General features: G+C 57.1%; 3 protein-coding genes across 4 annotated transcripts; 1 reads left to right on the top strand and 2 right to left on the bottom strand.

Annotated features, from left to right (window-relative positions):
* The first annotated feature begins 12,715 nt into the window (after positions 1 to 12,715).
* ADGRA2 (adhesion G protein-coupled receptor A2) lies at positions 12,716 to 48,269 on the top strand. Of its 2 annotated transcripts, XM_062212690.1 has the most exons (19): positions 12,718 to 12,999; positions 28,042 to 28,113; positions 37,622 to 37,693; positions 37,945 to 38,016; positions 38,214 to 38,285; positions 38,521 to 38,684; positions 39,007 to 39,220; positions 39,544 to 39,708; positions 40,257 to 40,455; positions 40,934 to 41,083; positions 41,222 to 41,383; positions 41,885 to 42,109; positions 42,214 to 42,430; positions 43,061 to 43,260; positions 44,251 to 44,378; positions 44,660 to 44,783; positions 44,987 to 45,132; positions 45,516 to 45,605; positions 45,772 to 48,269. In XM_062212690.1, exons 1-19 carry the CDS (start codon positions 12,737 to 12,739, stop codon positions 47,039 to 47,041), a joined length of 4,005 nt encoding a protein of 1,334 aa, XP_062068674.1. In that variant the 5' UTR covers positions 12,718 to 12,736; the 3' UTR covers positions 47,042 to 48,269. The 2 variants fall into 2 exon arrangements, with proteins under 2 accessions (XP_062068675.1, XP_062068674.1); XM_062212691.1 differs by lacking the exon at positions 37,945 to 38,016 and having other exon boundaries at positions 12,716 to 12,999.
* A 194-nt stretch (positions 48,270 to 48,463) lies between these two features.
* BRF2 (BRF2 RNA polymerase III transcription initiation factor subunit) lies at positions 48,464 to 52,816 on the bottom strand. The gene is made up of 4 exons (XM_062212692.1): positions 52,605 to 52,816; positions 51,571 to 51,630; positions 50,529 to 50,850; positions 48,464 to 49,704 (listed from the first exon to the last, which is right to left on the bottom strand). Exons 1-4 carry the CDS (start codon positions 52,756 to 52,758, stop codon positions 48,978 to 48,980), a joined length of 1,263 nt encoding a protein of 420 aa, XP_062068676.1. The 5' UTR covers positions 52,759 to 52,816; the 3' UTR covers positions 48,464 to 48,977.
* Positions 52,817 to 62,230: 9,414 nt separating this feature from the next.
* Positions 62,231 to 92,737, bottom strand: RAB11FIP1 (RAB11 family interacting protein 1). The gene is made up of 5 exons (XM_062212888.1): positions 92,355 to 92,737; positions 75,479 to 75,918; positions 73,172 to 73,883; positions 70,046 to 70,133; positions 62,231 to 64,834 (listed from the first exon to the last, which is right to left on the bottom strand). The coding sequence occupies exons 1-5, from the start codon at positions 92,729 to 92,731 to the stop codon at positions 64,610 to 64,612; spliced, it is 1,842 nt and encodes a 613-aa protein (XP_062068872.1). The 5' UTR covers positions 92,732 to 92,737; the 3' UTR covers positions 62,231 to 64,609.
* Positions 92,738 to 128,112: the final 35,375 nt, after the last annotated feature.

Genomic DNA, 128,112 nt, shown 5'->3' with positions numbered 1-128,112 from the left:
CCCGCATGCTTGAGCCACACCACCTGCTGCATCCCAGGGTGCACATCGTCAGGAAACTGGAACCACAAAGCAGGGCCAAGACTCCGACCCAGGCACTCGGATACGGGGTGCGTGTGTGTCAAGCCACGTCTTAGCCACTGTGCCAACCGCCCAGCGCTGTGTTCTGCGTCTCCCCTCCTTCCCCTGGGGTCCCCTCCCGACCCTCCTGCCACAAACTGCAAAGCTGAGACCGTCCCGGCCATCTTCCCCTCCCCTGCCCTGACCAGCCCCACGGGAAGAGGCAGGAGACGCAGCCTGGGGCTGCCACTGAGGACACTGGGGCTCCAGGGCCTGGCAAGCCTGCCCCCCTCCTGCCCCGGGCCTGCACGGGCACCACCCCTTCCTGTCCCGGGGTGTGGCTCTTCACAGGCATCCCTGTGAGTGCTGAGGGCCTGCCACGGGCGCTGTCCCTGGCGTGGCCCTGCTCACCTGCAAGCCCTGGCCCACTTGGGCAGCCGCTGTGGCGTTTGACCCTCTGAGTGGAGACCCAGCCAGAGCCTGGGGCAAGGGGTGGGGATCGGGGGAACAGGGCTCTCACTGTGCCCGTTTCAAGGACCCAGGCATCAAAGGATCTTATGCAGCCGTCTGGGAACACATTTACAGGGAGTGGAATTGCTGGAGTGAAGGGAGACGCCGGGGCCGGGGGTGGGGAGCTGCTATGTGGGCACGCACACAGGTGCACGAAGCCACATAGACCTGAGCACAGGCCCGTGTGCCCGCACATACATACGCACACACTCGTAAACACGCGTACACACATATGTACACAGCCACCTACAAGGAGCCTTCAAAGAGTTCATGGAGAATGAGTATTATGGAAAGATGATGCATAGATTTCCAATTTTTGAAAAAGGTCGATTAATTTATTTGAAAGGCAGAAAAGGAGAGACAGAAAGAGGTCCTCCATTTGCTGGCTCACTCCCCAAATGGTCTCCAACAGCCAGGGCAGGGTCAGGCCAAAGCCAGGAGCCAGGAACTCCATCCAGGTCTCCCACATGGGTGCAGGGGCCCAAGCACTTGGGCCATTATCTGCTGCCTTCCCAGAGGCATTAGCAGAGAGCTAGTTGGGAATTGCAGCAGCCACGACTTGAACCTGCTTGAACCCGCGCTCCCACAGGGGATGCTGACCGGCCCTCTGGCCACGTTCTTAATGCCCTTGGCACTTCAGCTTGCTCGACTGTAAATAACGGGTGTGGTAAAGGGAAGTGACCATGACCGTGTGTGCAAGGGGAACAGAACCGGCGCGGTGAGAGCTCTCCTGGCCAGCGCAGGGCTCCCAGGACTGGAGAAGATTGATGGGAAGAGCAGATAAGGACGGGGCGCGGGGAAGCTGCCGCCTCCTTGCAACGTCTGAAACCGGAGCCTCCGCGGCCCCAGGAGGGGGCCCAGCCAACTGGACACGGGGAGGTGCGGAGGCTGGCGTGCCCTCCCCTGCTGCCCAAACATGGACATCCACGCCTGCCCTTCGCTTCCCCCAGCTTCAGCCTGAAGCCCTCGCTAACAGCTGGGACATAAAACAGCAAAATCAGCCCAGAGTGAAACCAAAACTAAATTCCTGGGCGTCCGGGCTCCAGCAGCTCACCCGCCCCGAGAGCCTCAAAGGCAGTGTCTGGGCCCTGGGCCGAGAACCTCCTGCTGCCACGCCTCCCCCAGCCCCACGCACGCACGCACGCAGGGCCTTCAGGGCCCAAGGGCAGCTGACGGGTCCTGGGAAGGAGAGCCAGCAGCCTCCTCCCACGAGTCTGGCCTGCTGCTTGCAGAGCCAAGACACAGAGCCCTGAGGCCAGAGAGGGAGAGGGAGAAACAGACACAGGCAGAAAATGAGTGAAGTGGGTGGGGGAGACAGAGAGAGAACAGTGTAGGAGAGACAGAGAGAGAAACAGTGTAGGAGAGACAGAGAGAGAGAGACAGACAGACAGACACAGGCAGAAAAAGGGAGAGAAGTGGATGGGGGAGAGACACAGAGAGAAAAGGTATAGGAGAGACAGAGAGAGAGAGAGGCAGAAAATGAGATAGAGGAACAGAGAGACAAAGGGAAACAGAGAGGCAGAAAAGGGGGGCACCACAAAGATGAGGAAGACACAGAGAACGGGAGAGAAGCAGAGGGAGACGGGGAGGGGGCTGACACAGACACCCCCAGGGGCCCATGAGAAATGGACTTTCCTGCAGATTAAAATCCCGCAGTGCCAGCTACCCAGGGGCCTGAGCTGGTCACTACGAGAGCGACCCTGACCCATGGCTCCCAGGCTAGCGGGCGGCGGTGCTGCAGAACCAGGCGGGAAGCTGGATGAGGAGGCGCCTGGGGACGGGCTGGTGTGCAGGGTGAGGAGCCTGGATGGCGTGGGAGGGGGCAGCTTCCACAAATACAGGGAACTAAAGGCAGCGGTGTGGGGGAGAGTGGGGCAGAGCACCGCTGCTCTTCACTGTTTTAACCACATCGCTTTGACCCAAATGACTTTCTTTTCTTTTTTTTTTTTTTTTTTTGACAGGCAGAGTGGACAGTGAGAGAGAGAGAGACAGAGAGAAAGGTCTTCCTTGCCGTTGGTTCACCCTCCAATGGCCGCCGCGGCCAGCACACTGCAGCCAGCACACCGTGCTGATCCCAAGGCAGGAGCCAGGTGCTTCTCCTGGTCTCCCATGGGGTGCAGGGCCCAAGCACTTGGGCCATCCTCCACTGCACTCCCGGGCCACAGCAGAGAGCTGGCCTGGAAGAGGGGCAACTGGGACAGAATCCAGTGCCCTGACGGGGACTAGAACCCCGTGTGCCAGCACCACAAGGCGGGAGGATTAGCCTATTTGGCCATGGCGCCGGCCTCCAAATGACTTTCTAAAGCAATGGTCGGCACTCAGAGATGCCAGTATCCACACTGGAGCCCAGGTTCAAATCCTGGCTGCTCCACTTCCAATCCAACTCCCTGCTAATGCACCTGGGAAAGCAGTGGAACATGGCCCAAGTGCTTGGGCCCCTGCACCCATGTGAGAGACCCAGATGGAGCTCCTGGCTCCTGGCTTCAGCCTAGCCCCACCCTGGTGGCTGCAGGCATTTGGAGAGTGAACCTGTCCATAGAAAATCTCTCTCGTTCTCTCTCTCTGCTTTTCAAGTAGATGACAATAAATAAACAAATATTAAAAAACGAAAATAGTGGTGAGAGCTGGAAGTAGACTTAGCTGTGGACAAACATGTAAGTTCATACCTCACGCTCCAAGCCCACACCTCACCCTTAAGATCCCGCCTGGCCCAGGACCCCGATGAGCCCACACACCCCACACCTGCCCTTCTCTGTCCCACCTCCTGCCTATGGTAACCTGTAACTTTCTCCACTGAAGCCTTAAAAAAAGATTTGTTTATTTATTTGACAGGCAGAGAGAAAGGGAGAGGAAGAAAGAGGGGTGAGAGGGAAAGAGAGAACGATCTTCCCTCTGCTGGTTCACTCCCAGATGAGCAGGGCTGGATCAGGAACTCCATCCAGGTCTCCCAAATGAGTGGCAGGGACCCAAGCACTTGGGTTGTGTTCTGCAACTTTCCCAGGTGCATTAGCAGGGCGCTGCATTGGAAGTGGAGCAGCCAGGACTCGAATTGGCATCCATATGGGAAGCTAGCTTTGCAAGCAGAGGCTTAACCGGCTGCATCACAACACTGGCCCCAAAGCTCACCACAGTGCCAGGCAGCAGATGATATAGGGAGACGGCACAGGGGACCCCACGAGGGCCGCAGGAGGGTGAGCCCCACCCCGACACACAAGGGAGCAGACACTCAGCTGAGCACACCCATCACTTAAGCAGCCTGTGCCCCTTGTCCCCATCTGGGAGAGAGAATTCTGGCCACCTGGGGGAGCTGGAGGGGGTCGGTGAGATCCTGCACCTGCAGGCCTCAATCAAAGCTACTCTCTCCCCTGTGAATTCCTTTCCAGTCGTCCACACCCCTGGGTACAGTGCTGGCCTTGCTTGGGTGTTTGGCCTAGTGGTTAAGGCGCTGGTGGGCAGGAAGTTTGCAGCCCATCTCACGGTGCCTGGACTCAGGCCCCGACGCCAGCTTCCTGCTGACGTGTCCCTGGGGGGCAGCAGTGATGGCTCAGTAGTTGGGTCGCCACCACCCATGTCGCAGTTCCAGCTTTGGCCCTGGTCCGGTCCTGGCCACTGAAAGCATTTAGGGGGTGAACTTGCAGATTGGGGGGAAGCCCCCACTCTCTCATCTTTGCAGCAGTTGCTTCTCTGCCTTCTGGGACCTGAAAACTCCGCCCCCAGTGGGGCTCCCGGAGAGGCTGCGGGGCTGTGCCTGGGCCGTATGGTCCCATTCTCTCTGAGAAAAGGCTGTGGGTGGAGTAGCCCCTCCTGTGAGCCTAGAACAGATCACTGACTCCAAGGAGCCCCAATACCAGACAGGAAGTGGTCCCTCCTGGGCGTGGTCCCCTGGGCACCCCCCTCCCCCCAGGAAAGGCCCTCTCTGCGTGGCCCAACGAGGCTGGGATGGGAAGGCCTCCTCCAGCCCTGATCCATCTTCAAGACCCTGGGCAAGGAGACCCCTGCTTCCCCTACAGGGCCTGGGTGGGCACAGCGCTGCCTAGGGGTGGGCCAGGATGGGGAGGGTGGCGTTGGAGGCCCCCAGCCCTCAGCCTCCTGCATCTGACTCCCTCCAATATCGTGAGTCTCCCGCTCTATCTCAGGCACCAACCTCCTTCCTGCCAGGGGCCAAGGACAGCGGGCAGCCTGGGAAGTGTCTATCTTCCAGGTCAGCTTAGCCCTTCCTTCCTGCTAGGGACAGAATGCCTTCCCCTCACCTACAAAGTGCACGTGCTGGAAACTGAATCCCCAAATCTTTTTTTAAAAGATTTCTGGGGGGCTATTTATTTGAAAGGCAGAGTTCCAGAGAGAAAGAGAGATCCTTCCATCCACTGGTTCGCTCCTCCAAATGGTTGCAATGGCTGAAGTTAGAGCAGGCTGAAGGCAGAAGCCAGGAGCCAGGAACCCCATCTGGGTCTCCCACATGAGCCCAAGTACTTAAGCCATCTTCCACTGCCTTCCCAGGCACATTAGCAGGGAGCTGGATAGGATAGTGGAGCAGCCAGGACTCGAACCGGTGATCATATAGGACGTTCTCCCAGCCTGCAGAACCAGGAGCCACCTAAACCAGGCTTCTAACACAGCAGGAGGTGGGCTAGGACTCTTCCTGGAGAGGCCTGCTCTGATCCCCCACTGCCCCATTATTCTCATCCACGGCCCCCTTCCCCTTCCTGGCACTTGTCACAGTTTCTAGTGCCCAGGTCACGTGTCGAGCAACCGTCTCTCCCACTGGACTGCCAGCCGCAGGAGGGCAGCGGCGTGTCTTTGCTCATCACAGCGTCCCCAGCTGGCCCAGCGACAGCTGACTTTTCAGGTTCCCTCCCCAGAGCTTATCCTTTGAGAACTCTCTCCAGCCTAGTAAGCCACAGTTCCACTCTCCATATGGGTCATGGCAAACACCTAGGGGATATTCTTTTCTAAAATGTTTATTTCTTGACTTGAGAGACAGACAGACAGAGGTCATCCCTCTGCTGATCCATTCCCCCAAATGCCCGCAATGGCCAAGGCTAGGAACCCCATCCGGGTCTCCCACAATGTAACCACTTGAGTCATCACCTGCTGCCTCCCAGGGAACAGGTTAGCAGGAAACTGGAGCCAGAAGCAGAGCTGTTGCTTGAACCCAGGCACCGGTATCTGAGTGGGGTTCTCCATCCCTACGCCAAATGCCCCCCCCTCCCAGGGGTATTCTTGGCACTCGGTCAGCACTTGCTATGTGTCAGAAAATCCAGCCAAACTCCGCTCTCCCGGTGTCCCAGGATTCCACCTCCCCTCCCTTCCGTCACCATCCCATCTGTCCAGGATCTCTGACGCCCTTCCGGACAGAGACCCTGGCCTTCCTGCTGTTTCCCACCTGGCCTTCCGAGCCCCCTCCTCAGGCTCCTGAATTTGCTAGAAGGGCTCGGAGAACTCGAGAAAACGCTTATGTTTTCGGGTGTGTCATCGAGGCTATGACTCAGAACAGCTAACCAGATAAAGTGCACAGGGCAAAGTACGGGGTTGGGGGAGGGTGGGGTGTAGAGTGGGGGTGCATGGGAGGGGTACGGAGCGGACTCCCTCCCAGCACCTGCGCGTGCTCACCCACCTGGCAGTCTCTGGATCTTATTGGCTAAGAGTTGACAGAATTCAGTCTCCAGCTCCACCTCCCCTTTGCCAAAGGTCAGTAATCCAGTCCTGGGGTGGGGAACATCTGGCCCCAGGGAGCCACAGACGGCCCAAGAAATCTGGTCTGCTCATGCCAAGGCAATGGCAGTTGGCACTCAACATTCAATACATCTGTAGCAGGCTAATTCTTAGGAAAGAACGATTTATTTTACTTATTTGAAAGGCAGAGCTGGGAGAGGGGGGGAGAGGGGCGGGAGCAAGAGGGAGAGGAAAAGGGAGATGGAGAGGTCTTCCATCGCTGGTTCACTCCCCAAATGGCCACAGTGGCCAGAGCTGGGCCGGGCCGAAGCCAGGAGCATAGACCTGCATCTGGGGCTCCCATGTGGGTGGCAGAGGCCCAAGCCAGGCACTTGGGCCATCTTCTGTTGCTTTCCCAGGCGCATTAGCAGGAAGCTGGAAGGCAAAAGGAGCAGACAGGACTCCAAATGGCACTCCTAGGGGATGCCGGTGTCGCCGGCGGCTTAACCCGCTGTGCCAGGCTCCACGGCTAATTTTGAAGATGCTAATGTCACACACACACACCCCCAATGGTGTGAAAACATCCAATGGGACCTTGGCAGGAAGAAAGGTTCCCTGCCCCATGCTGAGGCCTTCTTCAGGGGCCCACCCCCACCCTCATCTGCGTAAACTGGTTGAGGCTAGAAAGGGATTTGCAGGAATAACAAAAACCACTCCTATCACTCAGGAAATTCCGAGTTAGGAAGCTGCGTTAGGAACCAGGGCCAAAGACCACACAGGCCTGCGTCACACCACGCAGACACTCCAAGGTGGAAGCCGCCGTTGAACAGATCAGATGGGAGGCCCGGGCTGGCCTGGGCTCCTGCAGGAGCCAGGGGAGCAGACAGGAAGACAGGAGCTGAAGTTTCGCATTGCCCCCCCCCCCCCCCCCTGCTGAAAGTAAACTGCTTATCTGACCTTGCCAGAAATCGGGAGCGAGAGAGATAACAGCCAGATCCCCAGGAGGCCTGGCACGGCTGACATCTCTGCTTTCACCTTCAACAAGGGAAAGAACTCTGCAATGGCTGATTCGCTTTTCGCTTTCTGCAACACCAACGTTCTCTACTCAGTCCGTCAGAACACAGAATGAAGTACTGGCTGATTTTTTAATCAAAAATAAATAAATAAATAAATAGATGCCCACTAAGCTCTTCAGCGCTGTTGTGACGTTGCCTGCTGAGACTGCTGCTTTGGTTTCCATTTCGCAGATGAAAAAACTGAGGCCGAGTGGCATTAAGTGATTTGTGACGGGTCAGTGGAGAACCAGGACCTGAATCCAGCTTTAGCCTCTGGGCCCTGGGCCCTTGGGTTCACTCATAATGCAGTGATCACTCATAATGCAGTAGACTCCGTGGGCTGGGAGAAGGTGAGCAGATCTCACTTAAAGAAGCAGAATGATGACATTTTTCCGAGGTGATGTCTAAATCATACCCAGGTACCTTGTATGTGGTGAAACCTGACCACCAAAGAGAAACCGTCGCAGGCCCAAATATTTGCGTGGCTCTCGGCGTGCTGATTCATTCCTGCTGGCTGAGGCATGAGCATTATCCCTCTGTCTTGGTGAGCGCACAGCGGGAAGGTCCCACAGGACTGGCGGCTGTCCCCGAGGGAGCTGCAGGACAGGGAAGAGAGCTGGGAGCATGGCCCAGGAGGGCCATCCTGGGGTGGCACAGCTGCGGGGCCCTGGGAACGCGGCAGGGGTGGCGCAGGGGCCAGCACCGCTGACCTGAGCCTGGGTCGCGGGATGGGCAGACAGGTCCGGAAGGGAGTTAGGAGACCTAAGCAAGCAAGCTGGGCAGCCTGGGGAAGACCCTCTGGCAGAGGGTAAAACAGAACGACTCCTGGTGCTGGGAAAATGCTAGCCACCGCTCGCGGACACCAGACACTGGATACCTGGTCGCACTCAGGGGTCTCCCACAGCGCCCCCTGCTGAAGCAATCCTTCATGGCCGTATTTTGAGGTCCGCATGAGCTCATTCTTATTTATTTTTATTTTAAGAGTGATTTTATTTGTTTGAAAGGCAGGATGGTGGCAAGAGAGAGGAAGAGACACAGAGAGAGACTGAGAGACAGAGATCTTCCATCTGCTGATCCACTCCCTCAGATGGCCACAACAGCCGGGGCTGGGCCAGGCTGAAGTTAGGAGCCTGGAACTCCAGCCAGGTCTCCCATGCGGTTGGCAGGGGCCCCAAGCACTTGGGCTGGCTTCCGCTGCTTTCCCAGGTGCAATAGCAGGGAGCTGGACTGGAAGTGGAGCAGCTGGGTCTTGATCAGGTGCAAATGAGCTCATTCTTGAGGAGCAGGTTCTAATAGTGCCTAGTGCATAGTAGGCTGTTGGTAGGTGCTAGTTCTCTCTACGACTCCTGCTAGGAGCTCTGTCTGCTCTAGCCCAAGTGAGGGCAGCGGGCAGCTATCACCTGGCAAAGGTACATTTCTTGCAGGAGGAAGACTGTGCATGTGAGCCCCCGGCCCCTGAGGGACCAGAGACACAGGTGGGCTGCACTTCCAGGTTGCACCACAACCTGTGCTAAGCCTTTGTCCCATGCTCCGGTCAGACACCATTCAGCCTCAGGCTGTTACCATGGCACCTTATCCCCACCGCCGTGAAGAGCTTAGCATCTCCCATCAGAGTGCATTTCATTGGTCGGGCTCCCCAGGCTACGTTCTCTGAGTTGGAACTAGGGTTAGGTCATCCGATGACCACAAAGAAACCTGAAAACAAGAAGATTTGGGCGGGTGCTCACTCGCTCCTTGTACGGCTGCGGACAGGCACCCATAGGAGTACTTAGGGAGGAATCAGAGGAAGAGTACCCACCCCTGGACTCTGGGCTCCTGGCCACAGTAGCTCTGTCTCCTTATCTGCACTTGCAAAATGGGAGAGGACCCCGCCCCACCGGCCTTCCCCGGTGGGTGTAGAAGCCAAACGCGAGGAGCCCACAGGACAGGAGTGTTTGGTCCATATCTCCACCAGGCCGCCGGGAGCCTGGCATCACTCAATGTCATTCGGCAGAATTCCTTTCTGGCTCCTTCTCAGCATTCAGCAACAGGCAATCAGGGCAAAGCTGAGCGGCCCCTGCCAGGGGCCCCTGCCCCTCGCCCTCCCTCAGGAGAAAGCCATCCCTGCTGCTACAGGCTGCCCTGCCCGGCTCTGCCCTTTCCTGAGGAATGCGCTGTTGCCCACCCGCCCAGGGCTCCCGCTGGGGCAGCCCGGTCCCCTCTCCCTCCTTCCATCTGCAGTCACTATTTATTTATCTTTGGAAGTTCAAGGAAGCAGAGCCTGCAACTGGGAGAGCTCTGTGGAGCCAGGGAGGGGAAGCTGAGGGGCCAGCGTCAGGCCCCAGGCCTGCAGCCGGCAGGGGGTGTGGGGGCTCGGCCAGCCGGCCGCGGCGGGCCTGCGCACACGGCAGCCTGGCCACGCGCAGGAAGAAGGGGGTGGTCATCTTTGGTGGGACCTTGAGGCAGGGGAATGGGAGCTGGGGCTCCTCCTGGCAGCTCGGGTGGGGAAAGTGAGGAGGCAGGCCCTCTGGGCCGCACTGTTCCTTTCTCTCCGCCCCGCTGCCCTGCTTGTCCAGAGTGTGAGGTCCTGCCAACACCCACAGGCTACACTCATCCCCTGCCCCCGCCGTCAGGGGCAGACCCTGCCCAAAGCCGTGCATTCACGCAGTCTCCCGCCACAGGTGACGCTGGCCAGCAGGCTGGGCCCCATTTTGACCCCAAAGGCAGCTCCCGAGGGGCAGTGCTGAGTCTATAAAGGCAACGTCCTGACTCCGTGTGCAGTGTCTCCCCACGCCCACACCCCTGCCCCGAGGCTGCTGCTCCCCAGGACTTCCTCCCCACTCACAGTCCCCCAGAGACACACCCACTCACACCACACACACACATCACACACCCAAGACACATCTCACACACACCCTAGACACACACATCACACACACCATAGACACACCACACACACACATCACACACCATAGACACACCACACACACACATCACACACACCATAGACACACCACACACACATCACACACACCATAGACACACCACACACACATCACACATACCATAGACACACCACACACACATCACACACACCATAGACACACCACACGCACACATCACACACACCATAGACACACCACACACACATCACACACACCATAGACACACCACACACACATCACACATACCATAGATACACCACACACATCACATACACACATACACATCACATACACCATACACCACACACACACCCCACACACATCACACACACCATAGACACACATCACACACACAATACCACACACACACACCACAAACACCACACACACACATCTCAAACACACACATCACACACACCACACATATACACACATCACACATACCACAGATACACACACACCACATATACCACACACACACCCCAGACACACACATCACACACACCCCAGACACACCACACACCATAGACACTCCACACACATACACACACAAATTGCATACACTACACAAACATCACACCACACACACATCACACACTAGACAGGTCACACTCACATACACACACACCACACACACACATAACACACACATACACACACATATACATCACACATCACATACACAATACACAACATGCACACATCACACACCACACACACATACCTGACACATACATCACACACACCACAGACACACCACACACATACATGCACACCACACACACTCACACACCACATATACCACACATATCATATACACCACATACGCACACCACATGCACCACACACATACCACACACACATACACCATATACACACCACACACACACATCACACACCACATACACACACATACCCCCTACATACACCATATATACCAAACACACACCACATACACCCTCCACACACATACACCACACACACCACATATACCATGCACACAGACACACCAAACACATACCACATACACCCTCCACACACATACACCACACACACCACATATACCATGCACACAGACACACCACACACACATATACCACACATTCCACATACACCACAGGCATATACTACATACAAACATATACACAATGCACACATATACCACACACACACCACATACACAGCACACACACAAACACTACACATACACACATATACCAGAGACACATACCACATACACACACCTCACAAACACCACACACACCACACTCACATACCACAACTCACATATATACCACCCACACACACATACCTCATACACAGCACACACACAAACACTACACATACACACATATACCACAGACACACATACCACAGACACACACCTCACAAACACCACACACACCACACACATACACCACACACACCACACTCACATACCACAACTCACACATATACCACACACACACCCCACAGAGACACACGTACACCACACTCACATACCGCATATACACACACATCACACACACCACATACGCCACACACTCACACCACACACACCACACACCACATGCACACAAACACACTACACCACACACCCCACAGGGAGGCGAAAAGGTAGGAGGGCAGATCCAGCCGGGTCTGCCGCGGCCTTTGCCCTGCCTGGCCGGAGAGACAGGCACCCCCTGCTGTGGAGGTCACTGCCCTCTCCGGGCGAGGTCCCTGCAGCCCGGTCCCCAGCATGCGTCCTCCGGCGGCGGCCTCGGACGAGCCTGCGGGCGGGCGCGAGGCCGTGAGACGGAGCCGACCCCCAGGCCGGCTGGTCAGCTCAGGGGCCAGAGCGAACCCCGGCGCCGAGGGCCAAGTTCAAGCCCAGACGCGACGCCCCGGCCTCGAAGCGGAGGAAAGGCCGCGGCGGCGCGGGGCGCAGGCCGGCCGAGCACGAGCGCGGGAGGCCACGGCTCCCGGCGCGGAGGTCAGCGGGGCGCGGCGCGGGGGAAGGGTCCGGGCCGGGGGTGGGGGTCCGGGCGCCTGGGCTCGGGCCGGCGCGGGGCCAGGGCGCGTCGGGAGGCGCTAGGGCCCGGCGGACGGGTGGGCGGCGAGCGGAGGGCGGGCGGGGCCGGCGGCGGCGGGAGCGGCGCGGCGCCGGGCTGCCTCCATCCATGGCCCGGAGCGGCGGCGGCGGCAGGAGCCGGGCGCGATCCGCTAGGTCCCAGCGCAGCGCTGCGGGAGCAGGCGACGCCGAGAGGCCGGGCGTCCCGCGGCCCCCGAGCCCTGCGCCGGGAGCCGGGCCGCGCCGCCGAGGGCCGCCCAAGCGGCGCTGACAGCCGCGCCCGCGTCCTCCCCGCCGGGGCGCTCGCAGGACATGCCCCCGGGGCGCGGCGCCGGGGACCCTGGGGCTCGCCTCTGCGCAGGGCCCCCCGCCCCGCCCCCGGGCGTCCCGGGCCCCCGCTGAGCGCGCGTCGCGCACGCCCGGGTCCCTCCCGCCGGCGCGCAGCCGGGCCCCAGCGCTGTGGGTCCCCGCGGGGCGATGGGTTGATGGGCGCCTGGGGACGCAGGATGCGGGGGGCGCCGGCGCGCCTGCTGCTGCCGCTGCTGCCGTGGCTGCTGCTCCTGGCGCCCGCGACTCGGGGCGCGCCGGGCTGCCCGGTCCCCATCCGCAGCTGCAAGTGCTCGGGGGAGCGGCCCAAAGGACTGAGCGGCGGCGCCCCCAACCCGGCGCGCAGGAGGGTGGTGTGTGGCGGCGGGGATCTCCCGGAGCCGCCGGAGCCCGGCCTGCTGCCTAACGGCACCGTGACCCTGTAAGTACTTCACCCGCACCGGTGGGCGAGCGGAGGGCCGGGGACGGACGACCCCACCTCCCGGGTCTGACTCCAAGCGCCAAGCAGGGAGGCTTGGGTTGGGGGGAGATGGGGACTCCAGGAGGGTGGAGGGAGGCAGGTGCGCCCCAGAGGCACGGCAGGCGCCGGCTCACCTGCACAGGTGAAGCGGCATGTGCGCTAACGGGACGCCCACGCTCCCCAAGTGTCCAGCTTGGGCTAAGGTTTCACCCTTCCGGGACCTGAGCGACAGGGAGCAGGCGAGGTCGACGCCCACGGCCCAGGAGGCGACGGCGTCCCAGACCCGACAGGGGGACTCCACCCGGCTTTACCGGGCGGGTCCGGCTTCTCCGATCCGGAACAGCCCAAGCGGCTTTGGGCGCACCAGCGCGCTCCCGGCCGGGTCTCCCGGAGGGTGGGCCCCGAGAAGCCGGTCCCTGGAATGCGGGCGCTCAGCCCTGAGGGAGGCCTGCGCCCCTCTGCCCCTTCTCGCCCTCGCCTGGAAATGTCTCCGCGCTGGCTCTGTCTGGATCGACTCCGCGCAAACCCTACGAAGAGGGAAACCCGGCTGAGGGGAGGCGGGCGCCTGCCAGTCTCCTTCCGCAGTTCGCATCGCGGCCGGGGCCTCCTTCAACCCTGGCCTCGCCGGCGGCCAGGGAGCGTGGCCGCGCGCGCGGGCCGACCCCTCGCCTCCCCCGCAGCGCGACCGCCCGCGCCGCCCACGTGCTGGGAGCTCCGCGCGCGCCGGGTAGGGGCGGCCGGGGCCCCAGGCGACCCCTTCCTTTCCCGTCCCCGGTCTAGCCGCACAGCCGTTTCCCCTGCCCCGTCCCCCTGACCCCGGTGGCCCCGGTGTCTCCACCGCCCCGTGCCCGCAGTCGGGGCTGGCTCGGTGCGCTCGATTGTGTCCAGAACAATACGGGAACGCCTCTAGTTGGGGGCGCTCAGAGGCTGCGCGCTTCCTGACAGGACGCAACTGGTCAGCCTCTGACGTGGGCCGCTGGCCTGCGTTTTCCGCGGCTGGGCTGTCCGTGTGCGTGTGTGCCTCGGCGGGTGGAGGCCGCCCGCCGGCTCGCTCCCGCAGCGCAGGGCTCTGGCGATCGCCCGCGGGAGCCGCCACCTGTGGCTGCCCAGGCCGGGTGCCCGTGATCGCCCACTTGGTGCTGAAGGGGCCAGGCAAGCCTGGGCATTCCTCGGCCCACTCAGTTCTGCGGGAGAAAAATGCTGGCTGCGGTGGAATGGCCGAGCTGGTTCCGTGCGTCCTGGCCACACCAGAGTCATTCAGCCTTGAGTGGCTGTGTGTGTGTGTGTGTGTGCGCGTGCGCTCTGTGGCTGTCCTCGCACACATGTGTGGGATACTGTCTCTGCTGGAATCCTGACATAGCAGAGGCAGATGGGAGGGGGGGGTGCGAAAGGTGGTTTTTGCAGTACATCTTAGAATCATTTGGCCCCTAATGCTTTCCAGCCACGGCTAATTCCCCTCGCCACTGCTCCGAGGAGAGTCTGGGGCCAACTCTCGGTGACACAGTGGCAGCGAACTGGACTCCTCCCTTGCCTTCCTGTCTCTCTCTCTTCCCAGGCCGGGGACCCAGCTGGCTCCAGGACCTTTCAAAGCAACAGCTCCCCCTGAGCCTGGGCAGACAGTCCCACAGGGACAGTGTTCGGGGCTGGCCGGGAAAGCCCTGGGAGCCTGCTGGCCTGTGGGCCTGGAGTGTGACGAAGGCTCCAGCTGTGGACACGCCTCTTAGCTGCCAGGATGCCCAGGGCACCACGAGCTGGGAAGAGACTCTCGGGGTGCTCAGCTGAGAAGCCCCTTCTCGCCCCCACCCCCCATGCATCCTGCCTGCCTTCCAGTCTGATGGCCAAGTAGGAGGTGGTGTGTCACCTGGACCAGTGGGTTTTGCCTTGCGGATCTTTCGTCCCCTGTGCCCCACTGAGGACCCCTTCTCGCCCCACTCCCCACCCCCAGGCCCATGAATCCCTGGGGTTCCACTTTGGGCAGCCCGGCAGACACGGAGTGGGAGTGTCGGAGCCTGGGGACCGTGCCCGCATAGAAGCTGCTGCCCAGGGAAGGCCCTCAGGAGGTCAGAGGTGATGTGGTGGACAGTCTTGCTTTCCTCTCCCAAAAACCCTTCCTCCACCTCCGGCCTGGTCTCTCCACCTCTGCCTCCGTGCCCTCTCTCCCCCACCCTCGGCTTTTTTTTCCCCCTGGTGGACATTCGTTTGCAGTTTTCCAGGAAAGCAGAGCATTGGCTTCCTTCCTGGCCCATCTGTCTCACCTCGTCCCCCCCGTCTCACGCCCAGTGTGCGGGGCAGCTGCGGGCACCAGCACCCCTGTTCCGAGCAGCAGCCTTCATGGCCCTTGCCTCTGAGGGGAGGGGTCCCATAGCGGGTGGCGAATTGGAGTGAGACCCTGGGTGTGGGACAAGGAACCAGAGAGGCGGCTGGGAGCCACCACCCACATCCCAGACAGCCACCCCGGGGCTGCCCTCTCTGGAGCTCTGGGAGTTAGAGTTAAGAGAAGGGGCTCTCAGAATAAGGCGCTCCAGGGAGGCCCCGGAAAACAGAAAATTCCAGAAGGATAAGCCAGGAGGACCTCCCAGGACGTGTGAGCAGCCCCTCGGAGGACCCCAGGCGTGTCATAAATTCTTGCTAGAGGGGTCTTAGAGATAAGGCAGCCCAGCCCCACACCCAGCAGCTGAGCCAGCTGGGGCCATGGTGTGAAGATTAGGGCACTGGGTTCCCGTGGCCGCTCCTGGCAGGTGAGGGCTCCCCGGTTCACCTGGCTGGACCCCTTAGGCATACAAAGGCTGCTTTAAAAAACTCTGGTTCCTTCCCAGCAGGACCCAAGCCCTTTTGACCTGGGAACATTCCAGACTGGGTGAGGAGGGGGCAGGCCCAGGCCAGGCCACTCCCCTTCTCCCCCCCCCCAAGGCAGGCACACCCTCGCCACTGGGGGGGGTGCCCACCCTGCAGGCTGCCCCTACGAGGGGAGAAGGGGCCTGGTGTTGGCTGGGTGCTGTGGCTGGCAACAGTGCATGTGTGTGTGTGTTGAGGGGGAGGCAGGGAAATGGTTAGGGAGCAGGGTCGCCTTTGGACCTAGGGCTCTGGCTTCAGCGCCGCCCCCCAGGACCCAGCTAGGGGAGTTGGGGCACAGTGTGCCCGCTGCCATGCTGGAGGACAGCCGAGCGATGCCGGCTGGAGGGGCGGGCCCCGCTGGCTTCCCCCACCCCCTTCCCTTCCACCCTCTTTCCCCCATATGGTTCTCATAAGATCTGGGCTCAGAGACAGCAGCCAGAGGAAGTGGCTGTGTACAGAGAGCTTTTGTGAGAGAGGAGGGGGAGGGGGCGGGAGTGAAGAGAAAGGAGGAAAGAACCGAGGGAGGAGGCCCCAGACAGACAGACGGAGGAGGAGAGGGGAAGCCAGGAGGCTCCAGCCGGCTCCCTTGCCCTCCTGGAAGGCCAGGGCCTCAGTGGCAATACCCTCAAGTGGGCTCCCGGTCCCCCAGTCTGGAGTGAGGGGCCCAGGAGTAATCTAACCCCCCCCCCTGACTTTTCCCCAACTTACTTGAGGAGCTGGAGGCCCAGGGGTCCCAGGACCTTGGGACGCCCTGTTCTTGGGCTTGCTCTCAGGTGCAGGCCTGAGGTCCCCAGGGAGAGTACTGGGCAGAGGGCAGGGCCCTCTGGGGTTCCCTGGTCCGTCCTCTGTGCCACCAAGAGCTTGGCATGGCCCTGGTGCGGAGAGGCACAGCAAGGACTTCCTGGGCCTGAATTCTGCAGCCCGTGTGCTGGCTCCCAGCCACTCCTGAGCCCCAAGGGTGGCCCTTCCTGCTGTGGATCACCCTCAGGATGGGCAGGGGGAGTGGCAACCCCTGCTCCTGGGGTGAGGGGAGTCTGAGAATTCCACCCCCCAAAGGCCCAGGCACAACAGTGTAATTTGAACCTAACCATAAATTGACCCTTAAATTTGGGGTCATGTTTTTAAAGGGAGAGAGTGTTTCTAAGTTTATCCCACATGGGAGTCATTGGGATAAGAACCCTCTCCTGCGGCGGGGGGGGGGGGGGCAGTGGCAGGAGGGGAGGAATGTTCCAGCCGCCTCGGAGATGGCGCCACCCTTGCCCACCTTGGAGCCTGGCTTCGTCCCCACCAAACCCCAGAGAAGGGACACAAGCTGCCGAGTGCCACACAGCCTGGACCAGGCCAGCTCGGGCAGAGGCCGCCTAGGCCTCCCGGGGAGCAGCCGGAGAGCCAGGGAGGGCAGGCGAGGGAGGGCATCAGCCCTCGGCTAAGGGACCAGAAAGAAAATCCGGTGGTGACCGCTAGGAAGGGCTGCCGAGGGGCTGTTTATTTTCATTCCCCCAGCCCAGCCGCTCTGTTCTATTTAGAGCTCAGACATTGACGGGATGGAGCTGCCTCCTCCCCTTCCTCCCTCCTAGGGGGGCCCCCATCTCCTTCCCAAACTCCAGAACATTCCTGGGCCATGGGGGAGGGGACAGGGACGGGCGCTGAGCTAAGTTGGGCAGTCTCCCAGGACCCGGCTCTCCCAGCCCCTGCCTCGATGTTCCCCCTGGGAGATGGGGGGGAGGCGGGGGTGTGCAAGATGGATGGGGCCAGGTGAGGGCAGGAACCAATCTGTCAGAGAGGAGCAAGGGAGGCGGGGCTGGCCCCAGAGCGAGGCCTGAGGAGGGAGCACTGGGCCTGACAGCTCCCAGCTGGAAAGGCTGGGCTCCCTCTGGGAGCCCCTCTCCCGCCTCCCTTCCCTGCCAGGGCCCCTCGCCTTGCTGGGGGGAAAGGCCACCAAAGATGAGGAGAGGGCAGGAAACCCCCAGAGAAGGGCCACACAGCTCCGGGTGGGACAGCACGGGGCTCCTGGTGAGCTCGGGCCTTGCAGGTGGGAGCAGGGGGCAGGAGAGCACCGGAGGGGACAGGAGCTGCAGAGAGCTGGGAGCTCTGTGGCATCTTGGGTCTCCTGGAGGTCCTCGCCCTGCGTGGCAAACGTGACGCTGCACCAGGCAGCAGGGCTGCTGCGCACCACCTGTCGCGGGGCTGCAAGCATCCAGGATTCAATGGAAATGCAGGCTCGTGGCACTGGGAGCTTGTAGCTCAGGCACAGCAAGAGTCAGCAGGCAGAAAGAGATCACAGCGCCAGGCTTGGGGCGGGCGTTTGGCCTGGTGGCTTAGGCGCTGCGTCCCGTATCTGACAGGGCGCCCGGGGTCCAGGCCCCGTTCTGTTCCTGCTTCCTGCTCAGGCACACTGGGGAGGCAGCTCTGGCTTTTCTGCTTACCCTGGTCCACTCCCACCCCTAGCGTCCTGGGCATTCGGGGATTGGACCAGGGGCGCTCTGCCTCTGCCTCTCTAATAAAGTAATTTTAAAAGATCTATGTCCTTGGGGCCGGCACTGTGGCATAGCGGGTAAAGCCGCCACCTGCAGTGCCGGCATCCCATGTGGGCACCGGTTCGAGTCCCAGCTGCTCCTCTTCCGATCTAGCTCTTTCTTATGGCCTGGGAAAGCAGTGGAAGATGGTCCAAGTCCTTGGGCCCCTGCTCCTGCATGGGATACCTGGAAGAAGCTCCTGGTTCCTGGCTTCAGATCAGCTCAGCTGCAGACATGGTAGCCACTGGGGAGTGAACCAGCAGATGGAAGACCTCTCTCTCTGCCTCTGCCTCTCTGTAACTCTGCCTTTCAAATAGGTAAATAAATATTTTAAATAAATATATATCCATACATATGGTCTGTTACTGATAAAAGCAGGATTGGAAGAAGTGGAATGCGTCCATGGCGTGCAATCCTACCCTCACTCCCACCCCCAGGACCAGAGCCCCACCCCACAGAGAGGCACTGACCCATCATGGCAGATCCACTGCTAAGTTTGCCTCCATGTGGGCACGAGCACAGGGCCCCACACCTGTCCCCTAGTATCCCACCTGCAGGGATATTGCACAGAGAGACTGGCCCAGAAAGTGGGATTTATTTATTTATTTATTTGAAAGACAGAGTTACAGACAGAGAGAAGGAGACACAGAGAAAGCTCTTCCATCTACTGGTTCACTCCCCAAATGGCCACAATGGATAGATCCAGGCCGATCTGAAGCCAAAAGCCAGGAGCTTCATCTGGGTCTCTCATGTGGGTGCGGGGGCCCAAGCACTTAGGCCATCTTCTGTGGCTTTCCCAGGTGCCTTAGCGGGGAGCTGGATTGGAAGTGGAGCAGCCAGGACTTGAACCAGTGTCCATATGAGATGCTAGCGTCACAGGAGGAGGCTTGGCCTACTGTGCCACAGTGCAGCCCCTTCTACAGCTTTTTTTTTTTTTTAAGATTTATTTATTATTTTAAAGGCAGAGTTACAGAGAGGCAGAGGCAGAGAGAGAGAGAGGTCTTCCATCTGCTGGTTCACTCTCCAATTGGCTGCAACAGCCAGAGCTGGGCTGATCCAAAGCCAGGAGCCAGGAGCTTCTTGCAGGTCTCCCATATGGGTTCAGGGGCCCAGGGACTTGGGCCATATTACACTGCTTCCCCAGGCCATAGCAGAGAGCTGGATTGGAAGTGGAGCAGCTGGGACTCGAACCAGCGCCTATATGGGATGCCGACACTGCAGACAGCGGCTTTACCTGCTATGCCACAGTGCCAGCCCCTTTACAACATTCTTGCACGTGCTTCCTCTCACTGGCAGATGGCTCCAGGAGGAGATGCCTGCCGTGGGCCCAGGGAGAGCGCCCCAGTGGCTGGGCTGAGCAGCCTTTTAGCTGAGAGACAGGTGGGTGCTCTCTCCTAGGTGTGGGAAAGGAGGGAGGACGCAGACAGTGGAACTGGAAGTGGCAGGAAACTGCCCCGGGCCGGGGAGGACCAGGGGCTGCGCAGAGAACTCCCCGTCCATCCTCAGCCACAGCTCTGCCCCCGCACTCAGACGTTGCAGCCCCTGCTGGAAGGTGGAGACCCGCGGTCTCTTCCCTTGTGGAGGCTGAGAGGCTGGACAGGATCAGAGCACCAAAGAAAACTAGGGAGGAGAGCTGGGGAGCTACTGCATGCTTTACTGCGTGTAAATGACTGATAACAACCCGATCCTGTTTGTAGTTGAAAAGAAGCTACTTCCTCACCCGCCCCCCAGCGGCTGGACTTTTAAGCCAAGCATAGCAGTGTTGGAAGTGGATTGGGGTAGGGGGGCTACTCTGAGCTTTCATAGACCAGGTGCACGTGTGCACACACACACCCCCCACCCCGTCAGACACATCGTCTTCCACCTTCTACAAATAGAAACGTGTAGATACTGCATGTCATTTCTAGCAAATATTTATTTGTGGTTTTGTTTTTGTTTTTGTTTTTGTTTTGACAGGCAGAGTTAGAAAGAGAGAGACAGAGAGAAAGATCTTCCTTTCCATTGGTTCACTCCCCAAATGGCCATTGCAGCCAGCGAGCTGCACCAATCCGAAGCCAGGAGCCTCCTCCTGGTCTCCCATGCGGGCGCAGGGCCCAAGGACCTGGGCCATCCTCCACTGCCTTCCCGGGCCACAGCAGAGAGCTGGACTGGAAGAGGAGCAGCCGGGACAGAACCGGCGCCCCAACTGGGACTAGAACCTGGAGTCCCGGCGCCGCAGGTGGAAGACTAGCCCAGTGAGCCACGGCACTGGCCGCAAATATTTGTGACAGTGGGGCGGGGGGAAGACAGAGAAAAAGAGAGATCTTCCAACTGCTGGTTCACTCCCCCAAATGCCTACAACAGCCAAACAGCTGAGTCTGGACCAGTCTGAAGCCAGGAGCCTGGATCTCCATCCGGGTCTCCCACATGGGTGTTAGGGGCCCAAGCCATTGGGCCACGTTCCACTGCAGGGAGCCAGATCAGAAGTGGAGCAAGGCCGGCGCCACGGCTCAATAGGCTAATCCTCCACCTGCGGCACTGGCACACCGGGTTCTAGTCCCAGTCAGGGCGCCGGATTCTGTCCCAAGTTGCTCCTCTTTCTGTCCAGCTCTCTGCTGTGGCCCGGGAGTGCAGTGGAGGATGGCCCAAGTGCTTGGGCCCTGCACCCGCATGGGAGACCAGGAGGAGCACCTGGTGCCACAGCGTGCCACTGGAGCGGCCTTTGGGGGGTGAACCAATGGAAAAGGAAGACCTTTCTCTCTGTCTCTCTCTCTCTCACTGTCCACTCTGCTTGTCAAAAAAAAAAAAAAAAAAAAAAAAAAAAAAAGAATTGGAGCAGCCAGGGCTTAAACCAGCAATCATATGGATGCCTGCATTGCAGGTGGCAGCTTAAGCTACCGCACCACAACACCAGCCCCTGCGTATCATTTCTGCTTGTAGTGCTAAGGTGTTCAATAGGCCTGGGTGCACAGTGGACATTGAGGAGGGTTTGAGGAATGCATGCTTGCATGCATGCCTAGGTATGGATGATTGTAGCAGACTATTTCCTGAGCTCACACTAAGGAGCAGCCACCCCCAAGTCCACATGAAGGCAAACTGAGCACCCCAAGAAACACCTGCCTCGCCCTTCCTTAGACTTTCGCCTGCAGGGGGCAGGTCAGGAAGGGGAGAGGAGAGCTACTTGGTTGCCCCCTCTTGTGTGCTCAGCCCAGCATCCAGGCTGAGTTCAGGGGCAACTGCAGGCTCTGACCCTCTGAAGCCCAGGGGTGGAAGCCCCTGCCTGCTTCCTTTTCTGCTCCTACAAGGAGGTCTTTGCATCTTCGTGGAAAATGCTCATTATCTTTTAACTCAGTTTTTTCCACAAACACTTTGAAATCCTATTACCAGTTCAGGCTGACCGATCAGGCTCCTAGCCAAGGGAAGGAATAGGAGGGGCGGCCAGGAGCGGGGACAACACCTGCACGTCCTCTCCAGCCTCGGTGTCCCCGGCAGTCAGGCAGAGTGGATGTGAGGGGCAGGCACCCTGCTCTGGGAGGCCCTGCTGTCGCATCCACCGTCTGCAATGGGCCGCATCCTCCTTAACTGCCTGTTAACAAAGGACAGCGTTTGGTAGTCACACAGTTAAGCGTTTTGTCCGTCCCTTCTGTGTTTGCAGCTCTTATGTTTTATTTTTTAAAAGATTTGGTTTAGGGGCTGGCACTGTGGTGTAGCAGGTAGAGCCGCCACCTGCAGTGCTGGCATCCCACGTGGGCACTGGTTCTAGTCCCGGCTGCTCCACTTCTGATCCAGCTCTCTGCTATGGCCTGGGAAAGCAGTAGAAGATGGTCCAAGTCCTTGGGCCCCTACACCCCGTGGGAGGGAGACCCAGAGAAAGCTCCTGGCTCTTGGCTTCAGATGGGTGCAGCTCCAGCCTTTGCGGCCATCTGAGGAGTGAACCAGCAGATGGAAGACCTCTCTCTCTCTAACTCTGCCTTTGAAATAAATAAATAAATAAATAAATAAATAAATAAATAAAAGATTTGTTTTATTTATTTGAAAGGCAGAGAGAGAGAGAGAGAAGGGTGGGTGGGGGGAAACAGAGAAGAGAGAGAAATTGTTCATCTACTGGTCCACTCCCCAAATGGCCATAAAAGCCAGGGGTTGGCCAGGCTAAAGCCAGGAACTCCATCCAGGTCTCCATCGGGTGCAGGGGCCCAAGCACTTAGGCCATCTTCTGCTGCCTTCCGTAACACATTAGCAGGGAGCTGGATCAGGAGGAGCCAGGACTTGAACCAGCGCTCAGAAGGGATATTGGCATCACTGGCGGTGGCTCAACCCACTGCACCACAACACCGGCCCCTAAATTTTAAAAAGTTTTAAAATATTTTTTTAAAAAGTTTACTTATCTGAGAGGCAGAGACACAGTGGTAGCATGGGCAGAACTCCCATCTGCTGGTTCACTTCCCAAGTGCTCCTAACAGCCCTGGCTTAGGGACCAGAGCAGAGATCTCAACCCCGGTCACCCACGCGGGTGGCAGGGACCCAATCACTTGAGCCGTCACCACTGCCGCCCAGGGTTCACAGCAGCAGCAGGAAGCCGGAGTCTGGAGCAGAGCCAGTCTAACCCAGGCAAGCATCCCAACCAGTGTCCTAACCGTTAGGCTGAACACCTGCCTGCATTGATATTTGAAAGGGAACAAGCGTTCACATGTCCTTGTGGGCCTTGGAAATGCCCAAAGGCTTTGGGTGCCATGTCTGCAAACAGGCAGGGAGTTCTAGTTTGTGGGTTAGGGGCTTCTAGCGCTTTGCTATCAGCAAGCGGATCACCCCTCCCCCTCCCCAAGACACTGCCGTGGTGCCAGCAGCAGGTGTCACAGATGGGGAGAGCCTGAGTCCGGATTTCCAGGAGGGTGTAGATCCTTAGTGTCCAGAGATGTGGTCATTTTGTCTGCTTACGGTTTTCTGCTGGTTTTTTTTTGGGGGGGGGTGCTGTTTGACATGTGTGACTCACGTGCACATGTGAGAACCATGTTGTTCAGGCGTGTGCTGGCTCCATGCCCCACAGAGCGGTGCCCACAGCACTCCCGCGAGGTCATCTTTGATGTCCAGTGGTGTCTGGCAAGTTCCTGTGGCTGCCCAGAGGCCGCAGGGCCTCTCCGTAGTCGCCAGCCGCTCGCTCCCTTGGCCTCCGGCCTTGTTCGTGGTAACTCTGCTGCTCCTCTTCCCTAAAATAGGGCCCCAGCCTGGAGAGAGTTCAGCAGTGGACTCTGCGTGTCCCCTCTGGGGCCAGATCCCACACTCTAGAGCAGAAAGCAGGGTGCTCCAGGGACCGGCCCGTCTCCCAGGAGAAGCTTCAGGGCGCAGGGTGGTAGGAGGCCAGCGAGCCCAGCTCTGAGGGACAGGGCTAGCGTGCTTGGGCAGGGACCCCCTCCGCCTGTCCCCAGCTTCCTGAGGTTGCAGGGCAAGAGGCTGGTGCAGGTTGCAGAGTTTAAGGAAGGCTCAGGCCGAAACTTCTGCCTCTCCTGTCCAGTTGTTGGGGCCACCCTGCCTGTTCTTCTTCCAGGAGACAGCCTAGAGTGGTGGGAACATTTTCCTTCCCGTTGGATGAACTGTGTATGCACGTGTGTGTGTGTGTGTGTTCATCTATGTCGTCAGCCATCCTGTGGCTGTTTCCCACCTGCTCCTACAAATGCCAGAGCCAGAGCAAGCATTTGGCCTGGGGGTTCAGACATCGGTGAGGACACCCGTGTCCCACATCAGAGCGCCTGGGTTCAATTCCTGACTCCACTCCCTACTCCAGTGCACCCTGGGAGGTGGCAGTGATGGTTCAAATGCTTGGGTCTCTGCCAGCCACATGAGAGACCTGGATTTTGTTCCCAGCTCCTGGCTTCAGCCCAGTCCCACCCTGGTTGCTGTGGACATTTGGGGAGTGAATCAGAAGATGGGAGCTCTGTCTCTCTGCATTTCAAATAAATACAGTAATTAATTAATTTTTTAAAAAGCTACCGGGCGGCTGGCATTGTGGTACAGCCAGTTAAACCACTGCTTGTGACACTGGCATCCTTTATCAGTTGAGTCCTGGCTGCTCCAGCTCCCTGCTAATGCACCTGGGAAAGCAGCAGAAGGTGGTCTAAGTGCTTGAGCCCCTGCCACCCGTGTGGGAGACCCAGATGGAGTTCAGGGCTCCTGGCTTCAGTCTGGCTCATCTTGAGCTGTTGCTACTCCTTGAGAGTGAACCAGCCAATGGAAAATCTCTCTCTCTCTCTCTCTCCTCTGTAAAATAAAACACCAGACCATGTAGCTTTTTTTTTTTTTTAAGATTTCTTTGTTTCTTTATTTGAAACGCAGAGTTACAAAGAGGCAGAGGCAGAGAGAGGTCTTCCAATTGCTGATTCCCTCCCCAAATGGCCACAACAGCCAGAGCTGGGCCGATCCAAAGCCAGGAGCCAGGAGCTTCTTCTGGGTCTCCCATGCAGGAGCAGGGGCCCAAGGACCTGGACCATCCTCCACTGCTTTCCCAGGCCATAGCAGAGAGCTGGATAGGACGTGGTAGAGCTGGGACTCGAACCAGCGTCCATATGGGATGCCAGCATCGCAAGTGGCGACTTTACCCGCTACGCCACAGCACCAGCCCCCCAAGTACTTTTTTTAAAAATAATTTTATTTGAAAGGTTCTAGAGAAACAGAGAGAGAGAGAGAGAGATCTTTCATTGACTGGTTGACTCCCAAATGCCTACAGCAGCCAGGGCTGGGCCAGGCCAAATCCAGGAGCCAGGAACCAGCAGCCCCATGTGGGCCTCCACCATGGGTGGCGGGGACTAAAGTACTTGGAGCATCCTCTGCGGCCTCCCGGGGTGGAGGAGACAGGGTAGCTGGGACTGGGGCCGGGCACTCTGATATGGGACACCAGCATCGGAAGCGGTGACTTTAGCGCTGCCCCCAGTGCCTGCCCCTGGACCCCTTGCACTTTGTGTCCAAAATCACTGCCTTGCCATGCCCTCCCCACACAGACCCATAGGGGGCGCTCGGGAGACCAGAACCCACAAGCATGGCCGGGACCGCTGTCTGAGTGGTCAAGGTCTCCAGCCACTCTTAGGTTGTGAAGACCAAAGATCCCAAATCTGGGTGCCTGGAGCCCTGACTCTGCCAGCCATGCACCTGAGGTCTGCAGAGGGGCTGCCCATATGGCAAAAAGAGGGCTGGCTGGAGGAGGGCGAGATACCACCTGCCCGGGCCTGGCCAGAGGCTGAGGGGACCGGCACTGTGTCCTCTGCAGCAAGAAGAAAGCTCATTTGCAGATGCTCAGGGCTGGAGTGTGTGCCAGGCCCAGCCAGACCGGAAGCATGGGCTGCAGCTGACCCCCACCCCCGCTCTGCCCTCTCCTCTCAGCAGACACAGAGGCCACTTCAGAGAGCCTGGGAGAGGGGGAGAGAGAGAGAGAGGTGGGTGGGATGTGACTGGGAGCCAGCCTTGGGGCCAGCCGGGCCAGGAACTAAGTAGTTCCGGGTCAGGGGCCCATCTTCACCGGCCCGGGTCAGGGACGGGTCTCCCATCCTGTGCTCTGCTCCACTGGGGCGCTGGCAGTGTGGCTGCCCTGCACGGACACGTGCCAGGAGTGTGGAATACACACCGGAGCCTTCCCACGAGGATACGGACGGAACATCCCACTAGTCATTGCATACATGTTGGGTGCGTTGGGTTCCTGGAGCTGGAACGATCAGCAAAGGATGTTTTTACAGAAGATGTTTTGAAAGATCACTGAATTTGTGGCACAGCAGGCTAAGCCCCTGCTTGGGATGCTGGTATCCTGTATTGGAGCTCTGTTTCAAGTCCCAGCTGCTCCACTTCCCATTCAGTTCCCTGCTAGTGCGCCTGGGAAAGCAGCGGAAGATGGCCCAAGTGCGTGGGCCCCTGCCACCTGCATGAGAGACCTGGATGGAGTCCCAGGCTCCTGACTTCAGCCTGGCCCGGCCCCGGCTATTGTGGCCTTTTGGGGGAATGAACCAGCAGATGGAAAATCTCTATCACTCTGCCTTTCAAAATAAATAAAAATTTAAAAATAAATTCCTATACTCTTAAAATTAATTTTAAGTCCTTTTTTTCAGATGTATTTCATTTTTTCAAAGACAGAGTGACAGAGAAAAAAAAAGATCTTGCATCTGATGATTCACTCCCCAAATGGCCACAACTGCTGGGTCTGGGCCAGGCCAAAGCCAGGAGCCTGGAACTCCATCTGGGTCTCCCACATGGGTGGCTAGGGCCCAAGCACTTGGGCCATCATCCACTGCTTTTCTCAAGAGCTTTAGCAGGGAGCTGGTTCAGAGGTGGAGCATCTGGGAATGGAACCAGCATTCATATGGGATGCAGGTGTCATAGGCGGTAGCATCCTGGCTCTGGCCCCATGAACGTCTTGAATTACCAAGGTAATGGTGTGTGTAACATCTTGGAAACTCAACAGCTTATGTCCCCACTACCTCCTGCTACCCCCTTGTCACCGTTCATGCCTGGCAGGTAGACATCGTAATGGGAGGGGTCTGTGTGGAACAGGGAGCAGGGAGGAAGGAGGTGAGGGGGTCTCTACCCCTTCCCATGGACCCTTCCACTCTGGCCTCCCCAGGGGCATGACTGAGCCCCAGAAGCGTCTTGCGGATAGAGCAGCTGGAACGTCCTGTGTTGGGGCCCCTGGCAACCTGCCTTGCCACATTCACCCACCCATTTCCAGGAAGCTTCGGAGCGGACTCTCGTACAGCTCCTCTTGGCCTGATCCCTACCCCTTCCCACTCTCTCCTGGTCCAGCTCCGCGGCCTGCACCCCCTGGCCGTCTCGGATCAGTTCTCCACTTCTCAGAGCAGAGCGAAGAAGGGAAGCCCTTTGCCTGAGCCCGGGCCCAGCTCAGAAGCTCATTAAAGCTTTCTCCCAAGCAATTAACCGGAAGGATGAGCCCTTTGGCTGGTCTGGAGCAGCGCCCACTCCCAGTAGGGGGTCTGGCAGAGAAAGGCTGAGTGGGTGGGCGGAGATGAGTCGCCTGCTCCCCCCCCCCCCCCCCCCCCCCGCTGCTGTTGCTGGGGAGGGGGACTCCTTCCTCCTCTCCTAAATCCAACGGAATCAGCCAAGGGCAGGGGCAAAGGCTGGAGCCTGGCTGGAACCCTAGCCTACTGCCAAGGCTGCAGGGAGACCTGAGGAAGCCGAGGCACGGCACTGGCCGTCGGCTTTGGCTTTGACGTCTGGGAATGGGCTCCCCTGAAGGGAGCAGTGGAGACAAGTGTCTCCCACCTAACTCAGGACCCGCAGGCTTTATGTCCCGCCCGGAGCCAGCTGAGACCATCCCCTTCCCACCGTCCTCAGGAGAGTGGGCCAAGGACAGAACTCCAGAGGGCCTGTTGGGGCTCCCCGTGGAGTCAGTCCCCGGTATCAACCTTACCCTCCCCTCCTGACTTCACACCGCGCCACACCACCTGCACACGGAGCCCCAGGACGGCCCCAGTCCACATGGGGAGACCCAGGGCAGGTGGGGTGCTGACAGTTGGCTCAGGCTGGCCTGGGATTGGCTGCTTCTCCCTACAGCCTCCTGGGGTGGAGGGTGGGGCTGCTTCCTTGGCCGGCATATTGAGGTGGGCCCAGCATGCAGGTGCCCGCTCCCTGTCCCTTCCAGCCAGTCATGGCGCCTCCTCCTGTCTGCCTCTCATCCCTTCAGGCTCCTGAGCAACAACAAGATCACTGGGCTTCGCACCGGATCCTTCTTGGGCCTGTCCCTGCTGGAGAAACTGTAAGTGCCGGGGCCAGTTGGGGGGGGTCACCCCAGGGAAGAGGATGAGGAAGGGAGGAAGGGCTGGTTGCTGAGCAGTCCCCAGAGTCAGACCCTCCTGCACCTGCCCAGAGGTTGACCCCCAGGTAGGGGACAGAGGAGCAGGGCCTGGGAGCAGGAGTGAGCAGCTTCCTGGCCAGCGCCAGCACAGAGGATCCAGGCAGCTTCGCTGGGCTGGGCTGGGCTGAGCTGGGCTGGGCTGGGCTGGGCTGGGCTGGGATAGGGGGGGCTAAGGGAAACTCATTAACGCTCTTTAATGAGCAATTAGCTGTGAGGGCTCAGCCCTCCCAGCCAGGGGCCCAACTTGAAAGGGCTGAGGGCGGCCTCTTTCCTTCTCAGAAAAACAAATCAACAAACAAAGGCCCGGGGAGGCAGGGTCCTGGGCTCTGGGGTGGGGAGGAAGCTGCTCTCTCTGGCCTGCCCCACCCACCCTGAAGGAGGCTGCAGCCGCTGTGGGCCCAAGCAGTCCAGCCCTCCACTGCACACTGCAAGGGCCCTGCTAGCCCCAGAAGAACCCCCTTCGTAGAGTTGGGGACCCCAAGGTCTGCTTGCGGCCAGCGTGTGGGAGAGGGTTAGGGAGGAGGAGCTGGTGGTAGTGGTTAATTGTTCAGATGTCCCCAGCCACTCAAGAATGTTCCAGAGGCTTTGGGGAGGGGCTGGATAAGCCTGCCTCGGCCACGGATCCCTGAACCATGTCCGTCCACAATGCCTGCTCTGCTGGCACGCTCGGGGAACCATGGCCCGGGTGGCAGGTTTCCCACCCCAAGCCCTTGGCTTCTCTCTGCAATGCCTGCAGCAAGCCCCTCGGCCCCCAGTGGTTCTGTCTTCTCCCCAAACGTTTCGGATCGGTGCGGTGGGAGATGAGAGAGAAAAAAGCGCTGCGTGCTCACGGGGAGCGGGATGCTGTCTGCCTCGGCCCTGCTGTTTGGATCTCTAAGCAGGCAGCCTGTGTCCACCCGCCTCTCGCCGTCTGCGAGGAGAGCTTGGTGGTCTGGAAGGGGCCAACCCCACACTTATGTCTGGGGCAGAAGGACTGTAAGCGCTGAGCTGGGGCCTCTGCGGGGCGGCGCGCACATCCAGCTCCCACACTGGGTCCCTCTGGCCACGCGCCCCTGCAGCTCAGAGTGGAGAGAGGGCTGCCACTGCGTGCAGCTGATGTCTCCTTGGGGGCCCACACACAGGGAAGGTTTTGCCCTCCTACAAGGGGTTAAGCGTCAGGATGAGGCTTGGTCTTGGAGCGCTGAGCTGCCAGAAGCCAGGTGTTCCTTCCAGGGCGTTTTGGAGCGAGGCAAAACACAGCTGCCTCTCCAGCCTGCGTTCTGCCTCGCGAGGACCGGCTTCTGAGCACGGCTGCCTTCCTCTTCCTCTGCACCAGCAAGCCCGTCTGACTCCATGCTGAGTCACGGGTATGGGAAGAGTGTTGGGCATGAGAAAGAAACCCGGAGCAAGAAGTCCCGGCCCTGGGGTGGGGGCGTCCAGCACCGAGTTAAGTCGCCATTGGGGACCCCCATTTGCGGTATTGGAGCACCTGGGTTTGAGTTCCGGCTCCAGTTCCAGTTCCAGCTGCTTCCCTGGGCGGCAGCCGGGATAGTTCAAGAACGTGAGGTCCTGCCACTCACCTGTGAGACCTGGATGGAGGTCCAGGCTCCTGGCTTCAGCCTGATCCGGCCTCAGCTGTTGCAGGCATTTGGAGGTCTGTCTTTGTCTCTTGCTGCCTTTCTTTCTTCTTCTTTTTTTAAACTTTATTTTTCTCTCTCACCATCTCTTTATTTCAAAAAAAATATTTTATTTCCTTATTTGAGAAGTAGAGTTATAGACACAGAGAGACAGAGAGGTCTTCCAACCAATGGTTCACTCCCCAGATGGCCGCAATGGCTGGATCTGCGCCGATCCGAAGCCAAGAGCTTCTTCTGGATCTCCCACACAGGTGCAGAGGCCCAAGGACTTGGGCCATCCTCCACTGCCTTCCCAGGTCATAGCAGAGAGCTGGATCGGAAGAGGAGCAGCCGGGACTTGAACTGGTGCCCATATGGGATACCAGTGCCGCAGGGCAGGTGGGGGTTTTACCCACTATGCCACAGCGCTGGCCCCTCTCTCTGCCTTTCATAAAAAAATAACAATAATAGTAATTGCCAGCCTTGAGCCCAAGCTTGAGCCCTTGGCCTTAGGAATCACCCTGTGCCTTCCTCCTGCAGCATGTGCCCTCCTGTGCTGGGCTCAGTTCTAGAGAATGGGAGTGAGCACAGAGGAGCAAGTGCCTGCCCTCAGGGTAGGCGGCCTCCCGATGGGACCCAGAAAATAGCTGTGTGTCCTAGAAAATAGCTGTAGTGCTAGGAGGAAAAACAAGGCCAGATATGGGGGACAGGGGAGGCCACTCTATGAGGGGAGGACAAGAGCGCCTTGCTTGATGCTCAGTGGCAGGGCACAGCCCTTGCAAAGGCTCCTGGGTCCAGGGAATGCGGGGAAGAGTTAGAGGAACAGCGGGAGTGCAGTGTGAGTAGGCAGCCAGGAGGTCAGAGTGAACAGGACACAAAGTGGGGGGGGGGGGGTGGCTCTTTGTAAAAGGAGGGCGGTGTGAGCCTGCAAGGTGCATTGTGCATTTAAGATTCTGTGACTCTTGGGTGTGTGTGAGCTTGCAGAGCTGCACAGGAAGAAGGCACAGAGCCCTGTGATGGGCTGGGGCTGTGCTGTGTGCGCTGGAGGGGCTCGGGGTCTCCAGCCTGGCCCGCCGCCTCTGTGATGCTGGGACGCGGCCTGGCTCGCATGAGTGGGGTGTGGCGAATCCCAGGGCTGCAAGCGCAAGTGCTGTCGTCCTGGGACAGCTTCCCTGCCGGGAACCTCAGTGAGGGTGGGGCGCAGCACCTCCATTAGTAAGGGCAGCCTCCCCCGGTTCCAGTCGTGGGCGTACTACCCCTCCACGGCCATGTCTGCATGGGTGTCACAGCCCAGCCAGGTTCCCACAGACACCTTGGTGGCACAGGCACTGTCCCACGGTGGGAGACACCCGCGTTTCCCTCGGAGGAGTCGGGTGGCCTGGGTTGCCTTTCACAGCACACGGTGATTCCCGTGGCCGTCCAGGGTTCGAAGCCCGCAGAGCACCCGACCCCTGGACTGCGGGCCTACACATCAAAAACAAGGCGCCAAGGCCCTGTGCAGCATGGGTACGCAGGAAACCCTACTCCGTCTCGGACATCATCAGCATGTCCCGCGGGAGGCGTGGGCCCGGGTCTCCCAGTGTCCACTTCACTCCCTGTGCTGAGGCCCACTCTGTGCTGAGAATGAGCTGTTGAGTGTGCGTGCAGGGGGCGCCTTGACGGCCAAGAGTAGGGGCTCAGAGACATCCACGCCATGACTGTTTGGCAACGTAGGACCTGGAGGGGGCCAGACTGGACACACGTCTGTGGGAGTGGGGCAGGGAAGGCCCCCCAGGCATGGCTGCCGGTGGAACCCCAATCAGAGATGATCTCATGGGGAGACTCTGGTTCCTGGGAGGCTGGGGTAGGACGTATGAGCAGGCCCAGCAGAGGAGTGCACAGAATGGCCCAGCGAGCACAAGGCTCGCTCGTGGGTCCCTCCCCTCCGTAACCCTCCGCTGTCGGTGCTGCCCGGCCCAAGGGTGGCTCAGGACATGGGAAATCTTTCTGGGCTGTGCCTGAAACCAGGGACGGAGCTGCCATGGGGCAGACACACACCCTCCCCAAAGAAGCCAGGGTGCGTGAGTGTGGTGATGGGCGTGGCCCGGGGGGGAAGCCTTGGGCGGGGAGCCTGGTCAGCCCTGGGATGATTTGCCATTGCCTAATGAGATTAATGAGCCCCAGGGGCTGGTATGCAGCGGGTGCTGGGTCGCTCATTAGAAGCAGATGCTCATGGGAACCACAGCGAGGGGGTGCGGAGGGGGCTGGCTCACACACCAGGTGGCTTCCATTAATCTGGGGCGGGGCCGAGGACCAGCACCCCCGCTCTACACGCCCCCCCAGCCGGCTGTGTCCTGGAGGGAGCCTGCCCTTGGCCCTGGAAGGAGGCTGCCAGGTCCAGGGACAGCCTCTTGTGTGCTGTGGTAGCCCCAGCGCCTGGCACAGCGTATGTGCTCAATAAATCCTCGTTGGGCGACAGCAGGGACAAGTGGGCCCCCGGGGTGGGGGAGGGGCTGGAGCTGGGAGGGAGGCTGGACCACGCAGGATTCTTCAGACCGCCCCTTGGTCTCTGTACCTGCAGGGGAGGTCTGGCCCCCTCACAGCCAGCCTAGGCATCCTCAGGAACCTGGAGGTCTTGTAGGACACGGGGAGAGCTGCTCTGTGGCCTCGGAACCTATAATTTGGTTTCCAGCCCACGAGCAGGGAGGTCTGTCGGGGGCCAGAGGGAACCAGCTCTGGGCCAGCCCACCCTGTTGGAGGGTAGGCACACGCGCGCGCACACACACACACTCAGCAGCTCTGAGATGTAATTTGCATACCATGAAGTCCGTGCGTTTAGTGCAGAGCCGTGGTTTTAGTATCCCCTCCAGAGCTGTGTGATCGTCATCATCTAATTTTAGGGCATTTTCGTCATGTGCACAAGAAGCCTGGGACCCTTAGCGGTCACCCCCCACTCCCCCTCTTCCTGCCTCCCCAGCCCCAAGCAACCGCTAAGCTGCCATGGATTTGCTGTTCTGGACGTCTCCCAGAGGTGCAGTCATGCCATATGTCATCTTTCAGATATTCGTCACTCCGCATAATGCTTTCAAGGGGCATCTGGGTCTTAGCAGGTACCAGGGAGCTTTGTTCCTTTTCAAGGGCAAGTACTATCCCCTTGTGCGAATATACTACACGCTGTGTATCCATTCCTCAGTGGGCGGACGTCTGCGTTGTGGGTGTTAACGAGTGATGCTTCTGTGGGCTTTCCCCCGCAGGTGCTTGTGGGGATGGGTGCTCACTTTTCTTGCGTGTGTGCCTGGGAGAGGAGCTGCCGGGTCCTATGGCCACTCTGACTGCTCCACTGTCTCCCTGTTGAAATTCCCATCAAGGATGTAGTCAGGAGCAGGTGTTTGGCCTAGCCATTAAGATGCTGGTTAAGACGGCCACACCCCATATCATGGTGCCTGCATTCCAGTCCCAGCTGTGTTCCCAGTTCCAGCTTCCTGTTAATGCTGACCCTTGGAGGCAGCAGGTGACGGCTCAATTAGCCAGGTCCCTGGGTTGAGTTCAGACTCCTGCTGTTGGGGGCATTTGGGGAGTGAACCAGTGGATGGGAGTTTCTCTCCCCCACCCCAAACAATAATATATAGTGAGGGTTTACATGTCTCCGCATCGTCATGCGCCCTTGCTGTTGTGAAGTGATATTGGTTGTGGTTCCGGTTTGTGTTGCTGTAGTGATTAATGATGCTGAGCTGCGTTTTTTGGGCTTGGTGGCTGATTGTATGTCTTTCTTTGAAGGAATGCCTGTTCAGATTCTTTGCCCATTTTTTTTTTCTCAGTTGGGTTATTTGTCTTTTCTGAGTTGTAAGAGTTCTTTACACATTATGGATAGAAAGTCTTCTATCAGATACCTGGTGTCCCCCAACCCCCACCCCCCACCCCCGCCTCGCATTTAAATATGTATTTATTTGAAAGGCAGAATGACAGAGAGAGAGAGAAACAGATCTTCCTCCACTGGTTCACCCTCTAAATGACCACAACAACCCGGGCTGGGCCAGGACAAAGCCAGGAGTCAGGAACTCCAACTGGTCTCCCACCTGGGTGACAGTGACTCAAGCATTCGGGCCATCTTCTGCTGCCTTTCCCAGGCCCATTGGCAGAGAGCTGGACTGGAAGCAGAGCAGCCGAGTGCTGAACTAGTGTTCTGCCACGGAATGTAGGCATCCAAGTGGCTGCCTAACCCGCTGCCACCAGGGCCCGCCCCTCCCCCATCTTCCGCTTTTGTGATGGTGTCTTTTTTTTTTTTTTAAGATGTATTTTGTTTATTTAAAAGACAGTTACAGAGAAAGGTAGAGCCAGAGAGAGAGAGGTCCTCCATCCCCTGGTTCACTCCCCAAATGGCTGCAAAGGCCGGAGCTGAGCTGATCCGAAGCCAGGAGCCTCTTCCGGTCTCCCATGTGGGAGCAGGGGCCCAAGGACTTTCAGGCCATCCTCTACTGATTTCCCAGATCCATAGCTGGATCGGAAGAGGAGCAGCTGGGACCAGAACCGGCGCCCATATGGGATGCCGGCGCTTTAGGCCAGGGCTTTAACCCATTGCGCCACAGCGCCGGCCCCATAATGGTGTGGAGATTTAAAATCTTATGAAGGTTTTAAACACACCTTTAAAGTGTGGAGGTTTTAAACCTTATGTCCAGCTAGCCAGTATTTTATTGTTCATGTTCCCAAGTTCACTCTTTTTTTTTTAAGATTTTTATTTATTTATTTGAAAGGCAAAGTTACAGACAGAGACACATTGAGACAGAGACAGAGAGAGGTCTTCCATCCACTGGTTCACTCCCCAAATGGCCACAAGGATCAGAGCTGTGCCGATCCGAAGCCAGGAGCCAGGAGCTTCTTCTGGGTGTCCCATGTAGGTGCAGGGGCCCAAGCACTTGGGCCATCTTCTACTGCTTTCCCAGGCCATAAACAGAGAGCTGGATTGGAAGAGGAGCAGCCAGGACTTGAACTGGCACCCATATGGGATGCCAGCACTGCAAGCGGAGGGTTCGCCTACTGCCCCACAACGCCAGCCCCCCAAGTTCACTCTTACACATTCCACTTTCTGAGAAGGGTGTATGAGTTGTGGTTATGTCACCACTAAAATGAAACACCTGAGGCAGGCTAACTTTGTACAAAAAAGGGCTGAATTGCGGTTCCTGGTTCTGGAAGTTCACAGTCCAAGATCAGAGGTGTGTTGGGGGGAGGGTCGTGAGCTCAGCCCAGGGATAGCATCTTGCTGGCAGAGCCGAGAGGTGGCACAGGATATCACATGGCACAAGACAGGGAACGTGCTTGTCTGTCCATGTCCCTGTGTCTCTTAGACTCCAGGATCCAATCAGGAGGCCCCACCTTCACAACCCAATCCCCACCCTCTGCCTTCAGACTCCCTCGTGGGACTCAGTCCCCCACCCCCCCAAACCCTTGCATTCAGGGAGAAAAATTGTCAAACCACAGCAGCGGGCAGAGGGCAGGACTTGCTCCCAGGAATCCTCCCCCTGCTTCTGCCTGGGAGGGTCCTTCTCCTTCCCATGAGCATAGCTACAGACAGAGAGGGTGCGCATCGACTTGAGGGGTCCTGGGCCAGCATGGGCATCAGAGGACGCTCGGTCACTACACTGAGTCCCTCCCAGCTTCCCAGAACAGGGCTCTGGAAGTGGAGACTCCACGTCATCTGTGTGTGCTTGGGCCAGCTGCCGCAGCCTGTGATCTCACCCAGATTAAACAATCCAGAGCAGGTGTTCTCTGTAAATTTTTTAAAAAATATTTATTTGAAGGGGAAGGAGGGAGGGACAGAAAGAAAAAGAAGTTATCTTCCATCCCTTGGTTCACTCCTCCATGGCCACAACAGCCAGCTCTGGGCTAGGCTGAGTCTAGGAGCGTCATCTGATTTCCCACACGTGGGTGGCAGTGGCTCAGGCACCTGGGTCATCACCTGCTGCCCTCCCAGGCGCATCAGTAGGAAGCCGAATGGGAAGCAGAACAGCCAGGGCTGGAACCAGAACTCCAATACGGGCTGCCAGCGTGGCGAGCAGTATCTTGAGCCCCGGCGCCACTCCGCTGGTCCCTGGAGCAGGTGTTCTTAGCCTGAGAGCCACAGGCTGCGGAAACGGTGTGCACAGTGCTGGCTGTAGCGTGGGCGCCCTTGGCCGCCATCAGGTCTTGAGAAGGGTATGCTAATGAGAAGGTGCCAATAGCCAATGTAGAGGGGACATACAGGTCCAGAGGCTGCCAGGTTCTGTGGTTCCATGGCCTCCAGCCCCAGGAGGCCCCGGGCACCCCTCAGGACTGGGCCACTCCTCAGGCACCCAAGGCACCCATGGTTACCCCCAAAACTCCTGTGGAGGGGTGCGAGGCAAGGGGAAGGATGCCAGCGCTGGGTGGCAGTTCCCTGCTCAGAGAGGCCCCGGCCGGCTGCGGGAAATCCAGGGCAGGGAGAGGGGCTGGGCCCCGGGGGCCGCCTGGCTCCCATCTGCAGAGCATCCGTGGGGCAGGCTGGGGGGGGTGTGCTGCAGAGGGGGCCGGAGGAAATGAGAACGAACGTGAGTGGGGGGAGGGCGAGGGCTGCGGCCCTTGGCAGCCCTTGAAGGGGAGCGACACAATGAGCAATGTGTCTCTCCCTGCCCATCCTGCACGGGGCGCGAGGCAGAGCCCTGAGAATGGCCAGACCCCGAGGGGCCAGGGGCACGGTGGGGGCCGCACAGAGGGACAGCTGTGAAGGGAGGAAGCTGTCCATGCAGGCTGTGTGCCGCCAGGCCCGTCCGCGCTCAGAACACCAGCCATTTTTCGCCTGGCGGGGGGGGGGGGGGGGGGGGGGGGGCTGGAAGGATGAGGACCCCTGGCTGAGGGAAGGCCTGAGCCCAGGGTGCTGGCTCTGTCCCCAGCTAAGACACAGGCCCCCTGGTGGGACACCCCTGCTGCAGGGAGCCGGCTCTGTTAACCCCTTCCTGCCCGTAACCCAGAGATGTCCCTGAGGCTTTGACAGGCTGAGCCATGGATGACAGCTTGTCCCAGGAGTGCCACCCTCAGCCCTAGGATCTCCTGGGCTTGGAGGGTGGAGGTGGGGTGGCGGGGCGGGGAGAAAGGCTGAGGATGAGGCCAGGTTTCCGGGCCCCTCTGTCCCTGGCTGCACCCAGCACAGAGGCCAGGTGAGGGCCAGCACCCACCTCGGTCCTCAGTGGTCTTCACTGACCTGCCAGGTGGTGAGCAGGCCCCCTGGAGGTGGGATGGGGCCTGTCCCCCTGCCCCCGTCCAGCGTGGAGCCCCAGCCATTGTCCCCTCCTGACTGGGGGCCACACCTCCCCCACCTCTTCCCTCCTCGCTGCTGTAGGCCCCTCTGTGAACCAGCCTGAGCCCCTGGGCTCCCGTGGGAGGCGGGCTGTTGATTGGTCACGACTTCTGTGGGGTGGGTCCTGCTGGGACAGCCATTTCCAGATGCCCCCAAGAGCAGCAGCCCTGCGGGACCCCGAGACCCCCTTGGGCTCCTGGTGCAGTGCTCGCTCCGGACCCGGTTGGCACCCGGTCCTGGACCCAGCTCTCCCAGGCCTTCTAGCCTGCCTCTTAGTTCCCACGCCTTCTCTAAGGTGTTTCTGACCAGTGCCTCACCCCCTCCCCCAACCACCACCAGGGGAGCCAGGGAGGCTGAGACCTGTCCGAGGGGCGTCCCTAACCCACCGTCCCCAGCCAGTGCAGAGCAGAGATTTCCAAGGAAACCAAGTCCCTGCAGAACCCAATGGCAGGGAGGGCCACCCTGCCCTGGACAGCTCCAGGGTGGCCCCAAGGGGAGGGTGGTGAGGCCTCTGTGTTGCCTCCCACAGGGACCTGAGGAACAACATCATCAGCACAGTGCAGCCTGGGGCCTTCTTGGGCCTGGGGGAGCTGAAGCGCTTGTGAGTGGCACGTCCCAACTCCCCCTGCCCCAGCCTGCCCCTCACCCCTGGGGAGTGCCCTGGGATCCCCTACACACTGCCCATCTCTCTGGCTCCACCTCCCTGCTCAGGGCACTGGCCCATCTACTTTTGGTCGCACCCCACTCCCATACACACACACAAGCCCCAGCCACCCCTCCACGCCCACGCACGCGGGGTCCGGGTGCTGCCGCCGTAGCCTCACGCCCCTGAGGTTGTGCGTGCCTCTCTAGAGACCTCTCCAACAACCGGATCGGCTGTCTCACCTCCGAGACCTTCCAGGGCCTGCCCCGGCTCCTGCGACTGTGAGTGCGGGGCAGGGGAGGCCCCTCAACCCCCAGAAGGAGGCCTGGGCCAAGGCGAGAGGGGGTAGTGGCGGAGGGGAAGGAGGGTCCCCTATACAGGGTGGAGGAAGTAGAGGAGGAGGCCATCTCCTCTCTGACCCAGGGACACCTTAAAACCCCTCCTCTCCCCCTACCTCACTATCCCCTGCCCCTTGCAGAAATATATCTGGAAACATCTTCTCCAGCCTGCAGCCCGGGGTCTTTGATGAGCTGCCAGCCCTTAAGCTTGTGTGAGTGTCTTCCTAGCCCTGCCCAGGAGGGAGCCACATGGCAATGGGGGGGGGGGGGGGCACCACTGGAGCAGGCAGAGCAGTCTGTGCCTGAAGCCATCACGCGCACTGAACCGTTTGTGCCCAGGGGAGGGCCTGCACACCTCCACGCTCGCCCTCCCCCCCGGGGCCCCTCCTGGGGCCCCACCCCCACCCATGAGCCCACACTGACCCGCTCCCTCTTCCCGCCCTGCAGGGACTTTGGCACTGAGTTCCTGACCTGTGACTGCCACCTGCTCTGGCTGCTGCCCTGGGCGCGGAATCACTCAGTGCAGCTGTCAGAGCGCACGCTGTGTGCCTACCCCAGCGCCCTGCACACCCAGGCCCTGGGCGGCCTCCGGGAGGCCCAGCTCCGCTGCGGTGAGGGGCTCCTCCCCACCCCTGCCTGCCTCTGGCCCCAGACCTTAGCCCAGGCTGGGCCCTGAGGGTGGTGAGGGCTGGGCTGCTCCCTTTCCCTTTCCTGGCTTCTCTTACCTTCCTTCAGGGTTGCTAGTTTGTGTTCCCAACCCCCTGGGTGATGGGGGGGGGGGGGGGAGGGGGAGGGAAGGGCACCTGTGCTTTGTCCCAAGAACACTTGCTCCTCCTTGGCTCTTCTCTGGCCTCTTCTCCTCACTCCCCCCCCACTGCCTCCCCCGGGGTCTGTCTCACACTCAGGCCCCCTGCTCCGTGTCTCCTCCCACAGAGGGGGCCCTGGAGCTGCACACCCACCACCTCATCCCCTCCCTGCGCCAAGTGGTCTTCCAGGGCGACCGGCTGCCCTTCCAGTGCTCCGCCAGCTACCTGGGCAACGACACCCGCATCCGCTGGTACCACAACCAGGCCCTCGTGCAGGGCGACGAGCAGGCGGGCATCCTCCTGGCCGACAGCCTCATCCACGACTGCACGTTCATCACCAGGTACGGCCCTGCCGCGAGCCCGCCCGGAGGGCCGTGCCCAGCCGCGGAGGGCGGCTGTGTGGGCCCAGGACTGAGCCCTGAGTGCTCTGAGTGGAGGCCCACAGTCAGACAGGGCAGATTAGAATCTCCCTCGTGGAGCGGGGGAGCTGGATGCTCAAGCTCTGACCGTATCCACAGCATGCAGGAGAGAAGGCGTGTGTGTGCTCACAGCCTGGCTCAGAGAAAGAACCGAGGCTGAGGCTCGTGCCCCAGTGCAGGGGACAGGTGGGGGGGCGTGGCTGGCCTGAGAGTGCCCCCACTGAGCCAGCCCGCCCGCCCTGCAGTGAGCTGACCCTGTCTCACATCGGCGTGTGGGCCTCGGGCGAGTGGGAGTGCTCCGTGGCCACGGCCCAGGGCAACACCAGCAGGAAGGTGGAGATCGTGGTGCTGGAGACCTCCGCCTCCTACTGCCCCGCCGAGCGCGTCGCCAACAACCGCGGGGACTTCAGGTGCAGGCCCGCTTTCTCTGCAGGGATCCGGGACCCCTGGCCTGCATGCTGCCCCGTCCCCTGCCCCCTGCCCCAGGGGCTCTTGCCCCTAAAAGCACAGGTGGCAGGGGCTCCCCATCTTTTGCCTTGGTTGCAGCCTGAGATGGAGCTCACGCACCCCCTCATCATGCAGCCCAAAACCTCGCCGTCGCATTTCCAGGGACCTTACTCTGTGTCTAAAGTCACCATCTGATGGGCAGGGCGCTGTCCAAGAACAGAAGGGTGCCTGGGGGCTTCCCTCCATTAAGAGCCCCGTCTGCCAGGTGCCCAGGCCCTGTTCTCCCCACTGTACAGCTGGCAACACTGAGGCCCAGAAAGAATCCTATCACCTGTGACAGCACCGTGCAGATCTCGGGGACCCCTGGAGCGTCAGAACCCCCTTTCCTGCACCCCCCCCCGGAGCCCCAGGAGCCTGGCATTTGGGTTCTGAGGGCAGCGGGGGGTGGGGGAGGGTGGTGCCTTGCTCCAAAGACCCTGGGTCATTGGCAGCTTCCCGCCTCTGTCCCCAGGTGGCCTCGGACGCTGGCTGGCATCACCGCCTACCAGTCCTGCCTGCAGTACCCCTTCACCTCGGTGCCGCTGAGCGGGGGTGCCCCGGGCACCCGAGCCTCCCGCCGCTGTGACCGAGCCGGCCGCTGGGAGCCAGGGGACTATTCCCACTGTCTGTACACCAACGATATCACCCGGGTGCTCTACACCTTTGTGTTGGTGAGGCCAGGGGAGGAGGGCGGGGGCCCACCAGCGCCGGGTCTAGGGGACGGGGACGCGGAGAAGCCTGCGGGGCCCCAGGGGCGGATCCCTGGCCTCCAGGCTGCTAGGCTGCGCCTCAGCTCCCCACGGCGTGCATACCTGTGGGTGGACGGGGCCCGGTGTCCCCTGTCAGTTCCACGGGAGTCCAGTAGTTTTGGCCCCACCAAGGCCATGCTGCAGAAGCAGCTCAGGCCTCCACCCGACTTTGTCCACCACCGACACATCAAAGCACAGCCCCACTGCCCATCCAAGTGGGTGGCACAGGCTGTGGCGGTCACCTCCTCCTGTCTCGGTTAGCCCCAGCAGGTGGACCACACACACCCCTCACCCCCACCCCGGCAGTGTTACCCTGAGCACCAGCTCCCAGGGGCAGGTCCCCCCAGGGACAGTTGTGGGCAGGAGAGACAAGGCAATCCTCTTTCTCCCCTACCCCCAGATGCCCATCAACGCCTCCAATGCGCTGACCCTGGCCCACCAGCTGCGAGTGTACACGGCCGAGGCCGCCAGCTTCTCAGATATGATGGACGTAGTCTATGTGGCTCAGATGATCCAGAAGTTCTTGGGTTACGTTGACCAGATCAAAGAGGTAACGGGGGAGCTCGGGGGCCCGTGAACCTCCCTGCGCCCCAGCCCCCAACTCGCTCAAGCCTCGGTCCTGACCCACTCCTGTGTCCCAAGCCCCACTCCCACCCTCAGTGACAGCCCTGCCCGCCCACTCCCGCAGCTGGTGGAGGTGATGGTGGACATGGCCAGCAACCTGATGCTGGTGGACGAGCACCTGCTGTGGCTGGCCCAGCGTGAGGACAAGGCCTGCAGTGGCATTGTGGGAGCCCTGGAGCGCATTGGCGGGGCTGCCCTCAGTCCCCACGCCCAGCACATCTCTGTGGTAATGCGCTCCCCTCGCTGGGGCTTCGCGATGGAGAGGCCTCAGAGTGTGGGGAGGGGCAGGGGAGTAGCCCTCCCCATCCAGAGATGGGAACACCCGCCCCCTCCCCAGGGTGTGCACCTGCCAAAGACTCCGCCAGCAAGGACAGCTACCGTGAGCAGGCCCTGAGCCATGCTGTGTCCCATTCGGAGTGGTCCGGGGGCAGTGCAGAGGAGAGGGGCTGGTGAGGGAAGAAACAGAAGGGGGTGAAGGGACAGGAGGGGCAGGCCCTGAGAGGAGGGTAATTGACATCTCCCGTTCGCTGGAGTCTGCCGGTGAAGCAGCACAGTGGCGCGTCTTCTGCGTGGTCCATCCCGGGCTGGGCACTTCGGGAGGGACAGAGCGCTGGACATGGGGCCTGCTCTTGCAGAGCTGAGCGAGACAGAAGGGAGGATGGGAGGCTCAGTGGCAGGTGCGAGGGAGGATGCCAAGGGGAGCGCGTGACCAGTGCCCTGCCCCTAGAACTCGAGGAACGTGGCCTTGGAGGCCTACCTCGTCAAGCCACACAGCTACGTGGGTCTCACCTGCACGGCCTTCCAGCGGAGGGAGGTCAGCCTGCCCGGCGGGCGCCCCAGCAGCCCCGGCCACAGCCCCCAGCCTGAGCCCGAACCCCTGGCTGAGCAGCAGCTGCGCTTCCGCTGCACCACTGGGAGGCCCAACGTGTCCCTGTCTTCCTTCCACATCAAGGTGGGGACTGGGGGATGGGCTCCAGGACAGTGCGGGGAGCGGGGGGGCAGGGGGGGACTGGGGGGCGTCCCGAGTGTCTCTGAGGAGCTCCCATGTCCCCCCAGAACAGCGTGGCCCTGGCCTCCATCCAGCTGCCCCCCAGTCTGTTCTCATCGCTGCCGGCTGCCTTGGCTCCCCCGGTACCCCCGGACTGCACCTTGCAACTGCTCGTCTTCCGAAACGGCCGCCTGTTCCGCAGCCATGGCAACACCTCCCGCCCTGGAGTCGCAGGGCCTGGCAAGAGGCGTGGCGTGGCCACCCCTGTCATCTTTGCAGGAACCAGTAAGGGACTGAGCACCCCCACTCCCACCACCACCAGGCCTCCCACATGCCTGTCTGGGCCATGTCTGTGCCCCACAGAGGCTGCTGTCTCACTGAACAATGCAAGGCTCAGGGAACACCCCCGCACAACTGTAGACAGAGTCCCTGAGCGGGCAGCCCTGGAAAGAAGCCTTCTCGGGAGGCCATGGTGGGCGGGGGGGGGGGGGGGGACTGTGGGACCATCGGCATTTCCAGAGACAGCAAGGAAGACAGAGACAGGGCAGGAGGGAGCAGAGGGGTGCGGGCGGGACAGGCCATGGTGCACCAGCACCTCGCTCAGAGCCTAGATGGACGCAGCTGCAGCCCAACCCCAGAAACCTGCCTTGTCCTCACTCCCCCAATGCTCCTCCTTTGCCCTCTCCCCACCAGTGAGCCCGTCCACTCCCCCCATGCCTGGGCCTGTCACAGCCCTCCTTGACCTTCTGTTTGCCAGATGCCCCCACACTGCACATCAGAGAGCGCCCCCTCAGCCCTGCCCAGCCTCCCAGCCCCGCCTCTAACTCTGCCCACCTAGCACAGCAGCTGTTTTGCTGTCCCGCCCCCTCGCCAGCCTCCCTGATGGCCTGCTGTGTCTCCGTGTGGCTTCGGCAGGTGGCTGCGGCGTGGGAAACCTGACGGAGCCCGTGGCCGTCTCGCTGCGGCACTGGGCCGAGGGTGCCGAGCCCGTGGCGGCCTGGTGGAGCCAGGAGGGGCCTGGGGGCTGGAGCTCTGAGGGCTGCCAGCTCCGCTCCAGCCAGCCCAATGTCAGCTCCCTGCACTGCCAGCACCTGGGCAACGTGGCCGTGCTCATGGTGAGTGCGGCAGAGGGCCGGGGGAGGGGGAGTTTCGGGAGGCGGGAAACAAGGGGCCACTGAGCATGTGCAGGAGATGTGTGGGTGCCCTGTGGCCACGGGGAAATAAAGGACAGCAGCCCCACGCAGATGCAGCCTCATAGCTGGCGGGACGTGTGGGGACCTGGCCTCTGGTCCGGGCCACACCTTTCAGGTGAAGACAGGGAGAGAGGTGATCTGAAACTACCCAGCCTGGCCTCCACAGCCTGCACTTCCTCGGACCCAGAGTCAGTTTTTTTTTTTTTTTTTTTTTTTTAAAGGATTATTTATTTGAAAGGCAGAGTTACAGAGAGAGGGAGAGATCTTGTATTCGCTGGTTCACTCCCCAAATGGCTGCAACAGCTGGGGCTGGGCCAAGCTGAAGCTAAGAGCCAGGAGCTGCTTCTGGGTTTCCTGTGTGGGTGGCAGGGACCCAGACACTTGGGCCATCTTCTGCTGCTTTCCCAAGCCATTAGCAGGGAGCTGGTTCGGAAGTGGAGCAGCTGGGACTGGAACTGGCACTGATGTGGGATGCTGGCGCCACAGGCAGTGGCTTAACCCACTGCTCCACAACACGGGCCTGGGACCAGGGTCCACGGTGTGACTAAAACTACCTGAGAACAGATCTCCGCTGTCTCAGCCCCCTCTCGCATCCCATTCTGTACCCAACTTTCGCAGACTCTGAGCAGGCAGGCGGCGGTGTCAGAGGACAGAGCTTCCCCCTCTGTCCTCATGTCTGAGAAGTTTCCAGAAAGGGCAGGGGACTGGGACGGGGAAGGCGGCAGTCGGCTCCTGCTCCCTAAGGCTGACTTCCTGAGCGTGGACGCCTGGTGCTGATATCCTTGCCCCCCAGGATGGACGAGGCTCCCCAGCTCAGGACGGGGGCCGGCAGCGCTCAGGAAGCAGAACTCCAACCCAGGGCGCTGGCAAGGTGTGCAGGCCGCTCACTTCCCCTTCCTGCCCCTCCCCCAGGAGCTGAGTGCTTTCCCCAGGGAAGCAGGGGGCGCTGGCGTGGGGCTGCACCCGGTCGTGTACCCCTGCACGGCCCTGCTGCTGCTCTGCCTCTTCTCCACCATCATCACCTACATCCTCAACCACAGGTGGGCGCTCCTGCAGGGAGGGCGGGTGTGGGGACAGGCAGTGGGTCGCACCAAGGACTGGCGGGGGCCACGCGATACCCTCAGGCTCTCGTTAGCATGCTTTTTGGTGAAGGTCCTGGGGTTGGAAACACACTTGGGGAGTTGAGGACTTCACGTCCACGGCCTCTGCTGCGTGTGGGCACGTGCACACCAACAGCCATCTGTTCGTGGCCCCGCCCCTCTGGCTGTCCTGGTGGGCTTGGGGCCCCCGTGGGCCTGACCTCGGGCTGTCTCGGGGGCAGCTGCATCCACGTGTCCCGGAAGAGCTGGCACATGCTGCTGAACCTGTGCTTCCACATGGCCATGACCTCGGCCGTGTTTGCGGGAGGCATCACACTCACCAACTACCAGATGGCCTGCCAGGCGGTGAGCAAAGCGGTTGGGGATTGGGGCGGGGCAGGGAGATGCATGGGAGGAAAAGTGAGGCTCCGCAGAGGGGCCCAGCGCCATCACTCTGCAGAGAGAACGAGCCGTGGGGGTGCAGGCGGGAAGTACTACGTGAGACAGAGTGCTGGGGGGAATGTCGGGAGCTGCGGCCCAGTCCCCCAGCCTCGGCGCTGACCCTGCAGGTGGGCATCACTCTACACTACTCCTCACTGTCCACACTACTCTGGATGGGAGTGAAGGCCCGAGTCCTCCACAAGGAGCTCACCTGGAGGCCGCCCCCTTCACAGGACGGGGACCCTGCCCTGCCTGCTCCCCGACCCATGCTCCGGTACGTGCTTTGCCGTGGAGAGGGGTGGCCCCAAGTCTGCAGGACATCACTTTCCCAAGCCAGAAGAGGCAAACCCTGGGTGCTGCCGGGTTACCCAAGGCTGGGGGTGGGGGAGGGGGTGCATCCTGCAGGCTTCTTGGGCTTGACAAGGCCAGGGAAGGCAGTGAGTCCCAAAGGGCACGGGGCAGGGGTCTGAGAACCCGAGTGGCGCTCTGACGCCTGCACTGTTTGGGGTCAGAAAGAACTCCATCCCTTAGAATGGTCTTGGCCCCAGAACCAGCTGGGCCTGCTCTGCAGGGGGCCTGGCAGCCCTGACAGAGTCAAAGGGCAAAGAACATGGCGCCGAGACGCCTCCAGGTCAAGGGTGCCTCTCCCACCCCCAGGTTCTACCTGATTGCCGGAGGAATCCCACTCATCATCTGTGGCGTCACTGCAGCTGTCAACATCCACAACTACCGCGACCACAGTCCCTAGTGAGCACCACGCCTGCCTGCCCTCCTGCCCTGGCGGGACAACCGGCCGGGGTCCACCCCGCCGGTGACCCGCCCCACACTCGCGCCCACAAGCCAGCGTCTGTCTCCACTCCCGTAGCCCGCATCCCACGCCCCCTCCCTGACGCCCTGCCCGTGTCTCCCTCAGCTGCTGGCTGGTGTGGCGTCCGAGCCTTGGAGCCTTCTACATCCCCGTGGCTTTGATTCTGCTGATCACCTGGATCTACTTCCTGTGCGCAGGGCTGCGCTTGCGGGGGCCTCCCGTACACAGCGCAAAGGGTGCTGGCAGCAGGCTGTCCGCGGAGCCGGGGGAGGAGCTGAGAGGTCCCGCACGGCTCAGGAGCAGCGGCGCCCTCCTGAGCGACTCGGGCTCCCTTCTGGCAACCGGGAGCACAGGGGTGGCGACCCCTGCGCCCCCGGACAGCGACGGCCTCTATTCTGCAGGGGTGCAGCTCGGGGCGCTGGTGACCACGCATTTCCTCTACCTAGCCATGTGGGCCTGTGGGGCTCTGGCCGTGTCGCAGCGCTGGCTGCCCCGCGTGGTGTGCAGCTGCCTGTACGGGGTGGCGGCCTCGGCCCTAGGCCTCTTCGTCTTCACCCACCACTGTGCCAGGCGCAGGGACGTCAGGGCCTCCTGGCGCGCCTGCTGCCCGCCTGCCTCGCCCGCGGCCTCCCACGGCCCTGCTCGGACCCTGCCCGCCGCCCCAGAAGACGGATCCCCGGTGCCGGGAGAGGGGCCCGCAGGCTCGCTCAAGTCCTCCCCGAGTGGCTGCAGCGCCGGCGCGCCCCCGGGGCCCTGCAAGCTCACCAACCTGCAGCTGGCGCAGAGCCAGGCATGCGAGGCGGGCGTGGCGGTGTGCGGGGAAGGGGAACCAGAGCCAGTGGGCTCACGGGGGAGCCTCGCTCCCCGCCACTCCAACAACTTGCACCACGGCCGCCGAGCGCACAAGAGCCGGGCCAAGGGGCACCGCTCCGCGGAAGCCGGCGGCAAGAACCGGCTCAAAGCCCTGCGCGGGGGCGCAGCGCCCGAGCTGCTGTCCAGCGAGAGCGGCAGCCTGCACAACAGCCCGTCTGACAGCTACGCGGGCAGCAGCCGCAACAGCCCGGGCGCCAGCCTGCAGCGGGAGGGCGAGCCGGCGCTCACGCCGTCCGAGGGCAGCGACACGAGCGCCGCGCCGCTCCCCGACCTGGGCCGGCCGGGCCAGCGCCGCAGTGCCAGTCGCGACAACCTCAGGGGCGGCGGCGGTGGCGGCGCGTTGGAGAAGGAGAGCAAGCGCCGCTCGTACCCGCTGCACACCGCCAGCCTCAATGGCGCCCCCAAGGGGGGCAAGTATGACGACGTCAACGTGACGGGGGCGGAGGCTGCTGGGAGCGCCTGCATGAAGACGGGCCTCTGGAAGAGTGAGACTACCGTGTAGGGTGGGCGTGGGCCATGTATTAGGACAGGCTGGCCGCTCGGGCTGAGCCCCTCCCACTGCGGCCCAGGTGCCCATGGGTGCTCACCTGTAGCCCTGGCAGGCTGGGGATAAGGAGAAAGGCAGACGCTGGTCACTTGTCCTGAAGGCCATGTCCCTGCTGCAGCGACAGACAATCCCAGAAACACGCATAACCTGTTTCCGTCCAGCTCAGGCCAATTTGGACAGTCAAGCTAGGGGTACCCTGGCAGGGAGGCCCAGCCCAAGGAGGCCCCTGCCTCAGCACCCCCAACCCAACCTGACATCAGCCCTACCAGGAAAAGCACAGATGACCAGGGACGCTGCGGACTGGGTTGTCCGCTCACTGCCTTCCCCTGCAGGTCGGCCACTCAGGGCATGGCTTCTCCCCAGCTTCTGGCAAAGGGAGCCAGCCTAGCAAGGAGCCAGGTGCCTAGGACCAATGGGAGGGGACCAGGTGCTGCTTTTCAGACTAACTATGCAAGAGGGGAGGGCGGCAGATCTGGGGACCAACCAGTCCTGTAGGGAGGGCAGGTGGGAAAGGGCACGGCTGGGGCTGAGGCACGCTTCCCAGAGGAGAGGCCCACAAACTACACAGCAGAGCTCAGAGCAGGGCACAGGAGACAGGTGAGGCCCTACTCCTGGGAGCCAAGTCTGCCTGGTGCTCGCCCATGACCCGAGGGAACCGTCCTGGGGTCCCGGGCAGGACTGAGTCACACGCTGGCCCTAGCACCACGACCGATGCTCTGAGGAAGAGCTGCACCGTGAAGGCTGAAGCCCTTGGGCCGGTCGGCGAGACCCGAGTCTCATCCGGGCCCGCACCGCCGCAGCGTGAAGGAGAGCGTCCTTGCCTCTGGGAGGCTGTACCGGAAGCTCCGGCTCTGGCTCTACCAGGGGAGCCTGCCGGATGCCACACAGCGTCCCAACTCACCCCACCCCCGCTCAGCAGGGGATTGTGCCTTCGCCACTGTTCAACACCAGCACTCGTGTTTTTCCCACCCTTTTACCACAGGACCAAATGGTGTCCTCGTGAGGAGCGGTGAGAAACCCAGGGGCGGGCCAGGTCCCCTCCCGGCCTTCGTGTCAAGCCGGCCCGATCACCAAGTGAGAGGACGCAGGGGAGGCGGCCCACGCCCGCTGGAATGGGTCCTGTTATTTATGCTTGCTGCACAGACATTAGAAGGAAAAAAAAAGCTTTGTATTATTCTTCCACACATGCTGGCTGCTGTTTACATACCCTGCCAATGCCTTAGCACTGGAGAGCTTTCTGCAATACGCTGGGGGAAGGGGAGGGAGGCAATGAAAAGTGCCAAAGAAAACATGTTTTTAAAGGCTCAAGTTTTATACAATAGAATGTTTTCTAGCAGATGCCTCTTGTTTTAATATATTAAAGGTTTGCAAAGCCCTTTAAGCTATAACCTTAGTGTACCCACGGTCCTTTTGTTATGAGACCCAGGATCTCATGACACCATACACACGAACCTGCCGATGCCTGGGAAAGGACACGGGCCCCAGAATCCCCTGGCTCCTGCTGCTCAGAGGGCCAACGCCGGCACCGCTGGCAATGCCAACTGCTCCACAGGCAGCAGGGACGCCCCGCTGGGCCTCTAGAAACCTCAGGAGCACTGAGTCCAACTCAAACCGGGAGCAAGGGACTGACACGTCCCCAACCGCTGAAGAGAAAGGCATCCCACAGGCCAGGGGCAGACGCAACTCGCACCCGGCACCGATGGATAGGGAGCACCCTCCTGAGCCCTCCCTGCACTCTGGACTCCTACCCCGAGCCCCTCTCATCCCTTCCAACGACAAATAGCGCCTGTGTGCTCACAGACACTCACTTCCCCAGATGACAGGCCCATCACCAAGCTGTGGTCAGACGAGATGAGGTACCCCCAGGCTCCTGTCCCACCATGGCTGTGCGTCAAGGCGGGTTGGGAACACTCCTGGTGGCCTGGCTCGAAGCCTGGGCTCTCTGAAACTCCCGCACTTCCTGGGGGGTGCGCAGATACTGCTCTATTTCACTGTCAGAAATGTCCTCATCTCCAGTGACCGTGGACACCGACGGGGTGGGAGGGATCCGCTTGGGGGGCTTCAGCATGCAGGGGGGGAGCAGGGGGGCAGGACTGGCTGGCCGCTTCCGCTGAGGCAGCCCTGAGGAGCTACCTGGCGCCGCCTCCTCTTCGCCCTGTCCCTGCTCCGGCCCCTGCCGTCCCGGCTCCCGGGTCTCCGCTTCCACAGCTCCGTCCCGGAAGGCCGCCCGGACCAGCGTGTGGCGGTGCTGCAGGAGGTCCCCGATGTGTTTCACCACGGACCGCTTGTCGAGGTTCAGGACCTGCAGCCAGGCCAGCTGCTCGGCCATCCGCAGCAGCACAGCCAGCAGCTCCTGCAGGCGGGAGGAGGCAGGGTAGGGCAGGTCCACGCTCGCCAGTTTACAAAACTGGGCCAGGGAGCACGTCAGCCGACCCGAAGGCCGCAGCGACTGCCAGGCCAGGAAAGTGGCCGCCGTGATGACAGGCAAGGGGTGCCGCCCGGTCACCAGCCACGTCTCATTCGCCAGCTCCACCAGCTGCAGAGTTCGCGCCAGCATCTTCTCCTTGTCCTCCACGTATTTGGCCGGCACGGAGGCGGAGGCCTGGAACAGTTTAAAGCTGAAACAACCACAGTGAGGGTCAGGCCTGCGGGGCTGAGTGAGGAAAGGCGGGCCATTCAAGATGGGGCCGCTCCCGTCCTCCCGGGGCGCTCGCGAGGTGAGGGTGCTGAGAACCAACAAGCTGTCTTCCCTCGTTAGGCGAGAGGCAGACCAACGCCAGCCATCGTGAGCGCTTTCCAAAGCGCTCGCTTCATCTACACCAGGTGTGGGGAACGGCCGGCCCGCAGGGCCCACGAGGCCTGGGACATCCCTTGGTCCGGCCCTCCCAGGGCAACCACAGGCTGGCCTCCAGGTTCAGTCATCAGAACATTCTGTTCAGCCCGCAGACGTTATAAATATGGCTCTGCCCAGCCCTGACATAAGCAAACACACTCCCTGTTTCGCGCGCCTATAGCTGAAAAGTTCACCCACAGTCACCCAGCTAGGGAGTAACCACGCTCCAAATCCACCAGTGCCCTTGGAAAACGACAGGGCCGCTTCCCAAGCAGGAGAGCTCCGTTTCTAACCTGTCTGTGATGAACCGACACCTGCTGGGCTGCCCTGGCAGACAACCCACCGAGGCCAGGCTGCCGCACGCAGCCCCTGAGCAGCCCTGTGCCAAGGCTAATACCCACGCACCCTACGTCATTAGGTTGCTGGGAAGGCAGAGGGGTTTGAAAAGTACAGCACTCTAGAAACGTACAGTGCTGTCAGCCCCCTCTAGTAGCGGGCACGGTACAGGAAGTTTTCCTCCCACGCCCTTTTAGGTGGGCTGTGGTCAAACAGAGACAGCCACAGGCAGGACTTCAGGTCTCGGGCCCCGCCCCGCCCCACCCCAGGCACCTGCTACAGTAGGTCTTCACCAAGTCTGCCAGGCACAGGGACGGCACGTCCAGCCCCAGCAGCTTCACCATCTGCAGGTAGGTGCTGGAAAACACGTCCAGGTCTGCGTAGAGCAGGGTGCAGATGGTCCCCATGGTGAGCGGCCAGTTATGCTGCCGGCAGGTGATGAGGACACAGCACCCAACCAGCACCTCCTTCTTCTGCAGCCTGGCGGCGCGGATGCCGGAGTGCCGGTACGCCTGCTGGTAGTAGGCGACCGCCGTGTCCTCAAACGTCGGTGGCAACTGCAGAACGCGGCACAGGTCTCTCACTCGGCGGAGACCTCGGGAGACCCACGGCAGGATTAGAGCGGGCATGGGAGCGCCTGTGCAGCGCCCGGCATGTTCTGCTAAGCTAGCCTCGGATAATGGACGCGCACAAAACTGATCTTTCTGCACCCACAGCAGTGACGCTTGGGGCAGTCATTGCTTTTACTTTTTTAAGTAAAATATTTTTTTTATTTATTTGTTTCATTTGAAAGGCAGAGTTACACAGTGGGAGAGACAGAGAGACAAAGGTCTCCCATCTACTGGTTCACTCCCCAGATGGCTGCAATGGCCAGAACTGGGCCAGGCTGAAGCCAGGGGGCTTTATCTGGGTCTCCCACATGGGTGCAGGAGCCCAGGGACTTAGGCCATCCTCTGCTACTTTCCCAAGCACGTGAGCAGCCGGGACTCAGACCGGCACCCATACGGGATGCTGGTGTCACAGGAGGCAGTTTAACACGCCGTGTGCTCATTCTAAAGGCGCAAACACCTCAGTGGCAAGAAGTCTCACTTCAGCCCACTGCTGTGTGAAGGCTGGTTTGATCCAGGCTCCTCGAGGCAACCTCGAACACGCCGAGCAGACCCAACGCTCAGACGGACTCGCTGCCACTCTCGGAGCCGTCTCCAGCCTACTCTACCCGACACGAGTGATGCTGAAAACAGGAAAGGGAGGCTGCTGGGCGGGGCCCGCGGGACAACTCCCTTTAAAGCCGCTGTGCTATAAGGTTAACTCTCACCTCGTTGCTGGCTGCGGCTCGCTTGCTCGCTTTCTCCTGTGCTTCGGGAATACGTGACTTCTGTAAGATCACGGACAAGAAACAACACGCTCAGCCCTTCTGCATCAGAGCCCTGCTCCCTCACCACACCAGGGCCCGGGGGCAGAATTCCAGTCTCTCAGCAGCTCTAAAATTTAACTTGTATTTTATTTTCATCTACTTGGAAGGCACAGCAACACAGAGACAAAGACGGAAAGACAGAGCGAGAGATCTTCCCTCTGCCGGTGCACTCCCCAAATGCCCACCACAACCAGGGCCAGGCCAGGCTGGGGTCAGGAGCCTGGAACCCCACTTGGGTCTCCCACAGGAGCCGCAGGGACTGAGGCACGGGAGCCATCATCCAGGCAGCATCCGCAGGGAGCTGGATCTGATGCAGAGTGGTCGCTGGGACTGGGACGGGCTGCCGGCGTCCCACGCAGCGGCTTAGCCCGCTGGGACACAAGCCCAGCTCCCTCCACCCCTGTCCTGCCGGCAATCTGTCCACAGCAGTCTGAGATCGAGCAGGGTTGACACCGCAGCAGTCTCCCTAAAGAGCACCACATTTTCAGTCTCTCTCTTTTACACCCAACCCAAGCAATTTTCCTGGCTGCGGATTTTTGGATCTTGGACTAGTCAGGGATTTGAAAAGCAATGGAAAGGGAATTAAAAAAAAAAAAGAGTGTTTGTGCCAACGAAAAGTTCTTCGGTTAAACTAACCCTAACCCTAACCCTAACTTGCTATAGTTGCAAGGAACTGACCCACGACCGTCCACCACGACCAGACCGGGCAGGTCGAGCGGAACTGGTTTCTGTTTCGTTTACTCAACGTTCGTTGTACCCAGGACGAATGCCAGGAACCTGGGTGCGTGGGGAACCCGCGAATGGGAGTCCCTGGCCGCCTGCAGAAGCCCGACTGCTCCCGGATTCAGGGCGGCGCGGGACAGCGAGCAGGAAGGTAGGGAACGCGCGGTATCCATCCCCACGCCCCACCATCGACCCAGGCCCCGCACAGGTACCTCGGAGGTGGCCCTCGTCGCTGTAGGTGGTGGTAAGGGTCCCCTCAGTGACCACGCAGCCACAGTCGGAACACACCAGCTGGCTCTGCGAATAGTGCGAGTCTTCCACAAGCTCAGCCGAGCCGCACTCGGGACAGCGGCCTCCGCCCGGCATCTCACAACCCGTAGCAACGGCCGCCGCCGCCGCCTCGGGAGAGCCAACGGCAACCGCAGCGCAGCTGGAACTGGAAGGGGACCCCTTTAACAGCTGCACCTTCCTCTTCCGGCCAAAGAGCCGCCGGGATAGGTACTTCGCTCCGGCCCCGCCCCGCGACGGAGAGTCACTTCCGGTCTGTGCCTGTGCAGACTCCGGTAGGAACATGAGCTAGGAGAGAAGGTTCCTGGACTAAACTGCTCCGGTTCTCCACGTAGTTTGAGGGTGGATCAGACTGGTGGCGTTCAATTTGGATGAACGTTCTACCTTTATGGACAAAAATTTTTGTCATCTCCAACAACCCTCGCGCTAAAGCGCTATGGGAATCGCGGATTCTCCACTTCTTTTTCGTTGATTTTGGCTGTAGTATAGTCTATCTCTAAAAGGAAAAACTATGTGGCAGGAAAGCAGGACATTCTAGTCTACTTTCCCGGGCTGCTTCCCAAGGAAAAGCGATGCCTCTCTTTAGAGTGTCCTTTACCCAACTGTAAAATGAGGGCCGATGTGACACAGCGGGTTAATCCTCCGCCTGCAGTGTCGGCATCCCATATGGGCGCCGGTTCAAGTCCCGGCTGCTCCACCTCTGATCCAGTTCCCTGCTAATGCACATGGAAAAGCAGCTGAAGATAGTCCAAGTGTCTGGGCCCCTGCACCCACCTGGGAGACCCGGAAGATGCTCACCTGGCCCAGCTCTGGCCGTTGCACCTATTTAGAGAGAGAACAAACGGATAGAAGATTCCTTCTCTCTCTCTCTCTCTCTCTCTCTCTCTCTCTCTCTCTCTCTCTCCACTGCCCCCTAACTCTGCCTGTCAAATAAATAAAAATAAATATAAAAGAAAAAAAATGAGGACATTGAGTTAAAATCCAGGGGGCAAACTCCGATGCTTTGGGAAAGCCAGAGAAGGATTTTCTGCCAGAATTTGGAGTGAAAGAATGTGGAGTGGTGAGGTTTTTGATAGATTCAAGGGCATACGCAGATCCAGGAGATTTTAAACCCCTGGGCTTTTTTTTTAAAAAAAAGATTTATTTATTTATTTGAAAGTCAGAGTTATACAGAGAGAAGGAGAGGCAGAGAAAGAGAGAGAGAGAGAGAGAGAGAGAGAGAGAGAGAGAGATCTTCCATCTGCTGGTTCACTCCCAATTGGTTGCAACAGCTGGAGCTGCGCCGATCTGAAGCCAGGAGCCAGGTACTTCTTCCAGGTCTCCCACGTGGGTGCAGGGATCCAAGCACTTGGGCCATCTTCCACTGCTTTCCCAGGCCATAGCAGAGAGCTGGATCAGAAGTGGAGCAGCCGGGTCTTGAACCAGCACCGATAAGGGATGCTGGCACTGCAGGCGCAGCCTTACCCGCTGCGCCACAGCCCCGGCCCAACCTTGAGCCTTAAGATGCTCCAGGATTCTGGCTCTGAAGCTCCTAGTCTGCTATGGTCTAGTTCAAACCGGTTCCAAGAAATCTCACCTCTGGCGGTGACATTAACCAAAACCGACCTTACAAATTAGAAATCTGGTGTCGTGGTCTGACTGTGTTCCCCAGAACTCATGTGTTGGGGAAACAACCCCCAGTGCAGCAGTGTGTGTGGAGGGGGGGTGCCTTGGGAGGAGGGTTTGGGTTATGAGGGCCCTGACCCTGCGAATTGAGCCAAACCTGCAAGCAGGGTTGGTCCTTTAGCCCTTCCACCTTCTGCCACGTGGGGGCAGCGTCGGCCCCTAGCGGGATGCAGCCTTCAAGGCTGCATTTTGGAAGCAGAGAGCAGCTCTCATCAGAGGGTGGGTGCCTTGACCTTGGGTTTCCTAGTCTCTAGAACTATGAGAAAATAAATGTCCATTCTTCACAAGGTACCTGCTCTGTTGTAGCAGCAGCACAAATGAAATAAGACAGATTATATATTATGTTTGAATATAAGCTAGAAACAGATTTTTAAAAATTTATTTGAAAGGCATATGACAATGACACACCCACAGAGGAGGAGGAGGAGGAGAGAAAGAGAGAGAGAGAGAGAGAGAGAGAGAGAGAGCAAGCTTTCATCTGCTGGATCACTTCCCAAATGTCTGCAGTAGCCGGCAATGGGCCAGACTGAAGTCAGGATCCGGGAACTCCATCCGGATCTCCCCGATGGATGGCAGGAATCCCAGTACCTGCGTCATTTTCTGCTGTTTCCCAGGTGCATCAGCAGGAAGCTGGATTGGAAGGCGAGGCGGGACTCAATCCTAGGCGACGACTCCCAAATGGGATGCGGGAGCCCCAAGTAGCAGTGTAAGCCACAGTGCACATCCCTATATGTTCTTTGTATGTGATTTTTAGTTTTTGAGAGGTGAGGGGTGGGGAGGAAGAGCGCCCCCGTCCCTGGTTCAATTCCCAAATGTGCACAACTGCAGGGGCTGGGCCTGTCAGAAGCCGGGAGGCAGAAACTCAATCCAGGTCCCCCATGCGGGTGGCAGGAACCCGATTACTTGAGCCATCACTCTGTCCTGCGGGATCTGCATTAGCAGGAAGCTGGAGTTGGGAGCCACAGCCAGGACTCAAATCCAGGCACTATGCAGGCATCCTAGCCAATGTCTTAACCACCAGGCTTAGGCACCTGCCCCAAGAGTATATGTTCTTGTAAGTCTAATAGCACTCATTAAAAATAGCTGCGTTTATGCTCGAGCTTTGTGTGATCGGTTGTATGTGAAAAAGAAGAATGTTGAGCTAACTAGCCAGCCAGAGAGCAGCAGAGTCGTGGTGCATGGGGAACTCGCGGTGGAGTTCTGTCTCTCAGCCGACAGGGGGAGCTGCAGACAGGCCCCTGGCATTTGCAGATGTTCGGAGCAGTGTGGGGTGGACAGTACTCTGAGCACCCCTGCCGAGAACAGGAAATGCAGATTGAGGGATGATAAAGGCGTCTGCCCCGCCCCTTGACCAAGTGTCCTTGAGGAATAAGATGCAGGTTAAAGCTGCTTTCTTTGTCCTTTTTTTTTTTTTTTTTTGGCTTGTCTTTTAAATTTTTTTGTTTAGTCTTAAAATGTATTTGAAAGAAATACACAGGTAGATCTCCCATCTGCTGGTTCACGACCCAAATGCCTGCAACACCCAGGGCTGGATCAGGTCACAGCTGGCAGAGACCCAGGTGCTGGAGCCGTCACCTGCTGCCTCCCAGGGTGTGCATTAGCAGGGAGCTGGAATGGGGAATGGGGCCAGGAGACTTGCACCCCAGCACTCTCATATGGGATGTGGGCATCCTTAGTCACTGCACCGAAAGCCTGCTCCCCGCAATTGCTTCCTTTAGAAGATCAATAGATTGGGGCCAATGCCATGGCACAGCAAGTAAAGCCACCGCCTATAGTGCCAGCATCCCATAGGGGCGCTGGTTCGAGTCCCGGCTGCTCCACTTCCAGTCCAGCTCCCTGCTAACGCACTCAGGGAAAGCAGAAACAGATGGCCCAAGTGCTTGGGGCCCTGCACCCAAATGGGGGACCCAGATGGAGTTCCAGGCTCCTGGCTTTGGAACTTTGTCTCTGTTCACCTCTCAAATTTAAAAAAAAAAATTTTTTTTAAGTGGGATATCGATTCCGCTTTCCTCAACATTGCTCACGTGAGGTGGGAGGGTGGTTTTATGGTCTGCACCCAGGTTAAAGGGCAGAAGAGTGGTTCTCTTTTCCAAGTCTCCCTGTACTGAAAGCACTGGTGCAGAAGAGCCTTGTCCTCCGGGGCACAAGCAGGGCAGGAGCCTGCCAGAAGGTGGCGCTCTCCACTCAGGAAGGAATCTGCTGCCGTGGGAGTTCGCGTGGTCCAGGACAGACCCGCTGTCCTCAGGGCCTCTTCCGGCGCTACAGACTCTTCCGACTGTTGCTGCCGTCGTGATGCCGAGCGCCCAGAGGGGCTGCGTTGGGGTAGGAAGCTCCTGGGGAAGGCAGCCCCTGTGTGATGCTGACGTGGAGGGGAACCCGGGGCAGGGCCTGCAGGCAGCGCCCCTAGCGCAAGCTCCCCCAGCTAGATGCGCACCTTGCTGGGCTTGGTTTGCCTCTCCTGTGCCCCACCCCATGTAGGCCCCTTGGGGTCCTGGCAGCCCCTCCCACAGGGAGGGTGGGCGCTCCGCAGAGAGCTCCTGCCAGCAGCCGTCCCAGGCAGGCAGAGCAGGTGCATCAGTGAGAGTCAGGCGCCTCCTCTCTGCTCCGGAGACTGAAGGTTTGTGACCCTGCGCCAGGTCCACCCCGGGGCCCCAAGGACCGCCTGGCACAGTCACTCCTCCGCCTCACAGCCTGGGCAGAACCTCAGCTCAGCAGAAGCTGCACTGGGCCAGGACTTCCTCAGTTTCCCTTCTGCATTTACCATCCCTGCATACCCTCACCCCTCACCCCAGGCCGAGAGCAAAGGCACCTGGGAACTCTCAAAAGGCGCTTGGCGAGTGGGGGCTCCACGGGCTGCACAGGCCACCTTACCTCCTGTGGCCTGCCTGGCCATCGTGAGGGTCCTCAGAGGGGACTGGGTTAGGTGGGCTCCCTTCTCCCCGCCCGCCCCATCCCCCACAACGCCGAGAGAATTGCAGACGCTGTCTCCTGCCCCCCCCCCCCCCCCCCCCCCCCCGTATGGTCCTGGGCCGCAGGTCGGTGAACTTCCCATAAAAGTCAGCTACCTCCCGCTGGGAATTCTGAGGCCAGTAAGGTCTAGTGTGCCACAGATTCGGGTCTGTAACATGAAATCAGCTAGTGACGGTTACAGACACCGCGAGCACGGCTGTGTTACAGAAAGCTATTGGGCCCATGCAAGTCTCAGGTGTCATGAAATACGATTTGGCTGTATACATTAATTAAAAAAAAAAAAAAAAAGTGTGCGGATCAGTCCTGGCTGGCAGGCTGGAGGCAGACCGTGGCTTCCTGCCCTTGCTGTTGGGCCCAAGTCAGACAGGAGGTGGAGTCCTTGCTGAACAACTCCCAGTTTGACCTCCGGCAAAGTCAGCTTCTGATGCCCGAGTCTCCATTTCCCCACTGACCTTGATGAGAATTAGAAATCGAAGCACAGGAACTCAGTAGGTGGTCTTGTTTCCCTTATGTATTTGAAAGGCAGAGCAACAGAGAGAGGGAGAGAGAGCGGTCCTCCATCCATTGGCTGCCTCCCCAAATGGCTGCAAAGGCCAGGTCTGGACCAGGCTGAAGTCAAGAGCCAGGAACTCCTCCCTGGTCTCCCATGTGGGTGGCAGGGGCCCAAGCACTCGGGGCCGTCCTCTGCTGCCTCCCAGGCGTATCAGCAGGGAGCTGGATCAGAAGCAGAGCAGCTGGTTCTTGAACCAGTGCTCCCATATGATATGCTGGTGTTGCCGGTGACAGCTTAACCTGCCACACCACACCACCAGCCCTTAAAAACCGGCCTGCTTTTACAGTCGAGGTTTAGACGAAGCGGGCAGTCGGAGGCAGCTTTTGCTCCTGGGATAGCCACATCAGTGTCACCGATCTCTTCCCTCCAGGGCTCAGGGCACAGGTTTTCGTGTAAAATAAAGTCTAAAGGCCCGGCAAGGACACGCTGCTCTTTTTGGCTTTGGCATATACGGGCCCCACAGGGCAGACAGCAGACAGACAGTGCCCCCAAGGCAGATACCTGAAAAGAAGCACAGACCACAGACCTGGAGGCTTAGAGACTGGGTTCAAGGGCGGGGGGAGTGGGGGCTGTGCTGCTGACCTTGGCCTTGGAGGATGGCCACAATGCCCTGGAAGCCAGCCGGGCCTCGTTCTGCTGCGGAGCTGCTGATTACAACCTGAGCCAGAAGGGAGCTGGCTGGCTCTGCAGCTGGGGCAGGTCCTCCCTCGGAGTCCCTGTCAGCCCTTGTTGTAGACTGAAAGCCATGGAGACCTGCTCAATACAGTGTGGACCCTGGGCCTCGCCCCCCTGAGAGTGTATCTGTTTTAGGGGTGGGAAAATCCTGGGACTCCAAGTCACAAGTCAGGGCCAGCAAAACACAGCCGCCGCATGCCACACCAGCATTCCATGTCAGAGCACAGGTTCGAGTCCCAGCTGCTCCACTTCCGATCAACTCCCTGCTAATGCACCTGGGAAAGCAGCAGATGATGGCCCAAGTGCTTGGGTCCCTGCTACCCAGGCGGGAGACCAGGATGGAGTTCCAGGCTCCTAGCTTCAACCTGGCCCTGGATATGGTGGCCATTTGGGAGAGTGAATCAGTAAATGGAGATCTGTCACTCTTTCCAATAAAGAAAACTCCTTAGTAACAGTGGTCACCTCTTGCTAGTGAGGGAATGGTGATTTTCTTTTCTTTTCTTTCTTTTTTTTTTTTTTATTTGACAGACAGAGTTAGACAGTGAGAGAGACAGAGAAAGGTCTTCCCTCTGTTGGTTCACTCCCCAAATGGCCGCCACAGCTGGCGCTGCACCGATCTGAAGCCAGGAGCCAGGTGCCCCCTCCCGGTCTCCCACGCGGGTGCAGGGCCCAAGCACTTGGGCCATTCTCCACTGCCCTCTCGGGCCACAGCAGAGAGCTGGACTGGAAGAGGAACAACGGGGACTAGAACCCAACATCCATATGGGATGCCGGTGCCACAGGCGGAGAATTAACCAAGTGAGCCACGGCGCCGGCCCCCTTTTTTCCTTTTCTAACAACCAATATAATGTGTTTTTAAAAAAATATTTATTTATGTATATGAAAGAGTTACACAGAGAGAGAAGGAGAAGTGGGAGGAGGGCAGTCTTCCATCCAATGGCTCACTCCCCAATTGGCTGCAATGGCCGAAGCTGTGCCGATCCGAAGCCAGGAGCCAGGAGCTTCTCCTGGGTCTCCCACGCAGGTACAGGGGCCCAAGGACTTGGGCCATCTTCCACTGCTTTCCCAGGCCGTAGCAGAGAGCCGGATCAGAAATGGAGCAGCCGAGTTTTGAACCGGCGCCCATATGGGACGTTGGCACTGCAGGCAGTGCCTTTACCTGCTATGCCACAGCGCCGGGCCCTATAATGTTGCTACTTAGAAACAACTACCAACAGCGTTGAGTGGACAGGGGAGTGGAGCGGGAGAACAGCATCACTCCTCCTGTGGAACAGAGAGCAGGGGGCTGGAGTCAGCTAAGAGCACTTGGCCCCCAGGCCAGGATGGCTGGGGGCTGGACTTTCCTATGGCTCTGGATTCTGGAAAGTTCACTCTTCATGCCGTCACATATACTGTGCTCACTTCCCTCCTCTTCTCTGTGGGTTTTCCAAAGCTTTCTGTTATCTCGGAAGGTGGGCTAAGGAGACTCCGAAGACGGCAAGCGCTGGGTCTCTCCCTGGGCTGGAGTCTGGGGAACGCACCGGCCTGTCCGTAAGAACTGCTAAGTTTGGTGGCAGTAGCAGGAACCACAGAGAACGCCCAGCGCAGGAGGGACGAATCTTGGAGGACAGGCGTCGTTTACGTCGGCTTTCCTTCCTTGGAGACCCTCTTTCTAGAGGGGTGGGTGTTTTTAAAATAATTTTAGAAAGGTACATATTTTAAAGGCAGAATGAGAGAGAAAGAGAGAGATCTTCTATCCATTGGTCCCCAAATGACCACAAAGGCCAGAGCTGGGCCAGGCTGAAGCCAGGAGTCTGGATCTCCATCCAGGTCTCACATATGGGTGGCAGCGGCCCAAGCACTTGGGCCATCTTCTGCTGTTTTCCGAGGTGCATTAGCAGGGAGCTGGATCAGAAGTGGAGCAGCCAGGACTTGGCTGAACCGGTGTTCATGTGATGCTGGTGATGCAGGTGGCAGCTTAATCCACTGCACAACACTAGCCTAAAAGGGGTTGGTAAAAAAAAAAAAAAAAAAAAAAACAGCCTGGGGAACAGCAGGTTAAGCTGCTATTTGCGATGCCAAAATCCCATATGGGCACCAGTTTTGAGTCCCAGCTGCTCCACTTTCCTTGCATTTCCTGGAAATGTACCTGGGAAGACAGCAGAAAATGGCCAAGTGCTTGGGCCCCTGCCACGCATGTGGGAAGACCCGGAGGAAGATCCTGGCCTTGGCCTGGCCCAGCCCCAACGTTGCAGACGTGTGAGGACTGAACCAGTGGAAGACCTCTCTCTAGAATCTCTAATTCTACCTTTCAAATAAATAAATCTAAAAAAGAAAAGAAAATCAAACCTGGAAGGCCTTGAGTTGTTTGTTTTTTAAAGATTCATTTATTTACTTGAGAGTCAGAGTTACACAGAGAGATAGAGAGAGAGAGAAAGAGAAAGAGAGAGAGAGAGAGAGGTCTTCCATTTGCTGGTTCACTCCCCTATTGGCCGCAATGACCAGAGCTGCGCCAATCCGAAGCCAGGAGCCAGGAGCTTCTTCCAGGTCTCCCACGCCGGGGCAGTGGCCCAAGGACCTGGGCCATCTTCTACTGCTTTCCCAGGCCATAGCAGAGAGCTGGATTGGAAGAGGAGCAGCCGGGACTAGAAACGGCACCCATATGGGATGCTGGCGCTTCAGGCCAGGGCGTTAACCGGCTGTGCCACAGCACCAGCCCCAGCCATGAGTTTTAAGAGAAGCTGTTTTCATGTCACTGTACACGGTGGTCCCAACATGGAATTGCAGATGGGGTAGCACAAGGGAGGCACCCAGCCCCAAGCAGCAGCTTCCCGGGCACCGCTTGCCTCTGCCCGTAAGAGAAAGCAAGCATCTCGCCCGTTCCAGGAGGTCTGCGCCCCACCGCGGGGAGGGAGGGTGGTGTGTAGGGGGCAGGCAGAGCTTCACCTGGACACCCCGTGGATGTCCCAAGCACCCTCTATTCAGAAATGGATGACCCAGGAACCCCATCCCCGGGGGGGCCCCTTCTGAAACCCATCGGAATCCAACCCTTGCTCCCCGGGGGAAGGCTCCACTCCCTGGGAAATCTCGATCAAGGACGGGGCTTGGTTCACACGCTCTGCCAAAGGCACCCACGCCAGAGGAACAGCTGACAGCATGGAGCGCAGGGGGCGGAACTTTCAAAGCAAGTTTATCTGGTGAACGTCCCATCCTCTCTGGGAGGCCCCTAAAAGCAAGAATCTAAGCGGGACCCCACGGCCGGCGCCGCAGCTCACTAGGCTAATCCTCCACCTGCGGCACCAGCACCCGTTTTAGTCCCGGTCGTCGGGGCGCCGGTTCTGTCCTGGTTGCTCCTCTTCCAGTCCAGCTCTCTGCTGTGGCCTGGGAAGGCAGTGGAGGATGGCCCAAGTGCTTGGGCCCTGCACCCGCATGGGAGACCAGGAGGAAGCTCCTGGCTCCTGGCTTCAGATCGGTGCAGCACACTGCCTGTGGCAGCCATTTGGGGGGTGGACCGGTGGAGGGAGGACCTTTCTCTCTGTCTCTCTCTAACTCTGCCTGTCAAAAAAAAAAAAAAAAAAAAAGAATCTAAGTGGGACCCCTGTTGGTCACCCCTCCCCCATCCACTCCCACCCAGGAGAGGTTTTCCAGGACAACACAGGTTCGTTGCATCCACCCTGAGCCACACACAAGCGCGTCTTTGAAAGTTAGCACTGTTTTTATTTAGTGTTGTAGGAAATTTTGGGTGACTTCTTACACGTAAAAATCAGAGATCCAAAATCCCCAAAGTAACAAGGCAGGAAATAATAACTCCCCACCCTTGGATACCAGCGCTGGGTAGGGCCCTCAGCTAGGAGGGGGGTGGGACTCAACTTCCTAGCTCCATGCGGGATACACAGAGACCTGGAGGCCGGGGCCCCACCCCAGCCCCAAGGGATCATCCATCAGTAGTTCTTAAAAGAAAACAAAAGGGCTGACAGGGTGAAGGGACCCAGGGAGCCCAGGAGGGGAAGATCCCGCGTCATCCAGTTCAGGTGCCTCTCACCTTCAACACGGAGCGCAGGTGTCTCTCGTCCCCCTCCCCCCACAGGCTCCCACGCGGGCCAGGCTGCACCTCACAGAGCCTCATTCCCTGGACCTCTCAAACACATCATGCGGGGGGCATGCAGGTGCTCGGCCCAGCTGAGGGCACACTGGCTCTCTCCTCCTCAAAGCCTTTCCCGGGCGACCCCGCCCCTCCTGAGCGCTCAAGGACTTGTTATCATCAGCCGGACAACCTCCAGGTGAGGTACTTGGCGAGCCAGCTTTAGTTCCGCCAAGTGGCCGCCGCCAGACGCCCTTCAAGTCAGTTGGCCTTCATTCTCCAGAGTTCCCAAGTGGCATTTCAGACATGGGGAAGTCACCTCCCTGGCAGGTGGTAGAAGATTCCGGACAAACCACCCCTCCAGGACCACACAGGTGCCCATGCCCGCCCTTCAGCGGGGAGAGACGCCAGTCTAAGTGCACCTGCCCCTACCCCGCCTCCAGCACACTTGGGTTATCACAGTACAAATACATTTAACATCAAGTAAAAACATAACATGGGACAAATAGATAACATACATTTTCAGAGTTCAAGTGACTATACAGGGTTTTGGTTTGTTTTTTTTAGTGGACATGTAGATAAGTTTCATAGCACGATAAAAGCACAAGGCATCCGAGAAGCTGACAGCAGCCCCCAGTACTGCGGGAGAGAATTCAATTAAATAAAACGACATTGCTGCTGATCCTTAAAAGTGAATTGGACAAATCAAGTTACGGTTTCATCCTGCAGATTAAAGTGCTCTGAAATCCTGAAATGCGGTTTCTGCTACCCACCAGCCTGCCTCCTGACTGCAATCCGACAAGAGTGCAAGGGAGAGATTCTGATTCAATCAGTCCCACCCCACCCGTGCCCGTGGCCCTGTGGAATCCCTCCACACCCCCGAGACAGACAGCAAGAGCAGATGGAGCGCCTAGCCCCACCGGGAGAGCCGATGGGTGACAGGCACACGTTCTCCTGAAATTTCCTGAGGAATCTGTACCAGCGCTGTGAGCTAAGGCAGCAAGTACCCTATAAAAAGTGGTGTGTCACCCTGGCTTTTTAAATACAGCAGTGCGAATCCACACAGCATCTTCCTGCTCTTCTCAACGCGGTGCCTTAAAGCAGGTTAAGGCCGAGGCACATCTGGTTTGCAACTGGCTTTTGCCAACGGATGCACACAGCACTAAACCTCAAATTGCTGCTCCCCCCACCCCACCCCGCTCTCCAGGAAGTGGTGTGGGCTTCCCTGCGAGCTGGGGGAGGTGCACAGGCAAAAGTGGCCAGGGAATCCCGGCCCCCCAGGAGTCTACCCACCCAGAGTGCTGCTGTGGAAAGTGCCGGGCACTGCCTCACCCTGCCCCAGGCACGGAATGGGCCGGTCTAGCCAGCAGGGACCCCTCTATTGGGAGCAGGGGGACTGGGGCCGCGCCCTCGGCTGCTGGGATGATCCCTGGTCTGCTTTCTACCGCTCCAGCAGAGAGAGGGGTCCAGGACCTCTCTCCCACCAGAGTGGGAGCGCAGGGGAACCTGGGGTTTAAGGCAGCGGCAGCTTGTGCTAACAGACACGCTCAGAGGGGTCCCTCAGCTCTCCTGCTCCAGTTTAAAAAAAATAAATAAATAAGGCCCGAGTCTGAGTGGCTCGGAAGGCTGATGTGGGATCAGGGTTTTCAGCATCTGCGGCCGAAATCCCCAACGTCAAGAAAGGTCGTCGGGGGAACACAGCACCAACTGCGCGGCCCTCTGATTTCACTCCGATGGCTGGAGGGTACAGATTAGGGGAAAAAAAGAAAGAAAAATCTCCATATTAAAGAAAGAAAACCCCACAAGCAACGCCTCTCTGGCTCAGATCAGATCTGCTGACCGTATCTCTGGTGGGCATAAAGCATTTACAGCCGAGTTAAAGGCACGGTGGCATTTAAGACGAAAACCCCAGGAATGCACAGTAGAAGGAACCCGGCTTCCGGTGGCAGAGCCGGCCAGGGCGGGGACGGGGGCGGGGCCTCAGGCCGGCGGGGCGGGGCCTCCGGTCACAGCTTGCCCGCCCTCCGGCCCGCCTGCGCCTGCGCGGGGATGCGGAGGATGTTGGGCGTCTCCTCCATGACCCTGACCAGCAGGTTGTCGATGTAGTCCTCCAGCTCGCGCACCTGGAACTCCTTCTTGCTTATGGTCTCCTTCTGCTTGAGGACCAGCTGGATCAGCTCATCGTGGGTCAGCTGCGCGTAGGCGGACGCGGGGTCCGAGGGGCTGTATTTCTTTGGGGCCAGGGGGAGAGGGGGTGGAGAGAAAGGGAGAGCATTACAAAAGTGGCACAGAAAATCGGATCTCTAAGATCTCTCCGAAAGCGGTTGTTGACGGATCTTCTCTGAGAATAAGTATTTTACAGACTGGGGGCCTTGCAAGTGTGTTCTTGGTTTTGTTCCCTTCTGTTTTAGAACTCTTTTTTTAAAAAAAAAAATTACATATTTATTTGAAAGGCAGTGCTATAGAGAGGCAGAGGCACAAGAGAGAGAGAGAGAGAGGTCTTCCTTCTGCTGGTTCACTCCCCAAATGGCTGCAACGGCCAGAGCTGGGCCGATCTGGAGCCAGGAGCCAGGAGCCAGGAGCTTCTTCTGGGTCTCCCACACGGGTGCAGGGGCCCAAGGACTTGGCCTATCTTCTGTTGCTTTCTCAGGACACAGCAGAGAGCTGGATCGGAAGAGGAGCAGCTGAGACTCGAACCAGCGCCCATATGGGATGCCAGCACTGCAGGCAGCGAGTTTACCCACTGTGCCACAGCATGGGCCCCTAGAACTCTTTAAAAATGTAAAAGTCAGGGTGGGCCTTGGACCTAGTGATTGAGCTGTGGGGTGGGACACCTGCAACCTGTGTCTCAAAGTGCCTGGGTTCGAGTCTTGTCTCTGCTTCCGATTCCAATTCCTGCTAGTGCAGACCCTGGGAGGCAGCAGGTGACGGCTCAAGTGTTGGGTCCCTGCCACCCACGTGGCAGACCTGGATTAGCCCAGCTCCAGCTGTTGTGCTGGGCAGTTAGGGAATGAACCAGAAGACGGGAGCTCTGTCTGGTTCTCTCCCTCTCTCTCTCTGCCTCTTAAATAAATACATACATACCAAAAAAAGTGGTTTTAATGTAAAAACCATACTTGATTTCTACTTGTGCCCCACCCACCGGCCGAGGCACCTGGCGAGCAGGCTGAGGCAGTCACATGACAGCACCCACCTGCGGTCGCTTCCTGTAAGGAAACTGAAAAGTTCAGAGGAGGAATGCATGCTATGGAAAGACTACGAGCAAGCAAGGTGCATCGCATCGCACCGAGTCTCCCCGCCAGGAGATTCATGAATTGAAAGAAACAGGATCCCTGGGGCAACCTCAAGACAAAAGTTTGCCTGCAGCACTCTGGGGCGGTAACAGTGATGCTTGCCCTGAGGGGTAACAGTCCCACCTGCCTACCAGGCGGGCTGAGGGCGGACCCGCTCCAAGGAGCGGCCAAGCCGAGGGCCACATCAACACTCACTCTACACAGAGACGTCCAGCAAGCCAGAATTCAGAGGAGGAGTCCCATCCCCCCATCCGAGCCAGGAACTAAAGCCCCACGACCTTGGAACTGGCTTGGAAACACACACTGGTGTTTGCATCCATGCAGCAGGTTCCTTTCTTAAGAGTTCCAGAGAGAGAGGGAGAGGGAGAGGGAGAGCTTCCATTTGCTGGTTTCCCCCAAAATGACAGCAGTAGCCAGGGCCAGGCTGGGCCAGGTCAAAGCCAGGAGCCTGGAAATCCATCTGGGTTTCCCACGTGGGTGGCAAGGGTCCAAGTGCTTGGACCATCATCTGCTGCCTTCCCAGGTACATTAGCAGGGAGCTGGATGGGAAGTGGAGCAGCTGGGACTTGAACCGGCCCTCAAAGGGGACACCAGCATTGCAGGTGTTGGTTTAACCCACTGTGCTACAATGGTGGCCCTTGCACAGGGCAGGTTTTCACTCAACCCAGGCTGACCACAAACAGGTGAGATGTTTGACTACTTTGCTGGGACGGCTTCTCCCTTAACTGGTTAAAGGCATAATTCATAGAGTGCCCCCTATGGACCTCAAAGCCTCTGTTTTGTTTTGTTTTTTTTTTAAGATTGATTGATTTGCAAGGCAGAATGAAAGAGCACAGGGACAGAGAGAGAGAGAAAAAGATCTTCTATCCAGTGGTTCATGCCCAAGATGGCTGCAACAGTCAGAACTGGGCCAGAGCCAGGGGCCTGGAACTCCATCCGGGTCCTCCACTTACACCATCACCTGCTGCTGCCCCCCAGGATGCAGGAAGCTCCACTAGGACTTTTTTTTCTTTTTTACACAGCTCTAACAATTCCAATGTGTGTCCAGCTTTTCTGTTTAACAACAGATCAGGGCGGGGAGGGGGGGTGTCTAGCTGGCGTCACTACTTGTAACTGGAAGTGTCAAAGCCACCTGGATAAACAACATACTCCGAGTTGTCAATCATCGGTAAAGAATGGAGGCCCTGGAATGCTAACCAAGGAAAACAGTACCGCAGTCACCGATCCGGCCGGCAATCCGTAACTGTAGCTGGGCCGTCTCTTCCACAGCATTCCAGAGTGGGTATTTTGGTGCGTTCCATCTGATGCCTTAGTACAAAGCACCTATTATACGGCAGGCCAACAGCAGGCCTGCAGGAAACGTCCCCTACTTACAAGGCGGGGTCCTGGCTTAGAAATCTCCAGCAAAACAAGCAGCGGTTGCTTTTGCTTTGAGGAGAGTTATTCTCTTGGCTGGGGCCAGGAGATGCGTTCCTGATTAGACCAGCTTTGAACAGCAAACGAAACGGGAGCCGGGGGCCTGCGAACTTCCCGAAAGCAAGGTGTTTGCTTCTCCCTGGGGCCACAACGCATGCTGCGTTCCTTTGAACACGGTTTCCTGTGTGCCATGCTTCTGCCTGATCCTGGTGAATAGCACTGATCTCTAGGAATACGGCTGCTGTCCCTTCTACCTGCAACAACCAAGGAGATGCCAGGCTGGGCTGGTCAACTTGGAGTGCACTTGGAGGTCCGGGGCCGAGACGTAGCAGGTACAGCACTCAGCCTGAGCGAGACCCAGCACCTGCACTGCCAGGGAAGAGAAGGCAACCGGGCCCTTCTGCAGCAGCTACTGGGCCTATTTTACCCCAAACCGGGATCTCTGACGATCCTTCAGCCCAGCTACCCGCGGCAGAGGCACAAAGAAGCACGAGGAATAACCACCCACTGGCACTTCCAACACACTTTCAGGGGCGCTCGTGGCACAGTGGGTAAAGTCACACTTGCAACACCAGCATCCCATACAGACACTGGTTCGAGTCCTGGCCGTTCCACTTTTGAGCCAGCTCTCTGCTAAGGCACCTGGGAGAGCAGTAGAAGATGGCCCCTGCCCCAATCCACGTGGGAGACCTGGATGGAGTTCCAGGCTCCTGGCCCAGCTCTGCCTGCTGTGGCCATTTGGGGAGTGAGCCAGTGGACGGCAGAACCCTGCCTCACTCACTCTTTGTTTCTCTTCCTCTCTGTCACTCTGCCTTTCAAATAAATCATTTTGGGAAGAAGCTCCTGGCTCCTGGCTTCAGAACGGCTCAGTTCTAGCCATCTTGGCTATTTGGAGAATGAACCAGTGGTTGGAAGACCTTTCTCTGTTCCTACCTCTCTCTGTTTCTATTTTTCAAATAAATCTTTAAAAATAAAAATGCTTTCAGGAGCTGGCATTGTGGTGCAGCAGGTTAGGCTGCCACCCATGATGCCAGCATCCCAAATCAGAGCACTAGTTCAAGTCCTGCCTGCTCCATTTCCCAGCCAGCTCCCTGCTCACGTGCCTAGGAAAGCAGTGGAAGATGGCACAAGTGCTTGAACCCCTGCACCCACATGGGAGACCTGGATGGAATTCCTGGCTCCTGGCTTTGGCTTGGCCCAGCCCTGGCTGCTACAGTCATTTGGGGAGTGAACCAGTAGATGGAAGACCTCTTTCCTTCTCTCTTTCTCTCTGTAACTGCTTTTCAAATAAATACATAAATCTTTTTTTATATAAATCTTTAAAAAAAAAAAGAAAAAGAAGCAAAACTATGAATGGTATTTCAAAATTTGCACCAATCTTTTTTTTTTTTTTTTTTTTTTTTAGGATTTTGTTTGAAAGGCAGGAAGGGGGAGGCAGAGACAGAGAGAGAGATGGTCCATCTTCTGGTTTACTCCCCAGATGGCTGCATAGAGCAACGCCAGGAGCCCGGAACTCCAGCTAGGTCTCCCACGTGGGTGGCATGGACAGAAGCACTTGGGCCACCTCTCCTGATTTCCTAAGGGTGCTGCATGGGCCTGGATCAGAAGCAGAACAGCCAGGACTGGAAGCAGGCCTCTGATACGGGATGCCGGCATGGTAAGCAGCAGCTTAACCTGCTGTACCACAGCACCAGCTCCAATAAACTTCTGTCATTCCTTGTTCCCACCAACTTTGGTTCAGAAGAAAACATTACACATGCCTCTCTATGTATAGACAGAGAAAAGGGAGCCGGCAGGAATGATAAAGCAAAAGGAGTCAAGTGTTAACAGCTGGCGAATCTGGCTGACGAGTCTGTAGGAGCACTTTGTACTGTTCCTGCAACTTTTAGGCTGGAAGTTATCTCAATGAAGGTACATAAAGCACACATCTATGCAGTAATTACAAAGGAAGAATAAATGCTACAGTCTCGCTGAGCGATAAGAAAGGAAACCGGAGAAAGAAAACATCTGACGGCCTGCATGGGTGAGCCTGTGGGTGGTATTCCCTGCTCATTAAACAGAAGCGCCCGTGGCAGTCATGTTGCCTGGGAGGCACCAGAGACTCGACAAGAAAGGAACAACTGCAGGAGAAAGGTGATGACTCGGGGTGGGGGTGGGGTTTCAGGGCTTCCAAAGACCCCAGATGTGCGATTATGTAACTGCTGGCAAACCTACAGCCCGAGGAGGTGTGTACAGGGCACTTCGAAAAGTCTGTGGAAAACGGGGTCCAGGCATCTGACAGAACAGTTAGGGGCTGCTCGGGCACCCACATTCCAAATCGAGGTGCCGGGGTTTGAGTTTCTGGGAGGCAGCAGCCATGGCTATACGTCCTTGGGTCCTTGCCACCCACGTGGGAGACCTGGATTGAGCTCCTGGATCCCACCTTTTGGCCCGGCCCAACACTGAGTGCTGTGGGCATTTGGGGAGTGAATCAGTGGATAGAAGAGTTCTCTGTATCTCTGTTTCTCTGCCTTTGAAATAAAGGCAACAAAATTGTTTGAAATCTGTTTTCAAGTTTGTGGGAAAGGGAATTAAAAGATAAAGTTATTTTGGTGCAAAAAAGAAATGCTTTAAATGCACGTCTGCGTTTTCTGCAAACTCTGGGAAGGTCCCTGTCTAATGGTGATCATTCCAGACAAGGGTGCTCCGCGGATCTCGAACTGAAGCCATCGGCCGGCTTCCTGGAAGACACACCTTCATCATGGCTTCGTTGATCAAGTTCTCACTGATGATGGCGGCACTCTTGGGGGCCGTCGCGTTCATTGGCTTCACAGGATGCAGCCTAAAGAGAAGGGAAAAGGGACGCTTACACCTTTGTAGGGCTACAGCCAGAAACCACCTGTCCCAAAGGCGGCCGCCGGGGAAGGTCGAAAGGCGCGCTCTGGCTGTCTCGGTTCCCGTTGTCTCGGTTCCTGCAGGGGGGGGAGGCGGGCGGGCCCAGGCAGCCAGTGTGCAAGCCAGCAGGGCGCATTCTCCTGAGAGTCTCGGGTGGCCTAGGTGTGGAGGCAGCTACAGCTCAGGCCTCCACGGCGTGGGGGACTCCCTGCGCGGCCTCCTGGGCAGGCGCTGTAAAGGCACCCAGCGCAAACAGGCCAGCCGCTCGTGGTGCAGCTGGCCGGAAGCCCTCAGCGCTGTGGGACTCTCCAGCCGCCTCTCGGACAGCAGCAGTTCCATAGCTCGGAACCTGGCCATGCAGAGCAAGCCCTGCGGGGTCCCCACCACAGCGGTCAGCACTTCCAAACAGGGGTCCTGGCGGGAGGAGAAGGGGTGGTCTCTCCGCGGGCACTCTCACCTGTGCTTGGCTGCCCCGCGGGCCGCGCCTGGCTGAGCTGGGAGTGGCTGTGTCTCCGAGGGCGACACCCAGGCCTGGAGGGGCGGCTTCCTCTTGCCGCAATCCACTTTACCCACGGAGCCCTCTGCCGCCGCCCTTTTTGGAGCTTCTGCCGTACTGGCGCGGTGTGTGTCAGGGGGCGGAGGGCTGGGGACGCAGCGTGCAGTGGACAAGGGCTCAGCAAAGCAGGGGCCAGGCGCAGGGGAGGCCGGGCCCGGGCGGGGAGGCCTCTGCTCCTCCTCACCACGCGCCTTTAGATCCACGCCCGAGCTCGGGCCGAGGGCGGGCTCCTGCATTCCGGAGGCCGCCGGGACGGGGGCCTGGGGCGCATCCGTCCTGGGGACGGTGCCCTGGGAAGAAGCTCCCGCGTCCACAGCCACCTGCTCGTCCACCTGATCTACCCTCTCGTCGTCCGATGCGACTTCAGGAATGGAAGGCAGGCTCAGGTTCAGCTCGGCCAGGACAGGTGCCAGGTCGCTCGGGGAGTCGGCTGGGAACCCGTGGCCGTCCCTCTCCAGGGCGCTCGGTGCGCGACGGGAGGAGAGGGCGAGGGGCCCCGGCCCAGCAGACCCCGCAGCCTCGCGCTCCAGGCCGGGGACCCTGGAGGGCTGTGCCCCGCCATCAGCCAGGTCCCCGGCAGGATGCACATCCCCTCCCGCCGCCGCCGCCTCCTCCTCCTCCTCCTCCTCCTCCTCCTCCTCCTCCTCCTCCTCCTCCTCCTCCGTACACAGCTGCTCGGAGAATGACACACGCTTCTCTGTCCTCCCGCGGCCGGCGGGGACGGCGGGGGCCGCATCTGTGCCACGTTTCTCCATCTCCCTCGCGGGGGCCAACGCGGACCCCAACGCGGACCCCGGCGCTCCCGCTCCTCCGCCATCGCGGAGCCGGTTCCCTGCACGCAGTGCAGACCGACTCCCCAAGCCCAGGTCCCACCCCGCGGGAGGCTCCTGGGCAGGGACTCGCGCACACAGGGCCTCGTTGGCCTCCTCGGCCTCCTCGGACGGGAACCGCACAAGTTCCCCCTGCTGCCGCGCCTGGCGTGGGGCCCTCCCGGCGGCAGCCAGGGTGTCCGGAGCGGGCGTCGAACTCTCCTTTGCCGAGGCTGTTCTAAGGGGCCCAGGAGGCTCGCCCTCGCCGGGAGAAGGCCAGCTCTGGATCGGGGTGGATGTGGAAATGGGAGCGGCTATGGGAGACCACAAGGAGGAGGAGGAAGAGATGGAGGAGGGCTCTGCTTCGGGAGGGGCCTGGGGAGAGGCCAGGGGCGAGCTGGGGGGAGAAGGAGGCCTGGCTTTGGGTGGCGCCTCTGGAGACACGTCCACTCTGCAAAAATGACAAAATAAAATCTGCCGGTCAGTTGCAGATGCAGAGCGAGAGACAAAAAAAAAGTAAAAGCTAAAAGGGTTTTCTGCATTTGGGAGCTCTCTCTTAAAGATGGCTAGGGAAGAGGCACCGACACGTGACACACAGAAGGGCACTTCTGTGACCGAGCGGGCCTGCCCCACGGAGCAAGGAAAGACCCAGGAGGGCAGCGGCCTGCGGTTTCTCCAGGTGACGACACACACAAGCCCTGGCCTTCAACACCGTGAGTAGGGTACCAAGAAGCAGCAGGCAGACACAGAAGAGGAACCGTGCGTGCGTGCACACGTTTGTATGTGTCAGGTCCAAGGAGGCAGAAGCTCCAAAAAACAAGTCTCTCGCCCCCAAGACCTCAGAAAAGCAGAAGCAGAAGCCTCGAGGGCACGCAGGCTCATGCAACCACGGGCGGAGGAGGAAACACACAGAGAACCCGCCGCAGGTACCAGCACCCAGCAGGCATGCAGCAAGGGTGGGCGGGCACTTGGCACAGCAGCTGAGATGCCACCTGGGACACCTGCGTCCTACAGTGGCGTGCCTGGGTGCACTGCTCGCTCGAGCTTCCTGCTGATGTACACCCTGGGACGCCTCCCTCAGGGACGCCTGCCCCAGGCAGGCAGTGACCTGACGGCTTGGGTCACTGCCCCTCATGTGGGAGACCCAGATAAGAGTCTCTGGCTCCCAGCTCCAGCTGTTGCAGGCATGCGAGAGTGAACCAGCAGATAGGAGAGCTCTGCCTGCCTGCCTCTCCCTCTGTGTCTGCTTTCAAATCAACAGTATGCAAGGACGTGCCTCCCTCCCAGGGAAACGTCCGTTGAGAATTTAATCGGCAAGGCTCCGGCACATGCCGCAGCACACAGCTACTACTCCCGATCTGGACCGCTCCGAGTCCACTGCAAATCACGCATTCCACTGGGCTAGATCGTCGGACACAGAAGATGGACACGCCATGCCTGCCAGGCAGGGGCTCTGGGCTAGGGGAATGTCAACGCAATTCGGGCAGGGCAGGCAGGCAGGCAGGCGGTGGAGTAACCCCGGGGACAATGCCAGGTTTGCTCCAAGGGCAGAAGGCAGGGCCTGCTGAGTGCCAGGCCACAAGGGCGGAAGGGCCCAGCGGGAAGGGGATCCACACTCACCGGGGCTTGACGGCCTTGGTCTGGGGCGCCCTCGGCGTGGGAATGGGCGGCTTTGGTCCAGCCTGGGACTCTGGGTCGGCTTCGGCTTCTGTGATCTGCACATCTTCAAAGAGGTTCAGGGCGTGGCCCTGAGCAGAGGCAGTAGCCGTAGCACCCCCCGTAGGCCCCGGCTTGCCCTCCTTCTCCTTGCTTTCGCCCTCACCGCCCTTCACTGCGTCCTTCTTCCCCGTCACCAGAGACAGCAAAGAGGCCTTCTTGCTCTCCTGTTTCTTGCTCTCCTGGGTTTCTCTTGCAGCCTCCATGCTGGCCAGAGCCCTGTCTTCCTGGGCATTCCCAGTGACTTGCGGTCGGTAGGACGGCAGGGTCATGGCCTTCCCAGAGTCCGGGGCGGGGGACTCAGAGAACCACCGGTCGGCGGCCGCCCCGCCTCCATCGCCAGGCTCCTTCCACGGCCTGGAGGCCAGGTTTTCAGTGGATGAGAACAAACGCTTCTTCCGGAAGCCCTGGGGGGACGGCGAGGACGAGGCGCTGCTGTCCTTGGCCTCGCTCCTGGCTTCCGGCTGCTCCAGGTACACGTGGCTCCCGTTGATACAGACGTTCGAGCGAGACAAGACGTCATTTTTAGACCGAAGGCCGCCGAGGAAGGGGAGGCTGAAGTTGATCTGGCTCGGCTGTTTCGGATCTGCACTGGCTGTTCTCTTGTGAGATGAGACTGTGGGAAGAAGCGCAAGGGGGAACATGGTGGGGGAGGTAAGCCAGGGGCTGCCGTCCTGTTTGGGGTCCCGGTTTGAGTCCCGGCTGCTCTGCTTCCGATCCAGCTCTCTGCTGATGCACCTGGGGAAGGCGGCAGCTGGCGGCCCAGGCAGCTGGCGGCCCAGGTGTTTGGGCTCCTGCCTCCCACGTGGGAGACCTGGATGGAGTTTCTGGCTTCTGGCTTTGGCCTGCTCCACTTCTAGCTGTTGCAGCTATTTGGGGATCGAACCAGCAGGAACAGGGTTTGGCCAAAGCTGGGAGCTAGGAACTCAATTCAGGTCTCCAATGTGGGTGGCAGGGACCCAACCACGGGAGCCATCACCACTGCTTCCCAGGTCTGCATGAGCAGCAAGCTGGAATCAGGAGCCAGAGCAGGCATCAAACCATGACAGGGGATGCAGGCAATGCAACCGGCAGCCTAAACCTCCAGGCCACACGGCTGCCCCTCGATACATATTTTTGTTTTCCTAAGACGTGCAGGGGGTGGCGGTACTGACACCTAGCAAACAGGTCAAAATGCACAAGTAATTCAGAGTTAAGGGCATGAGAGTCCCTAGGCGCCATTAGGGATGTATCCCATGGGGTTAAATACTACCCGATGAATGAATGGAATATCAGATCTACCATAGCGCTCTAGGGTTTTACCCTTAAAACAACAGACAACTCAGGATGTACTCATTTGGTCAGCTCTGAAAGCTGGGACTAACGTGCATGAATTACAGTGCAGGACATTTTGGGAAGAGAGTTTATACACATTCAGAAACCAAAGGGCTCAGAAACCGAGTTAGGGACAGGTGTTTGCACAGGGGTAGAGATGCCATTTGGGGTACCTGCATCCCACCTGAGAAGGCCTGGATTCAAGTCCTGGCTACACTCCTGACTCCAGCTTCCTGCCAACACAGAGGCAGCAGGTGAGGGTGTAAGTACTTGGGTCTCTGCTGTCCATGGGAGAGACCTAGACTGAGTTTCCAGCTCCTGGCTTTAGCCTGGTCCAGCGCCAGCCATTGTGAGCACTTGGGGAGGGGGAGTGAACCTGTGAATGAGAGCTCCCTCTCTCTCTCTGCCTTTGAAATAAATAATTTAAGATTTATTTATTTATTGACAGGCAGAGTTACAGAGAGAGGGAGAGACAGAGAGATCTTCCATCTGCTGGTTCACTCCCCAAATGGCCACAACGGCTAGGGCTGGGCCAGGCCAAAGCCAGCAGCCAGGAGCTTCTTCTGGGTCTCCCAAGCGGGTGCAGGGGCCCAAATACTTGAGCCATCTTCTGCTGCCTTCCCATGAGCATTAGCAGGGAGCCAGATTGGAAGTAGAGCAGCTGGGTCTCAAACCGGCACCTATATGGGATGCCAGTGTTGCAGATGGCTTAAAAATGCTGGCCCCAATAAATAAAAATTTTAAGAAAGAAATCGAGTCGGCCTCTTTGCTGAGATTACCCATCACCATCATCATTTTAGGGACCAGGGAGCTGAATAAAGATCTCCAGATTGGTCTCCCTCTCAAAGCACAATGGACGAGGGCAGAGAGGCCGGGGCGGAGGAGGCGGGGACTCACCATCAGTGGCAGAGGAGGGCTCGTCCTCATCGTCATCGCCCCAGCGGGACTGGAAATCCCCGGGGCGCAGCAGCACCTTGTCCGGCTTCGAGGTCGGCAGGACAGACATGGACTGGGAGAGCGGCGTCTTCTGCAGGTTCGACTTGGAAAACAAGGTCTTGATCTTGGACTTCTTCTTCTTGTCTTTGGAAGGAGCCTCGTCGTCGCTGTCCGCGGAGACCATCGTGCTGGGGATGATGGCCGAGGCAGTGTCAGAGGCGCTGTCCTTGCTCTTGCCTTTGATCTTGTCCTTGAGCTTCCCGAATGGGTTCCGAGACTTGTCCTTCACGGACAGGTCGAACATGCTGGCCGTCATGCTGTTCCTCATGAACTGGATGTCCACCTCGATCTCCCCTCGCTCCTTGTCCTGCTTGCCAGGCTTGGATCTCAAGCGGTACCACCTAAAGGGAGACAGGTGAGGGGTCACCTTGGGACAGAAGCGCCCGAAACAACGCCCCACCTCCCAGTGACGGCCCTCCTCTCTGCTCTTCCAACCTCATATACACAAACACACTCAGACTTGGCCTTTCTCTTACCGGCTGAGGGCAGAACCTGTGCTGTTATTTATTTATTAAGATGTATTTATTTATGTATCTATCCAAAAATCAGAGTTAGAGAGACAGAGACAGAGAGAGATCTTCCATCTGCTGGTTCACTGGTCAAGTGGCCACAACAGCCAGGCCAGCAGGAGCCTGGAACTTCATCGAGGTCTCCCACATGGGTGGCAGGGGCCCACACACTTGAACCATCTGCTGCTGCTTTTTCCCCAGGCACATTAGCAGGGAGCTGGATCGGAAGTGGAGCGGCCAAGACGTGAACCAGCGCCCATACGGGATGCCAGCATTGCAGGTGCCGGCTTTACCAGCTATGCCACAGCGGCGGCCCCTGAGTTCTCGTTTCTTTTTTTTTTTTTTTTTTTTTTTTGACAGGCAGAGTGGACAGTGAGAGAGAGACAGAGAGAAAGGTCTTCCTTGTGCTGTTGGTTCACCCTCCAATGGCCGCCACGGCCGGCGCGCTGCATCCGCGCTGATCCGAAGGCAGGAGCCAGGTGCTTCTCCTGGTCTCCCATGCGGGTGCAGGGCCCAAGCACTTGGGCCATCCTCCACTGCCTTCCCAGGCCACAGCAGAGAGCTGGACTGGAAGAGGGGCAACCGGGATAGAATCCGACCGGGACTAGAACCCAGTGTGCCAGCGCCGCTAGGCAGAGGATTAGCCTGTTGAGCCACGACGCCGGCCGTGAGTTCTCATTTCTGAGAAGGCAATGATGACACCTGATGTACTACTTAGTGTATGATCACCTAAAACCCTGATTCAACAAAGAGCTATTTCTAAAAATAAAGAGACAAACGTTCCATCAAATCACTTCTGATCCATGTACTTTTCCTCAACAGAGTAAGGATGCAAAGATTATACACAAACAGCTAAGAAAGTGGCAATGGAGCTTACAGGTGGATCTCAGAGAGGGGCAGGTCTGAGCCCTTCAGTTAGGTGCCTGCCTCCCACTGCATAGTACCCAGGTTTGATACTCCAGCTCTGACTGCGGCCGCCCAGCAATGCAGACCCCAGGAGGAGCTGAGATGACTCCAGTCACTGGGCTCCTGCTACCCCATGGGGGATACAGATTATGTTCCCAGCTCCCAGCTCCCAGCTCCAGCCCCTGCCCAGCCCCAGTCATTGAAGGCATTTGGGTAGTAATCAGCAGATGGAAGATACTTTCTCTCTTGCTCTCTCTTCTTTAAAGAATAACTGAAAAAGACACAGTTAAAAATGAAAGGGGAGGGGAGGGCTGGCTCTGTGGCATAGCAGGTAAAGCTGCCACCTGCAGCCCCGGCATCCCATATGGGTGCCGATTTGGGTCTCAGCTGCTCTACTTCCAATCCAGCTCTCTGCTATGGCCTGGGAAAGCAGTAGAAGATGACCCAAATGCTTGGGCCCCTGCACCCATGTGGGAGACCTGGAAGAAGCTCCTGGCTCCTGGCTTCAGATCGGCACAGCTCCAGCCGTTGCAGCCAACTGGGGAGTGAACCAGTAGATGGAGGACCTCTCCCTCTCTCTCTCTCTCTCTCTCTCTCTCTCCCCCTCTCCCTCTCTCTGTGTAACTCTTACTTTCAAATAAATAAATAAATCTTTTTAAAAAATGAAAAAAAAAAAAAACCCTCCTAGAAAATCAGGAGTCTGTAGGAAAGAATGTTCTCTGCCAGGGAGAGATGGAACATTCAAAAAGGGGTTAAAAAAAACTAAAACATTTCTAAAAGGGGATGGCAGTTAGCCTAGCAGGCAAGACACCCACATCCCACACTGCAGTGCCTGGGCGCCACACCCATCTCTGGTTTCTAACTCAGCTTCTTCCTCTAGGAGACAATGCTGATGGCTTTAGTATCAGGGTCTCTGCCACCCATGTGGGAGGCCTGGATTGAGTTCCTGTGATCCCACTTCAGCCTGGCCCAGTCTTGGCCATCCTGGGCTATTTGGGGAGCCAACAGTGGATAGGAGCGTGTGCTCTCTCTCTCTCTCTCTCTCTGCCTCTCAAGCAAACTGATTTTTTTAAGGTTTTATTTATTTGAGAGGTAGAGTTACAGACAGAGAAAGGGACAGAGAGAGGTCTTTTATCTGCTGGTCACTCCCCAAATGGCCACAACAGCTGGAGCTGGGCTGATCTGAAGCCAGGAGCCAGGAGCCTCTTCCAGGTCTCCCATGCAGGTGCAGGGGCCCAAGGGCTTGGACCATCTTCCACTGCTTTCCCAGGCCACAGCAGAGAGCTGGATTGGAAGTGGAGCAGCCTGTACTAGAACTGGTACCCATATGGGATGCCAGCACTGCAGGCAGAGAATTAACCTACTGTGCCACAGCACTGACCTCGCAAAATTGATTTAAAAAAAAATAATAAACATGGGGCCAGCACTGTGGCACCATTCCATATGGGCGCCAGTTCAAGTCCTGGCTGCTCCACTTCCAATTTACCTCCCTGCTAATGGCCTGGGAAAACTGAAAGATGGCCCAAGTGCTTGGGCCCCTGCACCCGCATGGGAGACCCTGAAGAAGCTCCTGGCTCCTGGTTTCAGCCTGCCTGGCTGTTGCGGTCATTTGGGGAGTGAACCAGCAAATAGATGATGTCTCCATTTCTCCCTCTCTCTGCGTGTAACTGTGCCTTCCAAATAAGTAAATGAATCTTTTAAAAAATAATAATAAATGTGTCATACAGTGACAAATACAACATAACTCCACGTACATGAACTACTCCAGGTAGTCAAATTTGCAGACAGAAAGCAGGATGGTGGCTGCCGGGGGCTGGCGGGGTGGGAAATGGGAGTCAGTGTTTGAGGGGCGCAGAGCCCGAGCCGGAGAAATGGAGCAGTCCTGGCGGCGGACTGGTGGTGCCAACCACACAAGGATGCATGCGGGCATGAGGTCACAGCTGTGCACCTGAGACGGCTCCCACGTGATTTGTATGTTACATGTATGTTGCCGCAGTAAAAGACCGGGAGACTTTGGAAAGCAGGTATTCTTCCTCAGCTGAATCATTAGAAAAGGGGGCAATGCAAACGTGATTCAGGTATTTCACTCGGCCACTTGCAAGCAACTGCAGCACATGCCACAAGGCCAGCCCCAACCCACGGCGTCCACCTTCCTGGGAGCCCAGTAGGTATCTTCGGTGGACCAGGGGGGAACGTGTGCTCCATCAAGGCAGGACCCTTGGGGGCTGAGCACCTGCCCGGCCTCCGGAGGCCCGGCTGCCCGCTGCCGCTCAGACTCAGAACCCACATCCTGACGTTTTTCCAGTGACCTACTTTGCAAGAGCTGAGGGCCAGACTTTAAGGAAATGATGGTTTTGCCCACACGAGCACAACTTCCTCTTTCACCTTCAGCAGGGGCTCGCTCACAGGGCAGGTCACTGCCCTCCTGGGAGGGGGGACAGAGGAGGGTAGAAACCTAACCCATCCACAGCACCCATGGCACACCTGACACAGTGCAGTTAGCGACACCCTCATGTATGGCTCCAAGAACGGCTTGGGGTGGACAGTGTACCCACTTTACAGATGCACACACTGACACTCAGAAGTTAGATTCTTGGATCCTAGGTCTTGCACACTGCTATGGGGACAGCCTCTGCATTTCCCCAAAGCTCCTACTCCTTCTCATCCACCCAGATTCCCACTGTAATTTAAATCCCCTCGTTTGTCTTCCATGGCCCATCTTTCGGAACACAGGGAGCAGAGAGCTCACCACTCAGTTCCTTTTGAGGAGAGTTTAACTTTCTAATTTCGATTTCTAATTTCAGGGACCGCTTTCCGGGTTTCACAAAAATCTTCCAGTGGGGTTGGGGCGCGACGGTCCCAGAAGCTAAAAGGTCCTCTTGAACAGCCCCCAGGCTGCCCCGTTCTCAGGGACCCGGCCTGGGATGGTTTGCATATTTGTCGGTTAGATGCTGAGAGGATTATTTGTATTTTTCCCCTCTGACCGGCACGTGGTACACGGTTGCCTTGGCAATGAAGGGTGTTTGGCTTTTGTAAACACCCGTTGTGGGCACTTGAAAGGAGAAGGTGTGGAAGTGAAGACACAGGCTCAGATGACCTCACCGGCAGGCGGCGTGGACAGCGGGAGGCTCGCCAGCCTCGCCGGCCCGTGCAGAAGCACCCCAGGCTCCTTGGAGGCGGCTGTCGGCTGGTTCCTGGGCTCATGGCTGCTCCTCTCGGAAAGGACTGATGCCCAGGTGTTGTGTTCTGAAGCTACAGCCCACCCCGGGATCCTCCCCACCTGCTGCCCAGGTCCAGCGCCCAGGGAGCCCAGTGGGACTGGTTCTGGAAATGTCTAACACCAGCAGGAGGCGCCCAACGGAAGCCTCGCAGAATCTTGCTGCTTATTTTCCCAAGCAAACTCCCAGAGCCGCAGGGCCTGGCTGCGGGAGGGTGGGAGATGCAGGCTGAACCTCGGGCCGGTGAGCGTCCTGTGTCAGCACTGGAATTTGAAAAAGCCCTTGCTACAGAGGAGTCATCTGGGTCTGCGGAGGGACACGTGACAGGGGCGGGACCTACTGAGCCGACTGAGGTCCACGTCGGGAAACAGCTCTCATGGAGACATCCCGAGCTAGAACGCAGCGGTGGGTCTGAGCGTTGAAGATGGGTTTGGCTTCTCCGTTCCTGCACCCCACGGAGGCGGTTCACAAATAATGAGGTCCCCACGTCACCCCCTGCAGCATGTGACGGCAGCCTGGGCGTGCCCACCGCTGCCTCTCCCCCAGGCCCAGAAAGCTTGGGTTATCTCTGAAATCAGGGCTGGGTCCGTGTCCCTGGTCCAAAGGGCAGGGTGCAGGGAGAAAGCCATAATCCCAAGGCAGCAAGTTTACTTTTAAGCCCATATTCAGAAAATATCCTGCAACCTACCACAGACACGCAAAACAAAGGGTCCTTGTATATAAAAAACAATTACTTTTGGGTGCCGTGGCTCACTTGGCTAATCCTCCGCCTGCGGCACTGGAATCCCATATGGGTGCCGGGTTCTAGTCCCAGTTGCTCCTCTTCCAGTCCAGCTCTCTGCTGTGGCCCGGGAAGGCAGTGGAGGATGGCCCAAGTGCTTGGCCCCTGCACCCGCATGGGAGACCAGGAGAAGCACCTGGCTCCTGGCTTCGGATCAGCGTAGCTCTGGCCATAGCGGCCATTTAGGGAGTGAACCAACGGAAGGAAGACCTTTCTCTCTGTCTCTCCCTCTCACGGTCTGTAATTCTACCTGTCAAATAAATAAAATAAAAAATAAAAAAAAAAACCAATAATTACTTTTAATTAAAACTCAGTCCTTCGGAAATTAAAAAAGGATCTCTATGTAGAAAGTGACAGAGAAATTTAGATAAACGATGTTTTTAAGTAATAAGAGGCATAGAGTAATAGTCAAATCACACAGAGTGGTATAAAATGGAAAGTCCAGTCTTCCCGGGCCTCAGGCCTCCTTGCAGAGATACCACTGTTATCAGGGTCATTCCCTTCTAAGTGACAGCCCGGGCATAAACAAGCAAAAATGTCCCTTATCTAAATAGGCTGCCTTCCTTTTTGTTTTAAGGTTTTTTTTGTTTTGTTTTGTTTTTTTGTTTTGTTTTGTTTTTTGTTTTGTCACACACAAGATATGGCAACAGCTAAAATATGTACAAAATGTTGCTTAAGTCTTGTAGACTTTGAGAAAGATGTCTTACAAACAGAAATAAGGGAATGTGTGTAAGAGTAAGAGCGAGAGGGCGAGAGAATATGAATGAACCAGGTACAGGTAAGGCCGGCATGGGGTCTGCCTGTCTCCGAAGGGGCGGCATCTGCTTCCCCTGCAGCCACTGGGGAACAGCAGGTGCCTGCACCCGCACTGTGGAATCTCCAGCGGACAGCTAGAACCACCCAGCCGTGCCCAGTCCTCTAAAACCCAGGGAAAGCTGACCGCAGGGGCCCAGAAGGGGGGCTTCCCTGGAATGCCGCAGGGCGGTGCCGGGCAGTGCGAGTACTGCCTGGAATGTCACTGACTCCCAGCGGCAGACGGTCGTGAGGACAGACGTGTTTCTCCCCGCCCACATTCCTGAGGGCGGCGGGCGTAGCGCACTGAGAGATCCAGCGAGCGCTCTCATCGCACACACGGCAGGCAGCGCAGGGGCCCAGCGGCCCGTCCCCCCGTCCCCCGGGACAGACAGCAGGGGAGGACACTCCCTTTGCTGGGCACAGTCTGGACTTAGCGCGATGAGTGCGCGTCGGGTGGCTGTGGCAGACATGGAGAGCCCGGTGGGGCCACCGCCTCGTTCCTTCCACGTGTGTCAGTCTCCAGGGATGTCCGGAGCCAGCCTGGGCTCCAGGGTCACAGCCGACTGCCTACATCCCTCGGGCCCCCTTCCCAGGTCAAATCTCAAGTGGGACTTGCAGCCTGAGTCACCCTGCAGTAACCAGGCACCACAACACAGGGGATTGTGGCCTCGGGTGCGCCCAGGCCTGCGCCGGTATGGGGGAGGCAGGACCAGCTCAATATGGCTCGGATGAAGAGACTTCTTCAAAAATCGGTCCATGGATGGCCCTCCCCCAGGGAGTCACCGTGAGGCTGAGCATCACGTGGTCAGCCACCCACACCCTCTAAAAAGGTGGCAGGAGAGGGGTGGTTCTGCTTGGGGGAAAGGCCCAAGAAGCCACGCACCGCAGCCAGCAACAGAAGTGTTTGCACCGGTAAAACATCACCTGCATTTTGACAAGTCTTGTTACAGCGTCACCCGATTTTGCATGTAGAAGTGGCCTTGGGCTGGCCCTGCCTCCCCGGCCCCTGCCCTCTGCCACCAGCAGCTGCTTGGAAGGCCTGCCAGTCATGTGAGCACGGAGTGGCTGTGGCTCGGTGCACTGACCCAGAATGTTAGGGGAGACATCCATACTTGCAGCCACCAAAATCCATCCTAAGGACAGGTAAATGACATGGTGGAGGGGAGAACGCAAGTCAAAATACACGTTAGAAGTTTAATGTTGTTTAGAAAAATCGATTCAATCCTTTGTTAATCTGACCATTACCTTTTTATACAATCTTTTTAAAGTTCTTTTCCTTTACATTTTTCTAAAAGATATTTATGTATTTGAAAGGCAAAGTGAAAGGGAAGAGGGGATAAGGGAGAGAGAGGGGGAGAGGGAGAGGAAGAGGGAGAGAGCGAGCGAGCGAGCGCACTGGGCGAGGCTGAAGCTAGGAGCCTGGGACACAAGGCCATCCAGGTCTCCCCACGGCTGGCAGCAGCCTGGGTAAATGGGACATCCTGTGATGCATCTCGGTCGGGCACATCAGCAGGGAGCTGGCTTAGACGCTGAGCAGCCAGGGCTAGAACCAGCACCACATGGCATGCTGGCATTGCAAGGGGTGCCTTAACCCGCTGCACCACAAGGCCAGGCCCTGGTTAATCAACGGATTCAGGTGAGCTCTCGAAAGAGAATTTAGGATATCGACAGTTCTGACTGTACTAAGTACCCGAACTTATCCATCAAATGTAAATAAAAATGATTTTCATTTGAAAAAGGCAGGAAAAGACTCACAAAATTGGTTTGTATTACATCATTTCTTCCAAGTTAAAAAATATGCGAGAATTTTATGAGCATCTTGGTCAGCGTATGCTTCTGTGACTTATCAGAACACACAGTGATCCTCTCAGAATCCTCCAGCATTTCTTCCTAGGTAAGAGAGACAGGAAACCGAGGGCTCCCAAACTCACAGGGCAAGAGGGTGCAACTTGCTTAAGTAGTTGAAGAATCAAGACATGTTTTCTTTTGGCCTCCAAAAAAAAAAAAAAAAGTGAAGGTTTTGATATACAAAGCTTTTGGGGTATACAGAAAGTAAAAACGCCATTACAGCCTCGGGGGAAGTGGTAGCCCCAGCGGTCACCCACACCAATCAATCACAGCCACTGTGATGCCGGAAAACCTAACTGCAGTTATAGGCTTGCTGGCAGGAGCCTGAGCAAGAAGGGCGACGTGGCAGGAGCAGAGTCACAGCGCCCACTCTTCGGGTGGTGGGTGTCCTGGAGTTTGTATCACAGCTGTCTTACAAAACAAACACACCTATCAAATCCAGGAGCAGTGCGACCCATCCTGAGCAGCTCTGGTTCTGCAGGTACTCCGGGGTCTCACTCATCTTCATCATGTTTCCCTTCTCCTCTTTTTACCTTTCCTGCTTTCTCCTCATCTTTCATTTATCTGTTAAGATTTATTTATTTACTTGAAAGGCAGAGTTACAGAGAGAGGAACAGAGTGAGCTTCCATTCACTGGTTCACTACCTATACGGCCACACCATCTGGGGCTAAACCAGGCTGAAGCCAGGAGCCAGAAACTCCATCGCAGTCTCCCACCTGGGTGCAGGGGCCCAAGCACTTGGGCCATCCTCCACTGCTTTCCCAGGTGCATTAGCAGGGAGCTGGATCGGAAGTGGAGTGGCTGGGTGAAGCGAGAACTGGGGCCCATAGCAGATACCGCCATCACAGGCGGTGGCGTAACCCACTGTACCACGATGCTGGACTCTCTGCTTCTGGTCTTCATCTTCATGGTTCCCAAGTTCTTCTCTCCCTTCTGTATCTTCATCTTCGCCTCATCCTCTTCTTCATTAAACTCTTCCTCCTCCTCTTCATTCGCACCCCTGACTGGCGCATCTGAGTCAGGGACTTCCGGTCACAGCCATCCAGGGCCAGGTGGGCAGGGGCCTGTGGTCTGGCACAGGCCTGTGGGTCTCACAGGACAGACCCAAGCCTTCCCAACAGCTTCTTCAAGGCTCCCAAGGTACTGATACCTTTTGGGTTATTTCCCCAGAGGTTGTGATGCATCAGATTTGGAAATTTTTCCACTCATCCCTCCAGACCTCAGAAGACTCTGCTCTCAGGTGGGCCCAAGCCTTTTCAATTTAGGGAGCCTGGGAGAATCAGAAACCAAAATCAAGCCTACATCTAAGGGCCTCCAAGTTCACAAATTCAGCTGCTCAACTCTCAATCTCTCCATCATCTGATATGCAGCTGTCAACACAGGTTTTCTAAGTGGAAAGCAAGGATAAGTTCCTTGCAAGATAAGACTTAGAAAATATAAAGGGCCAAGAATCTATGATTCTCTGAGAATTAGAAAAATGAACTCACTTTTTAAAAAAGGTTTATTTGAAAGGCTGAGATACAGAGAGGGAAGGGAAGGGAAGGGAAGGGAAGGGAAGGGAAGGGAGAGACAGAGAGAGAGAGAGAGAGAGAGAGAGAGAGAGAGAGATCTTCCATCCGCTGGTTTTGGGTCAGGCCAAAGCCAGGAGCTTCATCTGGGTCTCCCATGTGAGTGCAGGAATCCAAGGGCTCGGGCATCCTCCTCTGCTTTCCCAGGCCATAGCAGGGAGCTGGATGGGAAATGGAGCAGCCAGGACTCAAACCAGTGCCCATATGGGATGCCGGCTTTACCTGCTATGCCACAGTGCTGGCCCCAAATTAACTCATTTCAAACATGTCGTTCTGGCTGGCGCCACAGCTCAATAGGCTAATCCTCCACCTGCGGCATCAGCACTCGGGTTCTAGTCCCGGTCAGGGTGCCGGATTCTGTCCCAGTTGCTCCTCTTCCAATCCAGCTCTCTACTGTGGCCCGGGAGTGCAGTGGAGGATGGCCCAAGTGCTTGGGCCCTGCACCCCATGGGAGACCAGGAGAAGCACCTGGCTCCTGGCTTCGGATCAGCACGATATGCTGACCACACTCTGTCTCTCTCTCTCACTGTCCACTCTGCCTGTTCAAAAAAAAAAAAAAAAAAAAAAAAAAAAAACATGGGATTCTATCACTCCTGCAATCACCTATTCACCAATTCTTCATAAAGCTTGGCCTTCCCTAAAAAAGCCACAAATGTTAACTCTCTATCATGGGACCTGGTGTCCACCTCTTGCCCAAGTGTACACGCCACTGAAGCATCGCATGTGGTCTGCCAGAGAACAGTTTCTAAGGGCAGCCGTGGGGTCCTCACGTAGAAATTTTAAAAATGAAACAAGAAGGGCCCACATTGGGGCGCAGCAGGTTAAACCGCCACCTGTGTTGCCTGCATCCCATAAGAGCACTGGTTCGAGTCCCAGCTGCTCTGCTTCTGATCCAGCTCCCTGCTAATGGGCCTGAAGAGCTTGGGCCCCTGCACCCATGTGGGAGACCAGGATGGAGTTCCCAGCTCCTGGCTTTGGCCTGGCCCAGCCCTGGCTGTTGCCATTTTTGGAGTGAACAATGGATGTCTCTGTCTCTCCCCACCTCCTTCCCTCTCCCTCTCTAACTGTTCCTTTCAAAGAAATGCCTCTTTAAAAAAAAGGGGGGGGGGGGAGACAATCGTTTGGTTCATCATGCCTTGGTCAGTTGGTCAGTCCAAAAGGGAGCTAACAAACTTCAGCACAACTAACATCAAAGAACACGCAGCCCGCTCCTCCCCCCATCACACAGCTTGGGATGGGGCTCTGGAGAGCAGACCATCTGTGATGTATCTTATGATCACAGCCAGTCCAGAGGAGAAGAAAAAAACAAAACCAAAAACTCAAGGGGCTTTCCCGTGGGAAACCCCACGGAACTGGTGCTGTAGGTGGCAACACCCCTGGAGAGAGACACCCCCCCAGGCCCCACCAGGCACTGTTGCCCTTTGCTTGAGAGACCCAGTTCTTACGACAACGAGAGATCCTTCCGGGAGCCCTGAGTGCTCCCCCTGGTGCTCAACACATTCTTTTTTTTTTTTTTTTTTTTAATTTATTTCATTTATTTGAAAGAGTTACAGAGAGAGGCAGAGCCAGAGTGAGAGAGAGGTCTTCCATCCACTGGTTCACTCCCTAAATGGCCGCAATGGCCAGAGCTGAGCTGATCCGAAGCCAGAAGCCAGAAGCCTCTTCCAGGTCTCCCACACAGGTGCAAGGGCCCAAAGATTTGGACCACCTTCCACTGCTTTCCCAGGCAAATCATCAGGGAGCTGGATTGGAAGTGGAGCAGCTGGGACTCGAACAGGCACTCATATGGGATGCTGGAGCCGCAGGCTGGGGCTTTAACCTGCTGTGCCACAGCACCAGCTCCAGAATATATATTTATCATGAGCTCTTTGAAGATTGCTCATTGCATGGATTTCAAAATTTTTTGGACCAAAATGAAATTTAAAAAAAATATATTTATTTTACTTATTTGAAAATCAGAGTGACAAAGAGAGAGGAAGAAGAGAGACAGATCTTCCATGTACTGGTTCACTCCCCAAGTGACTGCAGTGGCCAGGGCTGGGCCAGGCCAAAGGCAGGCGCTTCATCTGGGCCTCCCAAGTGAGTGCAGGGGCCCAAACACTAGGGCCATCTTCTGCTGCTTTCCCAGGTGCATTAGCAGGGAGCTGGATCAGAAGTGGAGCAGTGGAACTTGAACTGGTGCCCACAGGGGTGCCAGCACTGCAGGAGGCAGCTTTACACACTGCACCACAATACCGGAGCCTGAAAAGTTACGAGATGTGGGTGTCCCAAGTGGCAATTTCACCTGTTGCAACACAACACCCAACACAGAAAGATATTTATTTTTTAATTCCATTTTCCAGTTTTTGAAGCATCTTGGTCTATTACTTGTTTTCCTTTTCTTAGTCCTGTGACTTCATCAGCTGTGCTAAAACCCCTACATGAAATTATGTCAGCCATGCCATTACAACAAAACAAAGGCCTGGCCTGTATTGAAACATACGTCCTTGAAGCCACTTACAGACACACCCTGTCTCAGCCGTGTTTCCTAGTCATTGGCCAACACGGGTGCCACTGCCCAGCCTGCCTGTGTAATGGTGACCTCGCCCTGGTCTCACGGTGACTGCTGGGGAACAAAGCAGCTGCGTTGCCGGGTTCACTGTCAACACCACCAGGCTTTCTTATTTCATTGGTCACTTCCTGTCCATCATCCAATCCATCACAAGTGAACCTCCAAATTTCTCTCCGAAACCCACCCACGCCTTTCCCTCTCCCCAGCCATCATGTCCGCCTCCTGCACTACAAAGACAGCTGCTCAGCTGGTCTGATCCCAGGCGAGGCCAGGCTCCAGTCCATTCTCCACCCCAATGATCACAGTCATCTCTGACAAACAAATCGGATCTGGTGTGATCCCAGGCAAGGCCGGGCTCCAGTCCATTCTCCACCCCAATGATCACAGTCATCTTTGACAAACAAATCAGATCACGCCTCTCCGGGGCTTTAACACTCGGTGACTTACTATTCCTCTGAAATAAACCACAACTTCCTGTTAGGCCTCATTGTACACAGTGTGGCTACCACAGGGCCCTTGCACAGGCTGCTCCTGCTCCGTCAGGTTGTGTCCCTCTACTCTGTACCAAAGAGATTCCTCTGCCTTCCCTTCAGCTATCTGCAAACTCTTTCTTCTAATCGTGTCCTTCCTACTCTTTGCTTTTGATACCCTGTTCCCTTGCTCCACAGTACTCAGCACGATAAATGGTTATTTATTTCTGTGCTGGTTTCACACGGCCCCCGCCCCCCATGGCTCTGAACTTCCTGAAAGCAGGGCTCCGGCCTGTCTTGTTTGCCGTGTGTATGCTGAATGGCCAGCACCTGGCACAGAGGAGGTGCTAAGAAACGTTTACTAAGGGGCTAGTGCTGTGGCACAGTGGTTAAAGCCCCATTCTGTAGTGCCAGTATCCCATATCGGTGCTGGTTTGAGTCCCGGCTGCTCCTCTTCCGATCCAGCTCTCTGTTATGGCTGGGAAAGCAGTAGAAGATGGCCCAAGTCCTTGGGCCCCTGCACCCACGTGGGAGACCCAGAAGGAGCTCCTGGCTCCTGATCAGCTCAGCTCTGGCCTTTGTGGTCATTTAGGAAGTGAACCAGCAGAATGGAAGACCTCTCTCTCTGTCTCTACCTCTCTCTCTGTAACTCTGTCTTTCAAATAAATAAAATAAATCTTTAGAAAAAAAAGTTTACTAAAAGAAGGCACAAACTTGAGGGACGAGAAGGGGGAAAGGCAGGCTTTCTCCATGCTAACTGCTTTGCAAAGGAAATCATAATTAATGTCATCCAAAACCACGGCGCCTCTTGCCCGGCACCTGAGCGGCTCTGACGTCACTCCCGGGTTTACTCATTTCGCTCTGTTGCTCTAAGCAGGTCAAGGCTGTTTATTCTGAGCCCTGAGCGTCTCCCATGCTGGCGTGGGAGGGGACTGTGTCTCCGCGAGATGCGGCAGGGTTTCCAGTAAGGCCCAGAGTTATCTCGAAGGGAAACTCCAAGAGAGAAAACACTTCACTGTCACAACATCGCTCAGATTTTCCAGCTCGCTACCAACAGAAAAAACCCGTGTGCTGAGGCAGCCGGCAGGTGAACGCCACCTGCGGACAGTCTGTGAACTACAGACTGCGACAGTCACGGAAGTCTGCTCAGCAGGAGTAACTCCAAGACAAACAATGAGCCCTGACATTTTCCTAACTTGGCTTTCCATCGATATACTTCAGCATCTGCTCACAAGTACAGCTCTTCAAAATATCTAACCTGCTGATGACATGTGAACCCTTTCATATGTACCTGAATTCACTAGCTGTAAGAAAATGACCCTCCCTCACTCACAGTCTCTCCACCGGGACTGTCACCATATTAAGTGTCACCATATTCAGTTACACATTAGCCTTCCAGCCACCAGGCTGGGCACACACTATAATCCGTCCTGAAGAGCCCAGTTCCCCAGTGTGTTGCTCTTAGGATCCAACAAAGGTGACGCTGGTCACCTCCCAGAGTCGCACCTGTTCTGTGATCACGATACCAACTCATTCTCATTTAACCAAGGCCCACTGAAACCCCAGGGCTGGAACAGATGTGTACGCCCCGGTATCACTTCATTTCCTCTTTTCCTATACAGAAGGACCACACCCTCTTCCCGATGGGTGTTTGAAAGGTGAGTGTCATCACACTACAGCTGAAGTTGGGGAGTCCTGAGTCATGATAAAAAGTACATTCTCATGGTTCCAAGTAAATACAGTAGGAGGGAGCTTGTGAGAAAACAAGAGGCGCTCTCCGCGCGGGAAGCCCTTCCTGCCTGGCATTCCAGCCTGTGGATCACAGGGAAGTCACGCTCTGTGACAGCAACTCTTCTTCCCTAGAGATTGAGACACAGGCATGGGGCCGGCTCTGTGGTGTAGCGGGTTAATGCCCTGGCCTGAAGCACCAGCATTCCATATGGGCACTGGTTCTAGTCCCGGCTGCCCCACTTCCCATCCAGCTCTCTACTGTGGCCTGGGAAAGCAGTGGAAGATGGCCCAGGTCCTTGGGCCCCTGCACCCACGTGGGAGACCAGGAAGAAGCTCCTGGCTCCTGGCTTCGGATTGGCGCAGCTCCAGCCACTATGGCCAATGGGGGAGTGAACCATCAGATGGAAGACCTCTCTCTCTCTCTGCCTCTTCTCTCTCAGTGTAACTGACTTTCAAATAAATAAATAAATCTTTAAAAATAAAAAAAAAAAGACAGGCACATGATCTCTTCACCAAGATTTTAGCTTGTTTTGTTTCTGGTTTTTTATAAGATCTAAGAGGGGAGTGAAACCAATAACAACTAGTTTCAATGACTTTCCCAGCCCAGCCCGTTTTTTTCATGGAAACTTCTGCCTCTCAGGGCTGTCTCAGTCTCAGTCTGAGCTGTCTCGGGGATACGCCAGGGCATCCCACAGGCTCTGTTTAACTGGACGCTCCCTCTCAACCCCACACCTTGGCAAGTCCCGGGAGCAAGGTGGGAAGCCAGCAGTTAAGTCTACCCGGAGGACCCAAGGAGCCTTGCTCCACAGCTACAAGGAAACATCGGCTAGCACCCTTCTACAAGGCGGAAGTGCCGGAGCGGCGATCGGCTCCCCCGCGAGACAGCGATAACCGTCTAGCCTTAGGGCCCCACTGGAGAAGATGAGGGACACGCAGGTGCGGACTGAGCCCTCCCTGACAAAGAGCTGCAGGGGTTTTCACCTCTCACCAAGCAGCCACAGAGCCTTCTGAATCCATGCCCAGCCCCCATGACCCTAGGAGCTCAGCGCAGCCTGCAAACATCAATTACGTGTGGCAACCCTGCCCCATTGAGAAACAGGGAAACTTGGGTGTCTCGAGATGGAGCAAGCCCACGCAATGAGTCAGAGCCACAGTGGACACGGGACATGAGGCTCCAGAGTCCCCCTCCTCAGCACACACACCCACCTGCGTTTCAGGGCCATCCAGCACTCCCCTGAGACACAGCAAACACGGAAGTGCACATCCACACACCCCGGGATGGGGCAAGACCAAGCTTGGCCAACAGCCAACAACCCAAGTCCCCTGCCATCGCTTGGCCCCTTCCTCGGTGAGGCGCTGCTCACCTTATGGCCTGTAAGGTGCTCCATCCACGCTCACGCCAAGGCTGGCTATCTGACTGGAGCTCAGAATCCCCTACTCATCTCCGGCCAGAAGAGCGTACCCGAGACTGAGCCGACAGTGAAGGGAGCCGAGCAGCTACACCCTCCGGCTTCTCCTGCCTCCCCCATGTGGGAAAACCAGAACTCTCTGTGAAGATCTAAAATACATTCAGGGAATCAGGAGCTTCCTAAACCCTAGGGTTCGAATAGCAACTCGCTTGCACAGTCAGGGTCGGGGGAGGTAGCGGGAGGAAGTGAATCTAATCAAGGCTGGGCCTGGTCTCCAGGCAAAACCAAAAGTTCCATTCGGTTAAGCACTGCCCTTCCAAACACCTGGGAAAGAGACCAAGTACATCGGTAATGTCTCGGAGTGTCGGAGTGTATGGGGGTTTTCTCCAGGTTTCCCTGACCCGGACAGAACCTGCCACCCCACACAGGGGAGCTGCAGGGGAGCAGTCATCCACCAACAGGCCCACAAAGAAGAACTCGACAAACTCCAGAGAGAAGCCAAGCTGGCTTCTAATCAGCCAGGGCGGGCCTGGGAGCCATCTATCTCTTGGGAATCCCAGGGCAAAGAGCAAATTGTTGTAGCCTTCCAGCTGCGGGGCCAAACCCTGCACAACAGCTCCCTGGGCAGGTGCAGAGTAGGCGTGGGATCCGCCCCGCCGGGGCAGCATTCCCCATTCCCCACCCTGCCCCTGGATTCAATTCTAGGGCCGGGGGTCCAGGCCCCCACCACTCAGGAGGTCTTCCCTGTGGGCCAGCGCGAGTCCGCGTCGAGGGAGGCACCGCGCCTGCCCACACAGTTTCGGCTCATCGAAGGCTGCCTTGGTGCTACCGTGGGCCGGGCGCGCCGGCCCTGCTCTCACCGGGGCCCCCGGACTGGGAGCGCCAGGGCAGGACAGCCTCACGGGAGCTGGAAGAGGCGAGAATCCAACGATCGGCCGAAGGGGGCCGAGGGTCCGCTCGGTAAGCCTCCCCCGCCAGGCCCGCACTCACTGCGTCTTGCGGCGGCCCTGGTCCCGGTGCAGCTCCCGCAGGTCCACCTCGGCGCGGCCCAGGAACTTGTCGAGGCCGAGCAGCGCGCGGTGCAGCACGGTGAGCTGCAGGGTGGCGGCGGCCGCGGGCGCCGCTCCGGAAGCCAGCAGCGGCGGCAGCTCGAAGGTGGCCTCCTCGCGCCACACGGGTGCGCCCAGGCTGCGCTCGGACACCGACGTGGCGTACTTCTCCTTGCCCACCTGGATCACCGCGTACGCGTCGCTCGTGCCCCCGGGGCCCTTGGCCCGCAGACCTCGTGCCTGAAGCACCGTGACCTGCACGTGGGTCGGGGACCACACGGCCCCCGGGCCCCGGCCCGCCGAGGCCGCCAGGGACATGGTGACGGTGCGGGGGCCCGGCCGAGCGGCTCTCTGCGGCTCGCCCGGCCGCCTGGGCACTTTGAGGCTTCCGGCCACGCCCCCGGGTACGCCCCCTCTGGGACACGCCCCCGGGTACGCCCCTGTCCGGTCACGCCCCCTCTCCGACCCGCCCCCGGGCGCTGCACCTGCGGGCTCCCGGCCGGCCTGCGCGGCTCGGGTGGGGGGGGGGCCGACTCCCCCGCCGCCCGGGGCGGGACTGGCCAGGGCGGGGCGTGCAGAATTCAGAGTTGAGAGAGGGCCGAGGAGGGGACTGGGCCCCTCAGTGGCCAAGGTCGCACGGCCCCAGCAGAGCTGGCCAAACCGCTGCGGTGGGAGGCAGACCGACGGGCGGGGCGGGGCGGGGGTGGGCTTGCGCAGATTACCTCACGTCTGTCTCTGTGTCTCCACCTGTAAAAGGAAGTAAACAATCACCTCTGTAGGATTGCTGTTTGAAACACACACACACACACACACAACACTAGGGATTAAGGCTCTGAGCAGGGTGCCCCGGGCGTGTTTAGTTGTCCATAAGCTGTGACTGACGGTGCCCCATTCACTGCGGTTCCTGCTTCAGCCGCGCGTGCTTTGCGGCGGGGGAGGGCGGTGGGGGTGCAGGGGGGCCCAGGAGAAGGGGGGATCTCGTGAGGGCCTGAGGAGGGGTGGGGCGGGGCAGGGCGTGAGGTCTGGGGAGTCCCCTCCGCCCCCAAGGTGAGGCTGGGTTGGGAAGAGGGAGGAAAGCAGGAACTGAGTGTGGTGTTGCCAAACCAAACGTGGAGACCAGAGCCCTTCCGCGCGCCGCCTTCCGCGGTTCTCCCGCAGAGGGCTCCGGCTCGGTCCTGCCCCAATGTCTGCTGGACCGGCCGCGTCCCTTGCATTTCTCAGGTCCTAGCTCAAAGGCCCAGCCGTTCAACTGTGGGCCACAGAGTAGGAAGGTCTAGCAGCGTCACAGCGAGGGAGAGGCCGGAATTGGGGAGCAGAGCTGAGACCTGACTCCCTGGCTTCTTCCAGGTCCCTCAGAACCATGGTCTTGGGCTGCCACTAGTTTCCTGCCTGATCGCTGGGATCTGCAGGTGTGGTCACTAACTTGCTGGACGTGCCGCCTGGCCACCAGCTGCCTTAGCTTTAGCCTCGTGAGGATTTCAAGGCATTCCTCTTAGGGCCCCACCCACTCTCTGCCTCCCGAACAAACATGCCTGTAGCCCAGATAACCTCCCTCCGTGCAGGCCTGCACTCCATTTCCCCTTGGCTGCCCCGGCTACCCTCTCTGCCCTCACTGCCTGCCAAGGCCTTTGTCAGACTTCACTCACAGCAGGGCACGGCCGTAGCAGTGAAGCCGCTCCCTCTCCCAGCTTCCTCCTGATACGCACCCAGGGAGGCGGCACATGATGACTCAAGAAGTTGGTCCCAGCCACCCACGTGGGAGACCCCCAGGCGAGTTCCTGGCTTCTGACTTCAGCCTGGCCCAGCTCCCTAAATGGCCACAATGGCCACGGCTGGGCCAGGACAAAGCCAGGAGCCAGGAACTCCACCAGGGTCTCCTACGTGGGTAGCAAGGGTCCAAGCACTTGGTGCCTGCCTGGATACATTAGCAGGGAGCGGGATGGGAAGTGGAACAGCCATCATCCACTCGAACCATCAGCCATGACTGGTGGCCATGAGGGATGCCGGCGTTGCAGGCAGTGGCTTTAGCTGCTACGCCACAATGTTGGCCCCTCCCCAACACTTGACAACTTGTCTGTTCTCCAGCAGAAACCTGGGTATACACAAGTCCTTGGGCAGAGCTACTAAACTGAAGAGTTTGCAGGTTATTCCAGCCAGCAGGAGTACTTAATATTTCCTTTTACCATGCGGAAATTAGAAGGCGGCCTTTCTGTCTCAGATTTGCACCCGAGGGCTGCTATGGTGTGGGAATGGCCTATTTAGGACGTTGCGAATATTGAGTGGGGATAAGGAGGGAGAAGGAAAGAGGCCAGTGGACATGTTCAGGGCAGGAAAGACAAACACAATTCTGCTGTTTCAGTGCCATTGTCTCTTTATGATCCAGTAACCTCATTAAGCCTCAGGGCTCAACTCGTTTCCATAAAGATGTATTGAGAACTTATTTTGTGCTAGGCATATGCTAGGTTCTATGGGTAAGGCTCCGTTCTAAGGCACACTATGAAGCTATAAAGGAAGTACTGTATGAATAAAATGCTTTGCATGGATGGTGTTGTGGTGTAGAAGGTTAAGCTGCTACTTTGCAATGCCAACATTCCATGCTGGAGCACTGGTTCAAGTCCTGGCTGTTCCATTTCCAACCCAGCTCCCTGCTCACGTGCCTAGGAAGCGAGTGGATGATGGCCCAAGTGCTTGAATCCCTGCACCCACATGGGAGACCAAGATGGAGTTCCTGACTCCTGGCTTCAGCCTGGACCGGCCTTGGCCATTGCAACTATTAGGGGAGTGAACCAGCAGATATAAGATCTGTGTGTGTGTGTGTCTGTCTGTCTGTCTCTCTGTCACTCTGCTTTTAGCTAAATAAAATAAATCTTTTAAAAATATTTTAAAATGCTTTGGGTGTGTTTACTCATTGTTTATTTGAAAGATGGAGAAGCAGAGAACCACCTGCTGGTTCATTCCCAGATACCTACAATGGCCAGGACTGAGCTAGATGCTCAATCCAGGTCTCCCACCTAAGTAGGAGAAACCCAATTACTTGGGCCATCACCACTGCCTCCCAAGGGGCCCGTGTTGGCAGGAAGCTGGAGTCAAGAGCTGAAACTGCGACTCCAACCCAGGCTAACCAGTAGCTCCCACTTTGGGTGATCTGAGGAGAGGGTGCTGTCTTTAAGCAGATGGATTTTTATGAAGGACGTAATCACTGCTCTGAGCCCTAAATGACTTTATGGGCAGAGGAGGAGACACAGGGCATGGTATGTCAGGAGAACAGAACAGCCTAAGCAAATGTATGGGGCCAGGGTCACGATTGGAGGGAAGCAGTGCCCCACTGTGTTTGCAATGTAGGATATTGCAAGAGGACCCGGGATGCAGGCAATGACATAAGACAGCCCGGGTGGGCTAAGATCAGGCTAAGGGGAGGCCACAAGGTTAGACCAGGTGAACCAGACTTTCGAGCAGCGACACAGGCTGAGCTCAGGTGCTAGGCAGGTATGTGCAGAAATAGCCTAGCAACCACCAGTACAGCAAGCTGCGGCCGGACACCAGCATTCATTTTCACCGGGGACTGTCTGCCTGCTGCCCCCATCTGCCCACCCCTTAGCCCTCTGAGCTGGTACTGAAATAAATAAGACGTTCACTATCCACTCAGTCAGCAAGGAGTGACATCTGGCTGGACCCTGCATAGGCTGAGTGTGAGAAGCACCTGTTTGCCACGGCTTAGAGGACAAAGAGGGAGGGGAGCCGTGTGTGACCTCACTGGTTTGGGTTTCAAGTAGATGCTGGTGAACACACAGCTGGTAGGCTGGGAGAACTCCAGATCCTTCTCTCTGACACCTGACTCTGAGAGGGATTAACCCAGGGAGGTGGGGCTCCCTCAAAGCAGGACTTGGAAATTTAACCCAAGAGTGGGCGGCCAGGAGCGCCAGCCCAGGGTGGGCCTCCTCCGAGCTGGCTTGTTGTCCCGCCAGAACCTTGGTGCTTGCTTCTGGCTCCTCCAGGCCTGGACACCTTGTCCCCAAGACACCCTGACGTGCAGGAGAAAGAATCTGTCTTCTCCCACTGTACACACCCACAGTCGGGGCTGGGGCTGCACAACACAGGCAAGGGCGAGACTGGTGCCCCGAGGGCTTGGCTCCCCACTGCCCCCGGGGGGGGGGGCTCCAGCTTCGCCACCCTCACCCCCATCTCCTCCTGCAGGCCAGGACCCTTGCAGGTTCCCTAAATTCCCGGATGTTGGTAAGCCCCACCCACAGCCAGGGTGCAGCGAGGTGACTGCTCTTTCTTCCACCCCGCTCTGCCTCCAGCTCCCACTGAAAGAGGAAGAGAGTTTCAGTCACCCCGAGCACGTGGACAAGGTGCCGGGCAGGTTAGACAGGACAGGTGAGACACCTGTCCTCCTTCCAGAGCAACAGAGTAGAGAGCGCTCGGCCTCTGGGCGACAGGGGGGTCCCGGGCGAGTGGTGTGGTTGTCAGATGGGGGGACTGTGCGTGGGTGGGCAGAAGGGGGTTGCACTGCTCTGGAACTCTGAGCCGAAAGCCCTAGGCACGGCTGCCCGTCTTGCTCCTTTGCCTCAGTCTCTGGGCGTGGTGACAAGTGTCCACGCGCTGACTCATTCACAAACAGCCGCCTGGCTTCTCCCTGTCCAGCCTCAGCTCCCTGGCGCTGGCTTGCCTGTGCCTACTGCCAGGTGCACGCCCAGAGAGCGTGGGCTTCCTGCCTCCTGGGGTCAGCAAGGGGCGGGCGAGTCCTGGACACCAGGCTGACTGCGCAGCCCCAAGGGCTGTGGAGGTCAGAGGTGGCCTCAGCAGGGAAGCGGCTACCCTTGTCCCCTGCAGTCTTGTTGATAGGATTGCTTTTTTCACAAAGCTCATGTCAGCAAACCCAAAGGTGTGTGTGTGACCTTTCCCATTCCCCAGGTCCTCACAGAGAAGGGCCCGGGGTCCCACAAATACAAGCCCTAGAAAAGTGTCCCTTCCCTCCCTGTCCCTGCACGGCACCTGCTCGTGTCTCCTGCGTTCAGAATCGCCTCTTGTCTCCTAGCCTATTTCTCATTCTTTGATTCAGCACCCGAAGAGATCTGTCCCAGACGCCCTCCCCTCCAAAGGTTAACGCTATTTCTTTTACAGCAGCTAGGGCTCGGCCAGGCGGAAGCCAGGAGGCTGGTACTGCATCCCTGGCTCCTACGTGGGTCCAAGCACTTGGGCACATCAGCAGGAAGCTGCTCAGAAGTACAACAGCCAGGACTCACCAGCGCCGTGGCTCACTAGGCTAATCCTCCACCTTGCGGCGCCGGCACACTGGGTTCTAGTCCCAGTCGGGGCTCTGGATTCTGTCCCGGTTGCCCCTCTTCCAGGCCAGCTCTCTGCTGTGGCCAGGGAGTGCAGTGGAGGATGGCCCAAGTGCTTGGGCCCTGCACCCCATGGGAGACCAGGAGAAGCACCTGGCTCCTGCCATCGGAACAGTGCGGTGCGCCGGCCGCAGCGCGCCTACCGCGGCGGCCATTGGAGGGTGAACCAACAGCAAAAAGGAAGACCTTTCTCTCTGTCTCTCTCTCACTGTCCACTCTGCCTGTCAAAAATAAATAAATAAATAAATAAATAAATAAACAGCCAGGACTCAAACCATGCTCGTACCGGTTGCCAGCATTGCAAGCAGCAGCATAACCTTCTGTGCCATAACACCGGCGCCTCATTTCTTATTTTTGAACATTACATAGAGGTATCAGACACGAGGCATTTCTTTGGGGTCTGAAGCCCTCCAGGCAGTGCTGTGTTTATGACATTCACCAGTGCTGTTCATGCAGCAACAACTTGTTGTTACTGGCTTGTTGTATTCCATGAAATGGGTATCCTATAGTAACTTTTGCATTCTTTTAAAAAAGATTTATTTATTTGAAAGGGAGACTGATGGAGAGAGAGGCCATCCCCCAAATGGCCAGAACAGTCAGGGCTGGGCCAGGCTGAAGCCAGGAGCCCGGAACTCCATTAGGGTGTCCTGTGTACCTGGACCATCATTCGCTGCCTTCCTAGGTGCATTAACAGGGAGCTGGATCAGAGGGGGAGAAGCCAGGACTTGAACCGGCACTCATGTGGGATGCCAGCATTGCAGGTAGTGGCTTAACTTGATGCACCACAACACCAGGCACCCAAATAATTATTTTTAAATATAAAATCTTGATTCTCAGATACAAAAATTAATACATGAAGATTTTATTTCGGGACTGGCATATGGGACAGCAGATTAAGCCACCTGTTTAAGATGCCTGCATCCCATATGAGAGGGCCAGTTCAAGTCCCAGCTACTCTACTTCCGCTCCAACTTTCTGCTGATGTGTCTAGGAAGGCAGCAGAAGATGGCCCAAGTGTGCGTGTGTGTGTGTGTGTGTTCCTGCTGATGCAGACCCTGGGAGACAGCAGTGTTGGCTCGGGTAATTGGATTCTCCCCCTATTCACTGGGAGACCTGGATTGAGTTCCTGGCATCCATCTCTGGCTTTAGACCCAACCCAACCTCAGCCACTGCCGGTATCTGGGGAGTGAACCAGCAACCAGCAGAGGGGAGCTCTTTCTGTCTGTCTGACCGTCTCTCCATATGTCTGTCTTTCGCTCTGCCTTTCAGATAAATAACTATGTTTTTAAAAAGATAAACTCATAGACATATTTATGGATTAGGAATATTGAAATGAATGGGCAAATGGCGGCCCCACTGGTGTGTTCCATGGGGAGGGGCCCCTTTGCTGGACCATTTGTTGTCATGGATGCCGCACTACTGTCAGTTACATACAAGGTACAGCATCGTAAGGAGCTGCCGTTGAGTCAGAGTCAGGACTCTCAGGGTCACTGCGGGTAAGGCAGCTTTTCAATGCAGGACACCATTTCCCCACCACGCGGTACCAGGGTTGAGATTCGTGTTTTTTTTTTTTTTTTTTTTCCAATGTGATTATCTCATGGACCAGCTTTCCCCCACCAGCTGGCCACTGTCACGCCTCTGAACTCCATCCTGCACTTTCACACTCGCCTCTCTCCTTGGACCAAGGCCGCCATGTTGGAGGGAAAACACCCCCCCCCCCCCCCACGGAGCACTCAGCCCCAGTCTGCTACCCGCTGCCCTCTGTCCGCAGATTTTCCTGGTCTGGTCATCACTCATCGGTGCAGGCAGACCCCTCGTGGCCTTTTGTGCCTGGCGTCTTCCCATCAGTGCAACGTGCGTGAGGTTCACCCAGGCGGCAGCCGAAACAGTGCACTTCCTTCCTTTGGGGGTCACAGACCCGGTGCGCATCTGAGAGAGAGGATTAAAGACTGGAAACCTGGAACGCCAAAAACTAGAAAGTATTTGGAAAAAAAAAAAGCACTTATCTTCCAGGTTGGAAAACATAACCGCTGCTGTTCCAGGGTATTTTTCTTTCCAGTGTTTTTGTGCATTCTTTCCTTTAGGGATAATTGAGTGCGTGCTGTGTACACCATTTCTTATCCTGTTTCTCACACATTTTTCTCACTGAACTCGACAAGTTCATATAACTAATTTCCAGCAGCTGTTAAGTTCCATCCTGTGAAAGTATCCTGGTTTTTGAAACATTTTAAAACCCTGATTTGTAAAACATCTCTTCAGTGTGGGACAGAATGAAAATCTTTGGGCTGACAGCGCTGTCTATATTCATATTTATTTGCTGAGTAGTTTTCCTTTGGAGAGGAAGCAGGTCCTCCACTGTGAACATTTTGAACCTCTCTATCTCTCTGTCTCTGTCTCTCTCTCTCTCTGCCTTTCAAATAAATAAATCCGTGAATCTAAAAGCAAAAAAAACCAAAGAACCCACTCTTGTGCCCTGCACTGTTCTGGGCCCTAGAGATAAAAAGAGAAATTTAGAAAGGCCAGGTGCCTGCCCTCAGGGAGACTGTGTTCTGGCTCCCGCTTTCTGGTTTGCATAACTGTGTGCACAGCAACGCCACCGCCACTGACTAAGACAGGAAACACTAGAAGAAGGATGCTCCGGGCGTTTTGTTTTTTTAAAGATGTATTTATTTATTTGAAAGGCAGAGTTACAGAGAGGCAGAGGCACAGAGAGAGAGGTCATTCCCCAAGTGGCTTCTACAGCCAGAGCTGGGTCTATCTGAAGCCAGGAGCCAGGAGCTTCTTCCAGGTCTCCCACGTGGGTCAGGAGCCCAAGTACTTGGGCCATCTTCTATCACTTTCCCATGCATATTAGCAGGGAGCTGGATTAGAAGTGGAGCAAGCCGGCGCCTTGGCTCAATAGGCTAATCCTCTGCCTGCAGAGCCGTAACACCGGGTTCCAGTCCTGGTTGGGGCGCCGGATTCTGTCCCGGTTGCTCCTCTTCCAGGCCAGCTCTCTGCTGTGGCCCGGGAGTGCAGTGGAGGATGGCCCCAGTCCTTGGGCCCTGCACCCCATGGGAGATCAGGAGAAGCACCTGGCTCCTGCCTTCGGATCAGCGTAGTGCGCCAGCCACAGCGCGTCGGCCGCGGTGGCCACTGGAGGGTGAACCAACGGCAAAAGGAAGACCTTTCTCTCTGTCTCTCTCTCTCTCACTGTCCACTCTACCTGTCAAAAAAAAAAAAAAAAAAAGTGGCGCAGTGCCCATATGGAATGCTGGCAATGCAGGCGGTGGCTTTACCTGCCATGCCATAGCACCAATCCCAAGGATGCTCCAGTTTTTAAAAGGTTTATTTATCTCTGTATCTGAAAAGCAGAGTTACAGAGAGAGGGAGAGACAGAGATCTTCCATCCATCTGCTGGTTCACTCTCCAAATGGCTATAACAACTGGTACCGTGCCAGGCCAAAGCCAGCAGCCTGCAACTCCATCCAGCTCTCCCACGTGGGTGGCAAAGACCAAGTACTTGGATCATCCTTCACTGCTTTCCCAGGTGCATTAGCAGGGGACTGGATTGGAAGCTGAGCTGGAAGCTGCTCTCCATATGGGATGCAGGTGTCGTGGGCAGTAGCTTAACGCACTGCACCACTACACCAGTGCCTCCTGTTCTGTTTTGGGTATGTTGAGCTTTGGAGACCTTTGAGGCATCCATGAAGACTCAGTAAGGAGAATGCTGGATGTAGGGTCTGGAAGAACAGGTGTATTTACTACCCTAGAACCTAGAACCACACCAGAGGTAAGACAAACACCAGTGAGGATCTCTGTGTATAGAAAGCCAAGTTGGAAGCTATTTCATAATTAATCCCAAATGACCCCACCCTTGTCCACTAGGAACAAGAGTGAAAAATAGCACATGTGAATGGACCCCCAAATGAAAAGTTCCATGTCATACACCTGCTACATATCTACAGACGTGTAATTTGTTTGGGCCTACAGACAAATTTCTTCATGTGTGTTAGGATTTTCATTCACATACAGTGACATGGAATTCTTAATTGTGACAGCATTGATCAAAGTCTGTCTTTTATTAGAATGATTCGTTTGTGTCTGTTTCATGAACATCCAAAGAGTAGAGCTACATCTGAGTTTCCATGGTTTCTCCCAGAGCTCCCACCCAATGAATGGCATGCTCTTTTCCCTCAGACTCACTTATTTCTCTCTTGTATTAGGTGTCTACCTCTCACAGCTGCTAAAGGTGTATACAGGGGTGGGTGTTTGGTACAGCAGTTAATGGGTGTTTGAAAAACCCACTTCTTATGTTGGAGTAGCCGGATCAAGTCCTGGGCCCTCCACTTTGGATCCATCTGCCTGCTAATGGGCACCCCAGAAGGTAGCAGCTGTTGGTTCGAGGACTGGAGTCCCTGCCATCCATGTGGGACACCCAGATTGAGTTTTAAGCTCCTGGCCCAGCCCTGACCATTGTGGGCATTTGGGGAATGAATCACAGGATGGAAGATTCTCTCTCTCTCTCTCTCTCTCTCTCTCTCTGCCTTTAAAATAGAAAATAAAATATTTTTTAAAATCAAAATGTATATATAATACAAATAATCCTTCCTCTGTTGCTTTAATTCTCAATTTTAGGGGCTGGCGTTGTGGCCCAGTGGGTTAAGCTGCCTCTTGCAATGTGAACATCACGTAACAGTGCAGGTTTGAGTCCCAGCTGCTGCACTTCTGATCCAGCTCTCTTCTAATGTGCCTGGGAAGACAGCAGATGATGGCCCAAGTAGTTGGGTCCCTTCCATCCACACGGGAGACCTAGGTAGAATGCCAGGCTCCTGGCTTTGGGCTGGACCAGCCCTGGCTATTGTGATCATTTGGGGAGTGAACCAGAGGATGGAAAAGCTCTCTCTATTGCTCTCTCTCTCTTTTGCTCTCTCCCCCCCCTTGCTCTGTCTTTCTCCCTCTCTCCCCATCACTCTGCTATTCAAATAAATAAAATCTTTATTAAGAAGTTACCAATTCTGCTATTCTGTTGGGTATAGAATATATGTGGGGTATATAACTTCCTTTTGTAATGAAAGTTCCAGACTAATTTACAATGGATCTTCCAAACATTCACAGAAAATGAATACTATGAAAAAAACTATACATAGATTTCCATTTTTTGCACCAAAGTCAACTTACCTTTAAATTCCTCTTTTCCATGAACTTTCTGCAGTACCTTTCTATGTTTAGATGTGAAAGAGGCCAAATGAATGGGGTGGTAAGAAAAGGTTTAGAGACAGTTAGATTTGACTTTATGTATGTGTTTTTTTGTTTGTTTGTTTGTTTGTTGTTTGTTTTATTTTTGACAGGCAGAGTGGACAGTGAGAGAGAGACAAAGAGAAAGGTCTTCCTTTTGCCGTTGGTTCACCCTCCAATGGCCGCCACGGTAGGCACGCTGCGGCCAGCGCACCGCGCTGATCCAATGGCAGGAGCCAGGTGCTTCTCCTGGTCTCCCATGGGGTGCAGGGCCCAAGCACTTGGGCCATCCTCCACTGCACTCCCGGGCCACAGCAGAGAGCTGGCCTGGAAGAAGGGCAACCGGGATAGAATCCGGTGCCCCGACCGGGACTAGAACCCGGTGTACCGGTGCCGCTAGGCGGAGGATTAGCCTGTTAAGCCACGGCGCCGGCCAGAGATAGTTAGATCTGACTTTATGTATGTGTTTACATTTGTGTTTCTGGAAGGCAGAGACACAGAGATCAGCCTCTCATTCACTGGTCTACTCCCCTAAATCCTTGCAACAGCCAAAGCTGGACCAGACGGAAACCAGGAGCCTGGACTCAAGTCACATCTCCCATGTGTGTGGCAGGGAGCCGCCACCGACAGCATCACCTCCACCTCCGAGGGTGCACGTTAGCGGGAAACTGGAGTTGGGAGCGGAGCTGGGACGAGAACCCAGGCCCTGCAGGAGAGTCCCTGGAAGCATCGTCTTCACAGCTGCACCAGACGCCTGCCCCAGGGCTAACGGGAGGTCACTTTAGCTGTGAGACCTTCAGTGAGTTGTGGAAACACCCAGTCTGCTGCAGGAATGGCAGTGGGTGGTCTCTAAGCTTCCTCTCTCTCTCTCTCTCTCTCTGATTTATTTATTTTTATTTTTATTTTTTGACAGGCAGAGTGGACAGTGAGAGAGAGACAGAGAGAAAGGTCTTCCTTTGCCGTTGGTTCACCCTCCAATGGCCGCCACAGCCGGCACACTGCAGCCTGCGCATCGCACTGATCCGTAGGCAGGAGCCAGGTGCTTCTCCTGGTCTCCCATGGGGTGCAGGGCCCAAGGACTGGGGCCATCCTCCACTGCACTCCCGGGCCACAACAGAGAGCTGGACTGGAAGAGGGGCAACCGGGACAGAATTCGGTGCCCCAACCGGGACTAGAACCCCAGGTGCCGGCGCCGCAGGCGGAGGATTAGCCTATTGAACCACGGCGTCGGCCCAGATTTATTTTTTATTTATGTAAAGGGCAAAGTTACAGAGAGATGAGGAGAGACAGAGAGGTCTTCCATCTGCTAGTTCATTCTCCCCAAATGGCTATAACAGCCAGGGCTGGGCCAGGCAGAAGCCAGGAGCCAGGAGCTACTTCCAGGTCTCCCACGTGGGTGCAGGGGCCCAAGCACGTGAGTCATCTTCCACTGCTTTCCCAGGCACATTATCAGGGCGCTGGATCAGAAGCGGAGCAGCTGGGTCTTGAACTGGTGCCCATATGGGATCGCAAGCAATGGCCTTACCCGCTATGCCACAGCACCAGCCCCTCTACAATCTCTTTCATCTCTAAACTCCTTTGCAATGCCGTGTGACAGTTATGAATGACTCCTCCATGCTTAGATGCCTCTGATCACAAGCCGCTGGTTGGAAGCCCTCAGAGAAGTCGGGGGAACACCTCTAAGTGCGTAGACGGTGGTGTTTGTCCTTGAACGGGGAGAAGACAGAGTTGCAATGGAAAGGCAAGGCTGGTGTTGGAAGTTGCAGGACGCTGTCTAAAGTGGAAGTGGTGCCAGGAAGGTACATCAGAAGGAAGGAGAGGGGCCGGCGCTGTGGCACAGTGGGTTAACGCCCTGGCTTGAAGCACCAGCATCCCATGTGGGCTCCAGTTCAAGACCTGGCTGCTCCACTTCCCATCCAGCTCTTTGCTATGGCCTGGGAAAGCAGTAGAAGATGGCCCAGGTCCTTGGGTCCCTGCACCCACATGGGAGACCCAAAGGAAGCTCTGGCTTGGGATCTTCTCAGCTCTGGTTGTTGTGGTCATTTGGGGAGTGAACCAGAGGATGAAAGACCTCTCTCTCTCTCTCTCTCTGGCTCTACCTCTCTGTGTAACTCTGACTTTCAAATAAATAAATAAATCTTTAAAAAAAAAAAAAAGAAGAAGGAAGGATGGTCCTGCAGAGACAGCCCTGAGCGTGGCAGGGAGGGGTGTGTGTGTGTGTGCGTGTTTGTGTGTGTGTGTGGTTCATTCCAAATATGAACTATCTGGAAAAGAGGCAGATTCTCAGGCCGGGAGCCCCTATCCCATCTCCGTCTAGGCCTTGCTGTCTTGGCTTTGGACTAGGAAGAAGGGTGTGGGTGTCCCTAGGCTGGAAACCAGGGAAGAGAGACTCCTGTAATGGAACATCATGTAAAAGTTGAGAGCTGTCAGTTGGGTGATCCTTGTTATGGGCATCAGTACCTTAATTTTTTTTCCAAGTCTTGGCCCCACAGAGATAAGAAGTCAAAGCAGAGGCACACAAAGAGGGCAGAGTGAGAGCAGAATTTATCTATTTTAAAGATGTAGTTATTTATTTGAAAGGCAGAGTGACAGATAGAGAAGAAGAGACAGAGAGAGAGGGAGAGAGAGAGAGAGAGAGAGAGAGAGAGAGAGAGAATCTTCCATCCACTGCTTCACTCCCCAAATGGCCACAACAGCCAGGGCTGGGCCACACCAAAGCCAGGAGTTTCTTCCGGGTCTCCCATGCAGATGCAGGGACCCAAGCATGTGGGCCATCTCCCACTGCTTTCCCAGGCCATCAGCAGGAAGCTGGATCAGAAGTGGAGCAGCTGGGACTCAAACCTGTGCCCATATGGGATGCCGGTGTCATAGGCAACAGCTTTACCCACCACACCACAGCACAGGCCCGGCCACCAGTTTTTCAGGGTTCTAGAAATTATGGTCACCACGGCATGTGGTCATTTTCTTACATCAGCCGAAAGTTCAGCCAAAATCCAAACATCTGGTGCCGGCGTGGGGCGCAGCAGGTTAAGCTGCTGCCTGTGATGCCAGCATCCCACAATTGGTGAGCCAGGTTCCGGTCCCAGCTGCTCCACTTCCGATCCAGCTCCCTGCTAATGCTTCTGGGAAAGCAGCAGATGATGGCCCGAGTGCTTGGGCCTCTGCACCCACATGGGAGACCTGGATCGAGTTCTGGGCTCCTGGCTTCCTCCTAGCCCACCCCTGGTCATTGCAGCTATTTAGGGGAGTAAACCAGTGAATGGAAGATCTCTCTCTCCCTCCCCCCTCCCCGCCCCCGGCCTCTTTGTCACTCTGACTTTCAAATGAATAAAAAATGAAATCTTTTTAAACATCTAACCTTTTAGAGCCATATTTTTCTTGCCATGGATTCATCCCCTTCCCTGTTTCAAAAAGAACGTCAGGCTGTTTACAGACCCACACAAATGAAACGAAACCTCAGGAATCAAAACACCGTGAGAAAGGGGAGGCAGGAAGAAAACAAGGGTGGGGCGGAGGAGTGGGCCGGGGAGGGGACCTGTGTAGCACCGGGTCCTGCAGCCTTGCAGAGCTGGGCTGTCCAGAACTTGCTGAAGCTGTGGAACCGGTGCTGGGCTTTCATTCCCCAGAGTCCTATCATTGTTGACAGCAAGGCCCTGGCAGCAATCGAACACTGGTTGGCGTTAGAGGGAGAGCTCTCTCCCGGTCCAGTGCTCCACCAGCCCTTCTCCATTTGGGCTTTCTGAAACCCAAGGTCATCAAACGAGAGCCTGGGATTTAATTACAATTTTTGTATTTTTTTAAAAAAAATATTTGATTTATTTATTTGAAAAATAGTTACAGAGAGAGAGAGAGAGAGAGAGAGAGAGGTCTTCCATCTGCTGGAGAGAGAGAGGTCTTCCATCTGCTGGTTCACTCCCCAAGTGGCCACAACCCAGAACTGAGCTGATCTGAAGCCAGGAGCCAGGAGCTTCTTCCAGGTCTCCCACACGAGTGCAGGGGCCCAAGCACTTGGTCCATCCTCTACTGCTTTCCTAGGCCACAGCAGACAGCTGGATGGGAAGTGGAGCAGCCAGGACTCAAACTGGTGCCCTTATGGGATGCCAGCGCTGCAAGCTGGGGTTTTAACCCACTACGCCACAGCACCGGCCCCTAATTATACTTTTTTTTTTTTTAACGTAAGGAGCTATTTTTCGAGTGCATGGCCTGTGTTATCTGACTCCTCAGAGCAGTCTGAGTTTTCTAAGGAAAGGGGCAACCCTAGGACCAAGGGTGGTTGGCCTCGCCACGGCAGCTGCCTGGAGCCAGGCAGGGGAGAGACAGCCGCGGGAACGGAAGGCGTGCGCTGTGTGAGGATGCCTCCCAATTACCTCACCCCTCCCAGGGAGAAGCCACCACCCAGGATGTCGCTGGAGGACATTCCAGACATTGGGGACACGCGTGGGAGACACACGGGAGAGTGGATCCCAGCCCTCCCCCTGCCGGGGCCCAGCTGGGGAGCTCTAAGGGATTTAAGGGGGCGACGATTCACGTCGTCCTAGCCGCTCCTGCGCTCCGGCAGCTGGCAGAGTTACCTATCAGGGTGCAAGGGCCCACTTCCCAACATCGGTCGGGTTCATGCTTCCTCGCCCCCAAATTTGCGAAATAGCGCCACCTGTCGTCCGCCAAGCTACAAGAGAGGAAGGAGCCCGACGGGTTCCTGTGTAGGGTGCAGCTGTGCGGACACACCTGCTGGCCAGCCTTGGGTGCCTGCGCCTTCCAACCCCAACCCGCTAACGCCCCACGGCTTCACGCTAATTGCACCACTAGCACCATCTTATCACTATACAACAGGCCCCGGCTCCTGCCTTCCTAGTGGGAGATACCAGCTGTCCAGGGACTGGGATTAACATGGCGTGACATGTGCGCTTCGTGCATGCGGCTCTGCAGCGTTAAGTCCACTCAGCGCCGTGCAACCCCTCTCGGGGGCCTCTTCCACCCAAGGCCATTGTCCCACCCTTCCCAGCCTGTCTGCCCTGCTACTAAAGTTCTTGTGGATTGCTTTATGTTTTCCATTGACACCGAATCCCAGTGAAACGCACAAAATGTGCTCCCGTCAGCCCAGCCATTTCTCAGTTGCCCACAGACTGGCTTTAAACCCTGATTGATTTCTCTTTTTGGCATGGGAAGTGGAGCAGCCAGGACTCGAACCGGTGTTCACGTAGAATGGCTTAATCCACTCTGCCCCAACTCTTTTAGAAAAGGAATTGCTAGCACCAAGAGCAATCAGCTTTGGGCAGGGCAGCAAAGAAAACTGCCCCCTTGAAAAGCACGCCCAAGGTTGGCGCTGTGGTGCAGCGGGGTAAAGCCCTGGTCTGCAGTGTTGCCATCCTATATGGGTGCTGGTTCAAGTCCTGGCTGCTCCACTTCTGATCCAGCTCTCTGCTATGGCCTGGGAAAGCATCGGAGGATGGCCCAGGTCCTTGGGCTCCTGCACCCGTGTGGGAGACCAGGAAGAAGCTCCTGGCTCCTGGCTTTGGATCAGCTCAGCTCTGGCTGTTGTGGCCGTTTGGGAAACCAGAGGATGGAAGACCTCTCTCTCTCTCTCTCTCTCTCTCTCTCTCTCTCTCTCTGATTCTGTCTTTCAAATAAATAAAATAAATCTTGGAAAAGAAAAGCAAGAAAAGTAAGAGAGCATACAGTAGCCCTCCTGCCTTAAAACAGTCTCTTCCTCCATGCCGCCTAGCCAGCCACTTGCGCGGCCGCGGCGTGTCGGTATTATTGCCAGCAAATGCACCGTCAGTGGAGTACTGACTTCACACATCCCACCTGCACATCATCACCTCCGAGCCTCTTCAGGGAGTGAACCAGCAAATGGAAGAAGTCTCTCTGTTGGTCTTTCTGCCTTTCAAATAAATGGGCTTTTTAAAGTTAAAAAAAAAAGTTGCAATTGTTCTTTTTAAAGAAGTGAGGCCGGCGTTGTGGTGAACTAGGTGAAGCTGCCCCGTGCAATGTCGGCATCCCATTTCAAAGTCCCTGGTTCAAGTCCTGGCTGTTCCACTTCCACTCTGGCTCCCTGCTAATGTGCCTGAGAATGCAGTGGAAGATGGGCTTGGGCCCCTGCACCTACATGGGAGATCCCGATGGTGCAGGCTCCTGGCTTCTACTTGGCACAGTCCATTTTGTTGTGGGCATTTGGGGAGGGAACCGCTGATTGGAAGATAACCACCACCACCACCACCACCCCGTGTGTGTGTGTGTGTGTGTGTAGGTGTCTGTCTCTGTCACTCTGCCTTCCAAATAAATAAATAAATCTTGGGAGTAGCACTGTGGCATAGCAGGTTAAGCTGCCACCTGCAGTGCTGGCATCCCACATGGGCACTAGTTTGAGTCCCGGCTGCTCTGCTTCCGATCCAGCTCTCTGCTATGGTCTAGAAAGCAGTAGAAGATGGCCCAAGTGCTTGGGTCCCTGCACCCATGTGGGAGACCTGGAGGAAGCTCGTGGCTTCAGATCGGCTCAGCTCTGGCCATTGCAGCCATTTGGGGAGTGAACCAGTGGAGGGAAGACCTCTTTCTCTCTCTCTCTCTTTCTCTGCCTCTCCTTCTCTATCTGTGTAACTCTGTCAAATAAATAAGAAAGAAAGAAAGGAAGAGAGAAAGAAAGAAAGAAAGAAAGAAAGAAAGAAAGAAAGAAAGAAAGAAAGAAAGAAAGAAGGAAGGAAGGAAGGAAGGAAGGAAGGAAGGAAGGAAGAAACCACCAAACTAGGTGGGCAGTTAACGTGCTTCTTGGGACACCCCAGACCCTAGAGTGCCTGGGTTTGAGTCCCAGCTCTGCTTCCAAATTCCAGCATCTTGCTGATGGGCACCCACACGGGAGATCTGGATGGTGTTCCAGGCTCCTGGCTTCAGCCTGGCCCGGCTCTGCCTCTTGCAGGCATTTGGGGAGGGAACCAGCAGTTGGAAGATATCTGTCTGCCTCTGTCTCTCTGTCTTTCAAATAATTAAACTTTTTAAAATTTAAAAAAAAAGACTTGAGGTTTTTAATTTTTTATTTTTTATTTACCTGAAAGGCAAAGTGAGAGAAAGAGAGAGAGAGATAGGGAAAGATACTGGTTCACTCCCCAGATGGCCACAAGGGCCAGGGCTGGGCCAGAGCTAAGCCAAGAGCCAGGAGCTTCTTCCGGGTCTCCCATGTGGGTGCAGGGGCCCAAGCACTTGGGGCATCTTCCACTGCTTTCCCAGGCACCTTAATAGGGAGTTGGATCGGAAGTGGAGCAGCCAGGATTCGAACTGGCAGCCATAGGGGATGCCAACATAGCAGGCGGAGGCTTAACAACACCGGCCGCATTGACTACTTTTTTTCCAGTCCCAGAGGTCGTTTCTTTGTCCTACACTTACTATGCCGTGAATTCACAGGGAGCGGGTTAAGCAGCTCAGGCGCCTGCCCATGGGCTCTGGCGAAGTGGGCTTCTCCGGGCGGAGCAGGCCGGTGCCCAGCTGGTCCCAGGCCCCTTTCCCCTTGGCTTCCTTCATTGTCTCATCATTTTCCTTCACACGTTTCAGGAAGCTCTCTCGGCTCTTAGCGTCCTACACCCAACGTGCACGTTGCCCCTCTCGGCAACAATCTTGCCCTTAATCGTTTGTTTACAACAATGCCGCGAGCTTTCCTGGCGCTGTGGACTCTCCCGGTTGTGCCTTACTAGCATGAATGGGCACTCCTTTTGAACAGTGCCCGTTCCCTTGATGTCTACAAGGTCACCTTTCCCGGTGCACGTGTGCGGCCAGAGGAGCAGCTCCATCTTTCTGGAAGACCTGGAGAACACGTATCGGGTGCCTCTTTGGCATCCGTCATCTTGGCGAATTACGGGAAGATGGAGACTCCGGCCGAAAGGAAGCTGAGTTTTTATTTGGAAAGGCAGACCTGCCACACTGTTTTCCCAGATGGGGGCATCATCTTATATTCTCAGCAGCAGCTGGGAGAGTTCCAGTCCCGCACTCCCTCACCAGTGCGTGGTTTGGTCAGTCTTCATTTGCACTTCCCTCCTGTGTTTGACGGGGTGTTGAATGACATTTCAGGCATTTTATTTCTCAGCCACAGGGTTTTTATTTATTTTTGTAAAGATTTATTTACTGGGCCGGCGCTGTGGCATAGTGAGTGAACGTTGTGGCCTGAAGCACCGGCATCCCATATGGGCACTGGTTCGAGACCCGGCTGCTCCACTTCGATCCAGCTCTCTGCTGTGGCCTGGGAAAGCAGTAGAAGATGGCCCAAGTCCTTGGGCCCCTGCACCCATGTGGGAGACCCAGAAGAAGATCCTGGCTCCTGGCTTCGGATGGGCGCAGCTCCAGCCATTGCAGCCAATTGGGGAGTGAACCAGCGGATGGAAAAACTCTCTGTCTCTCTCTGCCTCTCCTCTCTCTGTATAATTCTGACTTTCAAATAAATTTTTAAAAAGATTTATTTATTTATTTGAAGCCGGAGTTACAGAGATGGAGAGAGGAGAGAGAGAGAGAGAAAGAGAGAGAGAGAGTCTTCCATCTACTGGTTCACTCCCCAAATGTCTGCAAGAAAACCAGGAGCCCAGAACTCCATCCAGGTCTCCCACATGTGAACAGAAGCTCAAGCACTCGGGCCATCTTCTGCTACTTTCGCAGGTGCATCAGCGGGGAGCTGGATTGGAGACTCAAGCCAGCACTCAACTGGGACGCCAGCGTCACCGCAGTGGGTTAACCTGCCGTCCCAAAGCTTGAATTTCTTTGGATCCACAACACGGTTTCTCAGAAAAATATATGAAAGAGAAGTCAGTGTTGACTCTGAATGGTGACTGGAATGATGCAAAAAATATCACAAAGATTTCCCAGTGCCCAAAGGCTGCCCTGTAGACACGCCGCCCCAGCAAACACTTGTCACAGTGTCACAGAGTTTATGAGTCAGAAAAGCATTAGAGAATGGGGTCATTCACTCTAGGGGCAGGGATTTTTAAGAAAAACATGCCTCGTCTCTAGAAAGCCCGGGAAATAAAGTTTTGAGGTGGAAAAGGACCCTGAGAATGGTTTCTTCTTCTTCTTCTTTTAAAAATTTATGTATTTATTTGAAAGTCAGAGTTACACAGAGAGTGAAGGAGAGGCAGAGAGAGAGAGAGAGAGAGAGAGAGAGAGAGAGAGGTCTTCCATCCACTGGTTTGCTCCCCAGTTGGCTACAATGGGCTGAGCTGTGCTGATCCAAAGCCAGGAGCTTCTTCTGGGTCTCCCATGTGGGTCCAGGGGCCCAAGGACTTGGGCCATCTTCCACTGCTTTCCCAGGCCATAGCAGAGAACTGGGTGGGGAGTGGAGCAGCTGGGACTCAAATCCGCACCCATAGGGGATGCCGGCACTTAAGGCAGTGGCTTTACCTGCTACACCACAGCGCCGGCCCCAAGAATGGTTTAGTCTAACCTGTCATGTATCAAATGAGCCCAGCAAAAATCAAATTATCTGATCATGGATACATAGCTAGTTAGAGTGCAGTTAGAGTGGAGCAACTGAGCTTCGTAATGAAAGGTTAGACTCTGTGGGGACAGGTGAACTGGGCATAACTGTAGATATTTCCCGAGGCTGAAATTTGAATACATTGATGAAATGCCATTCATGTGCCTAGGAAGCCACCATTTAAGAAGTGCCTTATGAATACTGACACATGCATATTTGATCATATTTTAAACAACACAGGAAATCAAATCGTAAGACTTTCATTGAAATGATTTATTTAAAAGGGAAAGAGAGAGAGATTTCTGATTTGCTGGGACCACACCAGCCAGGGCTGGGTCAGGCTGAAGCCAGGAGCCTGGAACTTAATCTGAGTCTGCCACACGGGCGGCAGCAACCTCCACAGTGGAGGTGCTTCTCCTGGTCACCCAGGTGGGTGCAGGGCCCAAGGACCTGGACCATCCTCCACTGCCTTCCTGGGCCACAGCAGAGAGCTGGCCTGGAAGAGGAGCAACCAGGACAGAATCCAGCACCCCAACCAGGACTAGAACCTGGGGTGCCGGCACCACAAGCAGAGGATTAGTGAGCCATGGCGCCGGCCCCTTGCTGGGTTTCACAGTTCGCCAGTTGCACTCACAGAACTCAGGAAGAGCATTTACTTGCTAGACTGGGAGTTTGGTGTGGAAAGGATGTAGGTAGGAGGAGCCAGAGGGAAGAGGGTCCCAGGCGACAGATACAGCAAAGGGCTGGCGTCCTCAGGACCTCTCTGGGTGTGCCCCCGCCCCCCGACTTCCCCAGGTGCTCACCAGCCAGCATTGTTCCTGGAAGCTTCCTCACACGGTCATGGTTGATTAAATCATGGGCCAGCTGTGATTCCTTCGACCTCCAGTAAAATTCCATCCTTCTAATCACAAGGTTGGATCCCCTGGCAACTGGCTCTCCATCGTTAGGGACTCCCCCAAAGTCTCCCACGTGGGTGGCAGGGACCCAAGCACTTGAGCCACCGCTGCCACTTCCCAGGGCGCACATTAACAGGAAGCTGGATTGGAAGCAGAGCCTGGACTCAACCCCAGGCTCTCCGGTGTGGGACACAGGCGTCTAAAGCAGCAGTGTAACCACTGTGCCACGGCTCCTGTCCCTCCTTTCACCTTTATACCTCTTACCACTAGGAAGTTCTGAAAGTTTTAGGAGCTCTGTGTAGAAACCTGACAGATATCAAACACATATTCTTATAAATCACAATATCACAGTGGGACAATAAAAGATGTTATGTTGGCCAGCGCCGCGGCTCACTAGGCTAATCCTCCTCCTGCAGCGCCTGTACTCTGGGTTCTAGTCCCGGTTGGGGCACTGGTTCTGTCCCGGTTGCTCCTCTTCCAGTCCAGCTCTCTGCTGTGGCCTGGGAGGGCAGTGGAGGATGGCCCAAGTGCTTGTACCCGCACACCCGCATGGGAGACCCAGAGGAAGCTCCTGGCTCCTGGCTTCGGAACGGCAGAGCTCCAGCCATTGCGGCCAACTGGGGAGTGAACCAGCAGATGGAAGATCTCTCTCTCTCTCTCTCTCTCTCTCTCTCTCTCTCTCTCTTTCTCTCCCTCTCCTCTCTTTGTGTAACTCTGACTTTCAAATAAATAAATAAATCTTAAAAAAAAAAAAAAGAAAGAAAGAAACCCAGCAAAGGAGTTGTGGGGACCCTCCATTCAGAGCCCATCCATCAGAAGTACGAGTGACAGCCTAGGCCAGAGACTGGCATCTGAAAAGCAGCAGTCTTGTAGGAGAGGGACCCTGTGGAACCACAGGACTCCAGTTGATGTCCACCAGTGAGCTGAGTTGAGTTGGTACCAGGGGAGCACACCTACATCATCTGGTGTCAGAATGGAGAGTAGCGAGAAAAATGAGTTTTTCCTTTCAGCCATGTAAGCTGTGTCTCCCCAGCTAGAGGACATCAAAAGGGCAGCAAGCGTGTCTTACATGTGGATCCTTCGGAGAGTTCCTAGAGAACAGAAGTAAAAAGGTTAGGGTGGGGCCAGCAATGTGGCGCAGTGGGTTAAGCTGCTGTCTGTAATGCTGGCATCCCATGTTGGCGCCACTTCCAGTCCTGGCTGCTCCACTTCCAATCCAGCTCCCTGCTAAGCACTCGGGAAAGCATCAGAGGATGGCCCGGGTGCTTGGGCCCCTGCACCCCTGTGAGAGACCTGACTCCTGGCGTCAGCCTGGCCCAGCCCTGGGCGTTCCAGCTATGTGAGGAGTGAGCCCAGGGATAGAAGATTCCCACCACTGCCCCTCTATCTCTCTCTCTGTAACTCTGCCTTTCAAATAAATCCCCCCCCCCTTTTTTTTAAGAAAGTTCAGGGACTGGCACTGTGGTGCAGCAGGCTAAGTTGTTACCTGTGGTGCCAGCAGCCCATATTAGAGTGCAGGTTCCCATCCTGGGCTGCTCTGGCTCCAATCCAGTGCGCCTGGGAAAGCAGGAGAAGATGGCCCAGCGCTTGTGTCCCTGCCACACACGGGGAGATGCAGCTGGAGCTCCATTCTCCTTCCTGGATGGCTTTATCCTGCAGCCATCTGGAGAGTGCAGGTTCCCGTCCTGGCTGCTCCACTTCCAATCCAGTGCGCCTGGGGAAGCAGGGGAAGATGGCCCAGTGCTTGTGTTGTGTTTCTATTGATTTCTCAACAATGTTGCAGTGTGTTCATTTCTGAGAGGAGCAGCGTGGTGGGGGCAAGAGGCGCGGAGTCAACACACAGACCCCGGGAGTCGGGTGAGAGCAGGCTTGAGGCGAGCAGCCCACAGACTCGTTTATTACAGTTAGTACAACAGCTTATATAGCCAAGACCAGCCAATCTGGTCAAGGGGCTGTCTATGCCCCAACCAATCACAGCCTGTTGCCAGGCAGTTTCCAAAGCCATCCAATCACAGCCTGTTGCCATTCAGGCTCTCGTTGCCAGGCGGTTTCTGAAACCATCCAATCACGGCCTGCCATCAGTCAGGCTCTGTTGTCATGTGGTTTCCTCTGTTGTCATGTGGTTTCTGAAGCCATCCAATCACGGCCTGTTGCCAGGCAGTTTCTGTTGTCAGCGGCCATCTTGGCATGAACTTTTCACCTCAGTGCTAATCTTGATATGACCTTTTCACCTCATTCCACCACATTTCCCCCTTTTCATTTATTTTTGAGCAATGGGAGGCATGATTCTTGGCCATACCATTGTTGACCCCGTTTCCATGTGGTCTCCGTATGCAGCTGTGCCTGTCTTAGGTTGTCCCCCAGGGGATCTTACCCGTCATTGACTAACCAGCGCTCAAATCGAGAGACCACAGGATTGCTTGCTCAGATAGGGGTAGGAATGAGGAATAACGGTTATCAGGAATGGCACGACCACACAGAGGCTGTGGGCCATTTGAGTGGCTGACTAGAGCTAGTGGGGTACACAACAGTAACAGATATGGCTTTGGGCAGTTTCTCAGGGTAGGATGATAGGGCAGGTGTGTCTGCCAACAAGGCGGAGTCTCGGTCTTGTTCAGCTGGTTCTGGTTGGCTGTCAGTTGCAGGCTTGATGTTTCTGGCTGGTACCCAAATGGGCTGTTCCGCATTCTCTGGAAAGACACAAGCATATCCTCGACCCTTGGTTAATAGAAGCCTTTTTACAGGCGTTGGAATCCAGGGCCTGAATTTTGCGTACAATTCGACATTAACAGCAAACATGCTGATGGCATGGGATCTAGCGGCTGCGCTGAGAGCTTGGGGTGCCCGAGGACTGCCACAAATGTGGGGATCCTCACTGGGTGCAGATGGGATTACCTCGAATGAGTTATTGTCTAGAGGTCCTCTTAGTTCATCCCACGGGTTTGTGGGGGGTGGCTGACTAGGCGTTGCTACATTGTTTGCCACATTGTTTTTTTTCACTGTGGGAGCTCTTTCTCCCTAAGTCATCAACCATTGTCTGTGAGACAGGGACCTGGAGTGTAAGGCTCCTGTCACTCACAGATTCACTATCTTTGATAATCTGCACAGGATTCGGAGAGGGGGGTATCTTTCCCATGTCTGAGTGCTTAAGAGTGGCACGGCACGCCAACTCTAGCCAAAGGAAAGACACGTACAGCACTGCTGCCGTAACAAAGCAAATTCCTAGCACCTCAGCTGTGGATGGCATTTTGCAGGAGGTTTCCCTACGTTAGACAAACAGATAGTGGTGTATCAGATCGTACGTATGTCCTGTGCTTAGTGGGGGACTTCCTTGATTCGTTAGGTCAAGGCCGTATGCCCGCACGGTGTCTCCGGAGCGTCACCTCTCTCGAGTGAGGGAAGATGACTTGGTTCCGAATTCTGGGATGATCAGTCCCTTATGTGAATTCGCCGGGCAAACCGAAAGTAAAAGGAGGAGCCGAGAAGCGACAAATGCTTCAGGGCGGTGTGTGCTAACCTGGGGTCACTTAGACCGAGGACAAGGACAAGGAAAGGGGCGTAGGAGGGGGTTCTGTGCTCACCCTCACAGAACCGAACAGCACACAAAACACCGAGGGACCTACTTGCCGAAATCCAGGGGGGACCTCGCCGAGTCCGACACGCTGTCTCTTTCTCAGTCACATTGGCGTGCCAGATATTGCTGTTGATTTCTCAACAATGTTGCAGTGGGTTCGTTTCTGAGAGGAGCAGTGTAGTGGGGGCAAGAGGCGCGGAGTCAACACACAGACCCCGGGAGTCGGGTGAAAGCAGGTTTGACGCGAGAAACCGGCTGACTCGTTTACTACAGTTAGTACAACAGCTAATATAGCCAAGAACAGCCAATCCGATCAGGGGCTATCTATGCCAACCAATCACAGCCTGTTGCCAGTCAGGCTCTTGTTGCCAGGCGGTTTCTGAAACCATCCAATCACGGCCTGCCGTCAGTCAGGCTCTGTTGTCATGTGGTTTCCTCTGTTGCCATGTGGTTTCCGAAGCCATCCAATCACGGCCTGTTGCCAGGCAGTTTCTGATGTCAGCGGCAATCTTAGCATGAACTTATTGCATGAGTAGCCATCTTGGCAAGAACTTTTCACCTCAGTGCTAATCTTGATATGACCTTTTCACCTCATTCCACCACACTTGTGTCCCAACTACATATGGGGAGACGCAGCTGAAGCTCCATTCTCCTTCCTGGCTGGCTTGATCCTGGACAAAGATGCAGCCACTTGGAGAGTGCAGGTTCCCATCCTGGCTGCTCCACTTCCAATCCAGTGCACCTGGGAAAGCAGGGGAAGATGGCCCAGTGCTTGTGTCCATGACACATGGGAAGACTCAGCAGGAGCTCCATTCTCCTTTCTGGCTGGCTTTATCCTGGACACAGCTACAGCCATCTGGAGAGTGCAGGTTCCCATCCCTGCTACTCTGGCTCCAATCCAGTGCGCCTGGGAAAGCAGGGAAAGATGGCCCAGTGTTTGTGTCGCTGCCACACATGGGGAGACGCAGCTGGAGCTCCATTCTCCTTTTGGCTGGCTTTACCCTGACCCAGCTGCAGCCATTTGGAGAGTGCAGGTTCCCATCCTGGCTGCTCTGGCTCCAATCCAGTGCGCCTGGGAAAGCAGGGGAAGGTGGCCCAGTGCTTGAGTCCCTGCCACACATGGGGAGACACAGCTATAGCTCCATTCTCCTTTTGGCTGGCTTTATCCTGGACCCAGCTGCAGCCATCTGGAGAGTGCAGGTTCCCATTCCTGCTACTCTGGCTCCATTCAGAGCAACTGGGAAAGCAGGGGAAAGATGGCCCAGTGCTTGTGTCCCTGCCACACATGGGGAGACCCAGCTGGAGCTCCATTCTCCTTTCTGGCTGGCTTAGCCCTGGACCCAGCTGCAGCCATCTGGAGAGTGCAGCTTCCCATCCTGGCTGCTCTGGCTGCAGTCCACTCTGCCTGGGAAAGCAGGGGAAGATGGCCCAGTGCTTGTGTCCCTGCCACTCCTGGGGAGATGCAGCTGGAGCTCCGTTCTCCTTCCTGGCTGGCTATATCCTGGACCCACATGAAGCCATCTGGAGAGTGCATGGTCCCATTTGGCTGCTCCACTTCCAATCCAGTGCGACTGGGAAAGCAGGGGAAGGTGGACCAGTGCTTGTGTCCCTGCCACACATGGGCGGACGCAGCTGGAGCTCCATTCTCCTTCCTGGCTGGCTTTATCCTGTGCCCTGCTGCAGCCATCTGGAGAGTGCAGGTTCCCATCCTGGCTGCTACACTTCCAATCCAGTGCGCCTGTGAAAGCAGGAGAAGATGCCCCAGTGCTTATGTCCCTGCCACACATGGGGAGACACAGGTGGAGCTCCATTCTCCTTCCTGGCTGGCTTTACCCTGACCCAGCTGCAGCCATCTGGAGAGTGCAGATTCCCATCCGGGCTGCTCCACTTCCAATCCAGTGCGCCTGGGAAAGCAGGGGAAGATGGCCCAGTGCTTGTGTCCCTGCCACACATGGGGAGACGCAGCTGGAGCTCCATTCTCCTTTGTCTGCTTTATCCTGTGCCCTGCTGCAGCCATCTGGAGAGTGCAATGTCCCATCCTGGCTGCTCCACTTCCAATCCAGTGCGCCTGGGAAAGCAGGAGAAGATGGCCCAGTGCTTGTGTCCCTGCCACACATGGGGAGATGCAGCTGGAGCTCCATTCTCCTTCCTGGCTGGCTTTATCCTGAGCCAGCTGCAGCCATCTGGGGTGTGCAGGTTCCCATCCTGGCTGCTCTGGCTCCAATCCAGTGCGCCTGGGAAAGCAGGGGAAGATGGCCCAGTGCTTGTGTCCCTGCCAGACCTGGAACTTGCTGCAGCCATCTGGGGAGTGCAGGTTACCACCCTGGCTTCTCTGGCTCCAATCCAGTGTGCCTTGGAAAGCAGGGGAAGATGGACCAGTGCTTGTGTCCCTGCCACACATGGGGAGATGCAGCTGGAGCTCCATTCTTCTTCCTGGCCTGCTTTATCCTGGACCCAGCTTCAGCCATCTGGAGAGTGCAGGATCCAGACCTGGCTGCTCAGGCTCCAATCCAGTGCGCCTGGTGAAACAGGGGAAGATGGCCAAGTGCTTCTGTGTCTGCCACACATGGGGAGACGCAGCTGGAGCTCCATTCTCCTTCCTGGCTGGCTTTACTCTGGACCCAGCTGCAGCCGTCTGGAGAGTGCAGGTTCCCATTCTGGCTGCTCCACGTTCAATCCACTGTGCCTGGGAAAGCAGGGGAAGGTGGCCCAGTGCTTGTGTCCCTGCCACACACGGGGAGATGCAGCTGGAGCTCCATTCTCCTTTGGCTGGTTTTTCATGGAGCCAGCTGCAGCCATCTGGAGAGTGCAGGTTCCCATCCTGGCTGCTCCACTTCCAATCCAGTGCGCCTGGGAAAGCAGGGGAAGATGGCCCAGTGCTTGTGTCCCTGCCACACATGGGGAGACGCAGCTGGAGCTCCATTCTCCTTCCTGGCTGGCTTTATCCTGGGCCCAGCTGCAGACATCTGGTAGTGCCGGTTCAAATCCTGGCTGCTCCACTTCCAATCCAGTGGGCCTGGGAAAGCAGCGGAAGATGGTCCAGTGCTTGTGTCCCTGCCACACATGGGGAGATGCAGCTGGAGCTCCATTCTCCTTCCTGGCTGGCTTTATCCTGGACCCGCTGAAGCCATCTGGAGAGTGCAGGTTCCCATCCTGGCTGCTCCACTTCCAATCCAGTGCACCTGGGAAAGCAGGGATACATGGACCACTGCTAGCATCGCTGTCACACCTGGGGAGACGCAGCTGGAGCTCCATTCTCCTTCCTGGCTGGCTTAGCCCTGGACCCAGCTGCAGCCATCTGGAGAGTGCAGGTTCCCATCCTGGCTGCTCCACTTCCAATCCAGTGCGCCTGGGAAAGCAGACGAAGATGGCCCAGTGCTTGCGTCCCTGCCACACATGGGGAGATGCAGCTGGACCGCCATTCTGCTTGCTGGCTGGTTTTTCCTGGAGCCAGCTGCAGCCATCTGGAGAGTGCAGGTTCCCATTCCTGCTACTCTGGCTCCATTCAGAGCAACTGGGAAAGCAGGGGAAAGATGGCCCAGTGCTTGTGTCCCTGCCACACATGGGGAGACCCAGCTGGAGCTCCATTCTCCTTTCTGGCTGGCTTAGCCCTGGACCCAGCTGCAGCCATCTGGAGAGTGCAGCTTCCCATCCTGGCTGCTCTGGCTGCAGTCCACTCTGCCTGGGAAAGCAGGGGAAGATGGCCCAGTGCTTGTGTCCCTGCCACTCCTGGGGAGATGCAGCTGGAGCTCCGTTCTCCTTCCTGGCTGGCTTTATCCTGGACCCAGCTGCAGCCATCTGGAGAGTGCAGCTTCCCATCCTGGCTGCTCCACTTCCAATCCAGTGCGCCTGGAAAGCAGGGGAAGATGGCCCAGTGCTTGTGTGCCTGCCACACATGGGGGGACGCAGCTGGAGCTCCATTCTCCTTCCTGGCTGGCTTTATCCTGGACCCAGCTGCAGCCATCCGGAGAGTGCAGGTTCCCATCCTGGCTGCTCCACTTCCAATCCAGTGCGCCTGGGAAAGCAGGGGAAGATGGCCCAGTGCTTGTGTCCCTGCCAGACCTGGAACTTGCTGCAGCCATCTGGGGAGTGCAGGTTACCACCCTGGCTTCTCTGGCTCCAATCCAGTGCGCCTGGGAAAGCAGGGGAAGATGGCCCAGTGCTTGCGTCCCTGCCACACATGGGGAGATGCAGCTGGAGCTCCATTCTCCTTTGGCTGGTTTATCCTGGACCCAGCTGCAGCCATCTGGAGAGTGCAGGTTCCCATCCTGGCTGCTCCACTTCCAATCCAGTGCACTTGGAAAGGAGGTGAAGATGGTCCAGTGCTTGTGTCCCTGCCACACATGGGGAGATGCAGCTGGAGCTCCATTCTTCTTCCTGGCCTGCTTTATCCTGGACCCAGCTTCAGCCATCTGGAGAGTGCAGGATCCAGACCTGGCTGCTCAGGCTCCAATCCAGTGCGCCTGGTGAAACAGGGGAAGATGGCCAAGTGCTTCTGTGTCTGCCACACATGGGGAGACGCAGCTGGAGCTCCATTCTCCTTCCTGGCTGGCTTTACTCTGGACCCAGCTGCAGCCGTCTGGAGAGTGCAGGTTCCCATTCTGGCTGCTCCACGTTCAATCCACTGTGCCTGGGAAAGCAGGGGAAGGTGGCCCAGTGCTTGTGTCCCTGCCACACACGGGGAGATGCAGCTGGAGCTCCATTCTCCTTTGGCTGGTTTTTCATGGAGCCAGCTGCAGCCATCTGGAGAGTGCAGGTTCCCATCCTGGCTGCTCCACTTCCAATCCAGTGCGCCTGGGAAAGCAGGGGAAGATGGCCCAGTGCTTGTGTCCCTGCCACACATGGGGAGACGCAGCTGGAGCTCCATTCTCCTTCCTGGCTGGCTTTATCCTGGGCCCAGCTGCAGACATCTGGTAGTGCCGGTTCAAATCCTGGCTGCTCCACTTCCAATCCAGTGGGCCTGGGAAAGCAGCGGAAGATGGTCCAGTGCTTGTGTCCCTGCCACACATGGGGAGATGCAGCTGGAGCTCCATTCTCCTTCCTGGCTGGCTTTATCCTGGACCCGCTGAAGCCATCTGGAGAGTGCAGGTTCCCATCCTGGCTGCTCCACTTCCAATCCAGTGCACCTGGGAAAGCAGGGATACATGGACCACTGCTAGCATCGCTGTCACACCTGGGGAGACGCAGCTGGAGCTCCATTCTCCTTCCTGGCTGGCTTAGCCCTGGACCCAGCTGCAGCCATCTGGAGAGTGCAGGTTCCCATCCTGGCTGCTCCACTTCCAATCCAGTGCGCCTGGGAAAGCAGACGAAGATGGCCCAGTGCTTGCGTCCCTGCCACACATGGGGAGATGCAGCTGGACCGCCATTCTGCTTGCTGGCTGGTTTTTCCTGGAGCCAGCTGCAGCCATCTGGAGAGTGCAGGTTCCCATTCCTGCTACTCTGGCTCCATTCAGAGCAACTGGGAAAGCAGGGGAAAGATGGCCCAGTGCTTGTGTCCCTGCCACACATGGGGAGACCCAGCTGGAGCTCCATTCTCCTTTCTGGCTGGCTTAGCCCTGGACCCAGCTGCAGCCATCTGGAGAGTGCAGCTTCCCATCCTGGCTGCTCTGGCTGCAGTCCACTCTGCCTGGGAAAGCAGGGGAAGATGGCCCAGTGCTTGTGTCCCTGCCACTCCTGGGGAGATGCAGCTGGAGCTCCGTTCTCCTTCCTGGCTGGCTATATCCTGGACCCACATGAAGCCATCTGGAGAGTGCATGGTCCCATTTGGCTGCTCCACTTCCAATCCAGTGCGACTGGGAAAGCAGGGGAAGGTGGACCAGTGCTTGTGTCCCTGCCACACATGGGCGGACGCAGCTGGAGCTCCATTCTCCTTCCTGGCTGGCTTTATCCTGTGCCCTGCTGCAGCCATCTGGAGAGTGCAGGTTCCCATCCTGGCTGCTACACTTCCAATCCAGTGCGCCTGTGAAAGCAGGAGAAGATGCCCCAGTGCTTATGTCCCTGCCACACATGGGGAGACACAGGTGGAGCTCCATTCTCCTTCCTGGCTGGCTTTACCCTGACCCAGCTGCAGCCATCTGGAGAGTGCAGATTCCCATCCGGGCTGCTCCACTTCCAATCCAGTGCGCCTGGGAAAGCAGGGGAAGATGGCCCAGTGCTTGTGTCCCTGCCACACATGGGGAGACGCAGCTGGAGCTCCATTCTCCTTTGTCTGCTTTATCCTGTGCCCTGCTGCAGCCATCTGGAGAGTGCAATGTCCCATCCTGGCTGCTCCACTTCCAATCCAGTGCGCCTGGGAAAGCAGGAGAAGATGGCCCAGTGCTTGTGTCCCTGCCACACATGGGGAGACGCAGCTGGAGCTCCATTCTCCTTCCTGGCTGGCTTTATCCTGAGCCAGCTGCAGCCATCTGGGGTGTGCAGGTTCCCATCCTGGCTGCTCTGGCTCCAATCCAGTGCGCCTGGGAAAGCAGGGGAAGATGGCCCAGTGCTTGTGTCCCTGCCAGACCTGGAACTTGCTGCAGCCATCTGGGGAGTGCAGGTTACCACCCTGGCTTCTCTGGCTCCAATCCAGTGTGCCTTGGAAAGCAGGGGAAGATGGACCAGTGCTTGTGTCCCTGCCACACATGGGGAGATGCAGCTGGAGCTCCATTCTTCTTCCTGGCCTGCTTTATCCTGGACCCAGCTTCAGCCATCTGGAGAGTGCAGGATCCAGACCTGGCTGCTCAGGCTCCAATCCAGTGCGCCTGGTGAAACAGGGGAAGATGGCCAAGTGCTTCTGTGTCTGCCACACATGGGGAGACGCAGCTGGAGCTCCATTCTCCTTCCTGGCTGGCTTTACTCTGGACCCAGCTGCAGCCGTCTGGAGAGTGCAGGTTCCCATTCTGGCTGCTCCACGTTCAATCCACTGTGCCTGGGAAAGCAGGGGAAGGTGGCCCAGTGCTTGTGTCCCTGCCACACACGGGGAGATGCAGCTGGAGCTCCATTCTCCTTTGGCTGGTTTTTCATGGAGCCAGCTGCAGCCATCTGGAGAGTGCAGGTTCCCATCCTGGCTGCTCCACTTCCAATCCAGTGCGCCTGGGAAAGCAGGGGAAGATGGCCCAGTGCTTGTATCCCTGCCACACATGGGGAGACCCAGCTGGAGCTCCATTCTCCTTCCTGGCTGGCTTTATCCTGGGCCCAGCTGCAGACATCTGGTAGTGCCGGTTCAAATCCTGGCTGCTCCACTTCCAATCCAGTGGGCCTGGGAAAGCAGCGGAAGATGGTCCAGTGCTTGTGTCCCTGCCACACATGGGGAGATGCAGCTGGAGCTCCATTCTCCTTCCTGGCTGGCTTTATCCTGGACCCGCTGAAGCCATCTGGAGAGTGCAGGTTCCCATCCTGGCTGCTCCACTTCCAATCCAGTGCGCCTGGGAAAGCAGACGACGATGGCCCAGTGCTTGCGTCCCTGCCACACATGGGGAGATGCAGCTGGACCGCCATTCTGCTTGCTGGCTGGTTTTTCCTGGAGCCAGCTGCAGCCATCTGGAGAGTGCAGGTTCCCATTCCTGCTACTCTGGCTCCATTCAGAGCAACTGGGAAAGCAGGGGAAAGATGGCCCAGTGCTTGTGTCCCTGCCACACATGGGGAGACCCAGCTGGAGCTCCATTCTCCTTTCTGGCTGGCTTAGCCCTGGACCCAGCTGCAGCCATCTGGAGAGTGCAGCTTCCCATCCTGGCTGCTCTGGCTGCAGTCCACTCTGCCTGGGAAAGCAGGGGAAGATGGCCCAGTGCTTGTGTCCCTGCCACTCCTGGGGAGATGCAGCTGGAGCTCCGTTCTCCTTCCTGGCTGGCTTTATCCTGGACCCAGCTGCAGCCATCTGGAGAGTGCAGCTTCCCATCCTGGCTGCTCCACTTCCAATCCAGTGCGCCTGGAAAGCAGGGGAAGATGGCCCAGTGCTTGTGTGCCTGCCACACATGGGGGGACGCAGCTGGAGCTCCATTCTCCTTCCTGGCTGGCTTTATCCTGGACCCAGCTGCAGCCATCCGGAGAGTGCAGGTTCCCATCCTGGCTGCTCCACTTCCAATCCAGTGCGCCTGGGAAAGCAGGGGAAGATGGCCCAGTGCTTGTGTCCCTGCCAGACCTGGAACTTGCTGCAGCCATCTGGGGAGTGCAGGTTACCACCCTGGCTTCTCTGGCTCCAATCCAGTGCGCCTGGGAAAGCAGGGGAAGATGGCCCAGTGCTTGCGTCCCTGCCACACATGGGGAGATGCAGCTGGAGCTCCATTCTCCTTTGGCTGGTTTATCCTGGACCCAGCTGCAGCCATCTGGAGAGTGCAGGTTCCCATCCTGGCTGCTCCACTTCCAATCCAGTGCACTTGGAAAGGAGGTGAAGATGGTCCAGTGCTTGTGTCCCTGCCACACATGGGGAGATGCAGCTGGAGCTCCATTCTTCTTCCTGGCCTGCTTTATCCTGGACCCAGCTTCAGCCATCTGGAGAGTGCAGGATCCAGACCTGGCTGCTCAGGCTCCAATCCAGTGCGCCTGGTGAAACAGGGGAAGATGGCCAAGTGCTTCTGTGTCTGCCACACATGGGGAGACGCAGCTGGAGCTCCATTCTCCTTCCTGGCTGGCTTTACTCTGGACCCAGCTGCAGCCGTCTGGAGAGTGCAGGTTCCCATTCTGGCTGCTCCACGTTCAATCCACTGTGCCTGGGAAAGCAGGGGAAGGTGGCCCAGTGCTTGTGTCCCTGCCACACACGGGGAGATGCAGCTGGAGCTCCATTCTCCTTTGGCTGGTTTTTCATGGAGCCAGCTGCAGCCATCTGGAGAGTGCAGGTTCCCATCCTGGCTGCTCCACTTCCAATCCAGTGCGCCTGGGAAAGCAGGGGAAGATGGCCCAGTGCTTGTGTCCCTGCCACACATGGGGAGACGCAGCTGGAGCTCCATTCTCCTTCCTGGCTGGCTTTATCCTGGGCCCAGCTGCAGACATCTGGTAGTGCCGGTTCAAATCCTGGCTGCTCCACTTCCAATCCAGTGGGCCTGGGAAAGCAGCGGAAGATGGTCCAGTGCTTGTGTCCCTGCCACACATGGGGAGATGCAGCTGGAGCTCCATTCTCCTTCCTGGCTGGCTTTATCCTGGACCCGCTGAAGCCATCTGGAGAGTGCAGGTTCCCATCCTGGCTGCTCCACTTCCAATCCAGTGCACCTGGGAAAGCAGGGATACATGGACCACTGCTAGCATCGCTGTCACACCTGGGGAGACGCAGCTGGAGCTCCATTCTCCTTCCTGGCTGGCTTAGCCCTGGACCCAGCTGCAGCCATCTGGAGAGTGCAGGTTCCCATCCTGGCTGCTCCACTTCCAATCCAGTGCGCCTGGGAAAGCAGACGAAGATGGCCCAGTGCTTGCGTCCCTGCCACACATGGGGAGATGCAGCTGGACCGCCATTCTGCTTGCTGGCTGGTTTTTCCTGGAGCCAGCTGCAGCCATCTGGAGAGTGCAGGTTCCCATTCCTGCTACTCTGGCTCCATTCAGAGCAACTGGGAAAGCAGGGGAAAGATGGCCCAGTGCTTGTGTCCCTGCCACACATGGGGAGACCCAGCTGGAGCTCCATTCTCCTTTCTGGCTGGCTTAGCCCTGGACCCAGCTGCAGCCATCTGGAGAGTGCAGCTTCCCATCCTGGCTGCTCTGGCTGCAGTCCACTCTGCCTGGGAAAGCAGGGGAAGATGGCCCAGTGCTTGTGTCCCTGCCACTCCTGGGGAGATGCAGCTGGAGCTCCGTTCTCCTTCCTGGCTGGCTATATCCTGGACCCACATGAAGCCATCTGGAGAGTGCATGGTCCCATTTGGCTGCTCCACTTCCAATCCAGTGCGACTGGGAAAGCAGGGGAAGGTGGACCAGTGCTTGTGTGCCTGCCACACATGGGGGGACGCAGCTGGAGCTCCATTCTCCTTCCTGGCTGGCTTTATCCTGTGCCCTGCTGCAGCCATCTGGAGAGTGCAGGTTCCCATCCTGGCTGCTACACTTCCAATCCAGTGCGCCTGTGAAAGCAGGAGAAGATGCCCCAGTGCTTATGTCCCTGCCACACATGGGGAGACACAGGTGGAGCTCCATTCTCCTTCCTGGCTGGCTTTACCCTGACCCAGCTGCAGCCATCTGGAGAGTGCAGATTCCCATCCGGGCTGCTCCACTTCCAATCCAGTGCGCCTGGGAAAGCAGGGGAAGATGGCCCAGTGCTTGTGTCCCTGCCACACATGGGGAGACGCAGCTGGAGCTCCATTCTCCTTTGTCTGCTTTATCCTGTGCCCTGCTGCAGCCATCTGGAGAGTGCAATGTCCCATCCTGGCTGCTCCACTTCCAATCCAGTGCGCCTGGGAAAGCAGGAGAAGATGGCCCAGTGCTTGTGTCCCTGCCACACATGGGGAGACGCAGCTGGAGCTCCATTCTCCTTCCTGGCTGGCTTTATCCTGAGCCAGCTGCAGCCATCTGGGGTGTGCAGGTTCCCATCCTGGCTGCTCTGGCTCCAATCCAGTGCGCCTGGGAAAGCAGGGGAAGATGGCCCAGTGCTTGTGTCCCTGCCAGACCTGGAACTTGCTGCAGCCATCTGGGGAGTGCAGGTTACCACCCTGGCTTCTCTGGCTCCAATCCAGTGTGCCTTGGAAAGCAGGGGAAGATGGACCAGTGCTTGTGTCCCTGCCACACATGGGGAGATGCAGCTGGAGCTCCATTCTTCTTCCTGGCCTGCTTTATCCTGGACCCAGCTTCAGCCATCTGGAGAGTGCAGGATCCAGACCTGGCTGCTCAGGCTCCAATCCAGTGCGCCTGGTGAAACAGGGGAAGATGGCCAAGTGCTTCTGTGTCTGCCACACATGGGGAGACGCAGCTGGAGCTCCATTCTCCTTCCTGGCTGGCTTTACTCTGGACCCAGCTGCAGCCGTCTGGAGAGTGCAGGTTCCCATTCTGGCTGCTCCACGTTCAATCCACTGTGCCTGGGAAAGCAGGGGAAGGTGGCCCAGTGCTTGTGTCCCTGCCACACACGGGGAGATGCAGCTGGAGCTCCATTCTCCTTTGGCTGGTTTTTCATGGAGCCAGCTGCAGCCATCTGGAGAGTGCAGGTTCCCATCCTGGCTGCTCCACTTCCAATCCAGTGCGCCTGGGAAAGCAGGGGAAGATGGCCCAGTGCTTGTATCCCTGCCACACATGGGGAGACCCAGCTGGAGCTCCATTCTCCTTCCTGGCTGGCTTTATCC

The sequence above is a fragment of the Lepus europaeus genome, chromosome 16 (genome assembly GCF_033115175.1).
Source record: "Lepus europaeus isolate LE1 chromosome 16, mLepTim1.pri, whole genome shotgun sequence".
NCBI lineage: Eukaryota > Metazoa > Chordata > Mammalia > Lagomorpha > Leporidae > Lepus > Lepus europaeus.
The sequence above is the reverse complement of the archived record's forward strand: the minus strand, read 5'-3'. Positions and strand labels throughout refer to the sequence as shown.

What these genes read in the sequence shown, in the direction of transcription:
- RAB11FIP1 (XM_062212888.1), bottom strand. Translation starts at nt 92,731, where the DNA reads ATGTCCCTGGCGGCCTCGGCGGGCCGGGGCCCGGGGGCCGTGTGGTCC. An exon ending in CAGGGCCGCCGCAAGACGCA is followed by an intron (nt 75,919 to 92,354) that starts GTGAGTGCGGGC and finishes GTCTCCCTTTAG; the next exon opens with GTGGTACCGCTTGAGATCCA. An exon ending in TCAACGAAGCCATGATGAAG is followed by an intron (nt 64,835 to 70,045) that starts GTGTGTCTTCCA and finishes CTGGCCCCAAAG; the next exon opens with AAATACAGCCCCTCGGACCC.
- ADGRA2 (XM_062212690.1), top strand. Translation starts at nt 12,737, where the DNA reads ATGGGCGCCTGGGGACGCAGGATGCGGGGGGCGCCGGCGCGCCTGCTG. An exon ending in GCAACGTGGCCGTGCTCATG is followed by an intron (nt 43,261 to 44,250) that starts GTGAGTGCGGCA and finishes CCCCTCCCCCAG; the next exon opens with GAGCTGAGTGCTTTCCCCAG. An exon ending in GCTCCCCGACCCATGCTCCG is followed by an intron (nt 45,133 to 45,515) that starts GTACGTGCTTTG and finishes TCCCACCCCCAG; the next exon opens with GTTCTACCTGATTGCCGGAG.
- BRF2 (XM_062212692.1), bottom strand. Translation starts at nt 52,758, where the DNA reads ATGCCGGGCGGAGGCCGCTGTCCCGAGTGCGGCTCGGCTGAGCTTGTG. An exon ending in GAGCCGCAGCCAGCAACGAG is followed by an intron (nt 50,851 to 51,570) that starts GTGAGAGTTAAC and finishes GGGTCTCCCGAG; the next exon opens with GTCTCCGCCGAGTGAGAGAC. An exon ending in GTGAAGACCTACTGTAGCAG is followed by an intron (nt 49,705 to 50,528) that starts GTGCCTGGGGTG and finishes TGGTTGTTTCAG; the next exon opens with CTTTAAACTGTTCCAGGCCT.